This window comes from Lonchura striata, chromosome Z (assembly GCF_050655825.1).
Source record: "Lonchura striata isolate lonStrDom1 chromosome Z, ASM5065582v1, whole genome shotgun sequence".
Lineage (NCBI taxonomy): Eukaryota > Metazoa > Chordata > Aves > Passeriformes > Estrildidae > Lonchura > Lonchura striata.
In genome coordinates, this window is record NC_140740.1 from 79,081,766 (window position 1) to 79,203,661 (window position 121,896).

General features: G+C 38.6%; 2 protein-coding genes across 17 annotated transcripts; one reads left to right on the forward strand and one right to left on the reverse strand.

Annotated features, from left to right (window-relative positions):
- The first annotated feature begins 36,757 nt into the window (after positions 1-36,757).
- Positions 36,758-46,393, forward strand: S1PR3 (sphingosine-1-phosphate receptor 3). 5 transcript variants are annotated; one of them, XM_021530436.4, is made up of 3 exons: positions 36,841-36,942; positions 41,028-41,134; positions 42,079-46,393. In XM_021530436.4, the coding sequence occupies exon 3, from the start codon at positions 42,262-42,264 to the stop codon at positions 43,402-43,404; it is 1,143 nt and encodes a 380-aa protein (XP_021386111.1). In that variant the 5' UTR covers positions 36,841-36,942; positions 41,028-41,134; positions 42,079-42,261; the 3' UTR covers positions 43,405-46,393. The 5 variants fall into 5 exon arrangements, with proteins under 5 accessions (XP_085423567.1, XP_021386111.1, XP_021386115.1 ...); XM_021530438.4 differs by lacking the exon at positions 36,841-36,942 and adding an exon at positions 37,150-37,369; XM_085567441.1 differs by lacking the exons at positions 36,841-36,942; positions 41,028-41,134 and adding an exon at positions 36,758-36,779.
- A 3,409-nt stretch (positions 46,394-49,802) lies between these two features.
- Positions 49,803-115,543, reverse strand: SHC3 (SHC adaptor protein 3). 12 transcript variants are annotated; one of them, XM_085567437.1, is made up of 15 exons: positions 108,159-108,517; positions 107,508-107,703; positions 107,153-107,216; positions 106,105-106,266; positions 90,940-91,010; positions 78,693-78,774; positions 75,945-76,064; positions 72,814-72,867; positions 68,562-68,613; positions 64,480-64,606; positions 63,328-63,481; positions 62,255-62,351; positions 61,181-61,375; positions 58,733-59,028; positions 49,803-55,828 (listed from the first exon to the last, which is right to left on the reverse strand). In XM_085567437.1, the coding sequence occupies exons 3-15, from the start codon at positions 107,177-107,179 to the stop codon at positions 55,700-55,702; spliced, it is 1,566 nt and encodes a 521-aa protein (XP_085423563.1). In that variant the 5' UTR covers positions 107,180-107,216; positions 107,508-107,703; positions 108,159-108,517; the 3' UTR covers positions 49,803-55,699. The 12 variants fall into 12 exon arrangements, with proteins under 12 accessions (XP_085423563.1, XP_085423557.1, XP_085423560.1 ...); XM_085567431.1 differs by having other exon boundaries at positions 106,105-106,269; XM_085567434.1 differs by lacking the exon at positions 108,159-108,517 and adding an exon at positions 108,718-115,543 and having other exon boundaries at positions 106,105-106,269; positions 107,153-107,703.
- Between the last annotated feature and the right edge of the window lie 6,353 nt (positions 115,544-121,896).

Below are 121,896 nucleotides of genomic sequence, written 5' to 3' on the forward strand. Positions count from 1 at the left end.
GTATTACTTTGTATGATTCATCCTACTCCTGTGCTGTGACTACAACTAAGCTCATCAACTAAGATCCCACTTTTTCTGCTGTCATAGTTAGTAAGATTAATTTAATGGAAAAGAAAACAGAATGCTGAGTTCCAAAATCATTAAAAGGTTACCAATAGTAAGATCTGATCAAACTGGAGTAGAAAATGAACACATGGATCAAGGAGAAACATAAAATAATATCAATAAAATTGATTAAGATCATCATGGAACAAAAACTGCGAGTAATTATCTCAGGAGGACCTTGACAGCCTGGACCAGAAGTAATCTTTCTGATGGTTAACATCAACAAGTTTTAGATTATATTGACATAAAATATATTTTCTTCACAGATCAGCAAAAGAAAAAACACCTCCTTTAAAACAATAGATTTCATCTGAGTAAAATTCCTGTTCATACGACAGTGTCACTGTCTATTTGGTAGTTAGTATAACAAATTCTCATTGTCTGACTTGCTATAATGTTACAGAATATTATGATCCACCTGCAGACAGAGTCACCAGAGGTACAAGATTTTTACTTAAAGCACTTTTCCTCAGCATTTTAAAATCTGCTTTCCAAGACACACCTTTGTTTCTTCCAGTTTTTCAGAGCTCCAGGTAAAAAGAGAATTGCTTTTGTTCTACAGCCTTCTAGAATATGGCCAAGCATTGAAGACTAAATCATTGCAAGTCAAGGTGGGTTCTTCCACTCTTCCTTCTGCATCATTTGCTGCCCAGTCTCTGGAGACTGTTGCTTCCATGGAAATGCTTAGGTGCAGCTGCTTCCCAAACTCATTTTGATAAATGGTCCTTGTCAGCACAGGTGCTCTAGGAACAAACAGAGCCATGAGTGGTTACAGGGGCATTGGAGATGGCAGCTTTTTGATGCTGCTCAGGCAAATCCAGGACATCATTGTTTCAGAATTAAAAAAAAAAAAAAAAAAAAAGGAAGTTTGTTGACCAAGCATGGAGGTGGTGGGACTGAGCAGAAACATGAGGAGTATGACACTATCCTTTCTCCACTTATGGCAGAGTCCTTGCTACACCTACCAAGAGCTTGCTCCTGAGCTTCCCACTGCCTATGGAGAAAGCTGCCCTCTGACCCATGGCAGTTTTGTTTGAATGAGTATTTTGGAATGACGTACACTGCAGACAGTGATGCTTGTTGATGGGTCTTTTTCTCTGAGGCAGAGCCCAGTGCAGCTGGCTCAAGGAGCAGTGATTGTCCTTTCTGGAAACTGTGGTTTTGAGTGTAGGGTGTATTTGGGACCATTTACACTGACACCAATAGCTTCCACTCAGAAATTAAAATTCCTACTGTTTAGGATGCTGGGCTGCCCTGGAAAAAATCCTACTTACTTCAGCAGGAGCTAGTGAGATAAGTTCTTCAGTACTGCATATTGAAGTAACAAAATGGAGTATTACTTTTAATTGTTTTTCCAGAACTTTTCCTTCTCTTGAGGGTTCCAGGAGTGGTGGCTCCAATGAGCAATGCTCCCTTATTATTCAGAAATCTCAGTGGAAAGATTCACGTCCCAAGATGAGCATGAGCTTAAGTGGTTTGGTGGATGAAAGCCAGTTTGCTCAGCAGCATCCCTGTTGGATAAGGTGCCTACAAAATAGAGAGAGAAGGTATATTAAAAATCCATCCATCACATACAGCACATTTTACCTATCCAGGATCCTGCTCAGATGCATTAAGGATATATTTTAATTTCTCAGATGCAAAGTCATTCTGCTCTAGTCATTTCAAACTCACAGAGGAAGATATGCTTTCAGGGAAACTCTTTGTGACCATAACTGTCAGTGTTCATACAGGTATACATTAAGAAGAGATATAGATGTATTAAGCACATTGGGCTTGAGTCAGAACTCACAGAAGGGATTATAAATAGGCATAAAGCTTTGGTCCTGACTCATAGAAATAAATGCTAGATGGGAACTACCAATGTTTGTATTTGGAATATAAACACTTCAATTAAGAGGCAGCTAATGCAGTCATGATGAGAAGAAAAGGCCACAAAGGAAACAGCAGCAGCACTTTTTACTAAGATGGATACACTCCTACTCATCACTGAAGTCCTGGGTTAAACTTTGCATTTGTTTTCCTTTGTGTTAACCTCGGATTTTTAATCACTCTTCAACCTTTCTTAGATGTTCTGATTACTGTTGTGTTCACATATGTTTTTTTTTTTGCAAAGAGGTATTTATTATCACAATTTTCACAACATTTCCATGCAACAGGAAAAACATAGGTCTTATTGAAAAAATATTTAATTGGGTTTCTGCTTCCATAGTCTCATCCTTATTTCAGTTGTCACTTGAGTAACGTCATTAAAAATTCAATCTTTCAATATGTGATGCTTTACCAAGTCTGCTATCCAGAGAGTTTTTGAAATATTTCACAAATATGAATGAAGTAAGAGTCATGTAAGTTATGTGAAAGTTATTTAAGTTAGATAAACATAACTGTGGTGATTTTGGGAGCAGGCTTTTAGCAACAGGAGAAATGGAAGTAAAAATGTGTACAATACAGAAATAAAGCAATTCTGGAGAAAATTAAATAACACCAATTGCATAACACCAAATTGAACCAAGGTGAATTTCTTTCATTTAAGAAAGACAACTGAAATGAAAACCTGGGAAACTGCATCCCATTCTTTACCACTAAATAATATCCTCAACATCATTTTTAACTGGGATATTTTTGTTAAAGCTAGTCTATAGAAACTATGGACCCCACATGGAAATGGGAATTGCTAGTCTCTGAATATTTGCCAAAATAAGGGCAAAAACCTGAAGAAGTAGTAGCAAGCATCTAAAGCCTAGGGGGAAAAAACCCCAGCCGAACAAGATGAAAATATTTAGATTTTTCATTTCAGCTTAACAGTGGGCAATGAAAAGATTAAGTGGGCAGGGGACCAGTCAAGAGGCACATTTTCCAAGTTACATAGTAGTTGACCTGAGAAAAAAGCCAGAGCAGGCGGCTGTAATCTCCCTAGTACACAGGTCACACAGGAGAAATAATTTGATAAGACACTTGATATAATAGCTTGCAGAAGCAGCAGTATATTATTCCCTTGTCTTATTTCTCATGTATCACATTGAGCTGGAGGAGGTACTGGGATGGGTAACTAACAGAAAGCAAAAAGTAATAAAACAGAGTGTTTCCATGGATGTATAGGAATATTTGGGGATTTCCCCTTGCCTTATGAGGGATATTAATTTTTCTGTTCCATTAATTTTCTTTTAAAAATGAAGCAATCAATACTGAACCCATGAAAACTGGATCCCAGACTTTTGCAGCATCTACATTTAATAAAAACAGCTGCACAACCAGAGCCCAGGCAAAAAGGACAGTGTAGTTATAACAGTTTACAGCCTTCTTACAGGAGGTGATCATCCTTGATGTCACCTAAGGACTTAATCTTCTTAAGCAACCTGAACTGTAGCGATTCCAGATTTCTAGGAATCTCTTCCAAAATTTCCTAGGACTGCCAAATATGAACTGTGAACTTGCATCAGATCATCACCCCTTTAAGCTAGCCCCAGATCCTGTGGGGCTGTTTTTCTGCTATGTACATCAGATTTGAGAGAAGGGCTGCTCTTGGAATATCTGTGCACACAGGGAATTTTTCTAAATCCCCTTAGAACTTTCTAAAAATTTTCTAAAAATAGAAAGTTTCCCCAACTTTCTAAAAATAGAACAGAAGACCATTGTCCTTACTTCTTTTGGAGAAGCATGAACAGTGATATCGGATTTCACAGCCCATAAGTGGGGCCTTATCAAGAAATTTGTGTTGCTATACATCTCCCTTTTCAGCCTTGAAGCAACAGTGATGCTCATGGGGATGCTAATTTATAGAGACTACAAACTTCAGTGTCTGCACATTGAAGTGCTAACTTATACATGCTGTAAAAACAGTTACTGCTCTTTTATGGAATGATAAGATTCAGAACCTCCTGAGTCCAACAAAGAATAGCCTCATAAAGCTAAATGATGAAAGGAGAAGAGAAGAAACCTAAGTTTTCTCATTAACAGCCAGAGATTTTTTAATCAGCTACAAGAAGACAAAAATCATTGCAAAATCTTGGAAGGAAACAGCAAACGCAAGTATAAAAGAATGAAGAATATCATCCACATCTACCCATAAGGGAGCCCCAAGAATACCTCTCTGCAGGAGACCAGAGCAAAGCTTGTCTTGTTAGCAGCTAAAACCACTTGTATTTATTGACTGAGACAAAAGCACTGTATTTTTAGCCACTGGAGAGCTGCATCAAAGCATTGTGTCCACAGCTCCGGCTGTCTCCAAATTGACCAGATCAGGAGAAGCAAAGAACTGCATCTCCACTATTTAGAGTAAGAGTAACAAAGGGAAACAAACAAGCAAACAAACAAACACAACACAACACAACACAACACAAAAAAACACCACCAAAAAAACCCCAAAAAAACCAGAGGTGGAATTAACTTTTTTCATGTATTAAGGAAGAATGATAGAAATGCTTTCATTGTCTCATCAGAGGTGCCAGATACAAGTATGCCAGTCCCACAGAAGGAGATAGAGGCCTTCAAGTAGATAAATAAAATCTTTGAAAAAAGGGAGAATAAGATGGTAAGAAAAAGGGGAATCTGCCAAAATTGTGTTTGAAGTAAAATTCTCTAGTAAGGTTAAATTTAATGAGATATTGGGAGTCATCATCCCTCATCAGCCACAAAGACAGTGATGAATATTAAACAATTATACAGAACATTTCACACATCTCAAAATAATGCTCCCACTCGATGTATTTTCCAGCCTGTGGATGCTTGTGTCTCCATTACTGGACAAAATATTGAAGAATGCCCTTTTCCTTTTAATTTTGAAAAGTCTGTTTATGTTTACCACTCAACCAAGTAATTTTGCACAGAATTTATTTATGGGCTTTAGAGAAATTTTCTGAGCATTAGCTGGTAAAAAAATTTACAATAATTAGTTTAGATCAAATACTTATCTGTAGTGTTTGCTTCTTTAAATGGCATTGATGATTCCAAAGGATTTTTGCATCTGAACATTCAAGTCTTGGATAAAATTGACATTTAAATGGAAGTTCATTTCATATAGCTTTTTCAGTGTTAAAAATATGAGCTTTTCTCACATTCAGCAAGTAAAATAAATTAAACTCAGTTTCATCACACAGTACTTTTTCTGCTTCAGATCCCTGTGCATATAAACCAGAGGAAAAATATAAAGCGCAGAGAACATGCTTGTGAAGATTGTCTCTGCCTCCTTGACCAAGGAAATATACTCATTTATCCTTCAGAGGTTTTCACTTTCTGGTAATACTCTGGGATGCAAAAATGTCTTTAGATATTCATGTTGTAACAAAGATCAGACTGAGTGAGTTTTAATCTCTGTCAGACTGGGAGACTTTGATGGCTTCACATGACCCATGTCTCAGTTTGAGACTGTATTACTGCTCTACAACCTGAATTAGCCTAGCCATGAAATCAGCCAAGAAACTGCAGTTTGTATGCAATACAAAAACCTGGTAGATTTTTTTTTTTTAAATGGGATTCATCAATCTGCTGTGGGCTAACTCTCTTATAAGAGCAAAAGAAGAGTCACAGATTTGGCTTGATGTTTATCTGAAGAACAGAAAATCCATTCTGGACACTTTGGGAATCCCCAGAGATGTATAACAATTTGGATCTGATATTACTAGCAGATTTAATGCAATAGAGGTTCTTTAACTGTGATGTTAAAATATTGATTTGCATTATGGACTGCATCTGTTTCAGAAACACACTCCCTGAGGCCAATTAGACCAACTGACCCAAACATCAGCAATAAACCAGACCTTTATTGTTTGGCAAAGTCTTACCCTGTTTTCTTTTTCTTGTTCCTCTGTCTGCTTTCAAAAAGCAGTCTTATACTTAGCACTACAGATTTCTGGGTTTTCCAGAGCAACATGCTAATGGGATGAAGTTTCCTGCAAGGAGACACTCAGTCCTGGGTTCAAGAGCAATCATTTTCCTAAACTCTGCTAAAATTTCTTAGGCCACAGTAATTTATCAGAAAGAAGACAGGGCTAGCAGAAGTTTTTCCTAAAATTCCACTAAATTCTCATCATCAAAGAGCTGCAATGTGGCAGGAACACAGACAGACAAAGTCTGTGATATAATGGCTACAGCTCCTCATCCTACAGCATATCCAAGGCATCAGTCACAGGGAAATCCTGGGACAGCCATACTCTTCTCTTCCTCATACAGGATTCATGTAGGAAAATCTGAGAAACAACATTTGGTAGCCTAGCAGACAGGGTGCTTTCCCTGAATACAGAGGTCCTGGCTTTTTGTGAATGAATACAATTACTGACTATAAAATTATTTGGTTTTAAAACTCTCTCAAGTCTTCTGCCTCTTATACACAAAATAAACATTACTTGCTAGGGCTGACAATAGGCAGATATTCTAGCAGCTCCCTGAAGCACAAGCTCTCATCTCACGGGAGAGAAATAAAGAGATAGGTTTGTCAAAGAAAAAGCCAGGAGGTTTCTAAGGCTCTTGGCCACTCCCACTGTTGTCATGCTGCTCATCATATGTGGCACAGCTGACAGGCCCTGTGACTAAGGTTGATTTAATCTTGCACCTACTTGGTGTAGTTGGCAGCAACCATATTGCAAGTAGATGCTATCAGAAATATGTAAGCCACTAGCAGCAGTGCCCGTGTGGGTGTTAAATAGACATCTGAAAGCAAAGTTAAAAAAAACCAGCCAACCCAACCAACAATAATTTCTGTTTACACTCCTATCTTCACATGAACAGAAGACAACTGCATTTTCCTCAATTGTTTAACAGTGGTTTTCCACTTGGAGAGTCACACACAGGGCAGTTCTCAGGTGTCAGGGAACCTATAATAGCCATGGCAGAGAATCCAGAGTTTAATTGCTCTGTTTCTGACACAGAGCATATTGCAATATTGCCACCTCCCTTCTGCCTTGAGACAAAGCAGGGCACAGTTAGCACCTACATGGTGGCAAGAAGGCATGACAAAAGCTGTCTTCTAATAAGTAAAGGCCAGTAAAAGCCAGATTAAAGTACCTAGCAGAGGCACAAATTTATACCTTGGAGTATGTTTTGCAAAGCTCTGACTACTACCAAGCAGCATCTTATTTATATGACAGGAATCCAGTTCAAGACATTTTTTTTTGTTGTTGGTATTGACTATTATTACTAAAAGGCAAATGTTTTATTAGTCCATCATTTTTATCTGGCAGGCTGGCTTTTGAGCAGGAAAATAAGAACCCCAAAAACTCTAAACCAGATCATCAGAGCAAAGCAGGTGCTCAACATATGGGAATCTAATGCAAGACTCTATTTCACGGGGTATTGATGTTGAAGTAAAACTCTTTGATCCCTTACTTCCACAGCACGTGAGCTGCAATGGACTAAGCAGACAGCAGATGTACTTACTAATTACTACTAATTGCTGCTGTCTAGACACCATGTGAAGACTAAACTACCAGCTTTGTTTACAAACCAGCAAATACCTGCATACTCCTCTCAGATTATTCTGGATCACTGCATGCTAAGTTCACCAGTGCTGAGCTTGCATACATGAATGCCAGTAAGAACAACGGTACATCATTTTTGCATCAGTCTGGACAATTGCACAAAGTGAAGGGAAGTGGACAGTTGAGCCCTCTGTTGCTAACAACATACATTTTCCTTTGTAAAACCCGCACTGTGTTTTTATTAGTGTGTAGGAGGAAGCAATTTTCTGCATTAAACTCTCAGTCAAAGATCCAAGAATAAGAAATTCTCACAAAGGCTTCCAGCAGGCAAAAAACTCTCACAGATCTTGTGGCACAAATCATTCAACATCTTTAAAAGTTGGATCATGTACTTTGGTTTCTTTTAAACCAATACCAGTTTAAGTAGTAAATATCATCATCCTGTTGCAAAAACACCTCCTTCTGATGGCTTTCACAAAAAAATACAATGTAGTATAGACTTCCACAAGCTGGCAATTTTTGCTGTGCCTTTCTGAAAATGGTTTGTAGTCGTTTTAAAGTCATGAGACTGTATTTATTCCACCTTTCCTCATCCTTCCTACAGAGCCCAATACATAGGCTCAAGCACTAAGGATCAGCAATATCACTTTATCTTCTTTCTGCCATGAGTTAATGCATCCACCATTCTTCTGCCTCATAATGTTTTTTCCCTTCTTAGCTGTCATGAAAACTAAATGCAGCATTTCATGTCTCAGATGGACAACATTTTAAAATATATATTAATGGAACCTGCATAATAATTTCCTACCTGCATCATACCAGTCTTGCACAAGAAAATCTCCCAGATGAGACTGCATGACAGAGAAAGTTAAGGTGAGTAAAGGAAATAGCAAATGAAATAGAATAATGTGGAACTATGTAGATATGAAGGAAGTAGAACAGACTTTTAGGGCAAACAATGTATCCAGAGAAGCCAAGTCAATGAATTCCTCTTTATGTGGAACTAGAGACTTATGAAATTTCACTTGCCTAAATAAGAGAAGAGTTGCCATCAAGAAATGGTACCAGATGCTAAAGTGAATCTGATTTTAAAATGGAATTATTAAAACTAAGACCTTTCTTAAAGTGTTAGGCTGTTGAGGCTAACAAGGAGATAGTAAGGTCTGGAAAAAGGTATGTAATATTACTGTCTGAACATGGTAACTGATTTCCCTGACCCAAGGCTGGAATTATCCAAGCCAGCAATGATGGAGGCAAACCATTGCCAGCAGCCAGCCAGGCACGCACGGATAAACCCTGCCTTGGGAAACAGTGCAATTTGAGCAGTAAGGTAAGCAAGGAAATTTGGTTTTCAAATTTCCCAGGAGAACAGGGAGAAGTAGCAAACTGGTGTAACCAGTGACTACTTTCTCTGTCAGTGCCCCTCAGCCAAAATATCTTCATTGCATGTCAGGCTTAGTTAAACTTGCCTTGTCACAGCAAAACTGGCAGCCTGGTCTCAGGCCATGTTTGGAGGCAGGAGCTGCACCCCACATTGGCACAGGGCATCTGCATCCAAATATGTAGAGAAGGAGAGGAGGTGTCCAAGGCTTCACTTACCTACACATGGTTTTTCCCCCTACTGTTATACATTCATTAGTTCTTGAGGTTTTTCCCCACTTACCTGCAGTATGATAACTGTAAACATCAATGTAACTTTTCTTGACTTTCCTGGCCCAGCATTTGGAGATTTGACACTTATTTGAATTAAAAAGAATAATCGGTGAAAGGACACAGGATTTTTTGGGCACTAAAAAATCCCTCTATTTACATGAATAAACAATGTCATTTTTTCCACGACACACAGGGGACCCAGCATCCAGGAACAGCTTTCCAGTGGATGGCTTTCTGCCTCCTTCAGGGAAATAGGACCCAAAAGCCCTTTGTTATTTAATGCCAAACTTGTGTTTTTCCAGAAGCCTTAAAAAAATGTTCCCTGTCTTTGAAACTTTGTACATTTTTCACTCCTTCCCTCTTCTTCAAAATGTCTTGTCCAATCCTTTCTGCCCAGACCATCTGAATTTGTGAATTTGTGAACAGCTTTGTATTCAACTTTTGTTTTGCTTAAAATTTCATATTTTCTTTTCTATAGCTCCCTGAAATACAGTAAACAAAAAGAAACTTAGCACTTCATAATATATTCAACCTACTCAGTTATTCTCAAGATCCTTCTACTTCAGAATAAAGTGCATATTTTGTTGTATTTTGAAGGTTCAGCCAACATTTCCTCAAAACCAACTGAAGAAAGAAAAAAAATGAAATAAGGACGTGGGTTGATGTTCAAGTTCACACAGTCCCTCTGTCTGGAGCTGGCCTCTCTCCAGTTCTCACAAGTCCCTAGACACATCTTACTTTTATTCCTGATGTTTCCATGATGCCAGGTGGCTGATCTTCTGTGTGTCTTCTTGGGACAGCTGGGCTTTGCAATACACAGTTATGTGCCTCCAAAGAAAATATTTCTTCATCAAGAACATTAGAGAAAAAAACCCCACCAAGTAATAATCTGTACTCAGGGTCAGAAATTAAGTAGTAATTCTTTATGAAGGACAGAATAATTAATGCTGAGGGACTTGTAGAAGGTAAATGAAACATACCTGTGTTAGACAATAACCTCCTTGGAGCAGAAAATATTGGATACTGAAGACACAGGGGCTCTACCACCAACTGTTTTGTTGAACCCACCCAGGGGCTGCTGTTGTAGGCATGAGGGAACACACTCTCCTCACTCAGCCTAGATCCAAAGGGTAAAAGCTCTTCATATCTCTTCTTGATCTCAATACACACTAGAGGTCTTCACAGCTCTCTACCTCATTCCATTGCCTGTCTTGTGAAATTATACTTTCATTTCAGGAACCCACACCAAAGTATCCCCAAAGCACATGACTATCTGTTAAGGTACTCAATCATCAAGAGGAACTGTTTTCTTTAATAATTAGCTAGAGTTGAGCCTAGGCTTTCAATACTTTATTGACACACCTATGTTGTAGCTTGATTTCCTCTGAAAGAACAGTTTGTAGTCCTAAGCCAGTTTCTTCTCCAGTCCCAGAAAACCAGACATTTTGCCCTTCTGTGGCTCCTATACATAAGTCTGATGTCATCCAAAGATCCAGAATCTACTGCTTTTATCATTGTAACACAGCCCTAGGCCATGCCCACTGTGTGTGCTCACAACCAGCATGAGCAGCAGCCAAGGCATGTTTCACAGAGCCTGCTGCTTTATTTTTGCCTTGCTTCCTCTTGGGACATCAGGCATTTGAATGGAAGACCCCATCCTCAGCGCAGCGTGGACAGCGTGATGTGCTCCTCACACCCAGCTGCTGTGGGACACTTATCCCTCTGCTCTTGGGACTGTGGGCAGTATTTGCTCTTAGGATAGACCTGGCTCCTTGGATCAGCAGATGCTAGTGCTGATAAAGGAGCTTCTTCTGTTTTCCAGAAACAAGCTTCCAGGAGAAAAGAGCTATTTTTGAAGTAATGACATTTTACCCAGGGAAAAATGAAGTACTTTGCAGTATACATAAGAGAAGAATAGACTAGCACCACAAAAACACACAGGCAGGATGAAGTTAGTGCCTGATTCCCATCTTCAGCTGCCTTCACCACAGGGGTGACTGAGTTTTTACAGACATGCTGGCTACCCAAATGTCAGCCAAGTTTGCCTGCCACATGAACTACTGTGGCGGGGAGGAGAAAGACACCAGAGAGGCAGAGCCCTTGCCCCAGGGAAGATGCTGAGCCTGGGTCAGCACAGAGCAGAGGAGAATGCTGACAGGCAAGGAAATGAGTGTCTCCCTGATGCCATGGAGATTTTGAAAAAATGGCTTCTGGGCTGCACAAGTGCAACCAGGTGCACACAAATCCATTCTATCCCAGATGCTCACTGCAAGACAATGCATTAGTGGGAAATATCATAGTCCTTATTTTTATTTTGGTCCTTGTGAGGGTGCTCTGGATGTCCATGCAAAATGCTGAGCTCATAGAGTCTAAGGAGCACACTGAGGAGCACAGCACAGACCCACAAAATTATATAGTCGTGGGTGCTCTTCCCACCATGATGTTAGCCAGATGGCTTAGATGTATCCCAGTGTAGATACACAAATTAGAGAAAGCAGTAAATAAAGATGAGCTATAGCTAACCAGACATACAGAAATCATGAGTCATGCCCAGAATAACTGTGGGGTTTGAAAAGCATTTGAAAAGCATTTGTGATGTTGTACTGCTTTTATTTTCCTGACATTTCTTAACATTTCACATGGACTTTGATTGAATTCTAAGTAACCATATGGGTTAAAACTGTGATTTTTTTTAAAAAAGCTAGATCTGTACAAACCCTATAAGAACTTACTGACTGGGCTAAGATTTTAACCGAAACAAAGCAGTATTAGCAGGGGAAACTTCAGTACAATTGCACAGGCTGGTAGCATTAAAATTCCCCCCAAGCTCACATTTCATGGAGATAAGGACAGTAACAGCCTCACTGACTTGAAGTCAGAGTAAATACCATGTAGAAGTCACTGTGTTACAGTAACCTCCCCGCAGCACAGCATCATCTAACATGTCAACAGCTTGAAAAGAACTTTTCTCCTCCAGACAGCCTTTACCCCTTTATCTTAAAATAGGGCTGGATGTTCCTGTGCTCCTGGCTTTTTAAGAAACACCAGCCTAGACTTTTTAACCTCCCTCTCCCAATTCTCTTGATAGTTTCAGTGACATAAATAAATCACATGCTTTTAATTCATGACTCCACTGCTTGGATCTGGGATTTTTTTTGTGTGTCTCTTCTATTGCTAAGCTATTGCTAAGAAAGCTGAAACTTAAGTAAATATCTATACAGTCACTGTATTCCCTATTGCTGCTCCATTGATGAAATCTGAATACAAGGAAAAGTTGGATAGCCCTTGAACTGTTGTGGCACCACTACACTTAGGACAGATACAGCGAAATTAGATATGGCAACTGATTTGCCTCAGGGAGCCATAAATTAACTGGCATCCCAGCCATTTGTGGTCTGGCATAATGCGGCCTCTTTTTTAAATTTCACAGGTTTTTAAACTAGGCTCTGTTAAAAGTAGCAATCCTGGAGGTCTTAATTTTCAGTTTTCTTTTAAAAGTTGGGACATATCCCTGTGTTTCCATCCTTACCACCTCTGCTTTCCTTGCACTTACTTTGCAGTGCTGCCTTGTCAGTTGGTCCCAGGGAAACTTCCTCTGCTAATGCTCCTGGGAACAGAAGACTTTTGTAGCCAAACTGGTAGTAAGGCTGCGGTTGCATGCATGTTTGCAAAGTTTGTTTTGTAAAGATTTAATCTGAGCCAAAGCAACTGGATGGAAGTTTCTGCTACTCTGGGCTGTGCACAGATGCTTTGTCTGAAATCTCCTTATCTGTGCCTGAACATCCCAGCTCATATGAGACTTTTCATTCTGAACTAACATGATATACATACATTGCATAATCAAAAGAAGAGGAAATGTTCAAAAATTTTTCAAACTTTTAAAATATTTCAGACTCTGTAAATCTCTGTAAATATGCAGCCAAAAAAAAAGACCTGTGTGGGGCTAAAAGAGAAAAGAGCTCATTGTCTCATGCCCTCCTCCTCTCCCCACCAGCTCATCCTGTAGGAGAGGACCTCTGTCCACATCTGGCAGAGAGAAAGACAGCTGAAAGAAACCAAAAGCCAGACCCAAAGCTTGTTTATTTCTCAGAGGTTGTTGAGCTGGATCAGGATGCACTTCTAAGAAAGGAAAAGCATGGAGGTACACCAGGAGCAGTGGGAAATTTACAGCAGCCATGGTTAGAAACCTGGGCCACCAGCAGATGTGCATATGTGCCCTGCATTAGTGGTTCCCTACTTGGGGAAAAGCTCCTTCCCTTGAGGCCTTAAAAGAAAAAGAAAACCAACCGAACAAAAATAAAATACATTTATAAGTCTTCAGAGGACTTAATAGAGAAAGGAATTTGGTGCTGTAGGGAGTTTCCAGAAAGAAATTAAATAGTTGGAAAAAAAAGACACTGCTAAAGTAACTTAATGGGGCCTTTGTAAATGAGGAAAATTAATTACCTAGGCAGCAAGTAGTTTAGCTTAATTTTCTTAAACCTCTGGATAAGAGTCTGAATTAATCTTTTATTACTGATACCTCAGATTTGATCCTTACATTTTCAAATCTGGCATCTGAGTCACGACACAGGATTATTATATCTGTTAAAGCCCAGCTGAGCACTGCTTTGTTCTCTAGCATGTTGTTCTTTATTTTTATACATTTTGATAGGTAATGATGCAACACTCCAGTCTTTCAATAAACTTTGGATTAGATTTTTTTTTTTACACTCAAATCTCTTCCTTGCCTATTTAAGTAAGTCTTCCACTGCCAGCTTGCAATATCTATTAAAGGGAGTCCTGCTTCTTTCCAATGTGCTACAAGCTAAAGGAAGCTATCAACTCCATGTTTAGGTCAGGGTCTTCTCAGAAAACCACTTCCTCTCATCTTTGATGCATTATGATGGTGGCTTCCACTGCTCTAACTGCAAGGCTGTTTTAACCTCTCATGCAGCAGCACTGGTTATGTGAAATCATCCATTTGTATGCTTCTCCAGAACTGAGATGGCATGGCATATCATCAATTAAAGAGAGACTAAGATCATGGTGAATTTCAGACACATAAGTTATCTTTCTCTTTCTCATTTCCATAGCGCTCCATTTCCAGAGATTTCTTCCTTTGCCTGTGAACCACATCCTGCTGTTTTGCAACAGCATAATTCCTTTGACCTCAGCCTTATTGTAAAATAGAGCCCAATTTCATATTTCATAGTTTTCATGGAAAAGAGCCTAAACAATAACATGTATTTAAATACCTCTCTTGGTTTATCTCTCCTCCTATGTATGTGCTCATTACATACTTATTGCAATGTCCGGGAGTCTCTATTGGCAGTGGATCTTTAGGAAGTTCTAGTTATACTTGTGTTCTGGCCTTCCTTGTCTGAGGCACAACACACCTTTCTTTAGAAACATTCTGCCCTGCTGCATTTGTCATCTGAGCTCCAAAAACCCCTTTTCTATAAGATGGAAAAAAAACAAACAAACAAACAAAAACTGGTTCACCAATATGTCAGACCAAAGGTTGGGTCCTTGTTTTTTTGCTCTTGCAGTGTCATCCTCAGTTTGCATGGAGGATATGGGCATTACTGCAACCTAAAGTGATGATAAGGACACCATGGGAGAATAGAAAACCAATCACACATAGTAAGTTTATCCCTCCACAATAAAACTCTTGAAACATCATGAGAAAGATAATGGAAGGTTCCACAGGAAATAAGAAAAACCATCAGCAGTTTGACAAGATGGTCTAACTGTGGGAGTGATGGTCTGTGGGAGTTCAATGCGTATTTAAACAATTTGGTTGGTTAGTCTGCAATAGATGACACCAAGAACCTTCATGACCAGCCCTCAGAGCAAATACTTGCACATATTAAGGCAGCACAAGTGGAGGTACTTAAAGGAAGGTGCTCTAAATCTCTTAAATCACTCAACTTTCCAAACCCACAGTCCACAGATTACCTTGAATTAATTACACGTTTTTCTCTTCTTCTTTGTAGATTCCCGTGAACATTAAGACATCTCACATCCATTCCCACTAACTCCAGACTCTGACTGGCCCAGTGTGCACTGGCAATCAGGCGCAATATTGCAGATTTGCTCTCAGTCCATGAAAGCTCAGGAGAGCATACAGAGAGAGTAGGATTTTATTTTCAGACCTGTGGAGCCCTTAGGCTTTGGCCACATTGCCCAGTGTCCTGTTGTAGTCATGATACTTTGAGATAACAGTAGTTACCCTAAAATGCTTGCAGCACAGGTGTCTGCCCATTGATAGCTTCTGTGCAGCTAATGAAGGAATGTTGTAATTGGTTTTAGGGGCAAATTAAAAAAAATATAGGAGCCCTGGAAAACAGACAGGTAGCTCTGTCACTTAGAAACCAGCATTACCATAGATTAAGTGAAAAACACACAGTCAAAATATAGACAACAGTTACAAAAGTGTTAAAGAGTAGTAAGAAGTAATAAAAGCATAATTATATGTATCTAGAGTTAATATCAGCTTCAGGAGACTTCAACTCTCTGCCTGTGAAGCACTTACCTGAATTTAGAACTTTTTTTTTGCACACTCTTATTCTCTGTGCCTTTAAAGAGACTAATCAGATACAGGGAACATTTAATGTTGTTGGATTCTTTAAATCTGTCCTTCCTATCAGTGAATGATCCACATTTCAGTAAAGGCATTAATTTTAACCTTTTTAACTCAAGGCAAGATGTTGATAGAAATAGCTTTAGTTAAAGGTAGAGGATGTCTTTAGCAAAGTTATTTGTCATTTTAGTGTCCCACTGCTTTGTCAATAAGATTTTATTAACATAACAAACCTTCAGCGATTACTGACAACAAAAGCCAGCTTGTATCCAAGCACCACAGCCAAATATGCCACCAGCAGTACAGTTATAAGCTCCTACATATGTATCATAATTTATGGCTATATACAAAACACTTAGCAAGAAAAGTGTTATATTGAAAGCAAAGAGATGGATAGATGTAAGGAAGGATGAAAGCCTGGAGCCAGCAGTTAGGTAGTCTGTTCCCTGATTCTTCTTATGCAGCAGAATATTCACGTACACAAAAATGGTATGAGTAGCATTGCCTTGGCTTGGATGCACACAGATTTTTGTGGCTGACTTACTTCACTGTCACCCAGTTACAACTTCAGTAAAGCATTAAAGACAATGAACTGCATTTTGAAAATAAGTATAAACAGTGTCACAAACTAAAACCTCAGAAAACATTGCCAAAAAGGATGTGGTAAACATCTGTCAGCCTGCATCCTTTTAAAAAAATACCCAGGGGAAGTACATTTCATTACTGACTATGCATAATTACCACAGGCTTAACCTTTTCATTGAATAATTGAGTATCCTTCATATTCTGAACCAGATGAATGGTTTGTGAGAGCTGTTAGAGAGATTAGACTGCTTGTAAATAATCCTGGCATCCATCTATTCTGTTCTCCTCTTTAGAAAAAAAAACTCCATCAATGAAGGAAGATCACTCCAGAGGGACCAGTTTCAGAGCAGTGGTTTATGTAGTCACAGTTGTTCTGGGGATGTTGAATCACTCAAGAAAAAAATTAGTTGCTAATGACTAAGAGTTATGCCTTATATTTATTCCAGAATATTTTGGAGCAACCTTGCCTTTTCCCTCTTTTACTATGTGACTCACTATACTTTAAAAAAAATAAATAAAGAAAAGCCATTAAAATCAGTAACTAAGCATTATCTTATAGACAATATTAAGTATAGATACAAGAAAGGATTAAAGTTGTTTGGATTTCTATTAAACTTTATATAAACTGAAAACTTCCTGTCTATACAAAGAATTATTATTTGAACTGCAACATTCCCATAATATAGTTTACCTGAAATTACATAGATATATTCTCTCCATATTGACAAAATTTTAACTTTGTCTTTGAAAATTGAATGAAGCTATATTCCAAGAGGACAGAGGTACATATGTTTTCAAATCTCAGAAGGGTAGCTGTGTCCTGGCATTTGTGGTATTTGCTTTGCAACCAGCCTATTTCTAAAATTCCCCTGCTCTGCTGCCAGATGAAGGGGTCTTCCATGAGAAGCAGGAGAGGAAGCCATTGCCTGCCCAGCACCTCAACTAGAGTTTGTATTTAGTACAATTTAGGTTACAATTTTCAAAACCTCAAATACATTTTGCAGTTTTTAGTCCAAGGGAGAGAAGAAGTGGTATTATGACCCAGCTAATGTTTTACAGTTTACTGAGGTACCTAAAGGAGGTGCATCTTCAGCTGAGCTTGCCCTGCCATGACTGATAGAGAGAGAAACCCTACAGGGAATCTTCTTGACCAGGTTTTGGGACAGGAGTGTGTGCATACGTTTGTCTGTGTGCATTGTCCCTCCAAAACGCTGCCCTCGCAGAACAAACACCTCAGCTAAGTGCCTACTGTGGTGGGGAACAAATTCAGCAATGAGTTATTAGGGTCCTTCCTGACACAACAAATTGTGTGAAGAGCAGTACTGGATTTATATTTATGTACTTGCCAGTTCCTAAGAGTTTGCAGAAGGATGCAGACATAATTTACAGATCTATATTTATTCCTCTACAAGATGAGAATGCTGGGACTTCTTTTCATACCACATGACCCTTCACAACCCATATGGCTGCAAATCAGATGGGCTCAAAGAGACTTGAGACAAAAATTTGCCCAAACAACTGGATGTGTATTGCAAGCAGCCAAAATCTTTTACTTCAGCCTTGCTCTTAGAAACCACAGCGTGACAAAAGATGAGCCTTGAGCCTTCTCTACTCAGATGTTCTGGTGTAACCTATTTGGAATGTCTGTGAAATCATGGCCAGAAGCACAAGATTTGATTCTTCACAAAATCAGCAATCAAAATCTAATCATTAGTTTGCATCTGTCTGTGCTATTCCCCATTTGACTAACACATGACTGCTCAAGGAGAATTAGAAGTGGCCAGATGTTGTGCCCAATCAGTTAGACAAAATACTACAACTAGAAGTAGGAACTAGATTAGATACAGTAAAAAACTTCTACAGTTTTGCTTCCACAAGATACTGCTAGAATGTGCTAGATAACTCCACTTTATTAAGTGCTATACTACCTCCATGTCAAGTGACCATGAATATTTATGCAACAGGATAATTGCTGTTTTTTTACCTATTAATTATATTTTCACAAAACCTCCTTGTATTTTCTACAAAATAAGTAGGAGGATAACAGATATCCCTGATAACCATTTAATTATGGTGTTTGGGGGTTTTGTCTGGTTGTTTGGTTTGGTTTAGTTTCTGTTCTGCAAGAGCAATATGACTCAATCTTTCTAAGTCTCAAAAGCTTCCCTTCTTCTTGGAAAACTGTCCACTGGAGACCAGAGCCGAAACTTTCCTGAATAAAAACCCACCTGTTTTTCCCTGAAATTCCTGCACCTGTAGGATGCCCATTCCTCTTCCTCATATTCTCTCTGTGGTCCCAAAGTTGTAAAGACACAGGGTACCTTGTGGTGTTCCTTCTGTAGCCTCTCTCTTGCACAAAAAGACACCTGCTGTCAATTGTTTAAATATCAGTCTGTACAGATGAGGAGCAGGACATATTCTCTCTGAATTGCTGGAACTCATGAGTCAGTTTATCTGTCAGTTTACCTATCAGTTTCCCCACAGCCACAATGATGGAGTAAGAAATATTCTCTTCATATTCCCAGAGTTGCCAAATCACGTCACCGACTGTTGGTGGTGCATCACCTTTCCAAAAAATTGCTGCCAAGAGGTCGGCATGTACTGTTGAGGGTTTGTCTGAACAAATTTCCTCCACAAAGTTCATTGGTAGAAGAGGTCATCTGGATCTGCAGGGAGCTGCACATTTTCTGGGTCAAAATTTCATTTTTTTCTCATATTTCATTTTCCTCAGTTATTGAATACCTTTCTTTATTGTAATCCATTTGCCTGAGTTACATGAAACATCATCTATATAGGAATACCTGTCTTTCACACTTTTAAGAGTCTCCTTCAGCAACTAAGGGCTTGTGTCTTTTTTCCCTGTTTTTTTTGTCAATGCCTGGTTCCTCAGCAAGTGATCCCAGCTACCTGGCTTCCTTACCCTCTAACTCGGCACAGTTGTCTCCATTTTCCCAGCACTGGCAGTAAAATGCTCACATGGATGATGGCTGAAATCTTTTCCTGGATCCTGCAGCTCACTCAGAGATAGGGATTGAGATGTGGTTGTCTCTTCTGTCTCCTCTTCCAGTTCCAATAATAGCCTTGATGACGGCCCTGAAAATCAGCCTTGTGATGGTTCCGCTTCTTCCTCCTCTTTGCTCTCCCTGTCCTCCTGACTGTTTTTCCTGAAGCTGTTTTACCAGGTACCTTCGTGCACTTTTCTGTTCTCTGCAGGGCCTGCTGCCAGCGTTCTGTTGGTTCTGTTTCTGTGTTTCGGTGGCAGCGCCGTCGCTGGCGCTGGAGCAGCCGCAGGGTCACGGTGCTGGGAGCAGCTGCAGCCCTGCTCCCATTGTCCTCTCACTGTCGGGTTCAGAGACCCTCCTGAGGCCCCTGAGCAGTGTTGAACACGGTTAATAAGAACCATGGCCAGACCCCAACACTTCGCAGTGATTTGGGTCCTCTCTGGAGTGCCAGCACTCTTTTTAAATAAACACTTTACTAGTTTTTCTGGATTCTGAATTTGTTCAAGGGTAAGGTACAGACATTGGAAGTGTCTACCGCCCCGAGTATTTGCTTAAATAATCCCACCCTCCTTGCCACTTCAAACTATCTGACCTTTGTGCAGATCTCTGGGTAATATTCTGAATTACTTGTCTAACTTTAAAAAGACTGGAACCATATGCAATAACATGCTTGCTCTTAACAAAAGGACCAAGTTGGTTCCAAGGGTAGTCAAAGGATATTCAAAATCTTTAAAATTCTCAACGACTGTAATCAGCCTGGAGGACGAGGAAATAAAAAAGGAGGGGAAGAAAAATAGGAAGGTATCCATCAGTTTGTTCTCTGAGAAAATAAAAAACAAAGATGTGATTATTAATCACTCCCAGTAGATGACCCCCAAAATATAGAGCTGTCTGCAATACTGAATACAGACATCAGACTGGTGTCATGAGGAGAGACATTGTCACAGAATAAGCCCATCCTGTGAAATAACACAGAGAACACAAACTGCAAGTAAGGTATTGCCAGTATAAGAGAGATTAAACATGAAAGAAATATGAGAAATAGGAGATTAAATATGACTAAAATATGAGATAAACTTGAGACTAAATATGACAGAAAATATGTATGCATTGTAACTAGCTGCTAAACTACTACAATAAATGTTTGTAACAATTTTGTTTTAACATGCTCTGATCAGAACCCTTTGTGTTCAATATTGCGCATCCAAAAGGATGGTTGTGGTTTAATCCCAAATGGAAAAGAAAGTGTCACTCACTCACTCAGCCACTCACTCAAACCTCTCTACTCACCCCCTGATGTGGTGGAAGGGAAGGAGAATCAAAGTAATACTTATAGATTAAGATAAGAACGGTTTAATGATGAAAAATAAAGTGAAATACAATAGCAATGGTAAATTATGATAATAGTGACAATAAAAAGGAAGCAAGTGGTGCAAAATGCAATTGATCTCTACCAGCTGACCAATGCCAATCCCTCCCCCACCCTGAACTCAGACAGAGCCTTCCCTATTCTGTAAGTTTCCCCAGTTTATATACTGGCATGACGTTCTGTGATGTGGAACATCCCTTTGGTCAGTTCAGATCACCTGTCCCAGCTGTGCTCCCTCAAAGGCTTTTTGCATCCCACCTCACTGGCAGAGCATGAGAGAAGAAAAAAGTCCTTGACTCAGGATAAACACAACTTGGCAAAACCCAAAACATCAGAGTGTTATCAACACTGTTCCTGTTCTGAATACAAAACACAGCAGTGTAACAGCTGCTGAGCAGAAATTAGCTCTATCCTAGCTGAAAACAGGACAATGAGATAGGAGTGGCTTTGGAATGGCATGGCCTCGTGCTAGTGCAAACATATCCTAGAGATGTGCCCAGATGTCACAGCTCCACTGCACTCCCAGGGCTGGAAGGCTTCAGTTGCAGGTGTAACTGCTTTAGATCACATTAACTGCAATTTTTCCCAGTGGAAATCCCAAAACAGAAGAAAGGAAGCCTCCTGGGGGCTTCATTTATGTGTGAGCCAGACCAGCTTACAAGAATATGAAAGGAAATTTTTCTTGCCATGAGTCCAGTGGAACTATTGGAGTTTCCTGTTAAATATTTCCTTGCTAGCCATGAAGCACACTCCATACAGTATTTATGGAACCTTAGGAATTTGTACTCCTTCTTAATACTCCTTCCACTATCTCCTGTCACTTGAAGACCTTTTGAGAGCTCCTCCAAGCTGTCTGTGTCAGGAGTTGACTACAGGACAATGGGTGAGCCTGTAACAACTGTGGTTCATGCTGAAATCAAATTCCTTAAATATTAATTTCAGACAGCTTATCAAGAATAAAAAGACTCAATTTTAATTGCGTTCTGCCTGAAATTTACTGTCAGCTGGCACCTCAGATTGTCTTTTTAAAGTCTGGCTCCAAAGTAATCATACTCTGCACACCCACTGCAAGAGCAAAATTTATTTCTCAAAAATATAACAAATCAAAAATATAACAAATCTGAAAACTTGCATGTTAAAGAAACTGAAAAAATATGTTGCATTTTCTCCTCAGAGCATCATGACTGCCAATTTTTATCTTCTTTTATGCTTTAAGCTATTTAAAATTGGTGATCAAACAGCTCCCAATAAAGAAAAAATAGCATAAATTCTTTTTCAAACAAGACTTCTTCCTGTGCCAAGGATCCCAACAATGAGCAACATGGTAATATTGCATGTCCACACAGGCTTCTCTCACAGGCTTCCTCTGTGCCAGATGTAGGCAGAATTTAAAAGATATAAGTACAAAGCAGAGAACCTGAAAAGTGAGCCTTAACACAGATTTGCTTGGCTGATTGCTTTTTGCCTATCACACCCTTTACATGGGGTTATGCTGTCAGATTTGATACCTGTTGGACTGTGTCTGAAGATGCCTCTGGCTCTCCCAGCACAATGAGGCATGGAGGGCTGGGCTGGCAGCCCCTTCAGAGCCAGTCCTGACTATATGCTCTCAAGGTGGCCAAGAAAGGTGCCCCAGCAATATTGCTGCTATGATATTCCACTCCAAAAATCTCAGGGTTACCCTTTATGTCTTCCCCTCCACAATCCCAACAGGATGCAATGAACCCAAGAAGAAAAAATCTTCCCTCTCCCACAGCAGTGTGCAGTGCTCCCTGCAAGGGCACTGTGCCAGGCCACCAATTGTGTTGTGCTTAATCCTAGTTATTTTTATGGCATTTCTTGTAATTGTCAAAGAAGCATTAGATGTTTAACCTTGATTGTGGTAGTTTGATGTTGTTTGTTCAAAAGCTGCACTATGAGAGCTGAGGTAAATCAATTTTTTGTATCACATTGTAATGAAAACTTCCAGCATACCACCTCAGCTGCCTTGCATACTAACACACTGGTAATTTTTTAAAATAAAACTGAAAAGGCTCAGTGGAACTGTCTGTGTTTTTATTTTAGACACAATAGGAACCTAACCTCCATGTAGGAAATCACAAAGAGAAAATAAAATATGTCACAAATACAAACATCTTGGCACCTTTGTACTGTTTAACACAATTTACAAAATATTTTGAGTGAATAAAGCATTACTTTGTAAGACATCAACTAATTTTGTTCTCAGGTTAACAATTAAACAGGAACCATCTCTGATTCACAGTAGACAAGCAGCAATTTAAACAAACTTTATAGTTAAGCCTTGTTCAGACTTTGTTGCCGGGCCAGTCTGAGGTCTTCTGCATAAAAATGTGTTTTGCAAACTATGGCAAGTAGCAGACTCAGTAGGCAGATATTTCCAAACAGCACAGAGAGAAGCAGGGACACCTGTGCATCTTCCAAAATCACATTTATTTCTGCATTACTTAGGTGGGAATTACTAGCTCCTTTCCCCTCACCTGAGTGCTCAGTAAAATGACTCATAAGCTGCAGAAATAAAATACAAGTCTACTGCCCTAGAAGGAATGAAAGAATTTCAATGCCATAGATGTTTCTGATCACAAGTCTTGCACTTGCAACCAAAAAAGGAGCTCACCCTTTCAAAATTGCTGGTTTCATAGACCATTTAAGATGTCCTAACATTAGGACACAAACATAACATAAGCATAACCATAACATAAATATTGGGGCATTTTTCAAAACAATCAAACACAGTTGAAAATAGGAAGAGTAATAATTGTTTTGGTATATAAAGAAATGTTTCCCAGCAAAGAGTGCCCATATGTTTTGTATCAATATGCTGGGATGCACTACTCAGTAATTCCCATTGTAAAAATCTCTTAAGGCTCTGGAGTGAAAAAATAGAGCTCTTACACAGAAAAGGAGAAGTACATACCCTGAGCTGCAAAGAACCATGGTGCTATCACACTGAACTGGTTCATAACTAATTTTAACCAGAGATGGTGCATTTCCTAACAATGACTGCACTTTACTTCACAGGCAGCTGGGCTCCAGTGAAGGTGTCTGTTGTGGCAACGCTGAAGGAAGTCTTGCATATCACCAGCAACATGGTCTTTGATGCCCAGAAATTGACCTGTTCCTGCTCACTGTCACAGGTCTTTCTGCCTCTTTCTCCTTCATTCTGCCACAGATGCTATTTCTTTTCAATCAAACACAGAAGTATTTCTTCAGAATGTGGAATGACTCTGGAAAAAGCTTGGGAGAACTTTCTCCTTGGTTTCAAGCTCCTTTATCAGGCCACTCATATCAGACTAGCCCTGAAGGAGTTTAAAGAATCCATTTGTCTCTGTGATGCTTTCATAATGAAAGAGAGAAAAGATTAATGACTGACTGTGATAAAGAAGATACTCCACAGATAGTGGAAAAGGTAAGCAACACAAAAGTCAAGAAAAAGCAGAAAACAAGAATTAAGAATATATGCTTATAGAAAAGGGAGCAAAAACCCTAACACCCCTCAAGAGACATTTTCTATCAATAAGTCTTTCTGAGTTTATCTCTGAGACAATATGCTTATGAAAACTCCTGTTGCTTTGTTACACACATACCCCTCCTGCAATTCTCCACAGTTCATCCATTAAAGTAGCCACTCTCACTCAAGTCATCCACCCCCTGTATATTTATAGCACTTCTGCTATTAATTCACTCCTTTTGTGGGTGATCTCTTGAGATATGCTTCCCCTTGCATCCTGTGATTATTCATGACAGCTAAAAATAGTCAGCTGAGTGGGTCGGCACATCCTTTCCCCCTCTGTGGAGCAGATCTAATCTACACAAATACTCTGGTCCTCATTTGCTGACTGGGGATGTCTTCACTGCTGTAAGACACTTGAAGAGGATTTTGCTGAGACTACAGTATTTGATGAAATAAAATCAGTGAGGTACTACTCCAGGTCTCCTGGGGAAGAGAAAGAGAAGGAATAGAGTCTTGTATAAAGTACAGGCAGATGCTTTACCTCTGCAGATTCATGAGACCCAGAGCATAGTATTTGTAAGGAAAGCTTCTCAACTCTCTTATCTCTAACATAGCTATACCTGGAATCATGTCACATTCCACAACAACTATTAAGACACTGTGCCATTTCTTTTCTTTCTGTGCTAGGGAATCATGCCCAATTCTCCAATCTTGTAACAGGAAGAATTCATATCAAACAAACTATTTTAAGCCACACTATTTTAAGCTGGCCATATATTAGAGAGCCTTAACTGATAGGACAATAACCAAGGTTCAATAGAAAACTCAACAAACAAGCCTGGAAAAATATCAGCCACTGTCAGCATGACCATTAGTTAGTGCAGGACAGCAAATACAGACCACAGAAATTCTCCAAAATTAAATCATGGGTGTCTTCAAACTTATAGTGGTAGGTAGCTGTCCCACCTCATACACCCCTGGCATCTGTTATTACAGTCTACATCCTTATCATATGCCTATCTTTTGAGGACTTTAGAAATATGCTCAAAATGCTCTTAAAGCAAGAGACACAAAGTCTGTCAGATTCCATTCCAAAACAAGCAACATATTTTTTTTTATTTCTTCTATTTAAACAGCTGAGGAAAAAAAAATCAGAAAAATCCCTGACATATATAATTTCAAATGAACAAATTTATACAAAGATCTGGTTCTGTTCAGAACCAGATCTTTGTATAAATTTGTTCAGAACCCTAAAAGAAGAATTAAAAATTGCTCACATAGAAAACTTCTGCTAATGGAGACCTTATGAAACTACTCTAAGGCGACACACAGACTGCTTTCTAGTGACACAACAGCTGGTGTTTTCAGATTCATCTGAAGACAATCCACTGACTAAACATAACCAAGAGAGGAATGCAAAAGGTAGGAGATATACACATAGAAATTCAGTAACATAGCTATTTTCACTGAGGCTACAAAATCAACACTTGTAAACACATAAATACAAAGCAGATTTTGAAATCACCAAACAGTACTCAAAATAATGCAAATTTTTTTTCCAAAGCTCGTCTTATACATCGTTGTATACATACATTATGGACGAGATTTCTTAGGACAAAATAACCTTTCAATGGTATTTCTACTTGTTCAGAGTTCTTGGAATTCTGGTATGTGTCAAAGGAGGGATCACAAAAGTGTCAGACCTTTTTCAGTCTTTCCTACATTTTTCACTGTACCTCAAAATCCTGATTCATAGGACATCCAAGTAACACCACTAACAAAATATAATTTCTGCATAAGTAGGTTTCAAAACGATAGGTGATGAAGCCAGCTAGTGGGCTCCAGTCAACAGGAAAATGTCTATCAGTTTCAGTGTCTTCCAGCTGAAGTTTTGACCAAAAATTAAGAGCTGGAATGCATCCTTTCTGGACCATAATCAAATTAATTGTTGAGAATCAGAACATTTCATTTGCTGTTTCATAAACTGGTGAAATTAAGTCAAAATTGTACATTGATTTAAAAGCGTAAATCCCCAGAATTAATTCCTTATACAAATCTCCAAAGTCTGAAAATAAACAGGAATGCTACAAATTATTCTGCTCCACAGTCATTATCCTGTGTTACTTCTTTGTCTTCCAGCACAAAGACAGCTCTGTCTGAAGGCAGCATGAGACAATGACCTATAAGAAATGAAATTGATAAAAACCATCATTTACAAATAAAAGACAATTGATACAGACACAAGGATTATCCACACAGCCACTGTCCCCTAGGTGCAATGTAAGCAAGCATGAGCACCTATAGTTTCCATCAGAATTAATAGTGGTATGGTGCTTTAAATGAGAACAGAATACAGTCATTCATTTATGATGTCTCTCTTTGTGTCTGGTACAGAGAGTCTGTGCTCGTGTAGACCAAAACCCATGTTGCTGTTAGATAAAATATCATGTCACAGATCTCCTGATATGCTCACAGTAGAAAAACATTTTTGATGCATGCACAGCCCAAATGACAACTCTGTGTGTTGACATCCACTCCTAGACACGCTGGTCTTTGACTGAAAATTTGTGCTGGTCCAGGTTCCACAGACCTTGGGAGTACAGTAACATCAAACCCCTCAATTTTTTTTCGTAATGACAGCTTATTCACTAGCTATTGAAAATAAATACTTAAATATAAACATAAATTGATATACTAGTAGTAATTTAATGCAGAAGCTGATTTTTGTCAATTAAATAGTAAAATAAGAGATTCTTATAAGTGTATATCTGTACTTTTAAAAAAGTTAATACCACAAACATCAAAAATAAATACCTCAAACAGTGCTAAGAAAGAGATGTAATCAGCTTCTTACATCTTTATCTCATTATGTAAAATTTTCTCCTATATACAACTTACTCAATTTTCTTTAGCAGACTATTCTTTGTACAAAGTGAAAGCATCAGAATATTTACAGCCTTTACAGAATTCAAAGGAAAACAGAAAGAACATTGAAGAAAATACAGAGAAATATGACAGATTTTTAATTTCATTTCATATTGAACTATGGATTCTGCTTTCTGGTCTTCGCTGCCTAACTTGAGCTCCTGAGGCTTTCAGCTGCTTGGGGCTGAGGTACAAATGTGCAAGCAGTCCTCTACCTTGGGGTCATTCTGTTTCCTATGCTGTCAAGCTTCCTATTGTGCCTATCCCACCAGCGTGGGTGGAGAAGGTGTCTAAACAAGGCAGAGATCTGAAATTGCATGCGGCCGAAATCCACGGATGCTGAGACATACACTTCCCTCTTTTGCACTTGCAACATATTACAGCAGCTTACAGCAATGATGCTCCTGCTGCAGTGAGGGTATTTAGCTCCCCTTTTCATTGCCCTCCCCAGTGCATGCCCAGTTACCCAGTCACTACTGGAAGGATGCCACTGGTAACTATTCTGTGTCAATACATGCTACATGACCATCAGTACAGATGCAAATGAAGGATTTGTGTTCCAGAACCAGAGAACTCTGTATTTAAGCTAAATAAGGCTTTGATTATGCCTTTTCTTCCCAGGCTTGCCAATGGGTGGGGCATAAATAACACTATCCAAAAACATCCCAGAAAATAACAGACCCTGGAGACACATATTCTTATTCTTCTCTGGAGGTGGGAAAAATTATTATCAACAATGTTTCTCCTCCGGCAAAAGATCCACCACCTCAGATATTAGGTGCCCCATGAACTGCATCTAGTTCCACATCTATTTACTTTCATCTCTGCCAAAGTCTCCTGAGACAAGTTTTGATAGACACTCTTACACTTAAGCAAGTCGTTCTTGCTTCAGCAGACACCCGGGAGCATATGAGCTGCAACACTAAACCAATAAGAAGCTAATTCTTGGTATCACTGATGTTTTAAATATTGCTGTCCCTAGAAGACTTTTTTTTTAAAAAAAGAATAGCAATAAGCAGAAAAGACATATGAAAAAAGCAGGCAGAAGGCACGGAGAGTTTGAATAATGGCAAAATATTCAGAGCTTTCAAGCCTAAGAGAAGAAATTAGAGTTATAGAAATATAAGAAAACTTAGTATGGGAAATTGAATAGTAAGAAAAGATTCAGTAGCTGGAGAACCTGACATTCTGAATAAGGTAAAGCATATAAAAAGGTAAAGTGTAAGACAGAACATAAATGAGAAAATAAAGATGAGAAGAAAAAGAAGAGCCTTAAGAAATAGGAGGGTCTTTCATATCAGTGGGGATCTTTGTGTTGTGTTGACATAAAAAGAAGTTAATAAAATAAGTAACTTAAGTGTATAGCATGCAGCAAGGACATGAGCCTGAGCTGCAGCCCTGAGAACCCCACAACTAAGTAATTGGTATGGTACTAGTATTAAGTACTACAGAGGTAGTAGGGTGTCACCAAGAATGTCACCAAGAATATGCATTACTTGGCAGAGCCAGTGCCAGAGCAGTGTCCCATGCCAGTGTCTAGGTGACAGAGTGGGTGGGTGTTACCACACAGCTCTGCCTCACACCACAGACACTCTCAAGAGCAACAGTGAAAAACACATTCCGAACCTTAAAACAACTTGCCACTATTTTATATACAGGTACGGACAGCCTCCTGTGAATATGTGTGAAAGCATCTGGCAGGCTCACTCATTTCAGCTCCTCCACCAGCAATCCTCCTGCTCCATTCAGGACACAGTCCTCAGTCTCGCCTGCAGGCTATATTGCCATCTGGGCATTATTTACACAGACCCTTACTGTGACACTTCAGCCATCATGTTTCATGAAACAGCAACAAACACACCATCCGTTAGCTCCTAAAAAGCTCTTAAAGACTGATTGACAGCAGTGGCACGCAGTGCTTCTGGGGAACTTCTTGTTTCAGCCAGTAATAACACTTCTTAAGGAATGCTATGTGGTATGGGAGGAATTTATCTCCTGTGTAAAGGGAAACAGATGTTGAAGAGAGCAGGACATAAGAACATTAAGGGGCTGCTGTGACTGGTCTAGGGTTCTTTTCTGAACAGTGTTTGTTTTCTAGTTTTCTAGTAATATTGAGTCATTATTATAAAGTAAATACATATGACAGATTTTTAACATTTCTGAGCACTCTCAGCCTCTCTTATCTCCAGTAATTTCTCAGAGTTTTTAAATGGCTTTCAAAATCAAGTCTATTATATCTTTTGAAAGGTTAATTCTTTTCCTACTCACCTCCACTTCTCTTTTCTTTCCAGCATATACATTTGTCATGGCCGAGACAGCTAGAATTCCAGTGCCTAGAATGAAATGCCTTTACACCCAGAGTAGATACAGATTTTAGCCTAGTATGCTACAAATACAAATAGTGTCTTCTGTTTGAATTGCTTTCCTTCTGAGGCTGTGTCACATGGCCACTGTGGAATAGATGAACTGGCTTATGAGGGAACATATGTTTCCTAGGAGTTTCTGACCTTTCCAAGTAAGTTTTAGGGGTAGTGTAAGTAGCCTTAATCCAGGCTGCCTGCAGACAGATATGCTACAATGCTCTGCAGACATAGAGACACTTAGAGGCCTCTTTCTTTCCAACACTCTTCTGGTCTAGTTTAGGTATCTAGTTTAGGTATACATGTGAGGTTTCCACAGCTTACTTGCATATGTCCCACTATGAGTCTCCTCCTTGGCTCCTGCTGTGTCTTGTCAGCAGTGACTTGGCCAAGATGTAATTGGCCATACAGACCCTGCACACCGCTAGTGAGCCTCAAACACAGCTTGAATTGCACTTTGCAGAATAGGCTTTGAGGGAATTTGGAGACATTGAAAGGGAAGGTAACTCATTAACTGAATAAACTTGATATGGGCACAACCACAAAATTTAAAAGCACAGCATACCTCAGAATTCTAACTTACAACCCCCAACAAGCAGAGGTGATTCATTGTCAGGGGCCATGATATCTCCCCTGACAATGAATGGGGGCACTACTCACCGGAGAGGAATACCTCCAGCCCATCTCCTGCTGTTTCCCTGTCTGTAGCAAGGGTGGCCATGGCCCCATAACCAGCCCCTGTGTTGCCCCTTTCTCACACCCAGAGGTGAGGGCCTGGCCTCTCCAGGCTCCCAGACACAAAATATCTTACAATCACAGCCTACCATACCTGTCTGAGGCATGGCATGCCTTTCAATGGAGACAGCAAGGCTGATGTTGAACCCACTTGAACCCGCAGCACTTTGCAGACGTGTTGTACTCTGGTTGCAGACCAGAGTACAACACAGTGGCCTGTGGAGTCAAGAAACAAGACCAAGCTATAGACTGTCTCGCTTACAGACAGCAATAAGTTTCATCTCAGCAAGGCAAGAAAATCATGCCCCACTATTACAAGAGTTAAATACAGCACATCAAGAATCACAGTGAAACGAAGTACAATCTTCCAGTATTACAAAAGCATTGTGTCAGTACAAACTCAGGGGAAAACCTTCCTGTGCTTTTTTACTGTCTCAAAAGAGGTCCATTTTCAGCAAGATGTCCCAAGAATCCAGCTGTTGTAATTTTTTTCCTGGTTTTTTTTTTTTTTTCTGGCCTGTCCCAGGCCTTCATGACTCCAAAACAGTTGCATCCTTCCAAGAAGGACTTAAGTGTTTAGGTGAAAGAGAGGCTCAATATTCCTCAGTACTGCATGCTTGCAGCCCAGAAAGCCAAATGTGTCCTGGGCTGCATCCAGAGCAGGGTGGGCAGCAGGGGAGGGAGGGGATTCTGCCCCTCTGCTCTGCTCTGCTGAGAGCCCACCTGGAACCCTGCATCAGTCCTGGGGTCCCCAAAAAAAGAAAGATGTGGACCTGTAGGAGAGAATTCAGAGGAGGGCCACAAAGATGATCTGAGGCCTGGATCAGGTCCTGCCCTACAAGGACAGACTGCAAGACTTGGGATTGCTCAGCCTGGAGAAGAGAAGACTTCAGGGTGACCTAATTGCACCCTTCCATTACGTGATTACATTACATCAAAAAGAAAGATGGAGAAGGATTTTTTACAATGATATGAATTGATAGGACAAGGGGGAATGACTTTAAACGAAAAGACTGTAGATTTACAGTGCATATCAGGAAGAAATTCTTTACTTGGAGGTGAGAGACTGGCAAAAGTTGCCCAGAGAACGTGTGGATGCCTCATCTCCAGAAGTGCTCAAGGCCAGGCTGAATGCAGCTTTCAGTAACCCATCTCCTGGAAGACGTACCTACCTATGGCAGTGGAGATGGAACTAGGTGATGTTTAAGGCCCCTTCCAACCCAAACCATACTTGAGTCTATCTGCACCTTCCTTTAATAACACATTTAGTCTTTGCTTGCTTAACATTTCTATTAACTAAAATTTGGTTCTTTGCTGTAAATTCTATTCAAAACCCTCAAATTTATTTTGATTTTTAGTCATACTGTAGTCCTTGGCTAGTTTAGAAGGAGTTCAATCAGATGACCTACAGTTCATTAATTTTCTTTTCACACTTCTTTGCCACTTTTGCTGAGAGTGGAGTTTTTCCATTCTTTCAGCCCATTCTTTGGTTTCACTAAAAGATGAAAAAAAATGGGTAAGTGTGCTCCACAGGACATGCACATCACTGTGTTAGGGAGGTGTGGCACTCCTCCAGGGGCAGTCTGTGTACAGCCATGCCCATGGATTTGGCAGTGGGCACCATGCCTCAGCTACACTTTGCTAACCCTTCACACGGGGCAGGAATGCCCATCACTGGATCTCACGGAGGCAGCCTAGGCAGCAGGAGCTCTGCAGGACCTGTGTGTGACGAGGGATGCTGCTGCAGTGGCATTCACATGAGCTGGCCCAGGTCACCCTGGACATCTCCCTCTGGTACCCTGAGGCTCACTGTACAGGAGGAGATAGCTACAACAGGGGAAGGACAGGAATAATGTGCAGAAAAGGAAGGAGGGACGAGCCTTCAGACAGTGATGTAGACATCTTCATGTCTTCATGTCTGGAGTGTTGAGCTGTAGAACGCAGATGGGGAAACCCAAGGAGCTGCTCAACTAAACTAATTTATCTTTTCTTTCCTGTATTTTACTTTTTACATCATGTCTGGCTGGAAGTGCTATGATAACAGCTATCTTTCCTTTAACATGTGCTGTCTGCACAGTGATGTACACTGAGCTGAGTCAATCTTAACCTTAACAATACCAATAAATATCTGGCCATGCTTTGAGCATCTGCCCCTTTATCCCTAGAGGAAGGCATCAGTTGCAGAGGCAGACAGATTTCATCTTAGCTAAGCACATGGTCCCTGTAGTTAATGCAAAACTTGCAACTGAAATATGTCCTATGAGCATATATTTACTTACATATATGTCATGGTAGTGCATGAGGAGGTGAGAAAAGTCATAGTTTTTGAAGTTTCCAAAATATCCTCTGCTTATATTTTATAATTATTGACAGATTTCTTCTTTGATGTAGTATCGAAATGTATTTCAATCACTGCAGAGTATGCTTTAAAAGCACTCCAAATAAATGTTCTCCCATTTTGGTTTTATATTTTATATTCAATTGAAATATTAATTAATCATACTTGTCTTTCAATAATTTCTAATTTAAACAGTCTTACATTAAATAGTGGCTTAACACTGAGTTAGAGTCATAGAAATAAGAAGAAAAATGGTGTTATAAAAAAAATATGTTGCACCATTTCATCTTCTAGATGCAATAATGAACAATACATCTGTTAATACAAAGATGATAGTTCAGCAGCAGTAGAAAAGTAGAGAGCTAAAATATGCTATCGCAGATTCAGATGAATATCGTACTGCTTTGATTTGTAATTTTAAAATTGCCTTGCTGCTGTTTAGCTTTCATACCAAAACATTCAAAACAAGTTATTGATTTTCCAAATGACGAAGCATTACTTCAAGAACTCCAGGCAAGTAAATCAATGACAGACCTGGAAAGCATTCGATGAATGTCAGTGTGAAGAAATTATAGCTAACACATTAATAAAACTTTGCATGATCTTGTCAGACAGATATTGCAAAGATTTTATCATGCCCTAAACAGTTAACAGAAAAAAGAGATTCTTCAAGGACTAAATTGTAACTACTACATAAGAAGGTCAATATTAATCTTGAAACTTTATCTGTTTTGTCTGTAGAGAAATCACAATATCTTTCATCTGAGAGTAACTTCAGATTTTATTGTGTGTTTATGTATTTTATCTATCTGTAAGTAGAAGTGACTTTAACCACTTTTCTGACTTTAAAGCATATATTGAAAAGCCATCCATATCAATGGTATTCATCATGCACTACATTCATTGGACTAAATAATTCTTTTGGAAAAAAAAAAGTTTTTTTTTTTATCGGTTATTCTCCACATAAAACCCAAGACAGAAAAGCAAATCCACTAGCTGTCACAGCATGCTGAGAGGCCCAGAACCACTCAGATAACTTCCCTAGGACATTTGCTGAGCCCATGACACTCACTAAGCTTTCTCTCTCTGAGTCTCTCTGCTGACTCTTTCTCTACTGTGCTGCAGAAACATCTCCTTTATTCAATACCTGCTGAAGTGGGCAACAGACATGCTTTTAAATGCGCCGTGGCTCACCCCTTAGTCAAGACCACACTTAATTGCAACACAGAAGAAAAGACCACAGACAGGATTCAGCTCATGGCAACTTTGGACCTAGAATTGTGCAGGGCAAATACTGCCCCTGCTTGAGACTCCCAGCCACTGTGTCCTGCAGTGTCTTCTCATTGTGTTAACAGCTATTGGCAGCCTTTACTCCAAGTGGTTTCATCGGTTTGTTTAACCACTTGTTCTCTCATGTTCATTGTCTGCCACGACTCAACAGTACTTTGTTAGATAGTAGATATGTCCTTGTGTTTTAAAGTATCCCATCTTGTGTTTTTCCATCTTTTTTTTTTTTTGACCAATGATTAGCCAGAGCCAACCCGAATTTTCCCTGCACAGATAGCTTTCCTAAATATTCCATTGCCTTTTTGCCTTTTTTCTGTTCTACAAAACAGGAGATGAAGTAACCATAGACACTCATGGTACTCAAGGCGTCAAGCTCACAGAAGAGCTCAACCATGTTTTCCAATTAATTCTTCTTTCCTTACTCATTCATAAAATTCTGTTTCCCTTTGACAGTTAATGAATATCAGTTGCTTTTTAAATGCTATCCACAAAGACCTCTCTTCTGAGTATAAACACTCCATGCAAATTTTTACTTCTATTACTAGAGTTGGTTTTCTATGTTTCACTTTGTAGCACAGAAATGAATACTGCATTTTATCAGGACCTCCAAGTCTTGGAAATTTCTTGTTCTCAGTTTCTGTTTCACTGTCAAATATTCCCAATAGCATCAGTAAATAGTAAATCCCCATTATTTATCATGTTTTCCCAATCACTCAGGAATTTCCAGGGCAGTAAGGACTCCTCATCCTCAGAAAACTGAGCTGCTAAGCTCCTGTTGCTAGGAAAATTCATCATGCTCCTGGCCTTCTCTTTCTATGTCTTTCTTAGTCATTAATCTCTCTACCCCACAAAAAAGTAATTTATTTTAAGTTTGAGATCGTTGTGGAAAGCTCTCCATGGGTGCCTCACTGGCTGTTGCATGACATTTGGAATTGAACCAGCGGGTTATATCAGCTATTGCCAAATAAGCTGAGCTCTCAGAAGGCTTTTCCCAACATTTACTTTGGCCTGAGATGCCACACCAGGCAAATCCCCTGCAACCTCTGAACAGGGACTCTCTACTGCCCTTTGTTCCTGGGTGGCTTTTCCAGCTTGCCCTTCAGTATCCTACCACCTACTTCCTTCAGTGACATCAGCAGCCACTGCAACCACAGAGGCCAAGAGGCATCTGCAAGAAACCACTGCCTGCTGATGAACCAGATGCCCCTTCACACACAGCTGTGCATGAAGTCAGCTTCCCATGATGGACAGGAAAGCTGGGGCATGAGATTGCTGTGCTCACTTGGTGGGGCTGTGTTGCTCACAGTGCTTTGCTGCCAAGGTGGTTTCAGACTCCACTACATCAGACATCATCAGAAGTCTCAGTCAGAAACAACATCTGATCCTCATCATACACCACTTCCCTTGTGCTGTAGTACAGCCTTGTTGCTAGCTGCTCCTGTGGGTTGCTGGTGGTGGTAAGCCCAACTGAAGGCAATTTAAAACCATTACAGGCAGCAGGACACAGTTTGCCACCTCCTGGAACTATTGCCAAAAAATCTTTGTGGTGGCAGTATCTTGTCCCCTCATCCACAACACTTTGGTAAGAGTGACTATTTGTTCTGGCTCCTCTATCTAAGTAACCAAAAAGTGGTAAACGAAAAACCAGGAGAGAGAGGAAAATAACAAGGAATAACAGCAGAACACAGAGCTAGGATAGGGGCTACTTGCATCCACTACACATGAACAGGGTCTTGCTGGTGTGTAGCAAGTAGCTGCCAAGAGGACTACAAAGCTTCCTGGGGTAGTTTTCAGGGAATCTGTAGAACAAGGCTTTTCTGGCCAATGGGAGAGTAGTAATTCATAGGTTGAGCTCCCCTTTGACAAAAAGTGGTGTGTATCTTTACAGGACACAGAAGGAATTTTCCACTACTGGTCTGTAGAAGAGAACAGCTTTCACGCAGCACACAAAACAGGAGGAGAGAAGGCTAGGACCACTACAGATTGCAGTACAGTCTTATCCATAGCTAAGTGGGGCCTTATCCATTGGGTACATCAGATTGAAAGCAATTTTACCAACATTTCACTCAGTGTAGTCCTTATTTCCTACCAAAGTCCTAAACCAGAAAAATTCTATTATTCCTTTTCAGGAAACAAAAAGCAGTCACAGAAACAACCATTTGCTCTGCTACATCAGTTTAAACTTCTGGCTATAGAAAGCCTAGTTCTGCTTTTTAGGACTTTACTCCCCTGCAGAACTGCAGTGCAGGCAACCCAACAGCCGGGCCCGTGGCACAACTCCAACTGTGATGATGCTCAGGTCCAGACAGGGCTCCCAAGAAAAACATTGATTGCTGTGAGACGATAGGCAACTCTAAACGTCTGCCTCCGCTTAGCAAGGTTGCTGTAGTGCTTCTGTTTGCCAGCTTATCATACACACTTCTGACAGAAAGATTTGCTTTACCCACAAGCATCTTACAAGTACATTTAAATAAGACACTTGTGGGATCCAGGTTCCAACTTCTTTTTCAAAGTGCTGTTCCCGTCACCGGCTCAATCCACGTGCCTATCGCTGTCCTTGGGCTGCTATTATTTACTAAATAACTCTGTCAAGAAGTACCTTTCCAGGAGCGCGCTGTAATCGACAGTTCTGAGTCAAACCAGAAGTACTTTTACCGAGAATTTCCGAATATTTTACCCTGTATCTATCTCGACTCAAGCTCTGTGAAGGTCGCACTACTGGACACGGTGAAACAGAGGAGCAGAGGCAGAATACGTACAACCTCACTTGAACATTCTAGTCTCCCGACCCGAGTAACCCTCCACCTCGCATTCTTCTGGACGTTATAAGAACTCGGCGGTGGGCTCTGCCGCCGCACACTTTCACGCCGGCTGCCCTAAACGCCAGCGCTGAGCATCAAACAGCGCGCCGTGCCGCGCCCCGCCGGCAGCACCCAGCGCCGGGGCGCTGCTCCGCGGGGCACGGGGCACGGTGAGCGGCCAAGGGGCGGAGTGAGGCGTGGTGGGACGGGACGGGGGCAGGCAGGGAGCGGGGAGCGGAGCCTGTCCGGCGGCGACGGAGCGGCGTGCCGGAGGCAGGAGCCGAGGGCAGGCGGACGCCGGGACCGAGAAGAGACCGGAGCGGCGGTCGGGAGGTCGGTCGGGGGAACGCGGGCTGTGTGCGGCGGGGGAGGAGCGCGGTGCCGCGGGGATCGGCGCTGGGGCAGGGCCGGGGCGATCCCAGCCCCGCCCGGCCCGCTGTGCCCAGCGCAGCCCCGGGGCCCGAGCGGCGCCGCGCGGGGCGAGGTCGGACGGCGGCCGCGGAGCGCCGGGGGACGCGGCGCGGCGGCAGCAGGCACCGGAGCTCCGAGCGCCTGCCCGCGCCCCGCTCCCCGGGCCGCGATGCGCCGCCGCCGGCCCGGCCCAGGTGCGGCGCCGGCGCGGCTGTCGGAGCGGGGAGCCGCCGCTCGCGGTGCGCGCAAAGCAGCGGCGGCTGGCACGGAGCCCCCCGCGTCCAGGGGTCTTTACAGCCCTGGGGAGAACGATGTTCTCTGCGACACCATCACGCGGCGGACACGTCGGGTAACTTAAACAAGACTTTTGGCACCCCAGAAGGCTCAGGCCGCAGCGCTAGTGGGAATTTGAGAATAGTTACTGGAGTTTGAAGTAGGGGGGTTAGATCAGATGCGCTGGGAGACGGAGGAAGAAGTCAAAATTACTTCCCTTTAACGACCACGAATTAAACCATCCGGGAGCTCCCCTGTGAAGTGTACGTGTGTGCTACTCGGTACTACAAAATTCAAACTGATTCTAAAAGCCAGAAGCCGAGAAAAGTAACTATTTGTTTTCCTGAGGCTGTAAACTGCCAGCACATTCACTTAAGGAAAAGTCTTTTATAAGTTTGAGTTCTCTAAGACATTTTTCTGTCACAGATGTTTACTGTCTAAACTTCATTTGCATCTAACACAGCTTAATTTCAGTGGAACTGTACATTGAAATGTGCTGCTTTTCTCAAAAGTCCTTTCTGTTAATGAGACTACCAGGGTGTGCCTGATAAATTACATGTGTTTACTTTTCATTTGGAAAGGCTTTACAGATACATAAAATAGAAAAGGGTTTGGCTTCAGATTTGCATTCTTGTCTTTCCCTTTGCTGGTTTTAAAATTCTCTCTTTTGGGCAAAATGTGTTGTACATGGAAGCAGAGGGAGAACTGCAGCACGGGTGGTGGCAGTGGTAAAGGGGCATCAGGTTTCTTTGGTCAAGTCTGTTTGTGGCTGTTTGGAAAACAGGAAAATATTATTCTAAATTACAAGTCTACTGAATGTGTGGTTTCATATTTTCTTCTGCAGGCGAAAGTATGTAGCGGAAGGTCAAGTTCTATGCTCACTTTATTCTCACTTGTTGCTTTGACTTCAGGAACATTGAGAACAGTTTGGCTTGCTTTTTCTTATTTATAAGAAATATATATATATAAGAAATTTCTTATTTATTATATATAAGAAATTTCTTATTTATTTTAGATAGAAAATGCCCAGTGACCTGTGAGAGACTAGAAGCCCTCAGCTCCCTGAAGGACTTACAACAGAGAGTGCTCTGGAAAGAGAGTTGAGATGTACAGGAGGGAGATGGTTACAGAAAGATTTTGGCATACCCATTATCACAGGTTCCCTGTTACCTTTTGGCACTGAAAATTGCACGTTCCCAGAGAAAAGCTGCAGACCAGGGGAGCCAGTGAGAGCTATGACCCTGAGCTTGTACCTGTACCACTTTGTGGCTCAGCTGGAGAAGACAGAGGAGCTCTGTCTTGCCATAGGGCAAGTCAAAGGGTTGTGGCCTTCCACACAGCATTGCTTCTTTCATGGTGTGTTGGGCAGACACTGGTAGACCCTATCCAGCAGTGATGTGGTCCATGGTAAAGAGCCCCTGCTCTAATTTAAAAGGGTGCTTGACCCTGCCAGGATCCTTGACCTCTGCAGGAGTCCATATTAACCTCTCTCTAGTGGCCAAACTCCAAAGTGTGCTGGTGGGTGAGGAGATTGCACAGAAGGGGGGATATCTTGGTGCTCACAGCTTGGACCCCAGGTGCTTTTGCCATCCTTGCAGCTGGGACAACAAAGGTCAACCAAATAGCTGGAGAAGGCACCTGAATTGTCCTGTGCATGACCGTGGTTCTTGACATCGTACCACTGCCTTAATTTGGTATTTAGTAATTGCTGTTTTAGCTAGCACATCCATGAGGAAGTACAGACAGATTGCCCCTGCACTGCAAAGAGGTTTAACCTTCTAGTGGTATCTGCTGGTGTAGAAACAGGTATTTTCTGCTTTGCTTTAGAGGAAATAAAACTGATTTCTAGTGGTTTCAGGAGTCTGGGATGCTGACGTACCTAACCATGGCGGTGCTGGGCAAGCAACATGCCACAGACAGGTTCTTCAGGTTGTTTTTTAAATATTTTGAACTGAGGTCCATACTTTGCAGCTAGTATGTGACTGGGGCAAACTTGTTTTGAGAAGTAAATTGTTGAGCCATCACAAAGCAGTGACACATGTTATCCTGAACCTGCCTTGTCACTTTCTTGTTATTGTAATGCATATCCAACATTAATTTTTCTACTTGTTAAAGAAAGAATGTGATTTCTGAATTACTGGCTACAAAGCAGGAGGTGAACAAAAGAAGGCTGCGACTGAATGATATGACTTGGAAATAAATTCTAATGTTTGCATTATTTATATTAACTTTCAAATGTCTTGTGTGTGATACTCTGTCAGTGAGAGTCCTGGTAAATAATAATGTTGCAACTTTCCTTGTTTTCTTACTAGCTTGTCAGAGGCAAAGATTTACTTTTGTGATAGTCAGTTTGCTGTAACAATTTTAAGACAAGTAATTACTAACAGAGGCTGTATGATTTCTGCTGAGTGAGTTCATCATCCTTGCTTTCAGCCAGGGGAACTGGTATAGTTTAGTAGAGTCATGACACTTTACATCTGCTGAGTTGTGGCTGATAAATTCCTATGTCTGGCATATAATTTTCTTCACAGAAAGAAATTTATTTGCACTTTAATAGACGAGTGTGATAACTCACTTGAAAAATGCCTTAAAGAAATATTTATTTTGTTGCATGTGGTGCTCTTAAATGATAGGAATATTATTCTCTCAGGCAGTCATCAGCTAGTCTGGTGAGTACTGCTGGTTGAACTATTAGCAAATACTTTTCTAGTCAAATGTAATTGTTTATTTTACAGTGGAAAGCACTTGCAATTCATATGGACACAGTGGGATTTTGTTATAAGCCCATACAATGAAAGGCTGTGACAGTTAATGTGATAACAGTGTGCAGATTGTAACTGAATTGCAATTACACTGAACCTTAGCTGAGGTGAAGTTTTTCTGTTGAGAGCTTCACTCTTACCATGCTTCAGAAAAGAATTTTACAACTCAAGGGCCCAGTTCAGCTCCTGGGGAAGGAATGAGGTGATTGCTGTCATCTTCAGAGTAAAAAAGGACCAAGATACCCAGCAGCAACTGTGTTTCATGGATGTCTTTCCCAGCAGGCCTCTTCAACTGTAGTAATTTGGACCTATAAACTAAAATAGGGAAATAACAGTGGGAAAGCAACAAATTATTTTCTCAGAAAGTAATTTTAGAACATCCTGAATGTACTAAAGAATTCAAGTAAGTTCACTGTAGGCTTTTATCAGATAACTTTTTTTCTGAAGGAGGGAATAAAGGAAAAGGAAGGGTGGGAAAATAGGGTGTGGGTCACCATTTAAATACCTTTACTTTCATCTGGGATGTGGTTTGCTCCTCCCCTCATTCTCAGAAGGCATTGAAAATGCATCTCTGACTTCTCATGTGCCCAAAACAGTCTGTTGGGTCAGCAGTGGTTCACACATTTTTCTGATCTTAAGAAACCTGTATACAGAATCATAAAATCAGAGAATGGATTTGGTTGTAAGAGACCTTAAAGATCATCTTTTTCCATACCTTACCTTGATAGCTGTCCTTTGAAAGTGTCTTAAGTGTGTTTGAAAAATGTTCATGACCCTTGATATGGTCAAATAAACAGTCAGGAGCTCCAGCTCTTAGAAAGTTCCCTCAATTAAGTTATTTAATTTTGGGTCCATGAGCAGCGTCCTCCCATCCAGTACAATTTTCTTGCCTTTCCCCAAAAAAAAAAAAAAAGTTAAAATTTGGTTCATATGAAACTAGTTCTGTCCTCATCTCCATCCTTGTTTTCTTAGAAAAGTGAAAAATTGGCCATTCGCTCATCCTCAGTGCCTGCATTTGGGTCACGAGAACTGATTGTCATTGGAGTATGCAGCTAAACTGCAAGATTTTTGGTAAAACAGTAAGTGCTTCTGACATCTTCTTATATTTTTCCTGTGCACATCTCTTCTGATGTTATGGGAAAAAAAGACTTATTGGAACATCTGCTGTGAAAATGGAACCTCAAAGTAATGGGAAGATATTGTGGTAAATCTAAGTTGTAACGTAACAAAAATCAGAATATCTGAGGATGACAAACTTGTAACTATTTTTTACTTTTTAAAAACCTCAAGAACATTAAATATATGTCCTGCATGTCTACACAAAGGGAAAAAACAGTAAAGTTAACTATAAAGGAAAACAATATTTATAAAAATATGAGTTGCCATGTTTCTTTTTAAAAAAGTAGCAAAAATCCAGCTAATTTGGGTTGAAGGTAGGATTTGCTTTAGGATGACTGACTTTCAGTGCATCTTCTCAATTGTAAACAGCAGAAATTTATGCCATTAACTGGGGGAAGTTATTTTAAACACTGGCAACATGCACATGGGCATCAAGACTTGACAGTAACTTTCTCAGGATCTTTCCTGCCTTGGGTATACGTGGCAAACGAGAACAAGCCTTAAAAGCATAGAGTTTGCCCTGCTGATGTGGAGAGTGATGGTTGGGTGGTCTTTTGGTAGTGCAGTATACACTTAGATCTTTTTGAGAGGAAGTGAGCTGCTTACTGTGCACACTGTGACTTGCTGGGTCTGTTTGCCAATCCTTCTCATGGCTCTTCTGTGCGTTTTTCAGCATGGAAATTTTGTAGGGGGAAAATACCTTTGAGCTGTTGTGACATTGTAGTGATTTTGGCCTTGTACTCCTGTGTCCAGGCTACGTGAGAGGCATGCAGCAATGCTCGGGCTTAGTGTCCCATCAGTTACAGACCCTCACCCCTGGCTCCTGATGTATGTTGCAGCTTAATCACTGGGTGACATGGGAAGACAGTGATATTTATGTTGCATTTGTTGATTTTATTTTCAGAGCCTAGTTTGAGTCACTCTCCCGAGTTAATATGCGAGGTGTGCTGGAGGTGAGGATACACAACGCCTGCCCAGAGGAGCATTGGGAGGAACGTGGCTTGATCTCCCTCTTGTGGAAAATTATTGGAACTATATTCTTGTAAATACTGAAGAAAAAAGTCCAGCATCCATCAGGAAACAAACGATGGCAGTAGTTACCATGCCACCTGATGCTCTTGTCAGCCCTCAAGGAAATGAAGAAATGGACTCTCTTATTGTATTGCATTATAATTACACAGGAAAGCTTATTTTAAGGGAAAAAGCAACTGATAAAATAGACCTGCCCACTATTTCATTTCTGATCCTATGTAGTTTCATAGTCCTGGAAAACTTGATGGTGTTGATTGCCATATGGAAAAACAATAAATTTCACAACCGCATGTACTTTTTTATTGGCAATCTAGCTCTCTGTGATCTTTTAGCTGGGATTGTTTACAAAGTAAACATTCTTATGTCTGGGAAGAAAACTCTGAGCTTGTCCTCTACAATCTGGTTCATTAGGGAAGGTAGCATGTTTGTTGCCCTGGGAGCTTCCACTTTCAGCTTGCTAGCGATAGCTATTGAGCGGCACTTGACCATGATTAAAATGAGGCCTTACGACGCAAATAAAAAATACAGAGTGTTCCTTCTCATTGGTACATGCTGGCTTATTTCAATTTCCTTGGGTGCCCTGCCCATCCTCGGCTGGAACTGTATAAACAACTTACCAGATTGCTCAACAATTTTGCCTCTGTACTCCAAAAATTACGTTGTGTTCTGCATTAGTATCTTCATAGCCATTTTGGTCGCTATTGTCATCCTTTATGCCCGTATCTACATACTGGTTAAGTCCAGCAGTCGTAATGTCACCAACCACAATAACTCAGAGCGGTCCATGGCACTCCTTAGGACTGTTGTGATCGTCGTTAGTGTCTTCATTGCATGCTGGTCTCCACTGTTTATCCTGTTCCTCATCGATGTGGCCTGCAGAGTCAAGGAGTGCTCCATCTTGTACAAAGCCCACTGGTTTATTGCTCTGGCAGTCATCAATTCTGCAATGAACCCCATCATCTACACCCTGGCCAGTAAGGAAATGCGTCGGGCTTTCTTTCGCCTTGTTTGTGGCTGCCTGGTGAAATCCAAGGTGGCCAGATCTTTGCCTATTCAGCCCACTCCAGATCACAGTCGAAGTAAATCCAGCAGCAGCAATACCCAGAAGCCAAAAGAAGACTTCACACCAATAAATGTTCCCTCATGTATTGCTGAGAAAAATGAATCTTCATTTCACAATGGAAACTTCTGTAAGTAAGGGACTATTCAAGACAAGTACTTTTCTGTGGTTTTTAGGTTTAAGCTACAGGTGTAGTTTAAATATTCATGCACTTCAGTCACAGGAGAAAACACTAACCATTTATTTAACTTTGAGAACTTATTTATCAACAATCATTTGCTTTGGGTGTTCCTTCAGTAACACACCTGATTCAGAAAAAGCCTTTCATGCTACCCAGTGGCTAGGACAGAGTCCATGCACAGCTAAGGACATCATGTGCCTAAGGACATGGCATTGCAAACTAAGGCTTCATTTGGCACCTTGTGTTCTTGCAAGACGTCATTAAAACCTGTTAGAAACTTCAGCATTCACTAAAAACTGCTGACAATTGTAAGATGAGCCCAATTATTGCCAGCTGGGAGAAGAAGTCATTGCATAAGTTGGTGATTATAGCTCTCTATATGTATCTTGCTGTTGTGTTAATGGCCTTATAAGTATGTGGTATAAATAGCTGTATATTTGTACAATTTCTCATTAAAAAGTCATTGGTAAAAGTTTACAACATGCTAAACATTGTATTGCAGTATACAGTGTGACTAATTGTACAAATAGATGTGTTTCCTTGGGGATATTTAAAATGAAGTAGTAGCTTTTAACTGTTCAAAACTTTAACAAGTCATATCAATGCAGTATTTTTATTTTTTCCATTGTTATTCAAACTTTTCATGTTTAGTGAAAGACAACATGACAGTTGTCACTGTGGCATTTCACAACATATTTTGAGTAAGCAGTAGTAAACCGTTGAGAGAGGATATATATTTGCTATATACATGTGTAACAAGTGTATGTGCTGTTTCAATGCATATATTTTTGCTTACTATTTTCAATATATTTAAATATGTATGTCCAGCCTATATAAACCTGTGTACATTGTGAATGCACTACCTAAACTGAGATCCTTCAGTTCTGAAACAGAGATGTATCATTTCAGAAAGCAGCGAACCACAGTGGGTTCCTGTGGAGTTCCTTCTTTCCAGGCCCTACCACGGTGTGGGATTGTGTTAGAAATTCTCCCTGGGAAGTTCTGGGAGTGGGACAATGTCCCATTTTCTGTCAGTGGGATCCTGTGTTTCTGCCATTTCTGGACACTTCTGCAGATACAAGAGGGAAGATGCGGTACAACAGGGTCATGCTGAAGAGCGTATCTCCATTTATACCCAACCCTGCCTTGGATCTGGAAGGAACGTTTATTTAGTTTGGAAGACCTGGAGCCCCAGCCCCGACCTTTTGAGAGCCCATTCCAGAGAAACCCGACAACAGCTTTATGGTTCATCACTGCCTTACCAGCCTGAGTACAGGTTGATGTCGAGTGTCAAAGTGGTTTCCTGAGTCCTGGAGCAGTAAAGACTTCACAGACTTTTGGTTTCAGGTTCCCATGGAAGTGGCCTGTGGTACTTCCATCAATTGTACTTTATGGCTGGAGGCTTCAGTGGAGTTTAGTGGGAAATTCTAAAACAAGTTCCCATTGTGTCAGTAAGAATGTATACATCTAACTTCATTGGGCTCTTTCAAAGATTTGTGCTTAATGTCTCAAAATACACTTTGCCTTATGCACAATCAGAAGCAATTGAGGCTTTTTTAATACACAGACTGAAAGAGCTTATCCTTAGCTTTACTCTGGTCTTAATCATTTAAAGCAGCAGCATTAGACTCTTCTCAAGTATAGTGTGTAAGTTGTGTATTGTATGTAGCAAAAACCTTTAAAATGTAGAGGTTTGCATTGTGATTATCTTTTAAAAATTAATAGTCTGTAAATGTAGAAAAGTGTATAAGAACAAAGAAGAATTGTATTTGAATGAAATAACTGTGAAAGAAGGTAGTAAATATGAAATAATTTCTACCAAAAATGATGAAAAGCAGTGCACTTAGAGAAGAAGAAAAAGCTAAACCAAGGTAAGCATAATGTAACTGTATGGATTGTAAATACGAGGCTGCAGGCTCTGTAGCTTTGTGAGAAATAGAACTGGTGACATTACATTGCCATGGCTTGATTAGGTTTTTAGATTTTACATTGCTATTGGGCTGTACTGTGGAAATTCTACCCTGAAGTTGAGGCTTTTAAAACTGCAAATTCAAATATTTGTATACTTGTGTTAGTTGCCAAAGTGGTGGAATGTGGCAGCTTCCTTACTATTGTAGAGCAGATTGGCCTTAGGAACACAATGGTTTGAGAAAACATGGTTGCTGAACCCACACCAACCCTCATGTCAAGAATGTTACATGATTCTTGCTATACAGGTGAAAAATAAAATTTTTTGATGGCCAAAGTCCAAGAAGATGTACATAAAAGTGGGTTTTAACATCTGCATTCTAGCCTTAGCTATTGTCAGTATTGGTGCAAGGTACAAATAATGCAAAGAACTCCACTGTTAAAGGCAATGTGATTGCTTTTAGTACAAAACCCTTTCATTCTACTTTGATTTCCTTCTCTTATTTTGGAGCTGTGGGGATATTTTGTTAGTTCACTACCCTCCTGTACTTGAAGCAGGTTTCTAAGATTCATGTCTTCACATGTAACATTGATGTACAATTTACAAAGGACTTATGACTGGAGAAAAAAACTATTGTCAATACAATCTTCAGTGAGTCCATCCCATTGGGAAGTATCAGATAAGGCATAGATTGTGGAAGCAATTTCAGAGCAGAATTTAAATTAGGACAAGTCAAGAGTTTAACAGCAGTAGACCTTAAACAGCTAGGAAGATGACATATCCTTGAAGCTGGAAAAAGATGGAGAATATGTTCTTTCACCCTAAAATATTAGAACATTCCTTCAAACACATCCCAGAATCTAACCTTTTATCACCCAGGTTGATTTGAGCATCCAGGAAACCAAATTTGGTTTTCCTTTCCAATTGGTTTTACATGGAGCAAAGGCTACAAAGTCTTTCATTTGTTTTGATTATGGATTATTAAAGAAATGCAAATCCAGTCACCTATAGAGAAAATAAAGGTTTTCACAATCTGCTTTCCAAGACTCTTTTATTGCCAACAGTCTTAGTGAATGTTTTCAAATCATTAGGTACCAGAAACATTTTGAAAACTTCTAATAAAAAAAAAATCTCAAACCTTTAAACTAAAGCTGTCAAGTAGCAGTCATTTTTCAAGGAATTTTGAGAAGGTTTTGGTCTTCTGTGGAAAACATTTAAACTCTGGGTGTTGTGCCTGAAGGCAGTACTCCAGAGTAAGAAGGCTGGCTTGATTAAACAGGGATCTTCTCTTGGAAATGAGACTAAAATTGAAGGTGTGTGCCCAGTGGAAGCAAGGTCAGGTGGCATTGGGAGAATACTGAGATACTGTTTGCCAGTGTAGGGAGAAAATTCATGTTGCTAAACATCAATTGGAGATGAAGCTACCAGAAATGTAGGGAACAATAAAAAGAGTTACTTCAATTTCAGTGACAAAAAGCATCTTAGAAATGAAATCAGCCCATTACAGGTGAGGACAGTTCACCTCACAAGTGGGGGCATGGAGTTGTTCAATGCATTTTTTGCTTATCTTCAGTATGGATAACAGACAAGGGGAGGCTCTTTTCCCTGAGCTTCCAGCACCATGACTGCAAGAATGATCAACTCCCAGTTGACCCGGTGCTTCAGCTGGATCCCTGCAAATCTATGGGACCTGACTAGGACTTATTCAAGAATCCTCAAAGAGCTATTGTTGTCATTGCAAAATCTTTCTCAATTATATTCATGGGGCTTTGGGAATCCAGAGAGGTCTCAGCTGACTGAAAGCTGGAGAATGTTGTCTCAAGTTTCAAAAATGGTAGGAAGGACTCTGGAAACTACAGGCCTGTCAGTTTTGTTTCAGTGCCCAGTAAAATCATGGTCAAGATTATTCTGGGAGGTATTGAAAACCTGGAAGACAATGCATTCATCAGTCACAGCCTTCACAGCTTCATGAGAGGTTAGAGTCCTAATTGTCAAACATGATTTAATTCTATGACAAGGTAGCCCACTTTGTTGATCAAGGGAAGCCAGTTGATGTAATCTTTTGGGGTTTCAGCAAAGCTTTTTGTAAAATCTCTCAGAATCCTTCAGCCCATGGCTGGGTAAACACATCATGTGATGGGTGAACAGCTGGCTCATGGGTCAGGCACAAAGGGTTGCAAGTGAATGGGGTGACATCAGACCGGGAACCTGTCAATATTAGGGTTCCTCAGGGCCCTGTCCTCAGCCTTGCGCTCTTCAACATCTCCAGAAATTACTTGGATGAAGTACTTGACGGAATATGAAGCAAGTTAGCTGATGATACTACATTGGGTGAAGCTGCTATCTCCCTCAAGGGCAGAGAGGCCCTGCAGAGAGGCCTCAATAAATTTGAAGACTGGGAAATCACCAACTGCATGAAGTTTAATAAGGGCAAGTGCTGGATTCTGCACTTGTGATGGTTGAACCCTGGTTGTGTGTATAGACTGGGGAGTGAAAGGCTGGAGAATAAGACCCTGGAGAGCAGCAGTGTGAAAATAGACTTCAGGATCCTTCTAGATGACAAGTGGAACACAAGTCACCAGTGTCTTGGCACCCAGGAGGCCAGCCTTGTTCTGGGGTGCATCAGGCACAGCTTTGCCAGACAGGCAGTGGAGGGGATTGTCCTGCTCTGCTCTGCTCTGGGGCAGCCTCACTTTAGATGCAGGGGGATGGTTTGGGTGTTACAATATAAAAAAGATATTAAACTATTGGAGAATGTCCAGTAGAAAGCCATGAAGATGGTGAAGCGTTTGGAGAGGAAGCTGTGTGAGAAGCAGTTGAGTCATGTCTTTTCAACTTGGAGGAGACTGAGGGAAGACCTCATTGTGGTCTACAGCATCCTCATGAGGGGAGGGGACCTCTTCACGGTCATGACCAGTGACAGACCTTGAGGAAACAGCATGAAGCTGAGTCAGGGGAAGTTTCAGTTGGATATTAGGGAAAGGCTTTTCACCCAGAGAGTGGTTGGGCACTAGAACAGGCTCCCCATGGAAGGGGTCACAGCACCAAGGCTGACAGAGTGGAAGAAACATTTGGACTCTCAGGCACATTGTGTGATTCTTGAGGTGTATTGTGCAGCACCAGGGGTTGGACACAATGATCCTGATGGATCCCTTCCAGCTCAGGACATGACATGATTCTGTGAATGCTATGGAGCTGAGGGTGGTAAGCTCTGCATCTGCCATCCCCAGAGCTGGAGGAAGGCTTTGTCCCTGCTTTCTGGGAGTAGGGTCAGCCCATTGGCCTATCTGCTTGGAGGGCTGTCTGCTCCAGTTACTCCAGGCACAGCTGCTCCCTGGAAAGAGACATTTTGCAAGAAGCAACTGTAGTGAAGCTTTGCGCTGCTTTCAAGGCTTGTTTCCAACTGCTCTAGTAAAGAAATGGAAAACACACCTGTGCAAAAGTGCGAGGCACCAAAAAGCATGGGTCCTAAAAGCAGGCAGTCAGCTCCTTCTGAGCAGAGATGTGCTGGTGTTCACCTGCAGGTGCCATTTCACCTGCCAACACAAGTAAGGACACTCCCAGCAGGAGCTGGGATCCTAAGCCATGCTAGTCCTGGAGAAACTCCCTTCTCATGGCCAGACTCATGGGGGCCAGGTACAGCAGCAATGACTGGGAGTTTTGCTGTTGTCCTGTGGCCCAGGACCTGAAGAAGGCTGGAAGCACTGTGCAGAGGCATGCACAGTTTATAGATGCCCCTGATGTATTCAGAGGCATTTCTTCTCCCCAAGAGCAGTGTAACTTCCTAGGGCATGCTTAGGCCCAGCTTTTGTCCAAGTGGTTAAAAGGGAAGGAAGACATGTTCAGTGGAGGAAGAGGAGTAGGGCTAGGGTTAGAGCTCAGCAGAGCTGAGCTTCCTGCTGGCATGGAGACACTGCCCTCTCCACCGTACACAAAGTGGCTGTTCTCATCCTTGCAGTCATTCCCCATGGAAACATCATGGAGTGGACTACCCTTTTCTATTCTCATCTATTCAGTGTGCCAAGCAGGAAAGCTACCTTTCCAGGACAGGACATCATCTGGCTCAGAAGGAGGGCCTGTATCAAATACATTTGCTTTCACAAATGTATTTGTTGAAACAAACATGTGTCCTGTCTCTGTCAAAGAACATGGAGCTCCTGTGGTGGTGTAAGGTCAGTGTAGTTGAGGTCCAGGTCCCCATATGCCATTTGGTCCTCTGACATTTTTCATCTCTGATTCTACTGGGTTAAGCAATTGATTGACTTACTAATATTCAGTATCCAGGTGAACCTTTTGGAATGGCACCCATTCTGCTACAAAACATACCTCCCTTCAGGTTGGGGGGCACAAGACACAGACTGGGCTCCCAAGACCAATCCCAAACCCAGCAAATAAACTTCGTTAAGGAACCTGAGCATAAGAGAACAGACTCAAGACCACTTTACATGCATTTCAATCTAGTAATAGTGCTCACTGTTTTATTACTTTGGTTAAACATATACAAACTGAATAATCAGAAAACAGTTGCATGACACTTATATTCCGAACTACATTGCTCAAGGACTTCCTCAGAGACAAAATTTGTCTCTATAGATAAAATATCACAGTCAGCAGAGAGGCAAAGACTTGAGATTCACAAAAGTGGTTAGGAATATAAATTATCACAATATTTTCACATACATTATTTTTCCTGCAATTCTCAGTTAAAAATGTTTCTAAAAGTAATAAATATTATTAAATAACAATAAAACTTCTTTTTACAGCAAAATAGTCACTTTTTAGTTTTGTTGTTGCTGCCCACACAATGCAAAGAAAAACATTTAACTCAAAAAAAGAAACCTAGCTTCTTTCAAGTTTTAACTCTGCAGGACTTCACTAAGAAGCAGTTATCACAGCAATCCAGACAAAAAGGACACAAATATATACTAATAATAATCTTCACATTCTTCACTTTATAGAAAATTTCACTTAGCTTTGAATTAATGTATGCCTGGGTATGTTTGGTGTCTTGTTTCTCATGGAAGAAAAAGGAGGACTGCTGGAAAAAGCTTTCATTGATCTGGACTTTATTTGATCTTCATAAAGTGTAAATCTGCATCTTAATCTCAAATTCTGAGGCTACCTTTGTTTTCTGAGTCATCTGCACTGTCTCATACAGTGGGGTAGCAGAATGAGTCACCTAGTTCTAGCTTCTGTCTTCCTTTGGTTTCCATGACCTGTTGTGTTGTCAAACAAGGTTGAAACATGGTGCATTGTACAGTGCTTTTGCTAGAAATGTTTAGCTCCAAAATCTTATCCCCATTACTGAAAAAAAAAAAAAAAAAAAAAAAAAGAAGCCCTGTATTTTCATTTTCTCCCTGGAAGCCTTAGGAGATGTTTACATTGGAGTGTGCAAAGGAACATATCAGGGCTTGTGAACATAAATGTCTCAATAAGAGATGAGCAGTAGGCTTTGTATCCCCAGAGGTTCTGCTTTAACTCTATCAACCAATTAGCATGTTTATAATTTGGCAACAACTCTCTATTCTCATTAGTGGCTTAAATGCCTACTGGCTCATGTTTCCAGGCTTCATATTTCTTATCCCTGAAGTTTTCTCTCCCAAGACAGCTTTTCATTCTCTATCCAAGCCTCAGGTTAACTGCAGGCAAATTGTATGTCCATGTTGTCTTTTCCACAGACCTACCCTCATTCCAGCTGCAAACAATGCAGATATGAGCAAGGTCCACAGACACTGTGAGTGAGTAGAGTAAGTCTAGCTGATCACGGAGCATTAAGTGGAAATATACCTGCTATTTTGACAGCTTTGAACACACATGAAAGTGTGAAGAGTGCAAACCTCAGCTTGAGCAAAAAAGACCATGTAAGTCAAAGCAGTGTTGACAGTACACTAAAGTATGTCTGAATTTAGACTTTATGCAGACATATTTTGAAACTGTCAGGCAGATAAAAAGGGAAGTCTGTCTCTTACTTCAGCTTAGACTTCATTTATGCAAATATGGTTTACTTAATATAAATTCTTGGTTTTACCACTTCCTTTGGATAGACATTGGAAGCTAAAAACAGCTTTGAAAGCAGGATTTGTAATCTTTTCTCTAGTATTCACAAGTTCCAACTATCGCTCTGATAACTGCAAATTTCCTAGAAGGTACAAAACTTTGCTGGTTATCAAATCTACTGACAAATGTCTAAATATGCATCCATTCTATTATTAATACATTATATCTGGTATCTGGTATTGATGTGCCAGCAGCAATCACACTACAATATAATTTTTTTTTAAATTCTCATCTTACTTTATATGATACCTGGGGACCATGGTGACAAGAAAAGTGAGTATATTATTCCACAGTGTGGAAAAAGTATGAATATAGCCTGTAGAAAACCCTCTCCTGGCAGGTGACATTTACCAGATTGTTAAACATTTTGTTCCATTTGCACATTTTGCACTGAAGCCTTGGTCCCAGGACTATGTCCTTTGTTCAAGCTTTCATTGAATGTCTGGCAGACAGGTTTTGTCAGGACCAGTGTTACCTCCCATTGTGAACCCTGTAGGAAATTAAGTGGAGTGAAACAACTGTATAGCTGGGCAAAAAGGCAGGCACTAAGCCATGGAAATTGCATCCTCTCATATGGTGACCAGCCAGCTATGGTTAGTTTGAACATCCTCTTCTTGCATTAAGGAAAGGGAAGCTGCAACTTCTCACTCTGAGCAAACTCCCATTTGTCAGAAGGTAATTCATTTTTCAAACTAATTTTCAGGTTTCATTGCTTCTGAAGCATCTGAAATAATGAAAAGTTTGGGAACATGATTGTACCTAGATGTGCAATCTATCACTGTTAGCAACACTGGATTAATTTTATTAATTTAATAATTAATCTAGATCTGCAAAAAAAAAAGTAATCAAAATCATCTGGTTCACATATAAATGTTCTTTGTTTAAAAGCATTGAATGTGTTTTCATTGTCATTCATTCCTATAGTTGCAACAGACTCAAATCAAAACTGTTAATCAGATAGGACTCAAAACCAATGTAGACAGTCTGGCAAAATATTTAGAGTTTCAGTTCTGACTTCTCATTTATTCACTGAAAAGACATCAAAAGATACTATAATATTACCTAATCTCAGTGATTTCTCTTGAGTCTAGAAATGTTTTTCATTCAGTAAAATCCCACTTCTTGAAGTCATGGTACTGAATTACCATAAGGAAATGTCTAGTCCTTGAGATTGCATAAAAAATTAATTAAAAAGGTGAGGTACTCCAACCAAAGGTGAACATCAAAAGACTCACATTATTATGCTGTCAGTTGTCAGGTTTTCAGCTAACTTCTCAGCATTTAAATTTATCTTATTACTTCTGCTTCTCTTAGATTTGTGGCAGTGTTGGCTCCTTACAGAAGTGAGCCCAGCCATTCTAGCAGGCTCAATTAATTCTTGTTAAAATCAGTTTAAAATTGGTCTAATGACAACTGGTTTGGAGCTGCTATCCAAATAGTTTTACAATTCATTTGCCCTTTTCATAAAGGAGAAAGCCAAATCTACCAGAGATTTCTACCTACCTTTGTGGCAGATTTCAAATCTACGAAACCTGGCTGGATCCAAAAATGGAGTACTGAGTGGAGCACATGCTCTTCCTTTCTGTACAGTTGTGAGGCTGTGTGGCTCCCAGTGATGTAGAAAAGCCTCTGTACCCTCATGTGTGGCCAGGCAGGACCTGCTGGCCCATCGTGTCAGCAGGGCACTGTTGCAGTGCAATGGTGCTACTGCTGTCTTGGACCACGTTACATCTGGACAAGATGTATGTAAGCTTTACATCATCAGTGGATACACTGAGCTGGGCAAATTGGCTATGCTGACAGAGCAGCTCAAAATAGCCACATTCCCCTGGAGGCACACTTTGTGAAATATAGTCTGGGAAATTCAGTATTTCTGTGAAGCAGTTTCATTTTGTGTCTCCTTGGCATCAGCTTTAATTTCCAAAACATGCAGCTAAGTGGCTGCTAAGTCATTAAAGCTACAGATAGGACAGTGGTAAAAAAATTAAGATACCTATTTCAATGTATGTTTAGTGCCTTAAATACGTACACCCAAATCTTGTCAAATTTTTCCAGGATATTTAGGAATCCAGAATGGATATTGCGAGCAGGTGGGTTTCTTGAAGACATGTAAGAGGGTTATGCACCAGACTTTTACTGAAATTATATGCAATATACAAAGATAAAAAGACACCTTGTCCTATAGGTCGTGATAGCACACCTGAAAACTTTCCAGAACATGGGTACAGAAAGGTGAGAGCATGGAATAACAAGCATTATATATGAAAAAAGAAGTGGCAGCTGAGATAATTTAAACTGGAATATGGTCAGATATGGGTAAGTCATTTTGTGAGACTCTCAAACAAAGTAATTTTGGTGGATACTACTTTGGCATATAAGATCTGTTCCTATTTCCTTGCCACTTCCAGTCTAGTAAAGCAAAATTTAAAGAATTCTACTAAACTCAGTGCCATACTGATAAGGGTTGAATTTAGTATTTAATTGCTCTCCTTAGCTCTCATTCAGACCTAGAAATATCAAATAATAACCATCTTTAGTAAAATTAATCACAAGCATTTGGTTCACTAATGTCTTTGTTTGGCTTCTGGATGTCAGAATTACAGAATCAAGTATATTTTTACAGAGGTGCATGATTAGTTTTAGGTGTCAATAATTTTCAGTTTTGAGATTACTCAAAATCAAACTTTCAAGTTGCAACTTCAGCATATTTAAAAGCAGAAGGCACAAGAAAGCTATTTCAGAATTTTAACATGATACTCCTGCTGAATACATTCTAAGTGAATTATTCAGTTAATTTCATTATGGTTTTACAAATTTTTAAACTTGGCAAATTCTTAGAACCAAATGTAACTTTAAGTATGCTGCGGGGTAGGCAGGTACTTAACCTAGACTTACCCTGCTGAGTTTTTGTGAATCAAGTCTGAAGATTTGATTTGAGAGACTGCTGCTAGAGAAGATCTTGGATTGCTGAAGGCTAAATCTTGACTCTGGCACAAGCATTGCATTTACAGGAACTGTGTCTATTGAATTTGACTCATAATAAGATTCATAGAATGGGAAAATAACTTTATATAATGTTTAAATGTGAACAGTACAAACATCCCTTAAAGCATTTCCCAGTACCAAAAGTCAAGGGCATTGCTGCCAGAAATGCATCTTTATTGTATGTGTATTTTTTAAACTTGATGTTTAGAGAAAAACAGTATATTTCCAATACCTATCACTTGCTGAAGGCCAAAATGAAGTTATGCTTTGGCAAGTAAATGCAAGTGACATCATTTGGAAAACTGACCACTGAGTTCAGATAGTTTTCACTGCTTACAAAAAGAAAAGATTTTTCAGATCTTTGAAAAATCTTTGTCTTTGAACAGTCATGTTCATCTTGTATTAAGCCTATTAAACGCAAGTTATTTGAACTTGTCCAATCAGTATGCAACATCTCATTTGAGACTGTTAGTTCAAGGACACCTAGATCTTCACCATAAGCAGAGAACTACTTATAAATAACCTTAGCACTGAAATTAAAAAATTGAACTTACAGTATACTGTTACAATATCATTAGAAAAATCAAAGTACACACCTTGTACACATAGAGATCACACCAAGTCATTGCTAAAGTAGATACAAATGTTTTGAATAGCATCATATAAGAATTCAAACTTGACATCAGAAAGATAAAATCCTTTTGATATCAGTGACACTGAATAATGCTTTTAAAAAACATTTTATGCTAAATTCTGAGTTGTAATACTAGTTACTGAATTCAGATTCCTTCTATGGTTAACTGTCATAATCCATCTGTAATCCCCATAGTTGTGCTTCTTAGGTAAAATCAGAAATAAGATTTGTAATATTAAATTTCTCAAGAAATTGAGACTGCTGAATTCTATTTTTTTTATCTGAACAATCACACTTGTCATTTTTCTTTTGGTAAAAACACATGGCACAGAAGATAGTTTTATACTGTCAACAGACAGACTTGAAAAATATAAATATATACTGTATTTATATATAAGGTGTATATACACTATCAACATTCACATTAGAGAATCTGAACAATTTTGTTGAAATTTTAAGAAAGGCTTATGATGTGATTTCATGTCACGTAAAGCATTGAAAACATTCAAGTGGACCATATGAAATGGGGCTTCTTAAACTTAAATAAAACATACTTGTGAAATGTATGTGAATATGTGGGCATTTTTAATGTGCATTTTCCTTTCAGATCTACAATTTCTACCAGTTGTAGCTTTCGAATTGCAATTACTAAAAGAGTTATCTGGAGTCAGTGTTTTCTTTCAGCAGGCTGTTGCAGGCAGAGTTCACTCACTGAAGAAACTATAGGCAAATTATTCTCAAGGTGATAGTTGATGAGATGACTTATGCTGTCAAAGACACGATCTTTTGTACGAACCTTCAAAAAAAGGATGAAAGAAGATAGATTAAAGAGTAAAATAGTTTTCCCCTTAACACTAAAATTGTCTAAGAATAAAATGACAAAATCATACTTTAGAAACTGGTACCTCTTCCATCAAAATTGGTGGAAATTTGGCGCTTATCCAGTGTGGCTTCTGTTTTCTCTCTCACTCCCCCTACTTTCACCAAATAGATATTTTGCATGCAATTCCATGGACCACCCTACTCTTATGACTCTGAATAGGCCTGCTTGAAAATGTCTTTTCATGATTTTGTTTCACTGTAAGTCAGACTTTTCTTCTTCTTCTTTGAGGTGTTTGCACCTTTTAAAAAGGTGCAAAAAAACCTATCATACCTGATATGTCAGCAAACAGCTTCTTTGTACACCTCAGCATTTTTTGTGCTTTTCTTCTTCCACTACTCAAAAATTCCCTTCCTAGAGAGAGATCCATCCACCATATGTGCTAAGCTTGGGTAGGAAGGGTAGGAAAAGTATTATTTTTAGCCCACATGCCAGCTCTCTGTAGCAGCATCCTGCTGGTATGCAATATTCCACCCATGATAGGAGGAAACTGATATTGCAGGATAAAACAGTCAAAATTGTGATAATCCAAAACCTAATCTATTTTACAAAGCAATCTTTAATTATTTACCCACATGTTCACAAAACATTTCCTTCCTAAATTTTGAATGAGTTAGGCATACAACTGCTACAGGCAGAGCACAGATCCACCTCAAGCAAGCATGTTGCACTAAAATTTTGTATAGGGCTGGCTCTACACTGCCTCAAGCAAACACTTGTGAGCACTGCTCTGACTAAGCAATGTCATCTATTTTCCTCAATCTAGTCTCAGGAAGAGAGAACAACTTGTGTTAAAACTTTCCAAAGTCATCTTATGCTGTGGTGGATGCTTCTGAAATAATTCACTTTCAACATTAAGTTCTGTAAAAATTGCTAGAAGCTTAGCACAGTATGTCACAAGATAAAAAACGGTGACACTTTCTGGTCAGTCTACATGTAGTCATATCTCTGAAGGAAACCAAAAGACTCTTCCAATTTTTGAAGCATTCTGCTTTGTCACTGACAAATAATTAAACTGTATGTTCAAAATGAAAAGATAGCTTTAAAAAATCACTAACTTTACCTATCTGCATTCTGAGATTTTCTTACCATAAGTTAGACACTCTACCATCACCAGAGGTCTAATTCAAAATGTAGAAAAATCCTGAGGTCTTCCATTTTAAGTATCCATTATCCGAACAAGGGATCTCTTTTTCCTTCTTTTACTTTTTTGTTAGCTGGATGAGAGCAGAAGCAACTGGACAGTTAACTCTGCTCTGAGAACACACCCTTAAGACCTGCTACGTGTCACTGGGCACTGTGTGTGAAATTAATTTTCAGGCAACATTTGTGTGAATCAGTCTTCAAGAACAATCCCGCTGAGACCATACGGATGAAATGCAAGCCACTGGCACACTATGGTGGCTGGCCACACACTGGCATTTTATTGATGATTCTCTACTTTGACAAGTTGTAAATAGGGCTGCTCAGAAGCTGTGTCAAGATCCCACAAATCACACAGACAGCACAGCTGTCTGTAACTAACCACAGTTGCATAAAATCATTGTTCTGGAACAGTGCCTCCTGAGCCAGGCATCTCAGAGCCATTTGGGCCATGATGATACGAGCAGGCTGAGGGAAGGGTAAGTGCAGATAACAAGCAGGTTCCTAACCAAGGAGGCCAGCAAATTAGAGATGCACTAGAGGCAGAGCAGCAAAGATGGGGGAGCCCCTCCAACCTGTACAGGAAAAAAAAATGCCCTGGAAGTCATCACAGGATCTGAGTATTCCATGCCAGTCAGCACTGCAGCAGAGCTCCTGGTGGGACACAGCATTCCTGTGCTTGCCAGGTCACACAGCAGTGTTTCCCATGCAGTAAGTAGCCTGTCACAGTTATCTGTGGGCTCATGAGGAAAAGAGAATTAGGCTACTTGGTTACAGGAGTCACAAAACTACTGGCAAATTTTAGCAAAGGAGGCTGCCCCTCAAGAGGCATAAAGCCACTCCCCTGGGCTGGTGTACCCATCAAACCCAAGACCAGGCACCTGGCACCTCAAAAGTGCAAAATCATTCTTTGACTGGCCTCATGTGGCAAATGTAACTAATTGCAACAAGTACCATGACGCCCCCCACCACTACAGGACTGATGTAATTCTGCCACAGCTTTCTCAGCTAACAGATGCTAACAGGCCAGCTCCTTTATGGGAGCTTCTCACTTACCTTGGGGCTGGTTACCTAAAGTTGTCCTTTATAGAGGAAAGGAGTTGCCTACTTGCAGCTACCAGGAGCTAAGAATAAAACTAATGAAAATTATTTCAATCTCTCTGAAGAGCTTATGCTTCCATAGAAGCAGGACAGGACAGCTACAGAAAACTGGAGCTCCCTTGCTCCCTCCACCCTTCATCAGCTGAGGGAGTCTTTGTGCAGCTAAGAAATGGAGCAGGATTACCCCAATTCTCTCCTGGGCATACATGCAGGAAAACACTGAGGGCCTGGTCCGTATCCCAGATAACAGAGATGCCAAGCAGGCTAGCCACACCTCCTTCCTTTAGCAAGAATGCTGCAGTGGCTAAGCTGCACTTTTGACCAATACTGCACAACAGTGGTCAAAGTGTGAACTTGATTAGGAATCAGGTCCCTAAGGCTCCCTGCAATGTCCAGAAATCATGTGCTAGGTTTTCTGCTAGGCATCAGGGAAAGAATTAGAGATGTGATGGCACATCAGAGATATGAGGTGGTGCTTATGATAAGATGTGAATAAGCTGTAAAGAAGATTAAAGGTATCTAGAGAAAATGAGTAGAGTCAGAAACCTCCTCTATCAGTGAGGAGTCAGTGCTTACAGTTCCTTCTGGGTCCACCAAAAGAAGATGCTTGGCTTGTCCTTTGTGCATGCCTGTCAGCACATAGGAACCAGGATTTGTGGTACTTTTCCTCACAAGGAAATCTCCACATTTCTTTAATAGCTGTTCTGCTTCTTTCCTGCTCATTTCTCCTTGATACCATGGCTCTGTACTCAGGTCTTCAGCTTCAGTCCGCACAGCTACTCTGGATAAAGGAGGACTGGTGCATCCCATGGAGCTGGATTTCTTCAGCATAGCCTCAGATGTTTGATTCTTGAGAGCATCTTCAAATGGTTCTTGTTAGGAAAATAGAAACAAGAGCAGGATCATTCAGAGGTAAATCATGTAGCCAAATGGTGATTTTCTGGTCATTTTAAACTAAATTTATTTTTCATTACAACTACTTCTCTTTATGAAAAAAATAAGGGAAGATACACTAACAGACTTACTGATTTATATAATATATTAAGACTGAGGAGTATAATGTGTTTAAAATGTATGTTATGCACAGAACAATACTGATTAAAATCAGGCTGAACCTGGGCAGGATCTTTTGAAAGGTACTGGTTTATTTCAGTAGTGGCTATTGTCAACAGCTGTATTTATATGATCTGGTACCAGGCAAATCTTTTCTTCAGTCTTTCTAGGTATGTCAGACAGTTTAATTTCAAATAAATTGCATAATAGGGGTACCTAATGTCATTATACTCATATCTGGTCTCTGTTCAAACAACTTATTCATTTAAAAATTATCCATTACTGAGTCTCCAGCCCAAGGCTATGTCTAGTAAGGAACATTCACCCTCACCACTCAGCCTACTCCCTACCCTTTGTCTAGGAAGAGAACTTCATAAAACAGACACAGGTTTACACATTTAACACCATTTGCCTAGTTAAAATCAGCATTGGAGAAGCACGTTTTAAACCTCAGCTAAGTCCTGAGCTCAGTGCAGTTGTAGAGTTGAGTGGAAAGAAGCGTCATAATGAATCCCAACAGCCTTACAGAAATAGCAATGAGGGTGCACAGGGTGCCTCCTTACATGCTGTACTGACCTCTTGGAAGCTATTTCCTCCAGCAAGACCTTCATCTGGCCCACCAGCACATATCAAAAAGAAATAATGTTCTGTGCCCCTAGGCTTACAAAAGCACATCTGGAGAGCAGCACAGTGAAGCAATACACCAACTCTAAACAGATTGTTCTGATGCAAGGAGTACAAAGAGTACAAATCCCTGTTTGCATGAGGCCACAGAGAGGCTAATTTAGGTCAAAGAAATAGGAAATATGTTGTGCCGTCACCATTTTTTGATATCTCAGCCAGCTATTAAAAATAGCTTATAAATGTCTTCACTATACCACAGTCTGCACAAAGTCCGACATATGTTTATCTCAACAGACCACTATCTTAGGGCTAATTGGCACATTTTCTAATACTACTTTTCTCTGATGTTCCAAAGGCTGATAACAGTTAACATCCCTGATTCCAAAGAGCAGATTTTTCTCCTTTCAGATCTATATTCATAGATAGATACTCTCTCAACTTTCTTCCCTCCTTTCTTTCTTTCAATTGAACATCTCACTAAGCTGTGGAAATAGAGCCATATCTCAGCAAAAACATGCCAAGAAAATGTTTTTTTTTTCCTATACCAAGATAACAGAAATGTAGATATTTTATTTTATAAATAATTTTTTAAGCACCAATTGCTTTGTCTCACTTCCTTTTAATTATGTGAATTGGATTAAATAAAGCATGGATAAGCAATTTATTTGAGGTAAAAAGAGTAAAAAACCCCAAGAAAACTTTCGGTGCATCAAATGCTTTCACCATTTCTTCACTTTATGTATCTTCGCAAGGCCGAAAACAATGTGTATTAGTAGCACCAATACCAAACTATGGCTCATGCTTAAGCTGTGGTTTTGCAGCTATGGTGATGATTCTGATCTAGGAAAAGCTGCTTTGAAGCTGGAAGAAATAGGACAGTAGGCCTACCCAGAGTAAGAGGCAAATCAGAACTTTAATTTCCATGCTAGATTCCTTGTAGCACAAAGATTTTCATATATGCATTGGCGTCCTCATAACATACTCACAGGACAGGCTGAAGACAATTCTCCACCCATCCACACCTTCACCCTCCTTTACCTTCCTGTATGGCAAGTTTCCTGATTAATTTTTCTTCTGACATAATTACCCGTGATGTTAAGGATAACATGGACTCCAACTAACCTTAACAGAGATGTTATACAGACTAGATCCAAGTCTTCAGCAACTCTTATTTTAGTTCAGTCTAATATGAAACCAAACTGGATATTAAAATTCCCCATAATTACACCAGGAACACTAAATTAAGAAAACTGAAAAATTATTTTATTGTTTTTTTTAAATACAGAACTAATGCATCAACATATTTGGTTACTTATTAGAAGGAAAGTGAATAGGAAGGGAACTCACTCATGTCAAACAGATCCTTTCCTGGGCTGCCTGCTTCAGCATCCTCTGCTGTTCCACTGAAGGTACTTTCTGCATCTGCCTGAAGTACCAATAGATCTTCTCTATTTATATGCTGGGTGTTTACATATATTGGCAGCTCTCCTGTTGGTGCTGTTTCTGATTTATCTTCTAACATACTACAGATATCTAGAGATCCTAGAAAAGTCAAGACATTTTTTGTGTAATTGACAGAACAGTGTTGACTAATTATCATCACACAACATCACTATAGGTTAAAATTTCCTGGCTTGGGAGATTTAAATCAATAGTTGTTGGATCTAGTAGAAAAAGTGTTAATTAATGGATTCAGAACTGTGTTTCAATGAGGGTATGGTGGGGCTATTTCCCAGGAGGAAAGGAAATCTTTGTAAATAAAGATTGTAAATTTCAAAAATTATATTCTGTTGGGGAGTCATGAGAGGAGGAAAAGGTTTTAAATCCTCAAATGTGTACAGATTAACAATAGAAAATATATTCTGGTATTTGAACAAAAGTGTCCCTAGAGACACAGTAAAGTTATCACATAAAGCTGGATGGGGGTGAAATTTTTATATTATTTTTTGTTTTGAAATTACTTGAATTCAAAGACAACAAAAGGAATATTATACACTATTTTCTATTTGTTGAGTAGAGAACATTGCTTCACATTTCAAATTAAACTTCCCACTTTAAGCTTTTCATTTGAAAATTCTATTTTGCATACCCTAGTGGGTCACATTTTCAGAATAGATCATGCACCAGACCCTTAAATATAATAGGATTTTAAGATACAGAAAGTTAGAAAGCTGAAAGTCTGGGTAGTTCTATTTATTAGCTGCTCTGCAGAAGAAAATATTTCATGGATGTGTGTATTTAATAATTTATCTAGAGGTAATTATCAAATGCTTTTCACTGGTATTAACACTAAAACTCAGACAAAGGGAACTTATCAACCCAGTTCCATTCACTGCCTTAAGACTTTGAGGTACCAGACTTTCACATGCTTTGCCCTTCAAGATCACCTGCAGTATTACAGCTAAAAGTAGCAAAACTCACCTTGTTTAACATGCTCATGATGCCATTCTTCACTGAATTTTTCTCCTAAGTGATGGCTCTGATAATAAATTTGCTCTCCTCCCATTCCTGATGCAGACTAGAATGAACACATGTGCAATGAATTTTCAAATTTCCTTTAAGATGCTCAGACACATTACAAGTGACTCTGTCAATTTCCTTGGATGTATTTTGTGTACTCTCACTCTTCCTTTCCAATTCATCATAATTTGTATAGATCCCAAATACATTTGTTAAGAGTAAGATATTACCAGTGACCTTCAGGTGTTCTTCCCTGGTTTCTGCTTTTAGTGACCCCCAGGACACCAAATGATGCATCATTTCTTTATTTTGTACTCACATAGCGAGTCTTGACAACCTGTTACTGGGAAAAATGTTCCACAGAAACACACATGGGACCAGAAGACAGCTCCAGAACTCTTCACACCATAAGCTGAAAGATTCACTGTGGTAGCAGGGGATGCACTTGGGCACTGAGGAAGGATGTTGGCTAGAGACAGGACTCTTCTGGATTTAAGCAAAGTTGTGCTGGATCTGAAAACACTTTTTAGGAGGCTACACTGATACTGCAGTCAAATTTTCAACAGGAGTGCTGGTAAAAATATTCAAGCTGACCTAAGTTCAACATGAGGTGGAAAACCTACCCAGGAACCTGGCTGAATACTGATCACTCCCAGGTCATTAATATAATGAACTGTTGGTAATGGCTGCACTAGATTGTTTAAATGATTCTGCATTAAATCATTCCCAGCTAATGTGCTCTATTTGATACTCTCTGAAGCAGACATGGTTTCTGCAAATGTAGTAGCCCCCAGTGGATTTTTGTCCCTTGAACCCAGTTAATCTTTTAATACCATGAGGATTTCACCTCCTTTAATTTGTTTTGAACCTGCCTAATGTGTTGCCCCCTCAATCTGTAATGGCCATTCAGATGGAAACTGCCCACACAGGAAGGGCTTGGATTATAGACAGTCCCAAGGTATCCACCATAAAACATATGTCTTTAAAAAATTTTGGATAAAATAACAGGAGAGTAGAAATGAAATTATACTGACCTGAGGTGTGTCTGCAACAGTGGGAAGCCTTGTTTTGAGCCTGGCATCAAGGAATCCGCCAGGGGGAGGTATTTTATTTGGGATGTTGTTGTAATAGGGATGTTCTGGTGCCTCGTTATCTTCCTCCGTCCATGGGTCCTCAAAACTCTGCATCCTATAAGGAAGAGAGTGCTCTCTTTTGCCTCTCGCTTGTAATGCACTTACAGACAGGTTAAGACTGCCTGTCAGGGGATCACTACTGCATAGACACTTCAGCTAACACTGTAAGTCAGGAAGCAATGATGGATCATGTGGCAAATTTTCTCTGTTTGGACAAACTGACATAAACCTCCTTTGCAATGGACCAAATTCTTTATATTGAGAAGAGTATGTTTGAATTTGGCTTTAAAGACCATTATAAACTGCACTAACAAACTTTATCTAACCTTAAAATAGCACTTTAATGTTATGACTTGATTGATTTGACAAGTCTCTAAATCTTTGTCTTTAGTAATGACTGCTCTGTCACCAATGTAATTCTGCAAGAACCTCACAAATTCACATCAAGAGATGTGAATATAGCATGCTTCCAGATTAGGATAGTAGTACCATATATTCCCTATACACCTGTTTTTGCTCTGATATAAGAAATTACAGGGGGTTAAAGTTCACTAGGGTTTCTAGTAATGTTAGTAAGCACATAGCAATCCATGTCTCTAAAGAAAACAGAATGCTATATCCCAGCCTTTTGAAATATACAAGGAGAGTTTGTATCCTCCAAATATCAGTGCAGTCAAACCTCCCTGCAATACATCACATTCCTAGAAACATCACCCTAATATAAGAAATACTGAAATATCATTAGTCCTTTTGGAATCCCAGCAGTCTGACCTACTCCATCTAAGCTGACGCAACTGCTACGACAGTAATGAGGAAATGCCACTAATAACAACCATTCTTGGCCATCCATCTCTGCCTACTAACTACAACACAAAGCACATGAACATTTAACATCATTTTAAAATCCATATTTAGCCTATCTTTGACTGCTTCTTTCATATTCATTAGGTTTCGATAATACAGCAGAGATCCTTTTTAAGTATTCAAAGTCCTGTCTGTGCCCAGCAACATTGTCCTAATTTTATCAAGTAAATTGAAAGCTATTGCACTTACCTATCAGATAAAGTAGGTGTCTTAGAGGGGCATTGCATGTACTGCTTAAATCGAAGCTCGAATGCTTGCCCTATGGTGCTGATGACATCCTGGGCCAGGCCATCACAGCATTCCAGTATATGACAAGCTAAATGAAAAAGATTGGCACGTGCAAATCATTGTTTATGTCATGGTGGGATGCAATGACCTATGACAAAACACCTACATGTCAAGCTTAGTTGCTCTATTAGTGATGTGCTCATTTCAGTAAAACCCAGTTCTGATACAGTGAGTTTCAGGCAATCACAAGTTTTTAAAGGTTATATAAAATTGGACTGATGTGTAACTGCTATAGACAAGGTCACCAATTGTGCCACTATTTTAACGAGTTCATGAACAGAAAAAACCTCATAAAATTTCACTTATTATTACCTGAATGAAATATATTATGTAAGAGTTCTAAGCTTTAAATTGAAATTACAAAAATATTAATAAATGGTAATAACAACAAAAGGTTTGTTTTTCTCAGTTTAATTACTTTACTGTTATGTCTAATCACCCCAAGTTCACAAGCTTCTCTCTTTCCCCAGTTACAGTCTGAGGGAGGAGCAGTGTCCACAGATACTTCCTAGATAATGAGCCCTGATCTTATTCCAGGAATATGGAGGTTGGTACCTTTTCCTGCTTGTTTGCATGGAGACACTCCCAGCAAACTGTGGGGCTGCTGAGGAGTGCAGAGCCCACAACCTGATTAGCTCCAGCTCTTCCCCATGTGCAATTTCTCTACACCCAGTGTGGCAATAAAGGGGGAGAGCAGCAAAACAAGATCTCCTCCTATAAAGACTGAGAAGCCTTTATCAGCTGTCTAAGCAGACAGATCTCTCCTGGTTTTAAATCAGAGAATGGCTTGGAGGTCTCATCATATGTGAAAACACAAAAAGGTGAACTTGTGAAGAGCTTACTCAACATTGCAGCAGCACAGATGGGTGCTAAGAGGTGGAAGCTAAAGATCTCAATGAACAGCATTTCAGTGATATACAGAGAAGCCCAGGTGAGTTAATTTTCCACACTCAGAGCTGGACAAGCATATTGTATACTGGCTATAGTCTGGATTTCAAATTAGTTCTTTTCCAGGTCCTGCCACAGAAAAGTGGGTTCTGGGTTAAAGTTACTGATTTCTCACCCCTGATTGTTTTAATAGCCTGAATATAAACTCTTCAGCTGAAAAACTATATTTTAGTACACACCCAGTGTCCAAATCACTGGAACCAAGTGTATTGGATGCCAGTGTACTACAAATAAGGGTTGATCGTGACATTTAGTTTAAGTAATACAGGGAGACTACATAGGCTCAGTTTATGGATTATGACTTTAGTTTATGGTTTATGCCCTTTTCAGAGGCTGAAATATTGGATAGACTTCTGAAGAGGCCAAAATAAAGGGTCAAAATAAAGAAACCTGAACATGTGCTAGTATGGAATATCTGATGTTTCTCTGCAGCAGCAGCAACAGCACCTCATTCAGCCTGAGAGGGCACCAGTCACAGTGCCAAACAGATACAGTGGTGTTCTCTTCTCACCTTAGAGCATCTGCTGTGCCAACCAGCAAGCTGAACTTCTTTGTCCAGGGAAAATGCCCCTAGTTACACATTGAAAGGGGATTCAGCAGACAAAAACAGGACCTCCATGTGTCCAAAGATGGATGCAGACATCCCTGACTAGCAGTGAGGTGTTGTTTTTGGGTTTTTTTATGCCCTCTGCAACACTGCTATTGGCATTGAACAACCTGCCCCCATAGAAGGTTAACATTTATCTCTGAAAACGTGGACCAAAAGTAGTTAGGCCAAACAAAGCTAAAATGTTTGTACTCTATAACTAGAGTGCAAATTTAAGGAGGCAATATCGCTCACTGCTAAACCTTTCTGAAGCTGAAATGAAGCATGAGTCATTAAGTAGTTTCAGTAGGTGACATAATGAGTAACCTGTTTCCTTGGATACGTGAATGGACTTTCAGCAGGTAGGAGATATGCTTCTTATAAAAGGATGAGAAGGTTTGGCTCACACAGAGATGATTTCTTGTGAATGTTACAGCAGAAAATAGACAGCCTTGAGCTTGCTAGATCCAGAATGCAAAGCACGAAGACAGCTTTTCCATCCTTGTGAAGAAATGAGTCTAATATGCAAGCTATACTACAGCATTGGTGGTAGGGTAGCATCAGTAACAGCAGCAGTGACATTTTTGCTAGATACAGATGTAAAGACAAATTCCCTTTTAAAGTAATTTGCAGACAACACAAAGAATGACAGAATGGCATGTGTTGGTGAAAGATGGCAATTCAGGTCCCTTGGTAAATTAGACCCTTTTAAAGAATGTGTTTTAATACACGTGACATACAAAGTCACTGATCTGCAAATCACTGATGTATACAGATGAGTGGGGGGAAGCACCCATGGGAAAGCCATAATGCTGAAGGTTTAAAGATCACAGCATGAAAGAATTTCGCATGAGGTAACAGTGCTTCACTGCAGCAAAAAGAGCTTAGAAGGAACCACCTTTTGAAGAGGACAAAATGAAGGAAAAATAGGAAGGTGCATTCTCTGCTATAGTGGCAGTCCCTGTTATGCAGGTATCATATAGCTTTTTGAAAGGAAAATTAAGAAAGAAGGTACAGAAATTATCTGAAGAATGAAGGATTTGCACTGCAGTTGGAATGCTACAATCAGTCAATCATTGGATAAAGAAAACAAAGAAATTACTTGACCTGAATACACCAAAGGAAGGCAACAATATCAGGTGCTCAGATGACTTCTCAGTCTAGGATAGCCTAACTCAACAAGGAACAGCCACAGGAAGATAAGGATGTAAGATAGAAGGAACATAGTACAGCAAGAACATAGTGCAGAGGGAACACAACAGAAGACAGAGCACAGGGCTCCTCTGAAGCCTACAGAGCAAATATCTGGGCTACAGTGCTAGTCCCTATGCTGACTGAGGTCTCTCAGAACAACTAAATCAGTCTTGGGTTTAGCAGAAGTGCACTGCTAAAGCAGGTGGGCTGGAAAGCAGCTCTGCACCATGCATTCCACAGCCTGACACTGGAGCCTCTACAACAGGGGACACATGATGTTATAATGGAAAAAGCATTGCAAAGAATGCGACTATTCCATACCTCCCGTTCCCTTTAAGTTTTCTAGGTATTTCACTTATGTTCAGCATATTAGTATGCTTAGTGCAGGTATTACTTACGAGGTAACACCCTCAAGTCTGGACATCTCTGCACATGGACACAGCAGATTCTTCAGGTATCATTAAACATTACTACATATGGAAGCTACTGGGTCTATTGTGCCAGTGGCAAAGTGGGCAGCTGAGGGTTTGCAGGATTGGCATTTTAGAGTTAAGTGAACTCTCCTAAAATCCTGTTGAAAGTACTTAATGTCATTTTTGGGGAGGAGAATCTGTTCTTCTCTCTCTATGACCTATGAATTGTAAATAGATTCTCTGGTACATTACAAGATACTTTGTATGTTGCATTAAGACTTAGTGAATACAATTGACAAGCAGGTCCCTGTCCCTGACCGATTGCTACTAAAGCAATATAACCTTGAATAAAACTCTACTGAGAGAGAGAATTACAGCAAGCTGGCTGCAAAGCTAGTTATTCGATAAAGAATCTGATTCTGCCAGGAAGACTTAGGCATGTACTGGGAAGACCTAACAGATACAGCTGCCTCATCAGATGACTGAATCAGAAGACTGCCTAGCTCTTGCACAGTGACTGGGGGTAGGGAACTCTTGGCTGTTGCCTAGAAGCTCACACAGCCACCTAAGGCAAGTGTTTGATTTCAGAGATGAAGGGAATCAAAGTGATATTTGGGTATGAACTAGTGGGAAGACCTGTTTATTCCAAGAGAAAGAAACTGCTGCTTCTTATTGCTACGCAATCTTTCCATGGCTCTGTCAAAGGCCATCCTTTGATTGGGATATATGCTACATTTGTGTTTTTCAGGAGGGAGGTGAGGCATGGGGGTGGAATCTGACCTAAACCATGAATAACTAGTGTTCCTCAAAGGAAAAACAAACTTAAAATAGATATAACTTACCTCTACGATTAACAGGATCCTTAGCTACATATGCAATATAGTCTGAAGTATCCTGTCAAAAAATTAAGATACCTACAGTGAATGAAAAACATATTTGCACTGATTACAGCAAAAGATCAGTCCACAGTATGTACAGTCTGGTGGGCAGAGCCACAAATGACATATTCTTCTTTACAGATGCATATTACTTAAGCCCCATATAAAAGTTTATGGGTTTTGGTACTCATTACATCACTTTTCTTTTTACAGAATGTGATCTAATCCAGCAGAATTTTAAAATCTCTTCTATCAGTTAAACAAACTCAGTAGGATTTGGCCCAGGCCTCATTTAGGAGGGAATAGAATGACAAGTCCTTATCTTCAAACTACCCAGAGATTTTTGGTTCATAACATGAATAATCATCTGGTTCTGTGGCAGAAAGAGTGGGAGTAACAGCACTGCTCTTCAGAAATACTGAGCAATGGCATTTATTCATGTGTGACAAGCAGGTGTTTACTTTACTGACTGCAGTGCCATATGGCACAGAGGTGCTCAGCCACTGCTTGGCTCTGACAAGCAGTGTCCCTGCACAGCCTCCCCCAGCCCTTAGGCTGCTCCCTGCCACGCCTTTTGCCACATGCCTGGTGAATTTTCTGGCAAGAGCACACAGATATCTTCTTGTGGGAGCTTATTCTTCCTCAGCTGCCACCCCAATGCTCCTGTGCACAAATGGTGCAGACTTCTATTATTATGCAGATGAAACAGAAACTCCTGGATTTCTGGGAAACACTTAGGCCTGCTGATAAATCTGAAAAATGCCATATTGCCTTGATGTAATCAGGAAGCCCTGGTTAGATCTGGTATTTCCTGACATTCCTGGCTAGTCAGGTATGCTAAACCCAAGGGATATACAGGATACATCACAGCTGGCTGTGTAAATCTACCCAAAGCCTTTTCAGGTGACTGATCCAAGATCGCTGCCAATTATGCCAAGGTCTAATGTCCTAATAAACATCAGTCTTCAGTTAAAAGATAGACTTCTTTAGCGTGGCTTTTTGTAGTGCAAGCACACACCACCAGCAGCCACCCAAAACAAATCACTGTACTGAATGTCTACACAATTTCCTTCCTGAGGAGAGAGCAAGGGACATGATGAAGCACAGTCATGGGTTCTGGTGACAGATGTGTAACCATGTCACTTAATGCATCCTTGGAAGGCACTCAGACACAGCAGCAGCGAGGCTGGTCTGTTAAAAAAGCATAGCCCTACCATTTTGTTTCCAATTTCTTACACATCCTGTGGCACAGTGTCTGGGCAGTGACCACAGTGGAAATAAGGATGCATATCAGCAAGTAAGGGGAAAACAAAGGTAACTCTGTCTATAATAGCAAATAACACAGAGCCCTTGTCTCACTGTACTAGTTTCTCACAGCATGCTCTGAAAATCTCTGAGGGACCAGCACATGCTTGGCATCAATCCCAAGAGACCACTACAAGGGAAGAAAGTGAATGTGTGGGTGCAAATTGCACTGTGTTATTTATTTCAGGGCCAGAAAGACTAGAAAATGGGCCACAGATCAATTTATTTACTACTTCAGGCATAGCTAATGGATACATTTATGCCTGAGTAGATCATAGATCTATCTCATAGCCAGTGTGGGTGTGACAGTCTGAAAACACCTACTCCTTATTTAATTTAAAGCTCTAAGATTCAAGCTGACTAAGACAAACCATTAAGGACCTAAGGTGGGCACGTTTCAGTTGTGGCTAAGTTAGAAGACCCTCATCCAAAAACTATACAGGACTTGGCTGATGCAGCAAAGTGATCCTTGACATTCAAGGACTGAAAACAAGTATGAATGAGATATAATTTTAAACCTACAGACATTGCATTGTAGTGTTAAAATTTGGAGATATTGCTGAAACTGAAAGAATACTGCCTTCAGGGACCTCTGAGAGACCTGCCTTATTAGACCTGATTTATTAGACTTTTTGACATCCTCCACTCCAAAATTTCAGCAGATATCTACAAAAAACATATGTCTTCTCTGGCAGCCTGGAAAGAGCCACCTGAAATTACTGTGGAGCAAAATTGTTTAGAGTATCATAGGAGTGGCTGAAGAGAACTAAAGCAGATTGAGAACACAGCCCTAGTAGTGAAATAAAAATGGTTCTGAAATGGCACGTAAAAGAATTTGGTATAGAGATTTTTAAGCTCCCATATTCTGACACAGCCAGAAACTGACTCATTGCAAAGGGGACTATTGCAAAAGTATATATTCAAACCTTTCTCCGGGACTGTGGAACACTTCTCAAGGGGTTATATTTTGAATAATATAATTAAGGGTAAGAGAGTGGGAGGAAGGTTGTAAACCTAACTGCTATGACAAATGGGAGACAGATATCCAGAGCAGAAATATTGAGGTGATAAAGAAGTGAGAGTAGTCTCACCTCCTAATAAACCAAACCCTAAAATAACTTCAAAATAAGGGAATCACTTCCTGAAGAAACATGGGCACATATCTAGCTTCTAGGTCACTATGGCCTTTCTCCAACCTGTTTAAAAGTTATCTAAGGAGATAAATTTATGGTCTGTAAGCCAGCTGTGGTTGGGAGATGCAGTTCAGTGATGGAATTCCACTACCAAGTAGAAATCATTAAGGGCTGATGAAAGTTATATCTAAATGACTCTCTGATGAGTAAATAAATCTATGAGCTGTGAGCTAAATCACATCCTTGCATTTTGTCATCTTCTACATGCACCCAGGACAAAGGAACTAGCTGCTTTTTGCTTTTGAGTTAAAATTGTTTCTTACTAGGCCAGAGATAGCTTGTAGATAAACATTAGATACTCATACCCACTTTCTTCCTCCCAACACCGGAATTAATCCATGCAGTGGTCTTATTGGGAACACAGATTCATAGTTTCACTGTACCTTGTAGACTCCCTTGCACCATGCAATTTTATTTCTCTGGTAGCTCACTGACTCAGTAGTGAGATTTTATCTCTCTAAAACATTTGGATGAGCTTGTTTACTCCAAATCCAGAACTCTACTGCTGTTCCTCTCCTCTTTCCTGGTAAATCATTTCATCAGTGGGCAGTGTGAAATGGTGTTTCCAGGATCTAGCATTTGGGATGGCAGATGGGCAGCAAAGAATCTTCTTATGGAGGCAGGGAACTGTGCTAATCACTCCTCTGCCCACTTCAGGAATTGTTCATTTACAGCATGCATTGCAATCTGTTGTGTTTTCAAGCTGCTGTTGATCCATTTCTTATTCCCCAAATTATTGTGATATTGCGTCCTTTTCCTTTCTGCAATTGTACTGAGCTCAGCAAAGCTATACTAAGACTAGAATTTGTCTTTATGTTTTCTGACAAAAACATAATGAGCAGAGAAAGCACCAACCATCTTCACCTTAACAGAGTTGAACTGAGAGAATTATCTCATAAAGCAGGCTAGAAATTGCCTTACTTGTAGTACATGACTGATATAGGACAGATAATCACATGGTAGAGAAAAAGGTGTTTATTCAATTAATCTAAGTTTAAAAGCTTTCAAATCTCTAAGAGGTGAGCACTCTCACTAATTTATAAATTTCCCCTTGCTTCCTGAGTGGCAAATACTTTTGAAGTCCATTTACTAATATACCTTTCGATAAACAGGTTATAAAAATAACTAGGAATATGCCCTTTGATCTAAATGAAAAAAAAATTTGTAGGTGTATCTAAAAGCTTTGCAAAACAGGAAAGAAAGATCTGTGGTTTTCCTGAAAGATTGTCTTCAAGCTGCATGACTGTAGCAAATATACCTGCAGGCAGAATTTAGCACAGTCTTCTCAATTCAGACTTACAGTTGAGGAGGAAAAAAAAAAAAAGAAAAGCATACATAACTATAAATACTATAAATATAGCTGCAACATATTCTATTACTGTAAAAAGTGCAAGATAAATAATAGGATAAAAATCCATACAACGCCCATATAACTATTGTACATTTCTCTGAAAAACAAAGCCCTGTTTATCAGTTACTGTATGAATGCTTACAGTCCCTTAATACTTTTTGTTACAGTCATTCACAGGGGAGGATCCATGAATGCCTGTCAGACATTCAAAGTGAGCTTGATGGCAACAATCAAGAAAAATTAATGAAAGAAGAAACAGGACCCGTAGTGGTTGTATTTTTCTTTCAGTGAGATATGCCTTAAATTTTGTCACACAGCCCTCGTAAAGCAGTATCTGTGTGGGAGAAGACTTTACAGAAATGCTTACCGGGTCACCTCCAGATGCAAAGGAGATAGATTGCATATGGTGATTTGCTATGATCTGTATGGATCAGAAAGAATAAGTGTGAGTCAGATGGGTTCCTTACAGTTTGCAATTCTGATTTCTGGTTTTTGCTTTATGCTGGTGAAAATCCAAAATCAAGATCAAAATTACCTACAAGGATTTCAAAGAGTAGCATGATAATATAAACAAACTTAAGGAATAAATGAGTATTCTGGTGTTCTTTAAAATGTACTCAGATCTCTAGTAAATCATACAGACCTGTCAGAGAGTGTCTTTGGAGAAATTTTAATCTGCTAAAACTTACTTTCTTTATTACAGATAATGATGAATGAAACAAAAGGTCCTATTCATCAAACTATTTTTCTGCTGAAGCCGCTCTGGTGAAATCAATGAAACCATGCCAACCCCTACAGCAGGTAAGATTCCTAACATTGCATCCAACACCTATTGTGTCATTGTATGCTTCAAACATCAACATGTTTACAATATGCAAACAGAATTTTGAATCTAGCTGCAGTGTAGCATTGTGGACAAATTCACAGGCACACTCCAGGGCATTTGAAATTCAAATTGCTTATGTACGATTTGAACTAATATGATATTTCTCTGGGAAAAGACAATTTGTCCTGAACCTCTAATAAAAGCAGAACATGTCTACTATTCTGAGAATCAACTTACAAAATCTTTTAATAATGAAATCATGTAACAACCAAGAAAGAAAAGGTCATTTGAAAAAAATTTTCTCTTGATATTTGAGTCACAGAAGCCATGCCAAGGAATTCATCTGGGCCATTGTTAAGTGCCTCAGAGCACCAGACAATAGGAATTAGGATCTTGATTCTTCACTTTGGAGAGGGAACCACATAAGAAAAACCATTCTGGAAAAAAAAATGGGCTAGAAAAATATTATCTGTGCTGTTTCCCCTAATCTGCTTCTTAAAGACCTGAACTATCAACTACCTTAATCAGAAAGAAAAAAGTGTGATAGAAGTTTCTCTGGGTCTTGCTGCTTCACTAAGTCAGCAAGAGGTGACTAATATTTGTAATGATTCTTTTATATAAAGAGCGCTTAATTTTCAATAGCCCTACTTGTCCCACAACAGCCTCCAAAGATGTGGTTAGTTTTTAAGTGTGCACTTGTAAATTAGTGTTCTGCTACTCAGCAGTGAGGATTTCTTTTTCTTTTCTCCCTTATAGAATATATAGTACATATATACATTCTATATACACATATAGAATGTAGATTATCCTAACAACAGAACTGAAGTAGTGAAGTTCTGTTATGCAATTTCATACTATCACTATCTTGACTTCTGCAAATAACCTAATAATTTATTTCAGCATGTAAAAGAAAAATTATTTCATATTGTCACTAAACTATTTTTTTTCCAATTTTTAAGGAAGTTGAAAGGTGTTTAGGTCAGGGTTCTTTTTAATTCCACAGCTAATTTAGTTTGAAGCAGGGGTATTCCCCACCTCACCTCTACCCATATCAAAATACTGAAAAAAGATACAACAAACTATTAATGCCTTGCATTGCTTGAAATAAAACAATTCACTAATGTCAGCATACATTTAAGAAACCTTTTAATCTACACCAACCTTCATTTTAAAGAAATAGGCAAAACAAAGTCATGCTCCACTCATCCCTGGTAAATATGTTCACAGAACTGCTGTGCAGGGGTGCATGCAGTTGCTTTCCTTTTTCCACAAGGGCCAACAACCCTGGCTTGTCTTTTCTTCTTTCCAGATCTGCTGGGAAAAGGACGCTACTACAGAAGTTTGCAGCCATCCTCCTGTGTGGGGCCACAAAGGGCAAAGCTGCTAGGCTATGCTTATCTGCAAATCAAATCCTTGGCATGAACAAGAAACAGGGGAGGCTGCAGCCAGACTAGGGATCTCTGAGAAACCAGACATTTCCCAGGCCTGCAGCACCCAGAGGTGTCTACTTCAAAAAGAATGATATAAGAGTAAGATGAACAGTTTTGTCAATTCAGAGAAAACATGTAGAGGATGACTCTTTGAAACAAAAGACTTTAACTTCATTTCTGCCCTGCCATTGGCTGCTCACAGGCAAGCTGACTTTCAGGGTTTGGCACTTCCTTAGTAGAGCTAATTAACATTGAGTTCTTATGCTTCTGATGGGGAGTAAGTGTCCTCATGAAAAGCACTGCTCTGTATATTCCATAATAAGGCTGCAGGCTACTGCAGCCAGTCATGGTCCTGCTCCCCCAGTCTCAGTGCTCACTGCAGAGGATTGTAATGCTTTCTAAATAAACATACAAATGAAGATATATGTATAAAAACATAGTAACAAACAGCAAGCTTTTTAATAAACAATTGTATATATGTTTTTTCTTATTTTTAACCCCGAGGCCCCAAAGGACAGTAGGAATTTTACTTTTTTTCTCTCTGTATCTGGGCAGAAAGTTGCATGCCCTAATGCAATATGTGGTTCACAGCAAATAGCACAGCACTGACTACACATCTCTGTCTGCTTCCTTTTTATATACACCCTGAGAAAAGATTTTTCTCATCTCATACATCATTCACAAACCACTGCAGTGATTCCCCAAAGTCTGTCTGTATCTTCAGTGCAGTAAAGAAGAAATGAGCTACTTTAAAAAGGCTGCCTTGTCTCTCTAAAAGACTGGCCTTTCACCACACTGCAAAATCCCTGAGGCTGTATTTTTGGCAGCACCTTAGTAACAGTTTGCCCTTAAATAATCTAAATGGGAAGAAAACAACAAAATTGGGGGTGCACATTCAGTATTTTAGTTGTTGCTCCAAGCACACCCCTTTTATGACTCTGAAAGTTTGTCATTTTATTCAATAAGAACTCCCACAACCAGATAATGGTATTTCACATCACAGGTCTTTTAAGAGCAAAACCAATCTGCCTGAAACATGACAAGAAGAAAATAATTTATTAAAGTTGTGTTGAATAGTGAAATAAACTGACTTCCACTGTGATTATATTTTGGGTTCATTCATTTTATGACATTATTGAGGAATAATAACTTTGAGCAATTGAGTATTTTGCAGACAGCAAATAATTGTGCAGCAGGCTGTTCATCAAAAGCCTCACAAGTTAATACAGAAGTTACACTCACCTGTTTTGTATCAGGATTCATTAGATTTAAGCTGCTGGTGGAGATATTCAACATTATGCTCATTCCTGCAAACTGAAGATTGCTCTTTCCCAAGATGCTAGAAAGGACTTTGCTTGGTGGCTGTGAGGAGGGGGGAAAAAGCAGATTTTTGTTCTCTGATTTATTTTTTTTTTTTTGAATGACCTTCATTGTATGCAGGGTTAGTGGTGATCTTAAAGGCTTCTAAGAAGTTTATGACTTTTCAAAGATCATTTAATTGCAACAGCTGTTTTCCTCTGGAAATTATTTCTCATTTATACTACTACTACTACAACTACTACTACTGCTGCTATTAATAATAATAATTATAACCATAGCCAAGAAATTCTTCATCTACTCTTGACCAAAAAAATAAATAGGGGCTTTGTGAGACAGCACCAGTGTCACTTCACCCAGGGACCAAGTAAGGTAACGAAGATGAACGCCTTCAGTCCATATCTTAAAATGATGATGTGCTTGTTCTATAAAAATAGCTTCAACTCTTTAAATTTTCTATTTGCTCTACATCTACTGACTGTTCTACCCCTTGCCACATGGAAAGTGGGACTCCAGTAATACCGATGGAATGCTTACAAAATGGGATAGAGTATTATGGACTAGATGATCTCTAAAGGTCCCTTCCAACACCAACCATTCTATGACTTTTCTTGTAGAGTTGAGGGTAGGTAAAAGCCAGATATAGACAAATAAAACCTCTTTATGCTGGGGTAAAAGATGCATCTAAAGATCATCAGATAATAAGTCTAAGAATGTAATACAGGGGATGTAACAGTATTGATAACTTTTATAGGCATTTCACCAGCTCTTAGGAGGTATTGCAGCAATAGAAGTTATGCTGTCAAAGCAAAATTCACAATCTTTACACCTTTGACCTCATGGGGAACCACATAGCTGCATGAGAGCAGCTGCATTCAAGCAACCACAGCCTGTGAAAAATAAGGCTGCCCAGCAGTAACAGACCAAGCCCTTTAACTTGCTCTGCTTGCACTGGTGAATAGTTATGCTAGTTATTAGGATATAAACAATAACTGCAGACAGTGCTCTTCTGCCATCATATTTGCACTTGTCCCAAGCTGCCTGCAAGCTTGGATGGTTTTGTTCCTAGCAGGAATGGACACACTTGAGCTTCTGTAGCCCTGCAAGTTTACATACATTCAATTTTATCTTCTTTCCCTTCTGTTATGCTGATTAAAAATACACTACTTACATACTGTTCCTATGGAACATGTGCTGCACTATTCAAACCCTTTCATGTTACAGAGCTAGTACTTCATTAACTTCTCTTTTGAACAAACTCTTTGGAATATTCTTGTATCCCCTCTTTCCTTAATCCTTCATGGTTCCCTTTATGATTCATGCCTAAGGATCACCTATCCACAGTGCAGGTAAAGTGAGAAAATTTCGCTTCAGGAAGTACCTGTCACCTAAACCAAATTAATATGCCACTAGTGGCAGAAACATTATGAATGTACAGAGCAGCAAAAGACACGTCTTTGACATTTATCTGAAATTCTGTTGCTCTTTTCAATAACTTATAAGTCACATTACTTTTAAAACCTGTAATATAGCAAGATGTCTCACTAGGTGCTTGGAACTCTGTTTAACTTTTTCAGCTACATTTTGTGTCATTTTGCTTTCTAAGAAGAAAGATACTTTTGTCTTAACTTTCAAATTTAAAATGAAAAGCCAGAGAACCAAGAAATGCCAATGAGATAAATTTGGTGGAGGTGAAACCATAGCTTTAATTTCTGAGACAATTTCCAATTACATTGTGACACGTGTTTTCACATATGACTGATTTTACCAGTATGTGGTTCTCCATTGCCAACAAGTGGCTTTTCATTGTGTTCCTTCTGCTGAGATTCTGCCTAGATGGTGGAGCAGCTGGGGAAGCAGGCAGAACTTTTGCTTCACCGGCGGATTCTCCTTCTGTGCCCGAGAACACACACAAGGGCTATAAATAACTGCTTTCTATTCTTCTCCCCCCAGAGATAGCATCACATCCCAACTTTGCTAGCAGGCCTCTGGAAGAGACTGTTGAGAGCCATCAGTGCAGGAGCTGAGCCAAGGCTTCCTCCTCTCCCTGTATGAAGGCTCTAACTCCCAGCACACAAATGAAAATAAAAGCATGGTAGTAACGATGTCAGGTACACACTGGACTCACCATCAGCACTGGGCACTGAAGCATTTATGGAAAAAGCAGAGGGACAAAGGATCACCTCATATGCCCTTTCCATTTCCAGAAATCAGTGATTACCAAACTCTTTAAATGACATTAGTATATCTATCTTTGAAGAACAAATCTATTCACTTTCAAAACTATATATGTTTTGCATTTCTACTGTATCTTCCAGCACCTATTTTCATAATTTACTCACTAATTTTATGAAAAGGCATCCCATTTGTTGGTTTTAACTCTTCCACCTGCAATCTACAAAAGAAAGAAAGTAAAAGGAGGAGGTTTCTATGGAAGGAACATAGAGGCACAATCTTCATCCTAGATGTACTTATATCTCCAGATGTGTACAAAAGCAGATCCTGACAAAAAGGGCAAGTGACAACATACAGTGAGTAAAAACAGCCAATACTTTAAATGATTAATCATCTGCAATTCTCAAAGCTGCCTTAAAGTCACCTGCCTGCTGTGCCTGGTCTCCACTGTGTTGTATAGAGAAAATACAGTCAACTCGACTACAGGAAAAAAAATACCTTTCGTTTCTTGAAGGCTCTTTTGGCACCAGGCATGGCTTCACAAACACGACTGATTGCTTCCCTGAAGAGACAGAAAAAGCTTTATGGCAAAAGAATGTGTGGGTTTCTTCATTACGCTTGAAATGTACTAGAGAGAACAGTTTCAACTATATTTCTGTGCACAAGTGAGGATAGTTAGTAGGTCAGTTAGCTTTCCTCTAAAAAGGAAAATGTTTCCTCACACTATTAAAAAGACCTTTTCTCACTGTAAATTAGAATATTGCTCATAATACCATCTTTCCAGTCTCACTTTTGTACATTGCTTAACACCTTCTTTTAAAAAAAGTGTTTATTTAATGTGAGAGTTAGAAAACATAATTTTTCTTACTACTATACTATACACTTTTCCAGACAGAGCAAAACCACCAGGATTAAGATAGTATCACAACCCTAAAATACTTTTGGTAATATGTACATTCTACACAGTACACGGGATGTACAACATTTTAATTTATACTATTTCAATACAGTATGAGTAGTTTATTAGTGGCCTTACATTTATATTATAGGGAAAAATCATTGCCCAAAACAATATTTTATTTCTGATTTTAACATTGCTTCATTCTTCCCATTGCACTCAGGTTGACTGAAATAAATGTATGACCAAAACTGATTTGAATCTTTACCCTTTCATAGAAGAGAAACTCTACATCACAAAAATGATACTTGAAATGATACTTCTCCAAACAAATCTTACAGTTCATTTCAGTAATTTAACAATTTATTATCTGAATTTTCATCCTGATCAGTGTCTAGAATTTGCTCCTGTACACACAAATGTCTTCCCTGTGACCACTAGGTACAAGACTTTAATAGGCTTGTCCCACTACAAGGCAGAATGATTTCACAGGAATGAGCAAAGGTGACTCCCAACCTTGTTTAACTATTTTTATATGTATTGAAATTAACAGCACATTATATTTAGAGCCAAAACCATGCAAATAACACATACTTTATGCAAAAACCCCCAAAACTCAAAAGCAAACCAACTGACCAACCAACCAGTCAACAACAAAAAAAAAAAAAACAGACCAGAAAGCAAAAGAATGGAAAACAATGAACTACAAGACAAAGAACAGCCAAAATAATAAAAACCTTGAAACATCATCTAGATAAAGACATAAATGATATCAACTTTATGCCATATGTTATATATTTGAACTACACACAGGATCAACAAGTGAGTCAGGAGAACAATGCCATACATGCATATCAGCATTCAACTTATAATGGCTCAGCAAATGCAATAGATTATATCAGGCGGCAATCAGTAACTGATATATAGTCATGCCTTGTGCACTCTTAGCTTGGCCCCAATTAAAAGTTGGAATCACCTGAAAGAATCACATTTTATTGGTTTGGGAGATGGGTGGCTGGGGGAATGGAACACACCTTGAAGCAGGTTTACAGTCCTGCCATTTTGAAGAAGTGTGAGATTTATAGCGAGAGACGGTTAAAAAATCTTTCAAGCACTCTGTCTTTTCCTCAGGTCTAGAGGAGATGTAGTTTGTTCCATAACAATTCTTAAGTCTTTTTTTTCCCCATCTACATCTGTTTTTTTCAATAAAATTGCCTCTCACTACAAACCCTGACTTGCATATGCACCCAGACCATTACAGCTACAATACCCCATTTCACAGTTCAGCGCCTATATTTAGTTCCCACCTTCATAACATTTTTTTTTACTCCAAACAAGTGTTTTAGTTAAAGAAATTGCTAGATTTTCTTACAGAGCAAGTAGAAAGCAGTTGGTTTAAAAGAACATGTCTGATGCATCTTAGAAATAAAGCACAGCAAGCATCATACAGTGATCACCATAATACTGAGACAAGGGTTACTCCTGCAAGTGTAACCAGGGAAAAGTAAATAGTACAACTCTCAAAATAAAAATTCATTAAAAATGCTTTTCTTTGTCTCAAGATAAACAAGCACACAGCATCTTTTACAGAGTCATCCTTTCTGGCTACTGAGCTAAAACTTGTGGTTTCCCAACTCTTTCTTCTGCTGAAGTAAATCCTTTGGAGGTAGTAGAATGGGAAGTTCAAGCCAGTGGCAGTCTCCAGCCCACTTCACTCTTTCAGACCCATGCCTCTTGCTTCACCAGGTGTGTCTTAGTTTCCCAGGCATTTTGACTGCAAGTTGCTCTCACAGAGACATCATCAACACTTGTCACCTCTTTGTCTCTTCCAGTGGCTCAACAGGTACATTGAGATATCTCATAGGTTTTGCCTCTCACAGAAGGGACTTGCATTTCTGAGATATGTGCTTGAGGGATAAATTAGTCTAAAATTTCATTTCTCTTCCTATTTGCCCCTGTCATCTTCTCTCCCTAGGGGCAGCATGGAATTTACAGAAAGACAAGGGGATTTTCAGGTCACTGCACTCAATAAAAATGTGTGCAATCTTGTTATATTTCTAGGGCAGAGTTGGATCTTGTAGCAGTTTTGCTACTACCTCTCCTATCTGCCAGCACCTGATAACTAGACATTAAAATGTGTTACTCAATAGATGAATCTGATTCAAGGACCAAGGATCAACCTCAAGTTGATCAAAACTGGCACTTGAGATAGGAGAGGAAATAACTAGGTGAAAAGTCTGAAGCCCAGGGCAAGGCTTCACAAGGCAGCCTTGACTACTCCTTGCATGCCTCATCTTGGTGGAGCACAGAAGACTTAAAAAAAAGAAAAACCTAACAAACAAAACCAAAACCAAAACCAAAACCAAAACCAAACCCCCCCCTCCCCCCCCTGCTACTACACAAACATACGAACAAACAAACAAAAAACCAACTAGGCTACATGTCCTCTCACTCCATAAGAAAGTACTATACAATTTCCAGCTGCCTTCCTTTTGGTAAAATATCTTGGTTTTACATAACTCAGTGTTCCCAAATACTGTGGGAAGACTAGGTTTTGAACCTCTGTAAATACCAAATGTATTCAAGCAACTGCAGGGTTCACGTTAACAATGCTTTTAGTGAAAATGGTGGCAACTTCAGAAAACATTCATAGAGCAATTCTGTGTAACCAAGGTCAGAGTGTCCTGGCAGCAACTCTTTGCATGCCTGCAACAGAAGGCACACTCCCTGCGTGGGAGTTAAGGAGTCTAAAAGCAGTATTTTAAGAAAATAGGAAGAATAAGGACAACTAAACATCTGTCACTGCACTGAATATGCATTTTATCCAAGGGCCACCAAGATGCTTAGAGGGATGAAGCACCTTTCCTATGAGGAGAGGCTGAGAGAATTGGGATTGTTCAGCCTTGAGAAGTGAAGACTTTAGACTGAATTAATATGGTCTTCCAGCAGCTTAATGGAACCCACAAGAAAGGTGAAGAGAGATTTTTACAAGAGCATTTAGTGATTAGATGGGGGGAAATGGCTTCAAACTGAAACGGTAGGTTTAGACAAGATATTAGGAAGAAAATCTCCACTGTGAGGGAGGTGAGGCACTGGAATAGGTTTGTGACAGAAACTGTGCATGCCCCAGCCCTGGAAGTGCTCAGGGCCAGGTTGCATGGGGCTGTGAGCAATCTGGTACAGTGACAGGTATCTCTGCCCATGGCAGGGGATTGGAACTGAATGGTCTTTATGGTCCCTTCCAACCCAAACCATTCTATGATCCTGTGACAGTTCCCCAGTCAGATAGCCAGACAGCCTAGTGATGTGGCAAGTATGGCCTAAAGACTTCTTTTCAGCTTGCACTGCTAGGAAGGACAGGGTAGACATAACCTTTTTTTTTTAGCAAATCAAATTTGAAAATGCCTCAGCAGCACAAACACCTGATGTACAAATCAAGCCCAGGCCCAGGTATTGCTGCTAGGCTGAGCATGCCATCACCTGACATGTGCATGGAAACACTTGCCTAAGGAAGGCAAAAACAAAAGTTATATATATATCTGCATGGCTAAATATTGCACAGTTTGGAAAAGTTGGATGTGATTACATTTGCTTCCTTTCTAATAAGAAAATTATTTGACATAGACACACATTACACCTTTCTAAGCCACATCCTGCTCCATTAGCTAGGCTCAGATAAATCAGTGCAGAGTTATGCCGATGTCTTGTAAAATTAGTTACTGTGCTGTCTGCAGTAAGGACCACATGCTGAGTTCCAAATCTGCCCAAGAGTATTTTCTGCTTTGCAGATGGTCATACTGTGGAGTCATTTTCTTGGCACAAAACATGTTGAGTATTTTGAATATAATTCCAGTATTCAAGTGCATTGAGTAAAAAGATCTGATTTTTCTGAGGTTGACCTATACTGCTTTAAAGTGGTTTGACATCTGAGAAAGAAAAAAGGACATTTTACATTGCCATTTAGTTCCATTAAAAAGGCTAATGCCCTGGTATAATTTATAGCTTTAGTGATATTTTATTCTGTTATAGAGTGTAGTCCACTCAGGAAGTTCAAATGTGTTCCTCTATGAAACATCATCACATGAAAATACTCTCAGGTTTTGATTGTGCTGTTCCTGTTATTAATGAATATGATTTAATTGATTAAACCCCAAAATTCTGGAACTCATATTTCAGGGAAATTACATACACATAGAAAAAGCACAGATTTTCCCAGCATATTTGGAAAAAGTAAAACCATCTCAAATAATGAGATGAGAAAATGTGACTACATTTTAGTCTGAAATGTTTTGTATCAAAATATTTAAAACCTACTAATACTCACTTGTTAAGATATTCTAGTGTACTGTAGTTCCTGAGTTTACTTTTCCCCACCTCAAAAGCTTAGGACTTCACAGGTTGAAAAACAGACAGCAGAAGACTGATTTTCTAAATGGAAGAACTTTCAGAAGGTTCCCAGTTATTTCTTAACAGTACTAAGTTCTTGTCATTTTTAATCATTACCAAGTATTGTGCCAGTATTTGCTGAGAAGAAACAAAGTCTGTACTAGGTTTAAAAATAACTTGCTTCTGAGAAAATAATTTAAATAAAAAGAAACAGAGACCAACAATACATTTTTAGAAGTCTGTTTAATAATTGATATATTTTTTGTTCATTTGCAAAACAGGCAAAATGAGCATGTGCTGTCTGAAGTAGCACAGGGGACATTCACAACCGCTGAAGACTAAACCAGTATTTGACAGCAGATTGACCATGTCTGGAGGATGCAAGGCTGAAGAAGTAGCTAAAGAGAATGAATCAAAGTTATGGAAAGAAAGGGAAAGCTAAATGTGAAGATTCTACTGCCATTAATCCAGAGTACCGTGCAGCAGCAGCCTGGAGGGGAAACCCCCATAGAAACTGGTGCAGAGACCAAGCCATGCCATGTGTTGCCATCCTGACTCAAGTGAAGCCTGTCTTCATGGGAAACCTGGAAGAAAACTTTTGTGGAACAAGGTGGCATCAAGAAGATGCGTCAAGCAAGCTGGTGTCACTTGTAGAGCAAGGAGATGATAACTCTTCTTTTTCCTTTTGTCAGCTACCCATTCTGTTTCTTCATATGGAGTTTTCTCAAATGTAGAAAATCTAAAAGCAGAAAATGAAAGGAAGCTGGCCAACTTAATTTTTGGTTTATTGAATAAACTTTATACACTCAAGTGACTGGCTTTGAAAACCATGTCATTAAATATGCAGTATGCAATCTATATAATGATAGTTATTCTTATGCTTCTGCATCTTCAGTGTGAGACTTCCATTAATCTCCTAAGAGAAACCAATGCAGTTTGAAGGACTCTTTGGTTTCATTGGCAAAGAAACTCTTTATCCATTGACATGCTCAGTACTCTGTTCTCAATATTTAAAAATGACAATAACTTTTTAAGGAATATTTTGTACAATTTCTGTACAATTTATACTTTCTTCCATAACATGCAAGTTAAGTTTCAGAAAACCCAGTTTCATTCATCAGTAACATAGAAATCTACTGGATCTTGATGATTTCTTCCGATACAAAAGTTCTGAATAATGGTCTTATTTTAAAAAAATGTAGAGTGAAACTTGGTTATCCTACTAGCACACCTTAACTATATCTCTTAACTCTGCATGCATACACAGCTTTGTTGAACATAAAGGGTATATGAAACCTCAGTTTTGAATGTACAGCTACAAAACCTTCCTTATAGTCAACCTTCTAACTGTCAAGAATATAGTCAATGACACCAAAAATACCTAATAAAAAGTACTTTAAGCTTTACATGTGCTAAGTAGCTCAATCCCTTAGCATCTTTTATGACTTTCAGGCTTTTTTCCACTCAGACTGGTCTCTAGCTACTGTCCTGGTCAGAGAAATGAAGAGAGAAATAAAACTGTCTTCTGTTGCTAAATCAGGTTCATAGTAATCTCCAAACTGGTCCCAGCCTCAGGTCATTTACTAAAGTATTTTCTCTCAAAGAGTAGATATTAGCAGATATATCAAAGGCAGACACAGGAAACTTTACAGAAGTAGAGTGAAAACACTTAGTCTAACAAATATTTTTCTCTAATGCCTAACTGACTTCATGTTTAAAGGAGGACTTTGGAGAGGTATCTTACACAGAGCTCTCTTGTGTCAGATAGATGACACTTTATAAATATCTGGGCTGTGTTTGCCAAAAAGGACCGTTCAGCATTGATGAACTGTCTTGTGTGACTGCACATGTCATGAGAACAACACAAACACAAATTCCGTCAATTATTTGTGTAATCAAGCTGCCAGGTGCTGTCAGCAGAAATTGAGAGTGTTTTGGTTTCCAGATTTCTGTCAGTTGTTAACTTCGTATTCCATATGAAGAACCACTCTGCTTTAGATCCTGGATCTGCAGACCAATGAGGATTCATCATCTTTCTGAAAATCCAGGATGCAGTGATATCCGTCACTGCTTCCCTGACTATTTGGCTTCCAACTTTCCACCTTCCCCATTCTCCAAGAGGCTCTTTGTTTTCTTACAAAGGCACATGGACTTGGGGAGCTCAATTAATTGCTCTCATTCTGGCTTGGCATTACCATATATTAGTAAAATTATTCCAAATATTAGGTAACAATTTCTATCTAATACTGCGTTGAAAAGGAAAGATTCCAGTCTTAGGCATGCAAAAACCTACCCCATTCTATTCTATGCTATTCTACCCCATTCCTGTGCTAATAATAGCTTAACTAGCAAGTGTAAATTATTCTCAAACTATCAAGCACTATAGCTGTCATTGTCCCACTCAGAGGTATGCTGTACAAATTATAAGGATATCCCCATCCGCTTTTGAGACTTCTGAACTAAGTAGCAGCTAGCACCTCATGCTTCCCAGAGCTTTGACACTGAAGTAACTGTGCCAACCTCTTCCTGCAACTGAAAATGGTCTATGAGTTCTGCCATCTCCTAATGCCACCCCACACCCAGAGTTCACATGGAAGAAGGCAGAGATAAAACACCTTAACTCACCTTTAAGCATGACAGCATGTTAAGGAGGACACTGAATACAGAACTCACTGCAGATAACAGATTACCTATCTGCCTTCAAGAATCACAGGAGACACATTCTTGCTTTGCAATGTCTTTTTTTGCAATATCTTCCACCCTTTTCTTCAGTGATGCTTGCTGACAATTTCTGCAAACAACATAGGTATAGGTGAAACACTGCATCAACTAAACTGTTTCATACTGTTTAGCATTGGACTCAAATACAATTCTAACATTTGGATTTCCACCATCTCTCCTCCAGGGATATTGCCATAAATGGATTTGGTTTAATAATTTTATTAATAAAATTCAGGCCTCAAATTTGGAGAGGAATATTTTTAAAGCTGTTGACACCAATAGAGTTAATATAGAGTACTGGGATCAGAGTTTGGATTTGGGTCCACTGCTGGTATGAGGTATTTCCATCCTCTGACCTATTGCTATTAAAACAACATGCAACGTAATATTTTATTTGGCATGGGGAGGTATGACTTTTTGATGCTGCATGCAGTAAACTGATGGCATTCAATTAAATGCCAATGAACATGCATCCTTGTAGTTCAGACTCAGATGTACAACAAACAGTGCATGCAACATCTAATTGAAACCAGTGCATGTCATTCATGCATACAACACAAAAGTGAGGACCCATTGTCCTACTATAGATTTAACAATGAGCATACAAACATATGACATGAACTGCAAACACTGCATATGTTGCAAAGGAATTTTACCTGATTTTTAACGTTTGTTTTTACAAAAAGCTTGAAGCTTGGCCAAAGCCTGGCCAAAGAATCTTAAGAGTGTCCCCTTTCTATGACGATGATGGTAGGTTTCAGATGAACTTTAACCACTTGACACCCGTGGTTAGCTCAGTAGTCTTGTCTGCTAGTCCTCCTGTTCCTCCACTATGTTGAAAATTAAATGCTTTTGTTTGTCTTGATACCCAAGAAAGTCATCTTGACTTCACATGTGTTACAAGAATTATCACTGAGCAATTAAAGATGCAACACGTGGATTCAGCTGGCTTTCATTTATCATTATGTGTAACAGCTGACCGTCGTCTGGCGCATCCTCTTATTTGCTCAAGGATTCACATGATATTACATTCATTAAAGGAAAGAATAAATACAATACAACTGATTAATACTTCTCTGGTTCTTCTATTTCCCCTGTAGTAAGAGACTCTTGAGACTTCATATGTGTAATGATAAAGGTAAAAATCTGCTAGAAATTTTACACAACTTTTTCCTTCAACTCAGAATTAGGGCAGTAATACCACTGCAAGGAACCACCAAGGTTATTAAGATCTGACAAAGAATATGCCAAGTGAAACTGTTTGCTCACTGCTCTCACATGAAGATAAATTTATTGGTGCAAGTTTTAACATTATATTGTACAAAAAATGAAAGGGCAAAACAAATACAAGTTACAGGATAGGATAGGTAAGACAGCATTAGATGGCAAAAGTTGATATTTCACAGGACTGCAATAAGGAAGGAAAGGCTGCTGACCAAAGTATTTACTCTGGGGCTTTGATGCAGTTCCTGAAATTGAAGCCAAAGTTCTTCATTTGTCAGATATGTCCATGCATGCACACTGATGTATATACTTTCCTAATGCATTATAACAGCTGTGATTTCAAAGTCATTCAAATTATCTACACAACCTTTTCCCATGAATTTCTTACCTCTAATTCACCAGATAAGTGGAAATCTCAGTCCAATTTTTAAGTAATTTCTAAGTGCTCACTCAACAATTTAAGTGCCATTTACAAGCACTAATTCATTTAATCATAGAAATATCTGTGACTGGGACTAACAGTTTGTCTAAAATTACACCAGGAGTTTTCAAGCAGAGCAGGAGATTACATCTTACCCTCCCATTACTGAGCCCCACAAGTTTTTCTTCTAGGAACTGATGCTGCTTATTTTACTTTTGGGGATTTGCTCATCCTCAAAGCTGACAGAGACATAAAGTGACATATGTAATAACTTGAAGGCAGAAAACAGGCAAATTTAGGATTTCTAATAACTGACTTCCTATCTTTAAGCTCTGCAATATGGAGAAAAAGTAAGGTTAAGAAAGGAAGCAGGGACAGGCATGCGATGCAGTGCTAGAAGGGGAGTAAGTGCTTTGGATGTGTCAGACACGATGCCTACTTATTAGGAACAAATGCACCCAGGCTTTCACAACAAATCAAGTAACTTGACTCTTTTTTTTTTTTTTAATCATACTTAGTAAATACTGCATAATGCCAGAAGTCATATCAGACCAAGACAGATCACTTTCTACTATGGCTGGTTTTGAAAGGTCTTGAAAAATTACAGATCCAACAGGTGTGATGCATGCAGTAGGATAATTTTATAAAGTTGTGGGTCAGAAAGGGATTGCAGCTGCTGTGACATGTGTTTTTCTGGTTAGAGAAAACAGCATAGAGAGGTTTACACAGAGAAGCTTTTACTTCAGGTTTGGACCTTGGCTCCTTGGCTGCTGCAGTCACAGCTAACACTACAGACCTAAGCCTTGGTCACACCACATCAGGAGCCATCAGACTACCAGGAGAGTTTTCTTTTACTGGTGGCAAGCTGCAGAGAAATCAGCAATGGACATGCCTGAAAATACATGTAGGATGTAGTAGACATAAGCGTAACTTTCGGGTGCTTTTATTTTATTTGAAATCAAAGGGCTGCACAGATGATTAGGCACCAGGTGCCTTCTTAAGAGGGAACTGGTGCCTGTAACATCAGAACATCAGCCTTATTAATTCAGTACATACCTTGAGGCCTATGTTATATTTCTTAAAATACACCATAAAATTAATTACCATGTGGGAATTCTAGCAATTCCTTAATATTTTCTTAATAAACAACAGGCTTGTATGTGAAATGCTACATAACAAAGCGTGTGAGTACTGAAAACCTAGGACATGACAAGGGGATTTCTAGAGCCAGATGAATTAATGAAATGCAGATTAAGATTCTAGGTCCCAATTCAAAAGCTACCTTTTTAGGTAAAATTTTAGATCAGGAACTGCATTATTAAAATGATTTCATTTATGATAAATATAAAACTGTAAATACAAAATAAAAAGCAAATCAGGAAGATACGGCTTCCTGCTTGAAAAAAAAATCTGTGCTCTAGATATAATTAGAGGAAGGTGGAATAACAAAATTATTTCATGGAGTAATATATGCTATAACTTCAACAGAAAAAGAATACAATTCCAAGTTTGTTTCACAGTAGAAGCCAATAAACTTTTTGTTTTTTAATTGGAGGAACTACAAGGCAAAGATATTTTGTTTATGTAGACCATATTGCTTCAGATCACCAAATATGCTTATGTATTCATGTCAGTATAGTGCCTTTAAGCTAGAAAATAAGAAAAGTATAATAATATTACAATGAAGGCATACAGTAAAGGGAACTGTGCAGAAAAATTAAGATTAATTCACTTCCACATATAGAAAACAAATCAAATAATTATCACAATTGTTTCATAAGCCGGTATCACTGAATTTCCAAGTGGTAAATATAAAAGTACCATCTACATTGGAAGTACAAGTGTGCTTAAATATGAAATAATTTTCAAAGGTCACTGCTGAAATACATCAGTAATGTACATTATACATTTCTAAAAGTACAGTAGTAAAATTATCAAATGCCTCCACAGTCTACATTGTTTGAAAAATGGGATTTGGTCATTTACCTGTCCTTTGGCTTCTATGCCTCTCATCAGTGCAGCATCTTGACAAATCAACGGTTAAATTTTTGTAAGGACTTACATGACCCAATTCAAAGCTGCTGTATGCAGGTGTAACTCAAAGTCAATGCACATAGATCATATGATTAGAATCCAAGCCTAAAAACAAGTGATTTTTCTCATTTAATAAAAGAAATATTTAGCTGTTTATGTTATGATATATGGCTTATGACAGATTTATTTATTGTCAAGTGTAAGATGCCTCAAACGGTTGAAATTCAAGCACTGTATCCAGTCATATCACTTTATATATGTTTCTTTGAAAATGATTTCTTTATCATTTCAATTCCAGAATTTGAAAAAGTGGTCTCCAGTTTCTAGAAGACACCATTGCTACATTCCTCTGAAATCAATGACTCAGATTTTCAAGTGAAAATGCTTGCAAAACACCATACCTGTAGTTCTCAGAAAATATTTTTCATAGAAAAGAAAAATACTTCATGGACACTTCTACTTCTTTAGTCTTGTACTTATATACTGCTCTTACAAAAATACCATGATACATTTAAAAGAACTGTCATAAGAATCTAATACAAACTTATTGTTTCTTGCACACAGTCTGAAAAAGTAATCATTCTTCTTTTTTCTTTTTTGTCTCTGGTATCATTGGGGTGATATATTTTCCTTTATATTCTTTATGCATGTAGTTTCTTACTTTTTGTAAGAAATTACTATAAAGCCCATAATCATGGGTGCCAAACCAGCTCCCTAGATTAATTTTGAGATCATAGATTTTAAGCATATTCTAATTCTCACTGGCTTAAAAGCCATTAAATTGGTACCCGGAAAAGTGCTTTACTTGACAAAATGAACAGGCAAAAAATTTTCTAAAGCAGCTCCTAGCATATTAAAAATCCACAGAGAAAATAGTTTTTAAGTCCTGCTGAAACTGTATTAATATCACATGAGGGATTTACATGTAAAAGTAAAATTTAAAAGTGGACTTATCGTATCCAAAAATCCTTTACCACATGTTTTGCCATCTTTCTGGCCTTTTTACTCTGCGGGCAGAATTCAGAAGTTACTTTAAAAAATGTAGTTGTACAAAATCTTACCTTGCAACCTGCATTCTAGTACTGAAGTCAAGAGATCTCATTGACCGTAAGACTTCTATACAGCCCAAGTACTGTAAAGAAAAAGAAAGAGTGGGAAAATGCATTATAATTAGACTTGAGTTCTGGGAGAAAGTGTAACTAACCATTAAAAGGCAACGTGCAATTATTATTTTTCCATTTGATTTGTACTATGTCTAAAGTAGGGTGTTGTGATTTTGCTGTTCTATGTCACAGAATTGTTCCATAAACATTTTGTTTATATTTAAGTGTCACATTTCATTCAACGTATAGTTTTATGTTTAGCCTGGTCACCGTAATACACTCAATTTATAATGCTGATGTGCTTTTTTTCATTTCCTTCTATCTTAATTGGTCCACTTTATATACAATCAATGTCAAAAATAATGTTAATGAGAAAGGAAGTGTGGTAAAAGGAATTTATCTGCTATTGGTTAATAGAACAAAGTTAATTAAAAGGGAGAGAACTAAGTCTCAATAAAACAAAAACAAAACAAAACAAAACAAAAAAAAAAAAAAAAGGCAGCTTATAACAGGAAAAGCTGAAAAGAATACCAGCAAGCAAATTTCTTAATAAACAGTTCAGGGATAGATGTAATTTAGTATTTTCATTTATTATAGTAGTAAAAAGGTAGAAAATGCTAATACTAATAGCCCATGCTGGGAAATTACTTTAACAGGGTCATTCAAGAATGGAATTACATGAAGGTTAGCTAATATTAAGACAAGATCATACTTTTTGACCAAGATATCTGCCCTGCACCTCTGTGGAAAAAAGGAAGTACCATTATGAAATATGTTAAAATTCAACAGTATCTGTCACTGGGAGTGAGAAAAAACTGGAGTGAATCTTCTAGATTTGCTTCCAAAAGTGGGCATAACCTGCATATGCTAAAGTCTACTGGAGCTAAAGTTCTTGTCAGATATTTGGATGGTGTCTTTGCACAAACTGCCTTGTGACTGGCAATAACCCATGGCAGTATGTTTGCAGGTAGGTTAAGCATTTAACCATACGTTTGAAAATCCAGGGAATTATGGAGAAGTCTGCACATCATGAGACCATAATGATGGTCATGATGCCATTGTAGCACTGTGTTTTTATGTCAGCACTTATATCAGTTTTATATCATTTTTTCTATCTTCACAGCATAATACAATCTATTTTGGATGAAACTAGTGCAAAAATCAAGTGAGGCCACAATTTATCATGTTTTGGAATTTTATTTTTGTTGAAAAAATAATCTTTTAAATAGAGAATCACTGTATCAGTAACTGTAGTATGTATAATTTCAGCAAAGATTTTCCATAGAAACATGTATGTCATAAATTGTTTGCAGGCTGAGGGAATATCTAGTTTGTTTTCATATATCAACTATTACTTAATTTATTTCCATCAAATGCTATGAAGTCATCACAACACTGAATAAAATTAGCTAGAACATCAGCTGACTCTTATACATTAAATTGTTTGAACTTGCATTATTATAGCACACAATTTCTAAGAAGGGTTATCTCAAGATCCATTTCCTAGAATATTTTAGAAATCTGCAAATCTATGTTTTTTGAAAAAGTGTCTTGTCTAAAGAGATCCTGGAACATGGAGCTTTCAAGCTAAAGAAAATATTCTTGAACTCTCATCTATCAGTGCAAAATTAGACAGTCCTTGTACCTTACTACAAATAAATTCCATTTTTTACATATACTTCTGCCTGAGTACTTAAAACATATACAAGTTTATGCTCTGATGAAGGAAGTTAAGCCATTAAGTCTATTTTTAATTATCTCAGAGGGTGATTTCATTTTCTTGGAGATTAAATTCTTTAGCATCACTTGAGATAATCAGCTGAAATCATTTAATGTGCCAATAAAGAGCAATGATCAATATTTTCCTGTTTTCTTTCTGTGACATTTTGTTTTAGTCCAGGATGCTTTCATAGATTAATTTTGTCCATTATTTATTTCACATGAGATGCTTTTGTAATTAAATATGCTGTAAATGGTATGACTATTCAAAGGTATCACTGTGATTTCTTTGTCAAAGAAATTTCATTATATCATCAACCTGTTAGTTTAGACCTCTCAGTACAAAAACACTCTTGGATTTCACTTGTTCCTTCACTTACCTATATTTGCCACAAGTCTTTTAAAGCAAAGTAACTGCACGAGTTTGAGAACCAGGTCCAGCATTTTGGAAGCAAACTCTGGAAGGTATTTTGACAAGTACATGCAGGCGTGCAAATAAATACATAAAAAACATGTGCACACAAGCCACTGTCAAAATAAACAGACAAATAAGTAGACAAAAACTCATAAACATACTTAGAAGACGTGCATTCAGACCCCTTTGAGTCACACTACCTGATCTGCATTAACAAAAATAGAGACAAGATCAGACTGAGGGAAGGTCAGATGGAAAAATTACCCTGTACTCGTTTTATGTATATCACGAAGACAACTGAACACAACATAGTAAGCTTGCTGTATTCCTGACTGATCAATGTAAAGATGGCAACTGATTTGCTGGGATAAAAGATGTGAACACTTAATCACCACAGCATGTTTTCAAGTAACAAAATTACTATAAAAACTGACATTCAAAGGTCCAAAGGCCAACTACAGGGACATATAACTCACCTACTGCTATGCTTCAATTACTCCCCAAGACCAACACTGCTGTCTAAAAATATCCATTTGAAGTACAACCTGACAAGGATCCACAGAAAGAAGACATACAACCAAGATAGCAAGGAAATAAATTATTCATTAATTTCAACAAATAAATACCCTGATTAAAAAGAAATGCTATCTTTTGCTTTAGGCATTTGAAGAAACATTTAAAATATATTTATAAAACAGTCTACTTCTAAAAAAAGCTCCTCTTCACCCAGTACTTAATGTATATTCTAACCAATCAACTACTGTGCACGATGAAATTTATGAGCTCCTGCTATCATCCTCCCTCTCATTGCTCAGGAGCTAAATATATCAAGATGTAGCCCACCTTGAAGTAGGAGGGTTTAGGACTAACAGTTCCAAGCTTCCTCAGATAACATTCTGCCTTCTGTTGACTTTCTAATATTTGAATGAGTTTCCAGCTTGTGTACACTGAAAGGTACTATGTCCCAAGGAAAAAAAAAATTTTCATATGAATGAATACCATTCAGAGGTTTTAGATTCATAACTTGTACTTTGCATGCTAAACAGTACCTTGCAGGAAGCAGAGTGCCACATACCAGTGGGACCATGCAGCTCTCATTCCATGTGGTTCCAATATCCTTATTAGTTACGGTTTTGACAGGTTAGTGTAAGAGAAGGCTACATGTCTCATACTTCTGGTTTGTCCAATATGCAAAGATTTCTTCTGTACTCCCTAAAGTACCTGTCTTCTTTATAACTCAGAAAATTCCTGTACAGTAACTAAAACTTTTAACTGAAGGCTGTATAAAAGAGGATATTGAGATCTCTCAACACTTCTCAGAAACCGACATGAATGCTGACTGAGTGCATTTGTGTACTTGGAGCCAAGATTAAAAAAAAAAAAAAAAGAAAAGAAAAGAAAACAAGAGAAAAGAAAAGAGAAAGAAAAGAGAGTAGTCACTATCAGAGAAGCCCTTTGCTCCAGAAATATGAACAACCTTGTTTGGTGCTTCCTAACAAGCTCTTCCAAATACCAAGAAATTCTCCATTGTTGGATTGAGAAGCTGACACTAACAACAGCAATACTTTTATAAAAATGTACCAAGACTTATTCTATTATTCCATCAGGATGTAGCTCCCATACAACACTGAAGCAGCCCAACCTACATACATGTCTAGCAGATGAGTGTCTGCCTTGTGCATAGCTTATCTACCCATCTACTCTCAAATAAAATAGGAGCTCCTAACCTCTGAATCCAAACCTCTGATCCAAGTCTAAACTATCATGAGCACATCAAAACTACATGGGTATTCTTAGTAAATTGAGATTTACTGGTTTTTTGAGATTTACTGTGTAACCAGATGACCAACATCAGATCTGAGTAGTTCACTACTTTAGAGCTTGTACCTGCCTTGCACAAGTCATGTGAGAGATAACAGGGTTTCATCAGCAAACATACATAACAATTTTATTACTAGACATAAATTAGCCTGTGTCTTCAAATACTGATGTATCTAAAGCATGCTCTAGCATTGCCCAGCTGCAGATAATAGCCTGGGGGTTCAAAAATTAGATTCTGATTCCTGGGGTTCTGGGTGTTGTATGGAGATCTAAGTTTCAAACATAGAAATAAAATAAGCTGGGCAATTTACTGCAATTTTCTCACCCACAGGCTTAGGCTGTGCTTTTACTTGGCATGTGCAAAAGGGAAAAGTGAGTATCTTTTTACTTGCCACATCTGGTTCTCGTGTATATCTCAAGTCATACGCCTACATTTTCTTTCTTTTCATTTCTTAAACGATGGGAGAATTAGTTTGCTTGGTTTTGAAGGTTTTATTGTTTTACATTTTATTCTCATTCACCAAAGAGCTAGTCCAGAATTACATTATGCCATGGAAGTAAATGAGTAGTCAGTAAGAATTGACTAGTGCTAGTTAACTATGGTTGAGGACTCTCTTATTTAAAAATAAATAATATTTATTTTTATTTATAATAAATAAGCTTTTCTTTCAGATTCTATTGCTACTAGTACAATATGCATTTATTTATGCATCAAAGTGACAGTTTCCTCTGATTTCACATACTACCATTAACAGATAAAGGAGCTTGTGTAGTGGCACTGGGAGTTTCACAGTGTACCACAATACTGAAAATTTACTTTAAGGCTTGCTATCTATCTTAAATCATATTAAGATTCATATCCAGATGCCCACTAACAAGCAGGTCATAGTACAAAAATAATAGCAGCCCAGGACTTGATTTCAAGATAATAAGTTTGTCCACATGTAACAGTGGAAGCAGGCAAGATTTTTAGTAACAATATTGATGGGTGAAAAGGAGAAGAGAAAAAAAAGAAAAGGAAAATAATCAAGACAAAAGCAGCCCAAGCCATAGCTAGAGACTGCAAGATTGATAACTATTTTATAGAATTAATTTTTCTCTTCACCAAATTAATATGAAATCAATCCTTCAATTCCTTTGATATCATATTAGATAAAATTCCAAGCTTAACTGAATTTACAATACCTATTTTCTAAACCACTGAAGTAGAGAAAGTCCACAAAAAATATGTAAAATTTTCTTTAAAAATTGATTAAATACAAATCTAAGAAGGAGCTGTAATCAGAAAGTGTTACCTTTAATAAAATATTAAAATATTCCTTTAATAAATGTGTAGAAAATTAGTAAGTGCCACAATACTTTTTTGTTTTTTAACTGTGCTTTACAAGAACATTTATTACCCTGAATAGTGTACTGGTTTGACTGAGAAATGCACAACAAAATTACTTAACTCTGCTAATCAGCAAGACATGGGCACAAAAAGGGAAGATTGTTTATCAAAACATACATTTGCTTCTTTACTTCATATGGAAACCATAGTGTAGTTGCATGTATATTATTTATATGATTTAATTGAATTAACACTTGAAATCTTTTAAATATAGAGGTACTACATTCATACTGAAAAAACGTGTATGTAAAGGCCCCTATAACATCATATTCATTAACCCATGGATGTGGCTTAGCTACCCAACTGGGACTTAGATTTGGGAATCTGGAAAATCTTTCTGGACTCAGTGATTAGCAAGACCTGCACTCCAATGTGCTAAACATCTTTTCTCTTTGTTTCTGTGGGCTTTTTTGTTTGTTTCTTGTTTTGCAGGGCTTTGCTTCTTTGTTTTGTGGGAGTTCATTTCTCTGTTATTTTATTTTTTACTTTAAGAACTGCCCATTGCTAAGAGTGTGTTATGAAATGTCAGGGGAACCCTTTGTCCTGCCATTATCATGGCAAACAATTCCCCCAGATTCTGGTATCACAGAAATTGACAGGACACCCTCTCACTTCAGGTGCTGTTGAAAAGACAAAGCATTTTATGAGCAGAAGAAGCAGCCTTTGAAAATACTGGCTACCATCAGCTGAACAGATAGCAATGTGGTTAAAAAGAGGTCCTGCATGCACAAAACCATTCACATTTATGCTAGTTTACCTAGGCACTTTCAGTAGAAGAATGGAATGGAAAATTTGTTCTGTGACATTTCTAATGTAGAGTAAGTTATAATATTAGAAAAAGCTGTGGGCAGAGCCAAGGCTAGATATTCAGAGAGAAGTAAATTTTCATAAGCAGTAGTCACAGAGTTTTAAGTAAGCTGCTAGAGATTTCAATTTCTCTGAAAAACTCTGAATAGTTTGGAATATAAATATATTTGCCTTTAAATCGTCTGTTTAACTATCACATAACACCATATTAAATTCTTATCTAGCGTGGGTGCTTAGCTAACATGCTCTCCCAGCCATGCCATAGCCCTCTGTCCTTCCCTCCCCTTGGGGCAAGGCATTCCTTCAGACAGGTGCAGGTCTCAGGGGGCACCTGGTGGCCCCAGAGCCCCAGGCTGTACCTCTGCCCTCTGCTCCCCTGCCACATGCAGAACAGCAAACCTGGCTGTGGAAGCAGCAATCCTGCATGAAAGAAGCACTGGCAGCCTTGTTCTGAATGAGGAAAAGGCCCTATATTTAGACAGAATCCGGCACCAAAAATGTGTCATAAACATATGCTGCCATGAAAAACAGAAAGGCTCTCTTCCGTGCTTTCATACTTTTGCAACTGGTAATTTTTACACCAGTAAGTAATCATGTACAGAACTTTAAAGTGAATCAATATTTTCCCCAAAGGTTTTTTCCTCATTAAAGAATGCATGTTCCAATCCACATGGCAAATTTGAAGGATTGATTGAGTGGAAACAGAAAAGAAAATCTTTGGGGTTCAACTACAGATAAGCCTCAATCACTCAGTGTAAATTTATCATAACCAAATCCTCCATGAGACAAGTAAACCAACAGAGCTTTCATTCTAGTAGAAATGATAATGGATATGACTGTCAATTGCATTCCTCTTGAGAAGATGTGGTCTGCTTCTACAGCAATGGATGAGAGCACAGTTCTCCCAAGAATACCTCCAGCTGTGGCCAACACCTTCCTATTTCCTTTTGTATGCTAACTTGTTTCTGTAGCAAAAATAGATTATATGTCTTAATATAATCAGACTAAAAATTCTAAGCAGCAAATGATAGCCAACCCTTTCTATGAATTGTCTTACCCTGTAAAAGCATTCTGGCAGCAGCTCACAATCAACTCGACAGTAAGGACTCAGAATCTCTTTAAAAAAGCAAAAGATTCAGCTAGAAAAAGAAGATATTTTATCTTATCTCAAAAAGCAATTTCTTAAGTCAACTCTGAGGTCTCAATTCTTGCTAGAGAGGGGAAAGATATAACTGAGAAACAAATTTTGCTTCTGACTATTTTCTAATTTCCATCTCAAATGGGGTTGAAAACAAAACATCTTCAAATAAAATACTTTTTTCTTATTTCTTACTTGCAGGTGGCTGAAACAAGATTGCCAACATCATGCCCCAAAATACTTATGTAATGAAGATGCTAAATGAATAGAGACTTCACAAGCTTTCAGAAAAATCCCATATCAGTAGTTTTGCATGAACAATATTTCCTATGTTCTTATCTTACAGATAAATGTTTTTGCATGCAAAACATCAGGCATATTAGATTCAGAAGCTCACACTGGATATTTATTCTATTATTTTACATGTATACATTCTATATTAAGCCTCAATTTTTTGTATGGGTCAAACATAAAAAAACTTTTAAAAAGCTACATTTAAGGAAAAAACACCACAAGGTTCAGTTCTAAACTTTTTAGGTTTAATTTTAAAAATACATAATACCAGTGAATGCAATTATTGCAGTGTGAACCACTTTGAGTATGCACTGCAGTAGCACAGATGAATTGCTTCATTTTCACAGCTGCATACTTTAATTCAGTGAATACTTTCCAGACTGTTTGGCTGCTACCTTGAATATCCACCAAGATATACTTCCCTTTAAAGCACCATACAGATTAGTTCCAGCAGCTTATGTTCTGCATCAGAATTCCTTTAGCACAAACACACAAAAGCTTCTGCAGCCAAAACAATATGCTCCAATAGCTGGAAATCATAATTAGACATTTGAAACTGTAAATATGGACACTGTAAATATATCTAGCTTTTAAAGATCTTGTTCTTCCTCAGTCATTAGAGAGTAAGAGAGTCATTAGCAAGTAGAACTTCTTGGTGAGGAGTATCATTAAACAGACTCAGAAGACAAAACATCTAACAGGTGCTTTTTCACCTGTATGCCAAACAAAAACCCATGTAAGTATCTGAAATGCATATACTGTTCTGCTTTCTAAACTGTGCATTTGGAGGTGTGATGTAGGAAGGACCTGTCACTGTTAAAACTGAAAATCCAAAACATGCATGGAGGGAGAGGGAGTACTTTTTAATATGAATGCCATATGTACCTCTGGTCTTCATTGAAAGAGTTCAGCAATTTAACCAGATCTTTTTTTCTGAGTCTTCATCAATATTTAACTCTCCTATGCTGAAGCTATAGTTTCTTGTCTTCTCAGTTAGAGTGCCCAAAAGATAACCCCCACTGTGCAGAAAAAAGGGATAAGGGGAGAAATTTTGAATCTGGATTTAAATAATAAAAAATCTCTGGAAAGTTGCTGCTTAGATTTTCTACACAATTAATTTTACAAAAAAATTAGTAGAAGTGTAGCATCTACATGCAACATGTGGACACAAAACATGGCCCCTACATTTGGTGACAAAGGCAGTGTTTCTGAGACATTCCAATTTTTTGGGAAGTTACAGTTGTTTCTAAAATGTCCTGTGGTTCATGAAACCAGCTTATCTATAAAAAAGAGACAATTCTGTTTCTTATTATGCTTCTTAATTACTTTATTACAGGCAAGCAGTGTCAAATGTCAGTCAGGAAAGATGTTGTTGTCCCATGAGACAATCTCTCCGTTGTTTAATTCCTAAATTAGTAAGAGCCAAAAATGGAAATAACAGTATCTTAGTGCAACAATATATCCAAAGGATGGAAATGGTGCTGAGCAAGCTTAGACAACATCTTAAGATAAAATATCTCTCTTTTGGTCATGTCCTTGTTATTTAAGGTATTTGTTCAACTTATGTCTCTAATTTCAGGGTTTATTCTGAGGCAAAAAAACCCAAAAAAACAAACAAACCAAAAAAAAAAACCAACAAAAAAAAACCAAACAAAGGATAAAAATACCTGTATCAGTAAATCCAATGTGATGGTGCTATAAAAAAAATAAAAAGCCTAGCCAGTTTTTTTCTGTCTTCCTCATATTTGTTTCTTTGTGTCACCCTATACCCTGTCTATTTTTATTTTTCATGGCTTTCATTGCCATTTCTGTCTAATTTCAGACAAGTTTTTTCATTTTAGCTTGTCACTTTAGTGACTTGTATTGTCTGGTTCAGCCTTTTGAGACTGAAATCTCGCCTGGCCCTATGAAAACTCATTTGAAAAACCAAGGGGAATATCTAACTTATTGAATAAACATTCTAGATTATCCTTACTGAATTGTGCCTGATCCCTCCAGAAAACAAAGGATGACTGGATATGTGCTTGCACCAAGTCCCATCATTATTCCCAGCACAACTCAAATAGACAGGCTTTGCCTCAGACCTGCCTGCAGCTGACAAAGATAGAGCTGTATTACATTTTGTCATAAATATATAGGATCAAATGAAACTAATATTGCATGACTATGCAGAATTGCAGAGAAGCAATACTGAACCCCTCTTCCTCTATGAAACTTGCTTCCTTGCATGGGGGAGTAAATCGCCTTGAAGGAGCATTAGTAGCTGGGAAGGCTGGTTGTGTCTGACACTGCACCAAAGCAGATCCAAGCTTTCCCTCACTGTAAACAAGAAAATTTAATATTGATACTTTGTGCATTCACTTGAACTTTCAGCTATAAAATGAAGCCAGGCTGCAGCACAAGTATAGCTGTTGGATTAGTGGAGACAAGATTTTTCTTTGGGGAGAAAAACACCCTGTCACTGGGACAAAGGAGTGAGGAGTGCCTTGTCCCCAGCAGCACAGAAGGGCATGAGTTTTCACTGAAGGTCTTGGTTCATCTGTGTGTTTTCTTTGTGTTTGTAGTGGCAGATATTTACATTGGGCACATGATATTCTTACTGTAAACACTGTTGGAAGACAAATAAAGAAACCAACAAGGAAAAACAGAGAAGGAATTTTGCCTGAACACAATTTTACCTCCTACACTGACCAGCTAAATTCATCTAGGGATTTTAAAACTGGAGGATACACATAACTATCAGGATAAATAACTAGCAAGAGTATAATTTTTGTTTTAAACAAAAATTCTCCATGCAAACACTCCAAATGTACTGGAGAACAGGCAGTCATGTTGACAGCTGAATCCTTCAAATCTGAAATCAATACATGCTTTGCTTTTTACAGAAGGAAAAAAAGTGTGCAAATATACAGTAATAGTACTTGATTCATGTAATTAGAATAATATTATAATTAAAGATTCTATAGCATGATTTCTGCTTGTAGAATCTGATCTAATTTCTCTGATAAATGCTCTTTTCCTATTATTGGGCTGTACAACAGACCCTCAGTAGTTCAGGTCCATGAAGATCAAAAGAAAGGTTTGAAAGAGCAACAGGCAACAATATCATTCTTTCACAGTTCAAATAACAGGGAAGGAAAATGGAAAGGACACTAGCTGATCTCTCAGGAATAAGGTACAATAGGAGGGATTAATTACTTAAACCAATGCTGTATTTGTCACTCCTCTCTCCCCTAATCTGCACGGATGCAGCTTTAAAACCCACAGTGATAAGCCAGTTTCGTTAGTCTTTGTTAACATTGTTTGTGTACCTGAGTTGAGGGTAGCAGACTCTGAACTAAAAAGTCAGTATTCTATCATATTATTACCATATGGCTGAAACACACAACACATTTCTTAAACATGTAAACCTCATTACAAACAGGATGTTCTGGGGCTATGGTTTGGTTTTTTTTAATTAGATGCACAAAAGCCAAATGATCAGTGATTAACCAACAGTAGTACCTGAATTTGACTGACAAAAGTTGAAATTAAATCTGATTAAAAGAAACCCAAACAAACTTGTAAAACTATTTTTTCCAGAAAAAAGATAAATTTAACCAAAAAGAGAAATTAAAAAGCTTTGCTGTAAAGTTTGGGGTTTTTTCTTGTTTTTGTTTTGGTTTGGTTTTTGGTTTTTGGTTTTTAGGTTTTTTTGGGTTTTTTTACAAGAGTAAATTAATTCTGACTAAAACAGAAAGGGGAAGAAAAAGAGAAACATTTTTCCAAAGAGCCCTGAAGTCTTCTAGGCGAAGGCGACATATGATGCAGTTTCCACTCTGTTAACTCTATTTAAGGCTGTGCTTTGCAGCCTGGGTTAGCCACTAAAGAGACACAGCAATTCAGTCCATCCCTAAGCACACACTTAACTTCCAGTGTAAAATTATTTCAATGAGAATGCTCTTGTAAACAGTGTCATGCAGGAATGTGTGCAGAACTGTAGCCTTTACCTGGTGATGTGTTTGAACAGCTTCACAATGATGTCTGTCTTCCACATCAGATATAAACTGCTATTATTCCCTCACAAGGAATGGAAGTGTTAGAATGTTAAAGAAATAATTGAAGTTAGGATTATATTCTTTAAATACTTTGCTATAATAATAATAATAATAATTTAGTGTCCTTTTTATTGAAATATTATTTGCCTGACTTGCAGTGATTCTTTTGGATGAAATAGTTCTTCCTCTTTTTCAGATACTATATTTCTATCTGGTTTTTAACAATATACTCAGGTCTGTTCTATACAACTGTGTTGGCTTTAAATCTTACTGGCTTTTTCAGATACACTTCATACATGTATATAAAATTATACAGTATTTTTGAGTTATTTGGTTTTGAACTGCTGAACAACAGCATTTTAAATGCATTGACACTTGTTACAAAATTCAGCCACAAGTTACCTAAAATGTTGTGATCTTATTTAAATAAAACAAACTCCAAAATGTCTATAATATTACCCAGTTTTACTCAGCAGTAGATATTTATCATTTGAAGAAAAGATTACATTGAAACATTTAACTGTTGTTACTTTAGTCAGGGTTTTTTACACTTTATTTATTCTATGCATTTATTTTTATGACAACATGAAGACTTATAATCTCTTCCTGTAGTATTCAGTCCTACTATAGGGAAAGCACTGAGCTCTTTAAAGACTTCCAGCACAGCAAACTACTCCCTTATTTTTTTTTTTTTTCATTAATTCATTATTTGTTAAACAGCCCATCAATAGTATTAAGTAAGATATCAGTACCTGACTACTTTATATCCTCAGTATGGTTATGGTCATTGTCTAATTTGTTACTAAAATTTTTGTTAGGGTTGTTTTTGTGAAAAATATTATGTTATAATGTAAAAAAAATGCAACAGGAAATCCATGGGGAGTAAAAGTCTTAGAAAGTGCCAGCACTTTTATGGTTTAAAACAATTCCATTGCAGCAGACCATGGAGATCAGAATATAGCTACAGTTTACCATAAACCTGCATCCTTTTTAAGCATTAGAATTACACTGCCTATTTTAAAAAACTAATAATATGTAAAAATGTGGGAACAGCTGTGAAGTTTCAGATTTTTCATACATTGCATATAGGAATTTTGAAATTTTCCTATTACTATAGAAGATTCCAATATGAGATATCAAACTGCCCAGTAGTTAGAACTAGCCCTGTCCCATGACAAATTTTCTCTTTTAAATGTGGATTAATGGAAAAATTGTAACCCAGTGGACATTTGCAAAAAATAAAAAAAAAAAAGGCTTTGCTGGTTAATAACAAATATAATTTTTGTCTCATTTAACAAATGACATATGAAATTTTCTGAAAGGCATATGGTACTAATTAAACATGATATTAGTCCCAAAGACAGTCAGTATAGCCATGAGGTATACAAGGAATGTTTCCCCTAAGTATACATTATCTGTGTATTGATTTGATGGTCTGATTGGATAACAGCCTTGGTAGCAAACAATGTTTAAGGATTTGGGAACTGCACTTCTATTCTTATCCATATGAATGCTGCAGTTGCCAAGGAAAACTGAGATAGTTAATAAGTAAGCAAATTAGGAACTAATCAGGATCAGTTTATTTTCATTCATTCATTAACCACTTATTTTGGTATCTATTTTCAATCTTTGCTTTTACATTAGATCACTGTGCTGCAATTCTTTTGCCAGAAACCACAAAGTTAATAGTCCTATTTTTTAAACAAAAAGAATACACTAGATTTCATGCATTTTAATGACTAACAAACTACTAAGAAACACCTAAAAGTAAGTTGTTTGATTTACTTTGAAAATTCTTGTATATACAGTGTGTATAAACATACTTTCACATACCCATCATCAATTGCACTAATTAAATATTTGTTCTACTATCTCAGGTATGGATAAATTACTAACTGTAAATGTTAGTCCATCTCTATATAACTTTAATTCTCTTTTCAATTCAAAGATATAAGCTTCCTCTAGCATATAGTAGGTAAACTACTGAAAGGATTAAGAAATTGAATGCTGTGTTTGTTCTGATCCATAATGATCACTTCAGGTAAAACTAACAGCAGCAGTGTATTCCCACAGCTGTCATTTGGTTTGTACTATCCTAAGCAAAATAAAAAGTAAAATGGTTGAGTTGCTTGAGCTAATGTGAAAATGGTAAATGACCTTCTATTAACCAGAGTATTTCTGTGCAAAAAACATCAGAGTCTCAAGACCACTATATCTAGCATCAGTTGGTTATTTTTATTGAGACACTTCTTGAAGAGTAACAGAGCAGCAGTTTGTGTCTTGAAAAATAGAACTGACTCCTTTGTAGTCCCAGTAAATTTCAGAGTAGTAAAAAAGGCATACAATTTCAATAGTGCTCTGAATTGGCCAACTAACTCAATCTACCACCACCTGCTAAATATATTATCACCATTAACACAAAGAAATGGAAACTGCTTCCTAGTCCCCCAACAACCAAATATGCACTCTGCTTTTGATAATAAGACTTGAGAAAAAGCAGTGAGAGTTAAGTAACAAGGGTGTCACTCAGTTTTAAAGCATCCCAAAATAAAATCACCTGTGACTCTTACACCTAAAATAAGATGACACTAAAAATAGACCTGTAATATTAATAGCCTGCTGCAAAACAGTTTAACACTTAAGATACAAAAGCCTCTTGGCAAATGAAACATGGCAACTGAAGAATGAATTCTGGACAATAATGTCATTTTTGCATTTCTGCACACTACGCTGAAAGGTGTAACTAAACTCTTACCTAACTACAAAAAACATTGCACATACACTTATCTTGAAGGCTCTACATTAACAGGTGGTTTAAAAAATATTTTCAAAGCATATGGAAACATTAAGTTTACCCTGTAAACTTAAGATGATCTGCTCTTAATATGCTGTATCAATGAAATGAAAAGAGCAATAACATTTAAAGTAGCTGAATGCTCATTATGTAAAACAAGCTGCATTTTCCTGCTCTACCCACAACATTATTTCTAATTGTGAAACAGAATAAGAATTGTGCTTTCTACCTTACAGGTCTAAGATTTCAAATAACATTTCACTTTAAAAAAACACTTGTCTTTAGAGGATTTTAAAACTGAAAAATTCATGCATGATTAACAGCTCTCCTCACATCAGGGAGTCTTTCTTTCCTCCTGTATATTGCACCAGACATATTGAAAGCCTACGTATCCAAGATATATACAGTATGCTTGATAACACTGAAAACATAAATTAAATTAGAAGAGGGCTAAAAAATCCAGCTCAAATCAGCTTTTAGTTTAGGAAGAAGGTTTTTATACAGCTGTAGAATATTATTTGCAGGATTGATTTAATGTAACAAATTAACTCAGCCTCCCAACCCTTCCTTTCTTCATTTACATTTAATGTATTATGCAACAACAAAAAAAATACAAATAGAGATCCTTTCAGCCTGACTATCCTGTCAGCAAAACCAGCAGAGAATTTTTCATTGATAAAAACAGAGAATGGAAGAAAACAGACCAACCTTCACAATGTACGTCACACCAGGTCCCAGGATCTTCTCACTCGAGTGCAGCCATCCTCGAGAGGATTTATTGACAAAACTGCTAGTTTGATTCCAATCTTCACTTCCCAGGTGCATTTCCTCTGACCGTGCTTTTTTCCCCATACTCATCTTGCTCATGTCCTGCTGAGAACACGAAGTGGCAGAGACAAGGTTACATGTGTTGTCTGAAGCCCCTGCTGCTGAACTAGAAGCACTCGAGCTTCCCTGCAATTTGGAGACAGCAAGCTCCTTTACTGCAGAGGAGAGGTTTTTGATACCCAAAAGGCTGCCCGTGCTAGAGAGTTTCAAGTGGGACACTTTATGGATGAGGGTACACAGGGTGGTGGGTCCATCTTCTTGGTCCTTGCGAAGAACCTCTGGTGAGACCAGGTACGAAGGTGATGCTGAAGTTGTAGCAACTGCTGAGACTTTGCTGTTCATGGGCAAATTGTGAATAAGATCATCAACAGATGTCACAGAATCATTCCTGAAGCGGTTATACTTGGTACGTTGAAGCATGCCCTTCTATCTGCTTTCCTGCATATGTTCTGGCAAATCTGATGCCAGTGCAGGAGATGCCTGTACTAACATAGCAAGCAATTCATAACGGCACGGAGGGTTAACAAGAGTTTAGGGTGAAAAAGAAAAGAGCATAAGGAAAAATGAAAAAAAGATATATTTTTAAGAAATTTCTTTTGGTTCCTTGTTCAGGTTGGGTGAAGTAACAGTTTTCTGTGACTGAGATCCCAGTCCTGCTTAGAGCTGCCAACTCGCTCACAGCAAAAGCATGACTCACACAAATGAGAAGGACCCTTTTCAACAAAAGGCTGTGAACACTGCAAATCACTTCCTGTAGCCAAAAAAAAAGGAGAGAGAAGGAAAAAAAAAACCCACATCCACCCACTTACAGCACACTAGCACCAATCAATTCTCAAATTCCCTTTTCCTATCTTCTCAAACAGATACTTCCTCCCAAGCTTTAATTCATATCCCCTCCCACTACCCTTTTAGTACCAAAGGCAATTACCTTTATGAAACACCACACTTTATTCATCTGTTAAAATGTTCTTCCACCTCACATATTTGTGAATCTATAAAGAAATCACAATTAGATAGCAAACATCTGGATAATATTTGCATACATATAATCCTCCTCTCCTGCCACTGCAGCAGAACACAGACACCTTAAAGGTTTTCAGAACAGATGAACAGAACTAAAGAATATATACATTTTTTTTCCACAAAAGCAGCCTATTAGTGCCTTTTTGTCAATGCTGTCCCTCACAGAAACTATTATATTCAAATTTTGACAGAGAAAGAAATCCTTCTTCCCTGTTATTTCACAAGAACATTCTATTTTAATGCAGGAATTACATAAGTACCTATGTGTGAGGAAAAGTATTTTTCTGATGTCCAAAAAACAGGCTTAATAGACGTTTTTTCTTTCACAATTGATATTCACTCCGAAGAAAGACATGAAGAGGGTCTTCAATTCACTGGAATGTTTGATTCAGTTCTGAAAACCTGAACAAACCCTGAGAGAATATTAAAAAGTCCAGGTAGCAGCAAACTGACACCCTGCAGTGAGGAAAAAAAAAAAAAAAGCCTTTATTAAGAATAAATGTCAGTCACAAACACTTGATCTGGAGAAGTAGCAAAACATGCAGAAAACAGGTATTTAATTTCTCCTGCAATTTCTTTAGAAATCCAAATGTGTATAGCATTGTGATACACAATGCCCATCACAAGCCATATGGCTTTTTCCTATAAATCAATCTGCTTTGCAAAACATTTTTTGGATGTAGGACAACACACTGCATTATAAACAAATTCAGATCAGAGAAGTTGCATAGTACAAATTTTCTAAATAAATTACTAACTGCAGCACAAATTAAAGGAAAAAAGCCTATGGAATTCCTTCCTCCTCTGAAGACTAAAGGCTGCAGTATACAAACTGCAAAAGCAGTGGAACAGCCGGCTTAAATACAGGTATTTAATTAGTATATTCATGACATACTGAATTAAGTCAGCACCTCTTATCCCAGCAGTGATGAATAATGGCAATATCCTAGTCAATGTAAAGCAGTTTTCTACTAATCTGCAGAAGAGCCTTTCATCACCACGCTGCAAACCTGCTATAGCATCCTCACAGCATTCATTCCTCTCGTCATCCTCCTAGCACAGCAACAGCAAATATACACACCACAGCCTATTTTTAGGTGTCCCTACTGCCCAGAAAACCCTACAGCTCCCGAATGGCTCTCTTGGTTAGAAGCGGCCAGCAGGACTGCAAAATGTGAATGAGATGCTGCGCGAGTGAATGGAAGGGCTGGCTAGCATCCCCACATTTCTGTGAATGAAGCGAGGCCTCGCAGCCTCTGCCAGGCAATCCCTTGGGTGCTCACCAGCCCAGCCAATACCAGCCGGCTCCGATGACTCATTCAGCAAAGCCTTGCTAAATAGTGGAAGATCCCATTTCCAGCGCAGGCGGCACCTTTTTCGCTGCAACGCCGGAAAATGCAGCCGGAGTGTCAGCGGACGGGAGGGAGAGGCGAAGCCCCTGCAGAAGACAGGGTGCTGCCAGAAAAATACCTGGGGTGTCCACAGGAGTCCCAGGTTTGGAAAACAGTGTGGAGTCTGATCCCTGTTCCTCCCCGACTGTGTTCATTCAGCCAATTCATTTACATCCAGGATAGGAACATGAATGTGCACATTTTGTTTGATATTCGGCTGCTCTCTGTGCACCCGCAGATTCACAGATTTTACAGGTTTGTCTTCAGAGACCTCTGACCAAAAAAAAAAAAAAAAAACCCAAACAAGCAAAAAAACCCCACAACGAACAAACAAACAAAACCCAAACAAAAAACCCACCCAATCAACAAACTCCCCCATAAAAATAATCACAAAAGCAATCCCAAAGCTCTCCTTGAAAAAAAAATTGCATATACTTTATTTCTCCCTTATTTACCCTGTTAGCACAGTAGATATTTAAAGGCAGTACAATCGTCACTCCAGGAAAAGGCAGACAAAGGGAAAGCTAAAGGATGAAATCTTCCCAGAGTACCAGCAAAAGGTCTGATTTTGAAACTTTCACTGGACAGAGAAATGCTTGCAAGGCATCCATTGGATGCAGAGCTCTACCACAAATTTGACATTAGGCACTGCAGAGGAGTAGAAGCCACTGAGTTACCCCAGGCTTGAAATTCTATTTTAGTGTCTGATCAGGAAATTGTCTCCCTTACAAATCCAGTCCTTGGGTAGGAGAATTGAACATTTCAAAACCTTGCCTTTTGTAGTTCCAGGGACTAGAAACAGTACATAATTTTGCCCTGCAGGCAGCAGGTTCAAATCCAACTCCAGGAAATAATGAATGAAATTAGGAGGCTGTGTAATAGGCATAAACTGCAATTTAAATTAGGATCTAGCTCATTCTAACCATTGCCAGAGCATTGATAATGCCTTCTGCATTTCCAGCACTGTGTCTGTAGTTTGCACACTGACTTTACCATGCCTGCCTTAAGCAAGGTTGCTGCTATTCTCTTGCAAGACAGCAAGACATTCAGAGCACTATTTTTTCTTACTTCTATTTAGCAACCTATGCTAAGTCAGCATGTTGAATTTCAACCAAGTTGAAAATGAGCCTTTTTCTTTTCTTCTTTTTTCTTTTTGCAGGCCTGTAACCCAGACACTACATCAGGTTTAATAAATGGCCATGGAACAATTACTCCTTTGTCGAAACAGTAATAAAATGGCAGATGCAAATTCAATGTCAGTAAGTGAAAAATAGCATGTAATCCTAGAAATACATACACAGTGAGAGGGTGTACACTGCCTCTGACAAAAATACAGCATTTCTTACAAACTACTGGTAATTTTGGCATCTTAGACCATTTTTTTCTTTCTTGACTTTTTTTAATGTTATTTTTTTCAGCTTTGTTTTCTTATGGATACTCTTCTTACCCTAATTCAGTTCTTGTTTCATGTCCTTTTCTTCCACGAAGCAGGTCTTAGGGGCTTATTCTTAGCTGCCAGCTTTTTCCTTCTGTATCTAAACTACCTCTGCAGACTGTATTTTAGAAGCTACTAATTTTTATTAACCACAAAGAGTAAGAAAAGAAATTATGCTTGGGGTATGATTAGAGGGAGAAAGTACATTTTGCTGAGGTTTAAATGGTTTTAAATTGCTGCAAATGTAGGAGACATTGCCAATACACAAGCCAAACCAGGTAGGATGATGTGACCACCATAAAGAGGAAATACATGGAATACAACCACTACATCCCTCAACCTATAGTAAAAAACTCTCCAGAATGCAAAAATGTGACTTTCAGTGAACATATTCAGAGAAATGTTAATATATAATCAGAGTCGGCAAAAATACCTCGTTCCAGTAACACACTGTGGTCAAGTACAAACAACAAATAAATGCTAGAAACTGTTGAAACTCTGCTGAAATATTTGCATTTTCAGAGTTGTTGCCTGGTAGCAGTAAAATTGCTTGCAGACTAAACTGAATTTAATATAAATGAGAAATACCTTAACTTTGGATCAAAAAAAACCCCTCTAAATGGAATTTGGATTAGCCAAGTTATAAGAAACACTGAATATGTCAGACCAACATAAATATAGATGTTGCTAAAGGTTTTAATACTTCACAAATTATAGCCATAGGGCATCATAATTAAAATTCCTCCTTATGACAAATCCTAAACAATTACTGTTGGTGTGATGCAACATTAAGCCATCAACAAATAGGATGCTCTTCCTTACATTATAATATGACAGACACAAGTGTTAATGATCTGCTTAATAAATATTCTTGGTGAATCTTTGATATTAACAAATCATCAATTCCTTAAATTAATAGATAGCATTTCTATAATACAAAGATTTCTAATACACTGTGGAAACATTTCTTCATTTGATTATTAAGATGGAAAAATATCAGCATTCTTTGCACAACACAAGATAGACATATATCAGAAATCTCTTACCCATGTATTTATTAATCAACCTAATCCAGCCTTCTTTATGTGAGACAACCTCAGATGATGTAGTTAGCAGAAAAGCAAGATAACATCAGGATAAGCTAAAAAGCATTATGATCTAACTTCTTAAGATGTATGTAGCTATTTTAATTTTAAAAAATGAATTTCTAAACAATTCTATATGTTCTGTTTGTACATACTTAGCATATCATATTCTTTATTCCTCTGTTTCTCTGACCTACCTGCACACAGAGCTCAGTTACATCCTACTGTGATTTCAAGGGGGGCTCATCCCATAGCTGCAAGAATTATTGAAAGGCACTGTACTTCTGTCAGTGCCAGACTATACACTTCTACTTCAAAACATTTTTCAGGAATCAAAGCATAGACTGGGTTCACATCAATTAGGATTTTTTTCCCTAATGGGTGTTTGAGTTCAGCCTGCAAAAAACCCTGAAGGCAGGTAGGTAAAGGGTGCCGTTTTCCAGTAGCAGAAAAACCAATCAACCAACCCAAAATCAAGGAACACCCCCCTTTCCTCTAAAGAACCAAAGTGAAATCAAAACTATTCTAACAAATTCTAGTTAATTTATTTTACTTTAAAAATCCCAAAACTATAAATTGGCCCCATCTCCCTTTCATCCTCACCCCTTTTCTTTCACTGGATCAGAGTTTTGCTGTTTCCGTGGCAACATTATTGCTAAGGGTGGGCTGCACCAGGAAATGGGAGCATTATCCGTGGTTTTGCAAATTATCTCTCTGGAAAACCATACTGTTGAAAGCATTACCATTCAAGATCAGTGATTATTAATCATTAATTACCAACTTCCAACTCAAATTGCATCAGTGAAATATAAAATCATGCTCTCAAATGTGCCTACAAATTTTTGAGCAGATGCTTGTATTTTGAACCAGAAGCAGACCCTAAACAATGTTCAGGAGGCTGTTTTTTCTGTAAGTTGGAAATACTGAAACAATTTTGTCTTAAGACATATTCACCCATTGAAATATGGCATGAAATATTTGGAAAAAAAATGAAACTTGTAATACCTTCTGCTCCATTAGTAGTGCCTGAGATTACTGCTAAAAGTCAAGACACTACAAAAGTTCACAGAAAAGATGGATCTGAGTTAATACCCAAATCTGAACATGACACTGAGCTTTTGTGAGGAAGGATCAGACAGTGAAGTGCATTAAAATCTACAAACTAATTCCACATCAACTCTTACAGACCCTCCGATTTTAATTATTTCTTTCAGCCAGACACTGAAACTAGATCATTAGCAGCAGTGTAACAGAACTGTTTATCTTAAAAAACAGACAACCCAAAGCTTTGCCATGTCTGTTGGACTGTCTGCACCCACCTCAAAACTTTGTCTATAACAGGTCTTTTCCAGCCCAAATGATCCTGTGTTTCTGTGGTTTCTCCTCTTTCTCCCTGTCCCAAGCTTCCATTCTCTGCACCAGGAGTCTCTGGTTCCTCACACTAGAGAGGGAGTCTGCCCCAAGAAACATAGCCCAGTCACATTTTCTTTTGTTCCCACAAACAGTGGCATGGTGTACAAAATGTACTGCATTGTGAATACTGCAATGAGGAGCCCATAACATAGTTCCATTATTCATTCATACTGATGGAAATGATGCTTCTTCTGGGCATATAGGCATTGATGTCCATGTGTTTCCAAGAGTTTCTGTTTTAAACAATCAGAAAAACCTGTGATTTGGAGAAGAAAGCAAATAGCAACCAAGTTCACTGACAAATTATGCAACTTTTTTTGCTGTCTTCTTCATATTGAAAGCCAGTCATTTACTTATTTGTTAACCTAGCACCTTTTTTGTTCTCATTCATCAAATGTATTTAATAATTCAATAGTTTTCTTTTCTACATTGTAATAAGGTGTCTATTTTGCAGTTTTGATAGGTTTTTTAAGTGTTTCATTTTTATTTTGTTCTTATCTTTTTTTCCTAGGAATGGTTTGTAAAGTTGATTTTACAAACCCCCCTGTATATGAAATCTGACTTCACAAATTTCCTATTGATTCCACGAGGAGTCAAATTTCATTCACCATTTCCAAATCCAAATAGAAGTCTGGGAATTTTAAATGTGTCTGACTTTTTGTACAATATTTCTTAGGTTGTTTGCCACTAATAAAGTATGTTTTTTTTAATTAAAATGCAAATGGCTTTATTTATATTTTGCTTTTGAAAACCATGAAGAAATTATTTATTACTTATACAGTATAGATATAAATATATTCCTTACCACCATAAGAAAAGTTATGCTCTAGTATCCACTAAATTGTCAGGATAGCTAAATACTGGCAAGAAGAGCAGAAATGACATATGAAAAAAGGGATAGTGAACTTTGTTGTAACTCTTGGCATAGGAAGGGCTAACTATACCTTGTCTGAGCAGACAGCAGCCTAATAAAAAAATGCAGGCTTGCCCAAACACATTAGTTTCCCCTCCCTTAATGAAATGGTTATCATCAAAACTGTAAGAACCAAACACCAAGAGAGAGTATAAATTACCATCTTTGTCACACATCAGACCAAAATTCTGGCAGCATGTGCAGAGGTCTAGGGACAGCAGAGCTGTTCAGACTGCATCACCTTTGCCACGTTGTCACCAAGTGCATGCTGTGTGTGGCACCTGGCTGAAGAATAACACAGAAAAAACTGCTGGGGGGTTTTGGGGGTTACTTTCAGCTAGATCAGTTCTAGACTCCAAATCACTTCAGTCACGAACAGTGAAGAGGGAGAGGAAATGGATTGCACGGGCCAGGACAAGTGTCTAATACCCACTGGCATCCACTTCACCCTGAAACAGAGCCCATTAACTTGTGTCACCAAACGATACAGATGCTCTTGGCAAACACAGAGCTATACACAGAGCCATTATTGATCAGCTTCAGTGCTAAAAAATTATGGCAGTTCTGCAGTAGTGGATAACAGCACCAGTGGAGGGTTATTCACAGCAGCACTCACAGCACTCATTCCCAGTGAATTAAAAATAAGGACTACTTCTACATATCACAGATGATATTATATGTTTATGCTAATGCTACTTGTTATCTGTCCTGAAGTAATGGCTCACGTCTTTCTGGGCACAGTCAAATGAAAGAGGCATCTGCAGACAAGTGTCTATGTGCAGGTATGCCCACATGCCTGCATGTATTAAGGATGCATTCTTTTCTTAGCTGGGTTGCTTTTCTTCCTTGCATTTGAGAGGCCTACCTTAGCTACAACAATACATATGGAAAGCAGGATGGCAAATCTGTGAAAGAGATGATAATGAGGCAGGGCTAGATGGAGGGATTTAAACATCTGTTTAAATGTTCACTTAACTGGATTGAAGTTTACAAATTACATTGCTAGTAACTAAGGAAAGGCACTAAGTGAAATGGCTGCAGATGTGAAGACTGAGAAATTCTGTTTTAGTTCCATGAACTGAAGCAGAGCACTAGGGAGGCAAGCACCCTGAACTCCAAAAGGGACTCCAAGATTAAAAAATATTAAGAATGGCAGAGAAATGGAAATAAACATGTGTTTAGCACCCTACTGTCATGCACAGCAGCCTGTGCATTTCTTTGTTGGAGCTAAAGTATATAGTAACTTTCTCTAGGTACCCTCAGAAAATGTATTTTCTTTGCTCAAGCAGGGCAAGCCCCTGAGAAGCTTCAGTACAATTAATGCTGTGTTAGCATAAAAACTGTTGGTATTCTGAGGATCAGCAGTTCTCCAAAGGTCTTTGGGAATATGTGCTAATATGAGATTTCAGTAACAGCAAAGACATGTAGCAAGGATATACAGCAGAAATGCTGGACAAAATTTGCAAGAAAATGAAATTTTTCATTTCCAGCAGAAATGCTGGAGCAAAAACATGGTAAGTGCTTGTACAGACAAGCAGAAACCAAAGCCCAGTGGCCAAGCAAAGGCAATTGATGGGTATTCAGGTCAGAGGAGATTGGAATGGGGAAAAATAGCCAGCTATGAGCATCTGTGGAGAAATCTTACACCAGCAGCCCAATCGCAGAACTGCCCAGTGCTCACTTTGAATTTGGGTTCAATGAAGTCCTGGTGCCAGGATGAAGAGGTAGAGGAGAAATGCCACTGGCAGAGACAGAAAGAAAGCTCACAGCTCCAGAACAGAGAGAGGAAAAAGAGATGCTGAAGCCACTAGACAGCCTGAGGTCTGCTATAGCAACAAGTAAAGCAGAAGGAAAAATCCACCCAAGTGCATTGAAAACCATCAGCCTTACTACCCAGTGGCAACAGTAGTGCTGTTGTCTCCAGTTAGTTCAAGCTTAAGCAGCAGCACATCTGAGATGACTGCACACTATCATTACAGTCAACCTGTTAGCATTGCACAGATGTTGATTGTCTGCTGTTATTATTCACTTTGACTGCGATATGAAAGAATAGTCAAAGTGAAATACTGTTATGAAATTATCACGTGCCACTGAAGCAACCTGTTACATGTCTATTCTAACAGTTATTGCTGACCACCATGAACTGCAATTAACCTTAAACTAAGACTTTATTTCAAAAACTAGCAGCACTTTATCTGTCTAGGACTATCAAGACAGTATCATAGCAATGCTTTGTCCTACTAAAGCTGCTCCTCTAACCAAGTGCAAGAAACTTTACCAGTAAAAACACAACTTTGCACCCAACAGTGTGCAAATACTAAGCCTGCTTTTGAACAGCAGCTTACCAACATATGCTTGACTGGAACATCTAAACCAGAAGAAATCTGTTGTTTATCTACAAGCATGAGGACTGCAAGAACCAAAAAAATCCTTAAGTGCAGTTAAATTGAAAACTCAACAATTAAGGCAAAATTAAGTCAACTAAATAAAATTCTGTATCAGAATACATATATATGTCTGTAATGGAGTATACATACAGACTACCATGATGAGGGTCAAATGAGAGAACAGGAGGATATTGGAAGGTTTCAGTATAGTGATGCATAGATGGTAATGTTCCTGGACTGATACTGTTTCTTACCTTGCAAATACCATTTAATTTTGTGTTTACCTTTTTTTTTTGCCAAAACAATAGTTGAGTTTTTGTAAGAAAATGCAAAATAATATTCTGCTAAAAACCCACTTCCTACATGCACAAAAAAGCATAATCTATGTTTAATTGCTCTATATGACATCTTCCTAACCCTTTCTAGGATGCAGACGGAAATGTGTACACACAACCATCCCACAGAGCTTTCAGTCACACAGAACTAACACCTGCCCTCTGCTGTCCAAGATACAAAAATGTGCTACAGAGCACATTAATTCTCTCTAGGGCATCTACAGGTAGCTACACAACCTCCCAGCAAATCACACACCAATGGAATAAGGAAAAGTTCCTTCAAGGCCACACATGCCTGTTTTGGCTAGAGTAGAGTTAATTTTCACCACAATGCCAAGTATGGGGCTGTGTTTTGGATTTGTGTAGAACAGAGGATTGATAATATAGAGATGTTTTTGTTATTGCTGAGAAGGGCTTACACAGAAACAAGAACTAAGGCCTTTTTTTGTTTTTTGGTTTTTTTTTCCTATGGCCATGCTGCTGATAAGACTGGGGAGGCCTGTGAGGCTGGGAGGAGACACAGCCAGGACAGATGACCCCAGCTGACCAAAGGGATATTCCAGGCCACATGCCATCATGCTCAGATATAAAGTGGGAGATAAAGGAAAAGGGGGGAATGCTTGGAGTGATGGTGTCTGTCTTCCTAAGTAACCATTAAGGGTAATGGGGCCCTGCTCTGCTGGGGATTGCTGAACACCTGCCTTCCCATGGGAAGCACTGAATTAATTGCTTGTTTTGCTTTGCTTGTGTGAAGTTTTGCCTCCCCTATTTTACAATCTGTATCCCAATCCACAGGATTCCTACCTTTTGCCTTCCTAATTTTCCCTGATCCTCCTGCTGGGGGAGTGAGCAAGCAGCTGTGCAGTACTTGGTATCTGGCTGGGGTTAAACCACAGCACCATGTTACAGCAGCAGGGAGTGAGTGTGGTATCTCACCAAAAAGTAAGACCACAGTTTAAAAGGACAGAAATGTCCTGCCTGTCTCTTCTGTGCAGAAGCACAGAGCAACCAGCAACCTAATTACTATTCCTGCTTCAGCTTTTTGTGCTCGTGAAAGAAAGCAGTCTATAAAATGTCATCAGTAGCTAAACCATCTTGGCTCACCCTTGAGGTGGTCCTTTGCAGCAGAATTATCTCTCCATCACTTAAGGAAAATAAGGGATATATGCTGCCAGGAAAGGTGATGTACATGACATATCAGCAGTGTAGGGAGGATCATATGGCTGGTCTTTCTGTAATTATGCCTAATAAACCATCTTGTAGTTACAAAACCACAAATAGATCAAAAGGATGACTGAAAACACCCCACCCAGGTAAATTCCTGTAACATAGATAATCAAAATAAAGAGGCTGTTTCAGGTTTTCCCTTTTATTATTAAATTTTTACTTCAAGATTGTAAAAAATTGAAATTTTCAGTAACCACAGATGCCCACAGTCCTATTAATAAATAAGTAATGGGTTAAACCAGTAGAATATTCATTTGGCATCACTAGAGCTGTAACTAAACTCCACCAGATGAAAATACTTTTTAATGGCTGTTAAGTACTTTTTTTGGGAAAGGTATTTATTTTTTAAACTATCATTAATTTGTTCATTTTGAATAGAACTTTGGCCAAAGAAAATTAAAATTTGTTCCTACCACAAAAAGCATCTACCATAAAAACCTCCTGTACATAGACAACATGACTGTGAGATTCATGACCCTTTAGCCTGCTTTCCCTTCCTTGGTTACCTCTGCAGCTGCTCAGTATCCTCTATTTGCATATCATTGTTAGAGCAACAGCTAATGAAACCACTGGCAAAATTCAGCCAAAAACTACAAAGAAGGTGAGGTTTGGAAGATATTAAGTAACAATGCACTCATGGGACAAGCAGGAAGAGGAAAGGTAAAATGAAACTGATGTTTCCAGAGAGGGAGGCATCACAGTATTAGCCTGTATTTCTTAAAGTCTAATGCTTTTAATAAACATGCTTTACATATTATCTGAGGTATTACCAGTATCACAAAACTTCACAGATAAATGTCAAGACACGCAGTATAACCCACATGGTTAGCAGTTGTTTTGCTGTCATTTAACAGGAGCAAAAAGATTTTGTATATGCCACAGAGCAGTGTTTACATTTGCGATTAAGAAGCATATACTCATAAATGATTTTCTAATAAAAGTTTGAAATTTTATAAATTTTTCTTTCTCTGAAATCCTAAGACTGTTCGTAATGCCCTTAATTTATCTCACAATGCATGTGAACCTGCCTGTCACCCATATCTTCATGCAGAGTGGGATAAACCTGTTGCAAATTCTTAAAAGAGACACTTGAGAGTACCTCGGCACATCACTATACTTCAGCATACTTGCTTTTATTATGGTTATCTCATCTAGTAACTCTCAGGCTAACACTCAAAAATTTTAGATCTGAGTTTGCCAAGTTCCAATACAAAAGCAATTAGAACCAGTTCAGTTAATCCTTCATACATTCCTCTCACCATGATCATGATTATTGTCCCTAGACAGAATACACATCACATGATTTCTCACTAGTTAGGCAAACTTCAACCACTGGTCCAGATGTTCAGCTGCACATTAACTTCAATAGCACTAAATATGATATTGTGCAATTTGCAGTTTACCAACTGGCTTGAAGTAAGCTTAACAGTTAAAAATCCCTAGAACAAAAGGTAAAAAGGAGCTGCTGTTAGTATCTCCTCTAATCTTTTGTTTAACACAAGGAACATGTCTTCTTTGAGTGAATTCTTCATTAGACTAGTCAGTTACTTTCAAGGAAAATAGCTGGTGTTTATTAAAACTTCAGAGAGGCTGTCACAACTCTGGGCAAATTGCTGCTGTAATCCGTCACCCAATTTCTTACTGTTTGTAAGCAAAAGCACCAAACAAAACCACTGCATATTACACTTTTGAGCCTATTCCTACCATGGGGAGATAAGGTCAACACTAAGTATAGTTTTTCTGGGTAATTCTTAAGCCTTAAATCAATCACTAGTAGCTACCAGTGCTGGGCATACGCCTACATTATGCAGTCTGATGATGCAGACAGATTTGCTCCCACCTGCTGTGATTCATGCAGTCCAGTCAGATAATACAGTAGCATTATTCAACAAGCTGCAGCAAGGTGGTCTAATATTGGCCCTTCTGGAATTGCCTTCTAAAATAGAGCCACATAATATTTTTAGCATAAAAAAAAGTCACATGAAAAATTATCTTACTGTTTCTTTGATGATCTTCTTGCATTCAGAGCAAGGAGACAAAATATGTTTATAGATTTAATTATATATATACACATATGCTTTTCTCCCTTTCTCTGTCTCTAGCTAGTATAAATAAGCTACAGTTTATTTCCAAGGCTATTTCTCCTCTTAGTGCATATATCTGCATTGACTCCTATTATGTCTATAGTTTTGCTTTAATTTGAACATATTTTGTAAAAATCAAGTAGCAAATGCTGCAGGTATCTTATGTAATTCATTTTTTTCCTCATCACTGCATGATGAGAAACTATGCACATATTTTGGCTTATTAATTAATGTTGCTTCCCTCAATTCTCTCTTGAAAATCTATTTCCATTGCAGAATACCTATGTCAGTATTTAGAGCATATCACACACTTCAGACTACCTCTTGAAATTAGCAAGAATATTAAACCAACTTTAATTTAATTAAAGAAAATGTTAGATTAAAAAATATGCAGCAGTTAGGCATGCCATTTTTTACCCTCTTAATTTGGAGTCATATCACTGCAAAATCAACATTTGATTCCATGCAACATTCGAGTGTACTTGACATGGAGATTGGTTCTGGTGTTTGCATGGTTAATCTGCTGAGTCGTGACTACTTGTAACTGTCAAATTCTCTCCAAGGATAAATAATTAAAGCTTCTGGAAGAATAAGCACACAGGAAGCAGTGGAGATTGGATGTACGTAGGTGTTGAGGGCATTAATTTTTATCCAATCGCTGAATAAAAAGCACATTATTCATGCAACCTTGTTCATTCACTGCTACGTGACCTGCACCACAATAGAAGACTGCAGCATCCAGTGCTGAATTCAAGGCATTCAAGGCAATGAGGAAAGGACTCCAACAGTACCAGCACAGAGGAGCAAAAAGCTACACTGTAGGTGTAGCATGCAGCCTTTGGTTAATGCTTTAGCTCCTATGACTAATGCTAGAGTGACACAAAAATACTTTTTCTCATAGAGTATTTTTCTTTGGGTGCAGTAAAAGTAGCAAATATTACCCTTAAGGTAGAAGGACCTTTTCCCTTTCTTTTCAGCATGTATCTCCCACATGTCGATGACAACTATCAGATAAAAAATCCAAACTCATAGCAACCAACAAACAAAATAATTCATTAATTGGTGAAGCAAAACAAATGCAATGCCTTGTAGTATCTGTGGTACAAAACTTTTGACACAAAGTATCTCAATAAAGTGAATACTGAAAGGTGTAAAATCTACAAAGCAATTTTAGCTGTGAAGCTCAAAAAAGCCTGTTATAAGTTCCTGAAGGTTTTTAAAGCACAAGAACAACTCCGTGTTCCAAAATAGATTCCTCCACCTTCACATTGCTATTCCTGTCCCATGTTAACTCACTACAAATTCTATCTTTGGCTTGATGCCTCATATGCCTGTTAACTAACTACTTTTACATGTGATTGTTTATTTGCTTGAATATTTGTATACCACATACAAAGGTGAAACTCAAACAAGACTCTAGTGAAAAAAAATAAAACAACACATAAATGCTAAAAATTCGAGTATCTATAAACATTTATTGAAGTCCATGGTTACTGGAAAGCAAGGCACCTGCTAAAAGTGTTCATATCATCTCCCACAACTACCTACTCACTCTGGCATTTTTAAATACCAGATCAGTTACATCATTCTTAGTAGCAGATGTAACAGCTTCATATCTTATATCCAAGCATAGGCACAAAAGATTTTAACTCTCATTTATAATGAAAAATAATGGTCTTTAGAAAGGCTTGAAAGCTGCAGAATTCCCTAATGACAAATTTGGGTGTTTGAAATGTTATAAGAATAAAAACTCATTTTATTTTTACATAAAAACAGAACTCTCCATAGATTTCAAACATACAGGAATGAGGGAAATTATTAAGTTTCTTATCACAAACCAAAAAAGAAACTGAAAAAGAACCAAAGGGGATTTAAAAATTAAAACCCCTGTATTTAAAATATATAAATAATGTAATTTAAAAATATATATATTTTATGTATAAAATAAATATTTTATGCTACATCTGCAGAAAAAAATGTGTGCAAGTGAGAAAAAGAATTAAGGTCCTCTCAGTATGAAAAAAGAAAATCATATCTAGTCAGTCAAGAAGAAGAAGAAGACAATGAAAACAAATTTGTACATATATATTAATGGTTGTAATAGAACAAATTTAATTTAGAGATAATTGATAAATTTGAAAATAGCAAAGTCCTCAAGGAAACACATTAAACAATTTGTTGAAAAACATGAAGTTTTATCCTACTGTCAGACTTAGAGAGTTTGGATAAGCTCTCAGAACTGCGAACAGTCTTTTCAAAAGTACTGCTATCAGATACACTCAAGGAACAGCATGGAAGTTTGGATAGCAGGTCATTCCTCCTCTCCTACACCCTTATTAAAGCTAAGGAGAGCATTGCAGAGCACATGAAGTAGGAAAT

Bases quoted from the DNA above. Each gene is read 5' to 3' on its own strand.
- S1PR3 (XM_085567441.1), top strand. From the start codon at position 42,262: ATGGCAGTAGTTACCATGCCACCTGATGCTCTTGTCAGCCCTCAAGGA.
- SHC3 (XM_085567429.1), bottom strand. From the start codon at position 106,644: ATGCTTCAACGTACCAAGTATAACCGCTTCAGGAATGATTCTGTGACA. The intron at 91,011-106,104 runs GTTGGTCTGTTT...TTTTCTTTACAG, and splicing joins GTGTGACGTACATTGTGAAG to TACTTGGGCTGTATAGAAGT. The intron at 61,376-62,254 runs GTGAGTTTTGCT...TGACTTTTCTAG, and splicing joins TCATGAGCATGTTAAACAAG to GATCTCTAGATATCTGTAGT.